The sequence below is a fragment of the Aedes aegypti genome, chromosome 3 (assembly GCF_002204515.2).
Source record: "Aedes aegypti strain LVP_AGWG chromosome 3, AaegL5.0 Primary Assembly, whole genome shotgun sequence".
Lineage (NCBI taxonomy): Eukaryota > Metazoa > Arthropoda > Insecta > Diptera > Culicidae > Aedes > Aedes aegypti.
Window position 1 is genome coordinate 374,210,344 of NC_035109.1, and position 144,179 is coordinate 374,354,522.

A 144,179-nucleotide genomic window follows, 5' to 3' on the forward strand; every position below is an offset into this window, starting at 1 on the left:
TAGTACTTGCTTCTGATATTATTATTAGTATTATTATTATTATATTTATTATTATTATTATATTTATTATTATTATTATATTTATTATTATTATTATATTTATTATTATTATTATCTTTATTAAAATGATTTCGCTCTTGGCGAATCCTCCACTATTAGCTTCTAAAAAAAAAAAATGTTATATACAAGGATTGTTCGGATCAGGCATTGGACAGAATCAGTATTTTCTCTGAATTCACATATATATGATTGTTTATTTCAGCTTTTGTTTCGTGTTCATTTTATAGATAGTAAAAAAACATAAAAAATAAAAATCACAGAATATTAAACATATGATACACTGAGGCTCACGCATTTGCAAACAAAAGTAGCTCTTCTTCGGACAATTGTACCATAAAGAAAACAGACTATCGTAGTTCTTCTCCCTCGGAAAAAGTATCCCCCCAATTCAAATTCTAGAGCTCTTGATTCCCACAGTTCACTGTAAAAAGTGTTAGTCTTCGCGCCAACTCCCCAACCGGCATCGGCCTTCGTTATAACCTTTCTCCCTCCCAAAAAAAAGTACACACTCGGTTGTCTCAGTCGACTGAAAAAGGAACAATACTGATGCGCAACCCCGCCTACAAACTAGTTAGTGATAGGGCGAGCTCTGCAGTTTTCAACCCTGATTCTAGGCTAAAGACGGACTCTGGTGAAGTAGATGCACTAATTATAAAGCTATAAACGGCCTGTTACTCTACAGCGTTGCAAAACTGTTACTCGCTTCTTAAAGTCTGCTATATTAGTTTTTGCTACTGCAACTGAACAAAAAAACGAGAACTAGTGACAAGCCGAATGGCAACGCGTCTGTGTGTGATGGTGATGTTTTAATAAATTATGCGATTTCAATAAATAACTGAACTGCTTATTCGTGTGTGCACCTTAAAAGATTTCACCACACACTGCTAACTTGCGCAACATTATGGCGCACTCTAATCGGATTGGCGCCTACTGCGACCGCGTGTTCAATAAAGCGATGACCATGATGATGGGCGGCATAGCCTACAAGAATGATTTTCAAGTGTACTTAGTATTCTATGCCCTCTAGTTGACTCAAAAAGAATGTTGGGCTAGGTTTATATCCATATCCATAAACGTAGTTTGCGAATATCAGTACAGTCTCTATGTATTACTCTTTTTTCTCTACAATTTTATGAATTCCACTGTTTAGTATGATATTCGTCAATTGGGAGAAAGTACGGGATGTTTGATTTTCGACGGTATTTGTATTCAATGGGAGTTGATGATTTTCCGTGTTTGATGTGGTTTCGCGCGTTCGTCAGGAATTAGCGATCTACGATGTTCTAGATTTTTTCTATTAATTTTAGTAGTTGATTACTGCCCTAATTCTAGGTCTATGTTTTCATATATGAACAAATTGACTTAACACAATGCAAAACGAGTACAGATTGGTTGAGAGGAATTGGATTTCATTTTGATTCAACGTTTTTATGTGTGGGGAGTGGGTTTGTTCATTGGTTTAGTAGCACCTGAGTCAAGAGAGGAAATATGAAAAACATGATTGCAAGAGTTAAATCGCGTCTGCTGTCTGTTGGTTTAGTAGAACGATAATCAAACCAGTAGGGAAAAATATGCTATTGTTGTCCACTGCTTTTGTTGTGTCTAAATTATGTCTAGGAACGTCGTCCGGTGTGATTCTTCAGATCATGTCAGCTGTTCACCGTAGTGCTGCTTCCAACTTTCAATCGTTTGCTAACATGTCTAAGACCGGTATTATTGCTCTTTTGAAATGGACCAGGAGGAAAGTGAGCTTTTGATAGATATTCTGTGCACACGGTGTCAAATCTAATGCTTGTCTTGAAGTCACCCATTTAGAATTTGACTCATCGGATCAATGAAAAGGTTAGTTGTTCATCATAAATCCATAATTTTCAGACCAGTTGGTGTTATTATAAAACACAATTGAGGATGGAAGTTACATGCAATGAGAGTGAACATTTCAAGTCAAAAAATGTATGAAGAAACTCAACAATTACAATATGATTCTTCTCTTTTCATCAATCAATTCATTTTCAATCTTGACTCGGTCAAACACTTACATTTTTTTTCTTTTTTTATAATTCAGTTGCTTTTCTGTATGTATATAACATGGTAATAAAATATCTCTTGTTGTGTGTTGGTATGATCTTGTACAATAGGTTGTATATCTGTAATATGTAAGGTTTCGTTCAAGGCTTCGTAACGCAAAATAGGCCTTGAAAAAGTAAAGCAAATCGAATGATTGGTTCGGTAAAAGTTCAGTAAACGAAACAACAACCTTATCGTAGCACACGTATAGTTAGGAAGGTAGGTAATCAAGAGTGTGGCGTAAAAGCTGGCGGCAAAATGGTAATACAGTTAGAATGTCGTGTAGAGGTTCTTGCTATGTGTGTGTCGGAGTCACTCGCAAAACATCGTAATGAACAACAGCTCTGTTTTTCTTCTTGCAAGATTGTTTAGGGGTCTAGTTAAGTTAAATGCATTTTATACATATTAGTGGTGCATAATCGTGCTACACGGTTTGCGTTTTGGTGGATTTACATACCCATGGGTATAATTAGATTGCTGTTGATAATCAAAATGGCGAAGAATGTCGGAGAGGATGTCTTTTTTGGTTGCTCCTAGAACGTTCCGTTCGTTTTTAAGCTCACCCTTTTTAGGGTCTGCTCATTAGAATTATGTATAGTGATCAGTCCTATAAGCTCGCAGAGGCACACGAGTTTAGTGGTTTAAGCAATCTACGGCAGGGAATTGAGAGTTTACGAGATTTATCACATATGGAAGTTTTGTGGTAATAACTTCAACTTACCGATTCAATTTCGCTATTATCTTCACTACCGGTGGCTTCCGTAGGGTCACCCATCGCCACCCGAGCGTACTCGTCCGTATCAATACTCTTGCAGAAGTAGATGGCGTATTTCAGCTTCTCTTGTAGAACAGCCTGCAGAAGACGAATCCAAGTTATTTATACGTCTTAAAACGCCACCAATTTTAACTCCGACTTACCTTACACGAATACCTGGGCATCTTGAGCAGGAAGAAACAAGTGTAGCTCTCCGGCAGGAAGTGATCCGGTGGATTATACTTATCCAGCACCTGCAGGACAAAGTCTCGTCCACGGAAGTCAGCGATGGTTCGCGGAAGGCGAGTTCGGCCCCACACGAATCGCAAGAATAGCGATCGTTCCTGATTGGTGAACTCTTCCATCACTTCCCAGAACCACTGCACGAGCGGTGCTGTCGATTCCACTCCCTTATAGGTGGCAACAGTCTTCAGTAAGCAGAGGGGAATGTCTGGCGAACCGCACACCATGGCCTGCAGCTCAGACGCCGAGAACAGCGATAGCAACGGTACCGGGATCACCTTGGACATTCCGTCTCGGACTGCTTTGACCTGTTCGTCGAACTCGTGGATGCGATACTTGAGGGCTAACTTTACGTACTCGTTACGATTTTCCGGAGTGATTTTGGTGAACCTGAAAGCGTGAAGTCTTATTAGAATCCGCCAATCTTTCTTGGGAGTTTTTTCCATACCTTGTTGATAGCGGAACCTCATGACCTTTAGCCGACGGTGTAGAGAACGGAAGCTCCATTGAAGCAAACACCTTAGGGTCATCTTCAATATCTCGGATGTAGAGCAAACCGGTAATGTAGTCACGGTCCACTTCCGTCAGATCGGATGGGCGAAGCACTTCTCCGCAGAGCTGCCTCCATACCGGTTCGGCCAAACTGCGAATAATTAAAACCCCTCATTACCAAAATTCTACAAGTTCAACAGCTCAACTACTCACTTCAAACTCAACGGAGATCCCGTCCTCACGGCAATTCCCATTAGCACTCCCAAAAATCGGAACATGTTCATATGCAGCACCGAGTTCAGCGTCGGATCCAGCAGGAAACAATCCCGATTGGCACCGGCTTCTCCGCGGCCATTCGGAGTCTGGATCAGCAATGGAACGCTACCGTTCTGCAATTCGTCGCACATCTCCGCAATAGACTCGCTGAAACCACCACCACAATCGTCGACGCTTTCGCCCACAAACTTCACCTTCCACACTCGATGGGGCATTGAAAGGGCCTCCTGGGTCAACAGCGGCAGCTTCTGCACCATCTGTCCGAACACACTTTTCATTCCGTCAACACCGGCTAGCCCATTGCCAGAGCGCATACGGGACCGCTTAACCTGTATCCGATTGAGCTCGATCACAGGTCCATGCGGTTTATCACGTACCATAGTCGTTTGGATGACCTTTCGGAAGCCAGCTTCCTTTATCGAGTATACCAAGATATCCTTCAAAGCACCAAGGGAGAGCTCTCCACTGATCGGAAGCATGGCCAAACAAGGGCAGACCAGTTCGGAGAAATGATGCAACAGCACTAGCCGAGCATGAAGAACCTCCGGAGAAATGTCCCGCACTAGGTCATATTCCAGTGGAGGGGATGGCGGCGGTCGGACGGCTTCGCTCAATTGATATGTCGACAGCGCTAGCGTATGGGCGGATCCACAAATGACCTTCACAATATGTTTGCCCTGCAGAGACTGCACCAGCCTTGGTCGTTGAATCGCTGTTACCGTCCCATCTCCAAGCTGTCCTTCGTCATTGTCACCCCAAGTGAACACTTCTCCTGAATCACTACAAGCTACGCAGTGCAATGAACCCGTAGCGATCGAGATGATCTTCTTGCCCTGTAGAGCTGCGACCTTCTTCGGACGACGAACGTGATCCGTATTGCCGTGACCCAGTCGATGGTAGTCTCCTTTGCCCCAAGTATAAACACTTCCTGATCGTGTCAACGCCACCGAAAACTGCGATCCACATTCCACCTTGATCACTCCCAGTCCCGCCAAGCTTTCGATCTTCATCGGTATCTTACATCCATCCGATCCTCCTCGACCCAGTTTCCCATAATCTCCGTCGCCCCAACTCCACACATTATCATCATCCGTAATGCACAAGGTCTGGGCATCTCCTGAACCGCAAGCAATGTCGATCGCTCGATAGCCCAACAATGCCTCCACCAGTTTTGGCTGCAACTGATCCTCGGAATCTCCATGACCCAATCGGCCGTATCTTCCTTTACCCCAGGTCAGAACATGTCCCTGCGATGTTATACAAGCCGAATGAGCACTTCCGCAAGCAATATCTATAACTCCGATCCCCGACAACGCTTCAATCAACTTCGGCCGATCATAGCTATCCCGGTTTCCATGGCCTAGTTTACCATCTTCACCTTCTCCCCATGAAAACACCTCTCCATCCGACGACAGCGCCAAGCAATGCTTCCCACCGGAATTCACCGCCACTTTCTTGATGATCACATGCTGCAACGACTCCACCAAAGTCGGCGCAGATACCGAATCCGTACCGCCTATTCCCAGCCGTCCACCGGCTCCATACCCCGTAGCATACAACTTTCCATCCGGCGTAACGGCATACAAGGTTTGCTCTCCTCCAGCGATCTGAATGGGCCTCAACAAACTCAATGCTTCACACGGGGTTGGCATCTTGATCCGACTTCCGTCCAAACCACCCAGTTGACCGCGGTGATTGTGGCCCCATCCGAAAATGGTGCTTGCTCCACCCCATGAGAACGCCCAGTCCTCAGGTCGTCGATTGAACCACTGCAACAGCTGCGAGTCGTACTGCGGCGTGAAGTAGTTGTGATCTTCGTGTAGATACTTGGAGGTATCGATCGACTCGATCTCGCTTCCTGGAGCGGAACTGCTGTTGAGTTCGAATCCTTGTTGGCTGAGATTCGAACCGCTGTTTGTGTGCTGAATCAGCGAGCAGTTGCTGCTGGTCAGGCTGTTTGCTCCGGTGTTTGGGAGCGACGGGTTCGTCGCAGGCGAAGCAATCTCCAAGAGTTTCTTGCGAACTTCAAGAGTGAACGTAGCAGGTAAGGTTACCCGACGGATCAGCGATTGAGCTACCCGAACAGCGGAGCAGTAGCGCCGGAACCATGCCCATTTGTGGGCATCGCCATGCGGTAGAAGCGAATCGAGTTGCATATCGCATGCCAAGGCTACCAAGGTTTTGAAGTATTCGGAATGCATTAGGTGAAGGCCTGTGCGGACTTGCGGCTCTTCGTATTCGTATTGTCGTAGGATAATCGGGATCAATGGACTGAGGATCTCCACGACAGATGGTTCAAGGGCACGAGGAGCTTCCCGAGATGTTAGATACTGATGCATCTTCTTCAACGACCAAATCCTTTGTGCAATTGTTAAGGAACTTAGCTGAGCACACTGCGACAAGGCAGCCGTCAGTCTGATCAACGTATTACTATTGTGAGGAACGAGGGAGGACTCCAGCAATGCCATAACCATTGCGATCGACGGCTGAGACAACACAGTTCGATCAGACCCCAGCTCTTGCAGATACGACTCCGGCATGATAGCATGAACGTAGAATCGCCAACCCCATCCATTCACGGAATTATCACTGGTAAACTTCCAACGCATTTCGTCCCCTGCGATCCTGATTTCCGGCGCCCACTGTGCCCATTCACGACCAGAACGTGTCGCTACAACCCGACCCGTACCATCGATGATGATCAGCGGATCGTTACGACGCTCCGTTGAACATTGACTGTCGAATTCGATACGAAGCGCTTCGGCGCCTGGGATTTTTACATGACCTAGAAAAATCAACCGGAATAAGATCAATTCAAATTCTCCAAGTCCCATCAACAATAACTTACCAACTAGCGTTATATCGTCAATATACGGATGACTAGTCTCCTGCACGACGGCTTTCGGCAGCTTACCCAGCGAGTGCCGCGAAGTGCACAAATCCTCCAGCTCGGTGATGCAGGTTTCGATCAGCATGTTGGCGATCGTCGTGCTGCCCTTGGCCAGCGCGATCAACGTGTTGGCAATCGTCTCCGACGTGTTTGCCGGACCCGTTCGACCCGACACGCTCAGCTTGAGCAGTTCGATCAGATGCTTGGCTTCCGATTCTCCGAGCAGTGCGGTGAAGTCATCCAGGCCGCTGATGATCTGCACTTCGTTCATCATCTGGAAAAGGCCGGTCGGCGAGTTGGAAATGATCATAGAATTCGAAAAAATCAGAAATGTATTGTAACTAACCTCATCATGATGTGTCATGGTGGCAGCCATGACGGACATTGCACTCGCGGACATCTTGGAGTGCCGCTGGGTTGCATTACAGCTGGATATTGATGCCGACAGTGACAGGGAACCCGTCAGACTGCGATACGCACTCAGAGTGTTGTTCATGCCGGATACGATCGGGATATCGCAGTCGTTGATATCGTTGGTCTGAAAAAAAGTTGAACTCTTGCAGATCTCAAAGTACAAGAAACCTTCTGGAACTTACCGTCAATCCGGAAGCATCAGCAGGTCCTTCACCTCCACCCTGAGCGATCACTTCATTCTGGAGGCTCGCCACTACGGTGTCGGTTTTTGTTTCAATCAGGTCATTCTCCGAGACGGGGGTTATGGGGCGGGTGTCGTTCAACGCCCCGAGGGTTTTGTCATGCACCGTTAGCTGTGAGTGACAGGTCAACGCAGCGATGATACAAGATCTTGCCTGTAGAATACTCATGGCGTTCAGTATGTGGGACAAGGCAGCCTGTCGGGCGCCGTAGGTTTCCAGAGATAGAACACTTTCGGATAGTGAAGGTCGCTGCTGTTTTGGGTTAACGGTTCCGACCTGAGGATGAGCAGTTGTAGGCTCCGTATCGGAAGCATGAATTCCCAAGCTATGACCGCCCAATGGGTCTTTACTGACAGCAAACGGCACGGGTTCCTTCTTGTCCTTCTCCGATGGATTTTGGGGTAAGCTCCAAGCAACCGAATGGGAACTTCCGCAGGCAACACGGTTCACGAACACTCCGTCTAATCCCAGCACCAAATTCGGTTTCTTGTTGACAACTGTGTTACCGGAGCCTTGTTGACCATGGTCATTGTCTCCCCAGGCGTAGACTTGTCCACTGTCAGTAACTGCAAGACAATGCAAAGCTCCCACCGCAACATGGATGACCTTCTTACCGCGAAGTCCTTGAATAGGAGTAGGCTTTCTCACATGTTGATCAGTCCCGTGACCTAATCGGTAGTAATCACCTTTACCCCAAGTCCAAACCTCGCCGGACTTGGTCAAGGCTAAGCTGAATTGAGCTCCACACTCTATCTGCATCACACCTACGCTGTTGAGACGTTCGACTTGGTGTGGCACTGAGCATCCTTCAGATCCACCGCGTCCTAGTTTGCCAAAGTCTCCGTCTCCCCAGGAGAACACCAGACCTTCTTCTGTCAAACATAGCGTCTGCGCATCGCGGCTACCACAGGCAACCTGAACTACACGATGTCCTTGTAGGGTTGTGACAAGTTTAGGCTTCAGCTGTGTACAGTTATCTCCATGACCTAATCGACCGTACTCTCCCAATCCCCAGGTGTATAATTCGCCTGAACTTGTAATCGCTGCGCTGTGACTCGATCCGCAAGCAATGTCACGGACCCGCTTGGTACGAAGACTCTCGATCAGTTTCGGTTTCTCCAGGGTCAATCGATTGCCATGACCTAGCTTACCGTCTTCTCCTTCACCCCACGAGAACACCTTCCCATCCAGTGTCAACGCCATGGCGTGTTTCCCTCCAGAATGAACGGCCACCTTCTTTACGACGTACTGGTTCAGAATTGGAACTTGTCTCGGCGTGGGCACATTGTTGTTATGACCTAAACCCAGTCGTCCGTTGGTTCCTTCTCCACATGCATACAGTTTACCATCTTGAGACACTATGAACAGCGACTTGGATCCACCGGCAATGTGAATTGGCTTCAACTGGCTTAGCACCGAAGAATACGTTGGAAGTTTCACTTTGGACCCTTTGAGACCTCCCAGCTGCTCTTTGTCGTTCAGACCCCAAACCAACACTTTCGAAGATATTTCATTCAACGACTGATCATCTGCGTAGTTCGACGAAGTCGAATAGGTCGGCTCAGCTGCTGTTTCGTTCTCTGTTGCCAGGAACGAAGCATTCTGCAGCATCATCTCCAGGTCTGTCTGCTTCCTCTTTCCAATGATGTTGATGCCATGCACCTTGCACTGGATACCGTTGTTGCGGCATTGCTTGATCAGGATCTCGATCCATGCGTAGTATTGCTTGCATTCATTCAGCAGAGGGACCACCACATCCGTCGGATTGATTGAAACCCAGTGGAGTTCCTTGAGAGTAGCCACAGAATCGCCACCTTTGATCACAACCAGCGAAGGCATGTGCGAGTAATCGTCTGGATCAACGTTGATCGATAAGGTCTGAATGAATACTTGATCGTGGATTTCCAGCCGAATCCAATGTTTACCTTGGGTGGATGAACTTTGCCAGAAGTTGGCTCCCCTGTCCAAAAGATTCTTCGCCGATGACTCATTGGACGAAACTGTTAAAGACCGGATGCATCGTGACCAGTCGTCAATGATATCGAAGACACCTCCCAATCCGGAGTTCACACCGTGAAGTGGATTGGAAATCAGCTCCAATTCGTTCAAATGCCCATTCCACAAAGTCTGCTGCGGGAACTCTACCGTAACTTCACTTCCATTCACAGACGTTACTGTACCGATGCTTCCTCTTGGAATCGTGTTCAAACGATACCGGAAGTGCTGAGTATTCCGTATCCTAACCTGCGATCCAACACTGATCGTGGTGCTGTTTTCCGAAGGTGGTGCCTCCAGCAACTCCAAGTGGACAAAGCACATCCAATAAGGTCGATCGTGCATCTGCCAGTCAACTCGAACGTTCAAATCGTGCAATCCTTCCGGTTCAACTTTCAACACGGTTCCGATATCTCCCTTACGAATCTCTTCGAAGTCCTGACAGCAACGAACCAACATTCCAGGGCAAATCAATCCCCGCACATACATCGCGTACTGATCGGCCGATTTGAAGTCTTCTCTCATCTTGAACGGGACTTGCTGAGAATCGTGCAACGATGATCCTCCGTCCATCGTATCCGAGCTGGCACTCTCCGTGTCGCTGTAGGCGTCATTGTCATCGCCTTTACCACCGAGGTTCGCCGTCACGTCCGGATGTTCCAGAATCCATTGAACCACCTGCTCTGCCGTTGGTTTATTGTTCGTATGCAACGTAAGGCTCTTAATAGCCGTCTCCACCGACTTCCGGGTGAAGCCCATCTCCATGATCTGCGCAACTAGCGCACTCGGAGGACTACGTCTGGCTGTTCCTCGATTAGTTCCCACGGAAGATACTCCAGTAGCAGCTTCCGCACCCGATGGAGTCTGGGCATCTTCCAAGGCCGATTCGTTGTTGTAGATCGGCACCCCGTGGATCATCGTCGGCTGACTGATCGGGAATGCACGCTTATTGGAGTTAGACGGGGCATTCAACTCGTTGTGGACGTGACTTGCCAACATCTGGGAAATATTGAGGGCGGCCAGCTCCATCTCCATGAACGAGTAACATGCCTTCAGCGGACTTGGTTGGGTAGCTCTCAGGAGGATCGTTTGGATCAACAGCTCGGTGTAAGTTTGTGACTCGTCGGAAGTGTTGGATTCGCTTCGTGGTTTGCCCTCCTCCGGACTAGTGTCTCTATCGGATATGCTGTCCTTGGAGGAGCTCCGAGTTACGCCCGGCGATCTTTGACGCAGTATTTTTCGGAGAAGGTTCTGATGACGGAACAGGACTTTGGTAGCTTTAAGAGCGGAGAAGTTAATTTGCTGTGTTTGCAACAACTGCGAGCTGATGTTGTTGGCCACGTTCATTGGAGTTTGACCGATCCCGTAGAACAGAACAGCCCAGGAATTCAGCAGCATCTCATTAATGGTCAACTTGGATAGACTAAAAGCTCCGATATCGGCACACTCGGAGACCTTGAAGATCGGGATCTTTTTCGTTTCAGCCAAGGCGTGAACATTCATGACAACTTTTCCTTTCTTTGTCATACGGGAGATCGTTCCGCGAACTCCGTCCAGAGTCAGATTAAGTCCCAATCGAGGTCTGGAATCACAGCCACCAATCGTGCAAAGTGTCCCCATGATGGAAGCTTTCTCTCCTTCAAAGTTGATCTCCAGCTCACTCACGAGTAGAACGTCAGCCACTAGGCAGAGTTTTTGCGCAATGAACGAGTTGATGTTCTCGTTCCAAAGCGGTAGGGTATGCAACTTTCTGATCAGAACTATGATCTCTTCTGCGATCGTACCCGTATGAGAAGCACTGTAAAGCACTCTCGATTTGATGTCCACGGAGTTATTCAACAGAGACAGATCATTGGGGCAGTACAAGCTGATCGTTCCAAGAACTTCGAACAGTTTGAAAATTATATCATCGACGCGATCGGCTTCTTCGTTGGTCCAGTTGATCAACGTGGACTGCAGCAGTCTCAGACAATGCAGCTTCTTATACACATCTTTCTTGCACGTGATCGGCGAGTTTAGTATTTCGAACGCAAGATCAATCCAAACCGGAGATGTGAGATGTTTGGATAACGCCTTGGAAGAGGAAATTGCCCGTAGGAAACCAATCGTAGTCCACTGCTCCATTCCAAAGTTGTAGTACGTGATTCGATTGGTTAGAATCGAACGGAACATGGAAGCGACGCTTCGCAAAGAATTTTCCTGCATTTGATCGGCGTGAATTCCAACCGAGGCAAAGATCATCTGAAGGGTTTTTATGCAAACGTTACGCAGCAGCTTGGTGGGATGCGACTCGCTGAACATGTGGTGATCGATGAAGTCCTCTTTCTCACTGTCCTTGTCCGGGGAGAGTGCCTTCAGGGCACTATCTGCCAGCCGAAGATCGTACTGGCCTTCCTTGCCCATACGGTACGAATTGGTAGAGCCGTTGTCCCATTCGACGCGAACCCAACTGAAATAAGAGAACAGATGGATGTTTTAGTTAGTCACAAGGTGTCGTTCAAATCAGATGATTGTTAATGAATTTATTGTGCAACGTAACATAACTACACACATGATCATCTTAAAAATGGGTAGATTCCTGATATATTAGTTGCGTTTGTGTATCCAAAAATGTATCATTCTAGACTCATTTTACAAATTCCGGCAAATTTAATCAAAATCTTGTCCAGAAGCCACGTTTGATAAACAATTTTAACCGATTTAAATAGAATTTTACAGATTTTGGTAGAATTATCTGTTAGTGGGGCGATATTTTCACCCGCTGCCTCTGTGTTAACTTCTCGATTGTTGAAGAACGATATCATAGTTGTGAGCACAAGAGACAATAAATACATTACTTTTATATTCAACGACAGTGAGTGCTAAATGCCAAGCTTGATAGAAACGGTGTAAACATGAGGCGATTTGGAGGTTTTTCTGAGGAGTAAAAATTGAACACAAAATTCACACCACGAATCCTCAAACGATTCGAGTGAGAATGCTTCAAAATGGAAGGAATTTTGCTGGTGCTCTTTCTCTCTTGCTTCTATGCTCACCCTTACTCATACTTTAAAAGAACTCTTGAGTGACCCGTCCAATCAAAACAGGCCTCGCGAAGTTGTGATGGCTCTCTGCTTAGTACATATTTTTTTGGCAAAGTCAGCACGCTGCTCTAGAGCATGCTACAAAGCGCTGGTAATGTTGAGGAGTATTATCAAGTTTGCTGAATACAACACGTTCATGTAAAGTGTCTTGGCTCTATTATCTACTTCCGACGTTTTCCAGTCTTTCCAGTACATATTCGATTTCGTTTTCGTCACACACGAAAACAGAGCTTTTCGTCGACTAGCTCCACATGTAAGCCTCACTTTTCTCGAATTTCGTTTTTTACACACTGAGCATGAGCATAGATGACCATACAATTTGTTGTTGCTGCCTCGTGATTGACCAGAATAATTGCATTAGAAACCAACAGAAGGAGCTTGGGAGTAGCTTATCATCTTCAGAGTATAATTTCGAAAATTTCAAACATTGTAACGGCGCCAGCTACGTCTTTACGGTCATCGTGGAAGGGATGGAATGTTAGTGTGTTACTAAAGACCGAGTATAATTCTGCTCTTCATGGTTGTACGTCGTACTTTACATACTATTTTGCATTCATCTTTACTGCGGCTTTTTCACCTCTATCGGCTAGAGTCTGAAAACCATGTTTTTCAGGTCTACATGAGCGTTTCACTACCTTTTCGTGGGTCGAGTACTGCTGGTGGATTGATAATTAGGTTCCGCGGATTTTTGGTCGCTCTATCGGCTTTAGTTTTTCTCCGTGCCTCTATATTTCTCCAAGCGCTTATCCGTGATCCACGCTTTCACATGCTGCCAAAATAACTACGGTGTCTTTTAGTCGGCTTCAGCTTTATTCAGCCGGATCTCGCCGACAAGAAAATGATAATCGTACGCGAGGTCAGCACTGCGTTTATTCCGCACATCAAGAAGGTTCGTTCTAATTTTTGGCTTTTATAGATGCGGTCGATTTGTTTCTTTGAAAAGCTTTTTTTTCCTTTCCGGCAGCATCAGTTGGTGCATAACAATGGTAAGGTTGCTAACCCGTGTTCCAAATCTGGCTACAAGTATCATGTCATTGATAGGCTTCTACTGAACGTATCATGTTATTGATTGCTGAGCAGGAAGCCAAATAGTGACGGGGCCAACGGTGATGGGAAGCGTGATCTGATCATCTCGTAAGCCACTGTTCCGGTGCGACTTCCCAATGCTACACATCACACCCGACAGCGCAAATACCTTGCGCTCAAACGTCACCACCGGACGGTTATTTTTTGTTTATTCATTCTCTCTACAAATCACAACCTAACAACAAGTGAAGAAAAAAAGTTATTAATAAAAGTTTGATTTTTTCGGAGTTAACACGCGGTTTTTTCCTCTTCTCCGGGTTCCGTCGGGAGTTATCGTCTATCCGTACAGTTTTTGGTCCTTCTTCGTCGGATTACGTCGCGAACCGGTATGGAAAAGTTGATCGGTCGAAGAAACGCACAGCTAGTGCAAGTGAAATGGCAGTTTGCTGCAGCCGAAAAACTCCACGAGCGAAACGCGTCGCAGGGGGAAGTTTTGGATCGGCTCGAGCAGCTTAGAGAGCTCGCCAGGAAGTTCCGTGAAACGCAAAGCGAGATTGAGGAAAATCAACCCGACCCGGAGGCAATCGCCTCAGTGCATGACTTCCGGGAGGAATTCAATTCGCACTTCTATCGTGCGAAGGATTTACTCGAGCAGTACATTTCCAATGACGGCGACGATGGAGATGGTAGCAGCGGCTCTGTCAGAGGTTCCACCGGGAGCTACAGATCGGTGGCCGGTTCCAGCCGTGATCTTCGGGATGCCATGCAGATGCTACTGGAAACCCAACAAGCGATGTTGCTGAATCAGTCGTCGGGCGGAAGAAACGTAAACAATGTTGATCCTGCAGGAGGAGAACAGGTGTCGAACCATGCACCTTTTGCGAATATGCGTCTGCCTGCAATCAACGTGCCAACATTCGATGGCGATCGAAAGCATTGGAGATCCTTCAAGGATATTTTCATCCAAACGATCCACGCAAGAGGCGATTTGCGGGATTCGTTAAAAATGCAATACCTGATTTCGTATCTGAGCGGCGATGCGAAGCGTCTGGTGAATTCATTCCCAATATCGGATGCCCACTACAAGGAGGCGTGGGCAGCCTTAACAAACTTCTATGATAAGAAGAAATACACGGTCTTCGCTCTCGTTCGGGAATTTGTCGAGCAACCGGCGATTACTAATGCTACTGCGGACAATCTGCGCAAGTTGGTCACTACCTCGGACGAAGTAGTTCGACAACTGAACGCACTAGGAGAGGAGTATAATACGCGAGATCCGTGGTTGATCCACCTGTTACTCGAGAAGCTTGATAAGGACACACGGTCCTTGTGGGCACAAAAGATCATCGATGTCGAGAATCCTTCCTTCGAGGAGTTTTTAAAGTTTCTGGATAATCGCACCGACGCTCTTGAAACCTGCACGGCGTTCTCCAAGAAGGTGTCGACAGATGGGCAGCGCAAGGATACTGCGAAGAAGATGCATGCTGAGAAGAAGATGCAGTCGTTGCACACGGCTGCGGTGATACAAAAGTGCGCGAAATGCTCTAGTGAGCATCCGATTCATTTGTGTGAAGACTTTAAGAAGATGGACTTACAGTGCAAACGCGAACTTGTACAAAAGGCGAAGTTGTGCTACAACTGTCTGAGGCCGTCGCATTCAGTGAAAAACTGTGCTTCGAAGTCGGTGTGTCGCACTGTGGGCTGCAAGCAGCGCCATCATACGCTGTTGTGCGCAAAGGTGGAAAATTCGAGTGACCAGCGAGACGAACGAGGAGAGCCGAAAGAGCAAGTGCAACCTTTGCAAGGTTCGGGAGAAGTGGTCAACTCACTGGTGGTCCAAGTTCCAAACCCACTGAAGGAAACGTTCGTACTACCGACTGCGCTCATCAACGTGAAAGCGGTGAACGGAGGATTCCTGAAGTTTCGTGCATTGATTGATTCCGGCTCCGGTGCTTCACTGATCACCGAAGCCTGTGTGAACAAACTCGGTATTCCACGTACAAGCGGCAAGGTAGCGGTTTCCGGACTGGCGCAGCAGTCTGCCGGGACATCTCGAGGACTCGTGAAGCTTGTGATTGCAAATCGGTGCAGCGATAACGTGATTCTGCGGACCAACGCGTTCGTTATGGGCAAGCTTACTTCAACACTTCCTGCGCAGTGCATTGTGCCCAATTCCAAGCTGCTTGAGAAGGAGATTCAAGAGTCGCTAGCGGATCCGGCATACAACCAGCCAGGTCCAATCGACATAATTTTGGGTTCGGATGTCTTTCTTGCCATACTGCAACCAGGGCAAGTCAAGGACGAATTCGGTATCCCAATCGCCCAGAACACGATCTTCGGCTGGATTGTATCTGGCAATCAATCGATCTACACAGCAGGGGTTCCCAACAATTTCTCCATCATCAACCTACACGCAGAGATGGATGCCAATCGTACATTGCGACAATTCTGGGAACAAGAGGAAGTGCCGAAATCTCAGCAGCTTACACCAGCGGACCAGGCTGCGGTTGAGTATTTTCGATCCACAACCACACGTGACGATTCGGGACGCTTCATCGTTCGATTGCCTTTCGACGATTCGAAGTCAGCGCTAGGCGAATCAATCGCACCAGCCATCAAACGGTTGAGGTCCATGGAGAAACGCTTCGAACGTGATTCAAGCTTTCGTCGACAGTACTCGGACTTCATCGCAGAATACCTGGCACTGGGTCACATGGAGGAGGTACCTGCGGATGAGCTAAGTGTGGAAGTTGACAAATGCTTCTACCTACCCCACCATGCAGTGATTAAAGCAGACAGTTCAACAACTAAACTGAAGGTAGTTTTTGTTGCCTCGAGTGCATCGGGATCAGGTGTCTCTCTCAACGACCGGCTCTTATGCGGACCAAACGTGAATCAAGATTTGTTCGATGTTCATTTGCGTTTCCGGTCCAACGAGGTTGCATTCTCTGCAGATGCAGAAAAGATGTTCCGCCAAGTATTGGTTCATCCACTAGACCGAGACTACCAACGAATTGTATGGCGTAACGACCCCAGCGAACCTATCAAGCATTTCCGTCTCTGTACCGTCACATACGGTACAAAGCCAGCGCCGTTTCTGGCAATTGAAGCCATGCGCGAGGCAGCCAGAAGCTATGAAACAGTGTATCCAGTAGCTGCCGAGAAGATAGTGCTCGACATGTACGTCGATGACTTCATGTCTGGCGCGAAGAACATCGATGAGGCAAAGAAGTTGAAAGACCAGGTGTGCGAGATCCTAAAGTCCGCGGGATTCAACCTACGCAAGTGGACGACTAATCGACCAGAGCTGCTGGGTGACAGTGAATACTCGGAGCAAATACCAATGGAGATGAAGCTAGCGGAGCAGCCGGATGCTGTCAAGGCTCTTGGCATACATTGGCTACCAAAGGACGACGTTTTTTCCTTCAAGGTAAGCCTATCGGCAGACAGTGTTAACACTAAACGACAACTGCTCTCGGATTCATCACGGCTCTTCGATCCGTACGGGTGGCTGTCTCCGGTTATCGTGAAGATAAAAATTCTCTTTCAACAACTGTGGCTGAGTGAAGTTTCCTGGGATGATCCGTTGCCTGCAACAGTGGAGGTACCATGGAAGGACATCAAGGAAAGTCTCCGTCTTTTGGAACAGATTCGTATACCACGCTACATCGTAAACTTCAACGGGAAGGTGCAGTTGCACGGATTTTCAGACGCATCCGAAATGGCCTACGGTGCGGTGGTATACAGTCGAGCAATGGACGGTGCGGGAAACATTTTCGTAAATCTCGTTGCTGCTAAGACTAGAGTCGCAGGTTTCGCTTCCACGCTGTAACGGTATCCCGTTACAGCTATGTAAATAAAACCATATATAAATAACTTGTACATACTTGTTTGTCGTTAATCGTTACAAAACACCGCATGCAAAATCATATAACAGATTTAGAAGGTAACAGCTGGTAAATCTCACGCAATTTAAGTTCCACAGCGCCTGCGCATAGGCAATCGCTTGCAATATTGAAATCGCCATTCGCTGGGAAGTGGTATCGCTATCCGTTGACCCTCTCGCGAGATTTAATTGATTGCTTGCGATCGGGCCGAAAACCGAAGGTCAAGTTCAAAGAAGACCTTGAAATTGGGGAGAAGAACATGAAGGCCATACTTAGCAATTACTGGTGGGAGCGAGAGGTCGAAAACCGGAAAGGGAATGAAAAAGCTAACCCGAACGATCCGTTAAAAGACGATGGCAATTCCAAGGTTTCCTATCTGAGGGTTTCAAGATTCCTCATCACTTTGCCTGGATAGTCGAACCAATAAGGAAGTGTTTGCCCGTGTACCGCGAAATTGTAATTTGATTCCATTGTAGATAGCTCAGTGTGAACTAACAGGTTTAAATATTACAGGATAGTTAGATAGTTTCCTCCGAGTGCTGAAAAGTTAGACTGTAGTGATACCAAAGTGCAGTCAGAAAGGTATTAAAGTCGTGCGTTGCGTGAAGTGTGTGCTCTCTTTAACCCCATTGTCGAACAGCCGTTCGACGGCTTTATTTCTCGGATTTAGGAACCCGCAGCAGTGACCGACCATCCGGCAAACCACCGGCCCACGCGTTACTCGTGGCCGAAGGGGCCGCGCCGCCAACATCGCGCCCATCGCTCTGTGACAACGTCGAAGAATATCCGTCCGATCACGTGTCCAGAAAACCGACGCTAAGGAAGTTCATCCCGTCTGGTAGGTGGATTGATCCCGCACCCCGCGCGAATTGCGTAATCGTTCGCCCATGCGGTCTCCACAGTCAACCAGCCAAGCCAACGAACAATAGGATCAGCCCAAGCCATCCAACAATAGCGACCATCATAGCCAGTCTCGTCGTCTGCGAAGCAGCCAAGCCACAGCAGCAATAGAATGCGGTAACCGTGAGTAAAACGAAATCATGTGCACATGTGACGTCATTTTTGGGGAGATTTGATTCGTGAGGTTGACCAAGTTAAGTTAGAGAGCACGCACGCTTAGGTAGGATAGGCATCTTAGAATTGACTAGGAGGAATAAGAAATAAACCCAGAAATGTAAAATTATTCACTGTGTTGTTCCCTAACGAATAAAGCCCAGCCTACCGATTACGTAATATGTTTCAGTCTGTGGTTCACACGAGCGGTCTCCTTTTGGCGCTTTCCGTCTTTCATTGAGATTTTTGTTGAATGATGTGCTTTCGTATCGGTGCCGCCATCTGTGGTGCGGTGGTAGAATCTTCCAGTGATGATGAACTTCATAGTGGAAAGCTTCTCTTGGCACGTGTCGTTAGGGTAAAGTGAGTATTGTTTGCTGCTGGATTATCGAAGTCTAGTAAGTCGGACGCTAGGAAAGTGGAGTGGGCAGGATTGTTCTTCAAACCTTTTAAAAGGTTGGATAATGGACCAACTAAGGTGGGTCTCAGACCGGGCATAAAATTAACACGAGCGGGAGGTCCTCTAACGAGGTGGCGCTTAAGCTTCTCGCTTTGCGAAGAATAATCGCGTCATTCCATGGTGGCGAATGATAAACTAGGGATATTTCCGGCCGGCCACGAACTACGAAGTTCGTGCGGCCACATTTGGCGCCCAACTGCAAGTTTCGAACCTAGGAATGCTTGAATAAATTATAGGATATTTCAATTTATTACAGAAAATAATTAATGTGGATTCGTTAAAGTCGTTTCTTCGGGATATTTAGGAAATCTAGTTATTGTGGAATTTTTGAATTGATTTTCGGATTTTTTCTTCTTGCTTAGGATAATTTATTTAGGAAATACTACATTTCGGATATTCAAAATATTGAAATTGTTTATTTATTAATTGTAAGAACATTTCTTGAATTTTGTATATTATTTTTTCTTTTTGCTGTATATATTTTTCTTAGATAAGCCTACATTCGTTGAATTTGTACTTTGAATTATTGTTTTTGCCTTATTTTCTTTTATCTTTATTTTTTTCTCTTTGCTTACATAATGGATTTGTTAAAAGTAAACATGAATTCGAAATTCCCGTATGCGGGTCATTTAACTAACGATGAAATTGATTATGAACTAAAATTACGAAATTATACAGAAGACGTGGAGAAGGAATTGAACTTCAAGCAGAGGCTACTCAGGAGATTATTCAATGAAGATGAACAAGAGAATCGCGATTACCGAACATCCTTGACAATTGACCAAGAGTTTGAGTTTGTTGCGGGACGTGTTAACATGATCAGGGGTTGTTTGGCTAAATCATTCGACATTAAATATCTGTCGCGATTGAAACACTACCACATGCGGGTGCAACGTTGTATAGCAGATGACGTAGAAGCGAAAAAAATGAAAGAGCTCTTATTGGGAAATATAGCGACTCTTCTTTCGAGCCAAAATGCACTTCAATCAAAGATGCAGGCGAATCCAAAGGACTTATTGGGGGAAACGGATTCAGATCAACATTATTCTGAGAAATCAGAGGGAGCTAAAAGTTTATTGTGCCAGCTTCCGTTTTTGTTACCCGCTATGGAACAATCGGAGCTAACACAAGGGAAAGAATCTGGACATACTGATCAGGATATGAGAAATTTAGGAGCCTATAGTAAAAGCGAGAACAAAATGACACAAGATAAAATTCAGGACAAAAATGAGAATAGTACAAGCCGAACAAATAATAGTCCACAAAGCGAAATTGCCACACCTGAACAAAACAGATCAGATGAAGTGATTGGTTTGCAGGCTAAAATGGACCAATTAGAGTTACAAGTTAGTAGATTGACATCACTGCTCATGGCGTCCATCCCTAACTTGCAACAACAACCAGAAAGAGGGTATAGTAATTCTTGCGAACTTCCAGCAAATAGATACAATCAAACCAATCAGGACAATCAAAGAACAAGAAGATTCGAAGGGCTTCCAAACATTAATTTGGAACCTCACAACATGGGAAGTCCACGAAGCAATGTAAGACAAAATGGGAACAGAATAAGATTCGAGGACAACAGTAGCGAGGACGAAACGCCAGTAGATTATCCCCATCCGAGAGAACGGGCAATACATAGAGAAGACAGGGTACAGTATGATAGGAAAATGGAGAAGTGGAACCTGTTCTTTACGGGTGACTCCAGATCGACTTCCTTAGAAGATTTTATTTTCAAGGTCAAGGTGCTAGCAAGTATGAATAGCATACCAAATGCAAAACTGCTAAGCAATATACACTTGTTATTGCGAGGGGAGGCATCGAATTGGTTTTTCACCTACTATCAACCCTCATGGACCTGGGATATCTTTGAAACCAGAATAAGGTTCAGATTCGGTAACCCAAACCAAGATCAAGGCAATCGCCAAAGGATCTATGATCGAAAGCAACAAAAGGGTGAAACCTTTATTGCCTTCGTGACCGAAATTGAGAGAATGAACAAGTTGCTCACCAAACCGCTCTCGAATACAAGAAAATTCGAAATAATTTGGGAAAACATGAGACAACATTACCGCTCAAAACTTGCTTGTTTTTCGATATCGAATTTAGACCAACTCATTCAAGCAAATTACCGAATTGATGCTAGCGACCCGACGTTACATCCAGTGGGTCCAAAGCTCTCAGTTCACAACATCGAAGGTGAGGAAGTAGAAGAATCAGAAGACGAAGAAGTTAACGCAATAGACAGAAGACAGAATAGAGGTCAAAATCAAGGGCTAAACAGAAATGGGCAAAATCCTAGGAGGGAAAACCAAGAAGCAACAAGAGTACCAATGTGTTGGAATTGCCAACAGCAAGGGCATTTTTGGCGAAATTGTAGGGAGATGAAAACGACATTTTGTTATGTTTGCGGAAACCCAGGGAAAATTTCCTCGACCTGTGACAAACACCCTAGACGATCTTCTCAAAATCAGGCTGTTGAATCCCCTTCTAGTTCGGGAAACTAGATTTGGGATGCGGTAGAGGGAACGCTGGCATCCCAAAGAAACAAGTCGTTCCAAATTCAAATGCCGTTCCCTATGTTGACCCTCTAGAAAGCCTTTTAGAAATAAAAATACAGACAAGTCGTTGTCCTCACGTCCAAGTTCGAATATTTAATGAAGAAATTGAAGCTTTACTGGATTCGGGCGCAGGAATAAGTGTAACTAACTCGAAGCGACTCATTGAACATCATGGGTTGAAAATTTTACCGTCGCCGATACGGATTTGTACGGCAGACAAAACCAAGTACTCTTGTGTTGGATACACTAACTTGCCAATAATGTTTAAAGGTATTACTCGGACAATTTCAGTGGTTATTGTACCAGAAATTTCAAGGACTCTAATTCTGGGCATAAATTTCTGGAAAGCGTTTGACATCAAACCAATGATGCAAGGCATTAGTGGTCTAGAAGAAGTGGCGGAAATTGGTCAGGTTGAAGAAACTCTTGGAACTGAGTTGTTTCACTTCTTCATCCATCCGATTGAGACAATTCCCGCAATCGTGCCTTCTTTACCAGATAAAACACTTGACATTCCAGAACTGGATTTACCAGAGGCTTCGGAAACTACTCCCGAAACTCTAGAAATTGAACATGACCTAAGCGCAGAAGATCGGAAAGAGCTCGAGGATATTATTCGGCAATTTCCTTGCACAACCGAAAATTGTTTAGGACGTACAACTTTGCTGCAGCATGAAATAATTCTTAGAGAAGATGCAAAACCCAGACGGCAACCGATATACAAATGCTCACCAGCTATACAAGCGGAAATGGATAGAGAAATTGAGCGGTATAAGAAGTTGGATGCAATCGAAGAATGCACAAGCGAATGGGCCAATCCTCTAGTTCCGGTTCGGAAATCGAACGGAAAACTTAGAGTATGCTTGGACTCACGCAGAATTAATGCTCTAACTAAAAAAGACTCTTATCCAATGCGGGATATGAGGAGTATTTTCCATCGCTTAGGAAGCGCAAAATTCTTTTCTGTAATAGATTTAAAAGATGCGTATTTCCAGATTCCTCTTAAGGAGGAATCGCGAGATTATACGGCTTTTAGAACAGCTACAGGACTCTATCGATTCAAGGTTTGCCCGTTTGGATTAACCAATGCTCCATTTAGTATGTGCAGACTGATGGATAAGGTGATTGGTTTTGACTTGGAACCCTATGTATTCGTCTATTTAGACGACATAGTGGTTGCCACAGAAACACTATCCGAGCATCTAAGACTTTTGAAGCTGGTAGCGGAACGCCTACGAAAAGCAAATTTGACTATCTCGTTAGATAAATCAAGGTTTTGCCGAAAACAAGTAAGTTACTTGGGTTACTTACTGACCGAGAAAGGAGTAGCAATTGACAGTGCCAGAATCGAACCGATTTTAAACTATACGAGACCCAAAAGTGTGAAAGATATTCGTCGTCTGTTAGGGCTAGCAGGATTTTATCAAAAATTTATAAAAAATTACAGTAAAATCGCTGCCCCAATATCGGACCTGTTGAAGAAAAACCCGAAGAAATTCATATGGACAGAATCAGCTGAGGAGGCTTTTCAAAACCTTAAATCAGCTTTGATATCAGCACCAATACTGACGAATCCCGACTTTTCTTGTCCATTCATAATTGAATCCGATGCTTCGGACAATGCGGTCGGTGCAGCATTAGTCCAAAACATCAACGGAGAAACAAAAGTTGTGGCCTATTTTAGTAAGAAGTTGAGTAGCACTCAACGAAAATATGCAAGTGTAGAAAAAGAATGTCTTGGCGTATTGATGGCTATTGAGCACTTTCGTCATTTTGTAGAAGGGACAAAGTTTAAAGTGGTCACCGATGCTCGAAGTCTACTTTGGCTTTTTACTATTGGCATTGAATCAGGGAACTCGAAGTTACTTCGATGGGCTCTAAAGCTTCAGTCGTATGACATAGAGTTAGAGTACAGAAAAGGAAAATTGAACGTAACAGCGGATTGCTTATCACGGTCCCTGGAAGCAATAACTCCAATTGATCCTGATTATGAGGATTTGATAAAACAAATTATTAAAGATCCCCAAAGCTATCCCGACTTTCGAGTCGTAGATAATCGAGTTTATAAATTGGTGAAAAATCAAGGCAAGATTGAAGACACTCGATTCCTATGGAAACAATATCTCCCAATTACTGAGCGAGAGAGTGTGATTAAGGACATCCACGATAAAGCTCATTTGGGGTTTGACAAGACTCTAACCGCGGTGAGAGAAAGGTTCTTTTGGCCACGCATGAGTACTCAAATCAAGACATTCTGCCGTAATTGCTTAACTTGTCAGACGAGCAAAGCCACTAATATCAATACGACAGCCCCTATAATGGCCCAGAGAAAAACGGCTGATTATCCCTGGCAGTTCCTAACAATGGACTATGTAGGCCCTCTGCCTGTTTCAGGGAAAGGAAGAAGTACGTGTCTGCTGGTTATCACAGACATTTTCAGCAAATTCATACTTGTTCAGCCTTTTAGACAGGCGACGGCCGATTCTTTAGTCCCCTTCGTTGAAAACATGGTGTTCCAGTTGTTTGGAGTCCCTGAAGTCATTTTAACGGACAATGGGACCCAGTTCCTGGCCAAATCATTTCAAGACCTACTAGAGCATTACAATGTAACACATTGGCGAACTCCTAATTACCATCCGCAGGTAAACGATGCGGAGAGAGTAAACCGTGTCTTGACAACGGCTATACGAGCGTCCATCAAGAAGAATCATAAAGATTGGGCCAACAACGTACAAACAATTGCCTGCGCAATCAGAAACTCAGTGCATGAAGCCACTCACTACTCACCCTACTTTGTGATGTTTGGGAGGAATATGGTCTCAGATGGGAGAGAATATCGGTACCTGAGGGACAATGTAGAAGCAAACGACTCCACCAACATAGAGAGGGAAAAACTGTACTCAGAAATAAGAGAGAATCTCAAGAAAGCCTTCGAAAAACATTCAAGGTATTATAATTTGAGAGCGAATGCCAACTGTCCTACATTCTCATTGGGGGAGAAACTATTGAAGAAGAACACAGAACTATCAGATAAGGGAAAAAGCTATTGCGCGAAACTGGCTCCTAAATACATCCCTGCTGTTGTAAAAAGGAAAGTTGGGGAACACTGTTATGAGTTGGAAGACGAGAAAGGAAAGCGTCTTGGAGTGTACAATTGTCGGTACCTGAAGAAGCTCACCTCGTCTTCATAATAGAAAAGCGATCAAGCTATGCAACCTTTTAAGGCAACGATGCGTCTTTGAATGCACAAAAATACATGTTTGGTATCTCATCTTGCTCCTCGCGAACGAGTTGAGATGTTGGTGGTTCAGCTATGGTACCTTTTTGGAAAGGAAACTAAGCTCCAAGTTGTGAGCAATAAAATCAACCTGGTTGCATAGTAGACATTCTCCTCGTAGATCGAGTCGAGCCATTTGGTAAACAGCTATGTATACTCTAAGAGTGGACCACGCAGTTAACACCTGCACCAAAATACAACCAGCCATTCTTGAAGTGCTCCTCAATGAGTCGAGCCGTCCCACAATAACAATCAATCTACTGGTGACGAACTTCAAGAATGAGCATGGATAAATGGACACAATTGAAGTGTGAGTGGGAGGAATAACGGGAAGCAGTGTTTTCCAGAAAGCTATGTACTACTCGGGACAAATAAACAAGGAAACCCTGACGAGGTAACGTTTTATGAACGGAAATGACCCAATTTGACGAAGGAAAGGTGAAGGAATGAGCCCTGCCTAACCTGATTTAGTCCGAATATTAATCGTTAGTAATCCTATCCTTATTCGATGTTAGTTATTAAGATTATTGTTAGTCTTAGAATCTAAAATGCTCACATGTTGGTTTAGTTTGTAAATATTCCATGGTTTTCGTTTGTGAACTTCAGCGGTGACGTTCCTGTTGGATCAGATCCGTTGAGCCATAGTATTTGTGAACCACTGCGTTGTTGTAAATAGTAGTCCGTAGTTTCATTCAAGTCCCATTTCCATTCATTGTTGGCGAGAGCTGTTGTTAATGATCCTTGTTGTAGTGTTCTGGTATCACAGCGATTGTCCTGGGGTCCCATTGATAACAATACGTCCAATATTTCATATACTTGTCTTGTCCATAGTAGTTTGTCCTTGTTATCCAATAGTAGTTCGTTAGCCAATCCATCAACATCCAGTAGTAGCGTCCAATAGCCAATTCCAATTAGAAAGTTTTGCTCCGAGTCCATAGTCTCCATTGAATAATTCTCCAGTAGTAGTTGCGCAATCCCACGTCGCAGCAACTGCAATAAAGACACAAAGCATTCAATTCTAAATTTGGGGAAAGTATTGATAAATACTCCCCCCGTAATCCATTTCCAGTTAATGGTTCAGCCAGAAAAACTCGGTAAAATTCAAAGCAAACGTTTCCATTTCACTAAAAGCACACTTTCATGTTCAATTTTCCACTTTGTTTTGATCAGTTTGACAGTTCGCTTCGAGTCGGTATCGCGCGGTGCGTTTAGTACTTGGGTACGTATGAAGTTAGTGTGAAGTGAAGTGTGAAGGATTTGATTCGAGGGGTGTTGGAGGTTTCGGCTCTTTTCAAATTTCGCTTATCAGATTTGAATCTGGTGTGAAATGTGAATAAGACAATGTGATTACGTTCTATGAGAGAGATGGACAATTTGCCTGAGGAGAAGCTTCGGGGTGGGCCATTTCTCCATAGAGCAGTTATGTTTGCGGTGAATTCAGCAAAGGGTCGGTGCTCAACGTTATGAATGAGGTAGACCTGGAGGCTGAATGAGCCTGTTTCAGGTTATTCATGAAAATTTCAATTGTTTTCATTCTGTTCCAGGTGAACAGTTTTGAAGACTGATTATGGGTGATTGTTTGAGGATTATTGTAGGGAGTACAAGGCAAGCCGTTTCGCTGCCACTTGAACGAACTTGTCATTTTTTTTTTCTGCTATACAGTGAGTTAGTTGTAGAATAAATGTTCTGATTGTTTTTTTTTTTTTGTATTATATAGTAATGTCCATTAGTTTGAATATCCGTTAGTTAATTGTAAATGTGATTTGCAGCTTTATTGATGAAAGTAACAGATACATTCGCTGGAGACCGGAGTCAATTGACGTTGATGGTCAGTAGTAGGCACGGTCCGTGATAGATCGTGTGCTATAGATAGAGGAGGAGTTGACCTTCGCGGTCGACGATGATACCATATGACCCCGAATGGAAAGTTGATTTCAGACGTTAAGTTGCTTGTCTAGAATAAAATATTGTATATAATATTGAATTAACAAGTATTTTCTTATGAAAATTTAGTTGAATCAATTCAACTAAATTTTCATACCCTAAGCAGGGAGTGATGTAACGGTATCCCGTTACAGCTATGTAAATAAAACCATATATAAATAACTTGTACATACTTGTTTGTCGTTAATCGTTACAAAACACCGCATGCAAAATCATATAACAGATTTAGAAGGTAACAGCTGGTAAATCTCACGCAATTTAAGTTCCACAGCGCCTGCGCATAGGCAATCGCTTGCAATATTGAAATCGCCATTCGCTGGGAAGTGGTATCGCTATCCGTTGACCCTCTCGCGAGATTTAATTGATTGCTTGCGATCGGGCCGAAAACCGAAGGTCAAGTTCAAAGAAGACCTTGAAATTGGGGAGAAGAACATGAAGGCCATACTTAGCAATTACTGGTGGGAGCGAGAGGTCGAAAACCGGAAAGGGAATGAAAAAGCTAACCCGAACGATCCGTTAAAAGACGATGGCAATTCCAAGGTTTCCTATCTGAGGGTTTCAAGATTCCTCATCACTTTGCCTGGATAGTCGAACCAATAAGGAAGTGTTTGCCCGTGTACCGCGAAATTGTAATTTGATTCCATTGTAGATAGCTCAGTGTGAACTAACAGGTTTAAATATTACAGGATAGTTAGATAGTTTCCTCCGAGTGCTGAAAAGTTAGACTGTAGTGATACCAAAGTGCAGTCAGAAAGGTATTAAAGTCGTGCGTTGCGTGAAGTGTGTGCTCTCTTTAACCCCATTGTCGAACAGCCGTTCGACGGCTTTATTTCTCGGATTTAGGAACCCGCAGCAGTGACCGACCATCCGGCAAACCACCGGCCCACGCGTTACTCGTGGCCGAAGGGGCCGCGCCGCCAACATCGCGCCCATCGCTCTGTGACAACGTCGAAGAATATCCGTCCGATCACGTGTCCAGAAAACCGACGCTAAGGAAGTTCATCCCGTCTGGTAGGTGGATTGATCCCGCACCCCGCGCGAATTGCGTAATCGTTCGCCCATGCGGTCTCCACAGTCAACCAGCCAAGCCAACGAACAATAGGATCAGCCCAAGCCATCCAACAATAGCGACCATCATAGCCAGTCTCGTCGTCTGCGAAGCAGCCAAGCCACAGCAGCAATAGAATGCGGTAACCGTGAGTAAAACGAAATCATGTGCACATGTGACGTCATTTTTGGGGAGATTTGATTCGTGAGGTTGACCAAGTTAAGTTAGAGAGCACGCACGCTTAGGTAGGATAGGCATCTTAGAATTGACTAGGAGGAATAAGAAATAAACCCAGAAATGTAAAATTATTCACTGTGTTGTTCCCTAACGAATAAAGCCCAGCCTACCGATTACGTAATATGTTTCAGTCTGTGGTTCACACGAGCGGTCTCCTTTTGGCGCTTTCCGTCTTTCATTGAGATTTTTGTTGAATGATGTGCTTTCGTATCGGTGCCGCCATCTGTGGTGCGGTGGTAGAATCTTCCAGTGATGATGAACTTCATAGTGGAAAGCTTCTCTTGGCACGTGTCGTTAGGGTAAAGTGAGTATTGTTTGCTGCTGGATTATCGAAGTCTAGTAAGTCGGACGCTAGGAAAGTGGAGTGGGCAGGATTGTTCTTCAAACCTTTTAAAAGGTTGGATAATGGACCAACTAAGGTGGGTCTCAGACCGGGCATAAAATTAACACGAGCGGGAGGTCCTCTAACGAGGTGGCGCTTAAGCTTCTCGCTTTGCGAAGAATAATCGCGTCATTCCATGGTGGCGAATGATAAACTAGGGATATTTCCGGCCGGCCACGAACTACGAAGTTCGTGCGGCCACAACGCTTGGAGCTGAATGCTACAGTTCTACTGGCAGAACTCATGCAACGAGTTACTCAAGCACTCTCTCACATCACTGTGGAACACTGGGCATGGACGGACAACACTATCGTACTGCAGTGGCTGTCTTCGCATCCGCGCAAGTGGAAGACGTACGTAGCTAATCGTACTTCTGCCATTCTTGATTTTCTACCTCGTGACCGCTGGAACCACGTGAGCAGCCAAGACAACCCGGCTGATTGTGCGTCTCGAGGTCTTTCGCCAGGTGAGTTTGTATCGTTCGATCTCTGGTTCAACGGACCGGAGTGGCTTCATTTGGATGAAGAATTTTGGAAGACTGAGCTCCAAGAGTCAATCGTCGATGAAGATCGTCTCGAAGCACGCAAACTAAAGGCTTTACACACCAGTCCGGTTAACATCAGAAGCAGTTACGTCGTCGAGATGGAATTGCTTAATCGACGTTAAAGTTACGGTTTGGTAGTGCGCGCGCTAGCGCACGTGAATCGTTTTCTACAAGCTGTAAGAGGCTATCGCCTGGAAGCAACGCTAACGCCAAGTGAAATTGACTCAGCGAAAATGCAATTGGCAAGAGCTGCACAATTCGACGTGTACAAGCAAGAGATCGAGATACTCGCCAAGGGAAAGGAGTTGCCGACCAAGAATAAATTGTCTTCACTACACCCCTTCTTGGACGACAACGGGACAATGCGCGTGGGTGGTCGTCTACAGAACTCACCCTACTCGTTCAACGTGAAGCATCCCATAATACTTCCACGCGACCATCGGTTGACGGAACTACTTCTACGAGAACTTCACTTTCAGAACCTACATGCAGGTCCAACGCTATTGACAGCAACAGTGAACCAGCAATATTGGATTGTTGGACTGCAGACCGCAGTTCGACGAATAGTTCGTGGATGCGTTCGATGCGTGAGACTGAAGGGGCAAACCGCCAATCAGCTCATGGGCAACCTACCAGTACCTCGTGTTATGGCAACGCGCGCATTCACTCACGTTGGCGTGGATTACGCTGGCCCATTCAAGATACACGCAATGTGCGTCAGGGGAATCAAGGCTACCAAGGGATATTTGGTCGTGTTTGTGTGCATGGCCACCAAGGCGGTGCATTTAGAGGCCGCCAGTGACCTCTCAAGTAACGTGTTCATCGCCGCACTCAAGCGATTCATCGGAAGGCGCGGCTACCCCAACGAAATCTGGTCCGACAACGGTACCAATTTTGTTGGTACGGATCGTTGGCTTCAAGAGATCCAGCAATCACTGAAGTACAACAGCAAGGCGGTCGACCACTTTTTCACCAATCAAGGCATCAAGTGGGTTTTTAACCCTCCATCGGCGCCGCACCGTGGCGGGATTTGGGAAGCGGCCGTAAAGAGCGCCAAGAAGCACATCATCGCTGTTCTTGGCTCCGAACCGCTTACATTTGAGGAATTTTCGACGATTTTGTCCCAAGTGGAGGCCTGCCTGAACTCCAGGCCCCTCTGCGCGCTCTCTAGCAATCCGGACAGTTACGAAGCCTTAACGCCGGGACATTTTCTGGTGGGACATCCACTGAACCTTATCCCGGAACCAGGAGTTCGGCATATCCCATCCAACCGGCTAGATAGATGGCAAACGCTGCAAAAGTACAACGAAGAGATATGGAAGCGATGGCGTGAAGAGTATGTGGCTACACTACAGCCGCGTACAAAGTGGCGAACTACGGAAGATAATGTGAAGGAGAACCAACTAGTGTTGGTGAAAAACGAGAACGTTCCACCGGCTCAATGGGAGTTGGCACGCATCGTCAAGCTACATCCGGATGCTTCGGGTATTGTCAGAACTGTGACCTTGCGACGGGGTCAGACGGAATATCAGCGCCCTGTGCAGAAGGTCTGCGTCTTGGTATCGGATTGAGGCACGTGGCCTCAAGGTGGGGAGGATGTTCCGGTGCGACTTCCCAATGCTACACATCACACCCGACAGCGCAAATACCTTGCGCTCAAACGTCACCACCGGACGGTTATTTTTTGTTTATTCATTCTCTCTACAAATCACAACCTAACAACAAGTGAAGAAAAAAAGTTATTAATAAAAGTTTGATTTTTTCGGAGTTAACACGCGGTTTTTTCCTCTTCTCCGGGTTCCTTCGGGAGTTATCGTCTATCCGTACAGCCACAGTACAGCAACATCCTGTCGGTACCTTAAACGGGTTAAAACGGAACGTTCTGGCGGTCATAACAGGACTACTTCAACCCCAAAAAAGGTATGTTTCTTGGTGTAAATCATTGAGGAACCACCTAGATTGTTAATGACAGAGATCTGAGAAATTGAATAGCCATCGTATAGTGACGATGTATTTCAATTTTGATCCATCGACATCAAACCGGTGCTAGCGAAGCGTGGTTCGCTGTTGAAAAAGTTACGATGACTCGATCTACCTAATGCTCTTTTGTGCTGCACTTACACAAGGAACCAACCAGATGACTGCTAGGGATTAACAGACACCCTCAGTGTATAAGTGCTGTTGATCTTATATTTTAGGCAACAATGGCACCTGTCGCGTCAGAATGCAGACCAATGAGGAGAAGGGGAACGAGTTGATGATGCATTCAACTGGCTCCCACGGTAGACCGTATATACCACTGCGTCTACGCCAGTTCATGCAGAAAGGGTGAAGGGTGGATTAATTTTTATGGCAGAGAGGCTTGCTGGTTTGGTTAGCTGACTGCCTATGTATTGGGTTGGGGTTGACCCCATTCACCAAACCGCCCCGACTACCCGTATGTTAAATATGCCAACAGCTCTTCAATCGTTTTTTTTTCTGCTCTTCTTCCGATTTGGCAACGTAACTTTTAAAGCAGATCCTCCTCTTCAAATTGTCACTTGGATACTACAAGGATGCTCAACCACTCAATTTTTTCAAGCGACCTCTTGAAAAACGTATTTAACATGAACCTTGGGGCCTTCATCAGCCTATTTGCAACGTTTGGGCTACAAATCAAAGCCATGCTGAAAGTGTCCGAGTTCGATTCCCGGTCGGTCCCGGTGATGTACGAATGCTAGAACGGTAACTTTGACGAAGGAATATATCTACCAAAAGTAATGAATCCTTGTGTTCTGTTGCTAATCCATCCTCAACTGAACAATCGCAAACCAACTCTGATAACACAAAATGCACGAGCTGATGTACATATGAAATCACTTCGAAGACACGCGATAAACGAACTCGTTTGCATGAACCGTCGCAGAACACTCTCTATCTTGAGTAATTATGACCGCTGGACGAAACATTGTAGAATGATGTTCGGATTGGGTGTGGAATGTGAAAACTGTTTTGTGAGGATTAGTTTTAGATCGGGATGATCTATTGAAAACGGATTTCGAAAACAAACGTGGAAAATAAGGGATTTGTAATGGGAATAAAAACCGTGCTCTTCAAAATTGGGCTTCGTAAGTCTTACTCGTTGATTGAGATGTGAGGTTCGATTATCGGTCGTTACAAAAACACCACTTTGACATGCATCTGGCAGTTATGTAGTCATTCGATACCCCGCTCAATCGTATTGGCTGTGTACGTTAGAAAATTCCTATCATTATTATTACACTACATTTACACTCACCCATCTTCTCCGATTTCGCTGATGATCCTCCCTTCTCCGCCGGGGCCATCCTGCTCACCCCACTTCCAATCCGCACCGCGAGTAATTCTCGTTCCAATCTTCATCAACTTGGCCAGTTCCGGTCCGGGAAGTCCCTCTTTGGATGATTTAAGCTAGAAAGAAATGAATTAAATTAAACATCTGTGTAAAATTCATCGAACCTTTCAGAACTTACATTCGTCACAACATCCTCGTAGATGACGGAAATGTCCGTATTGTTCTTGCTGTTCGGAAAATCGGCTCCGGTCTGTCTTAGCAATCCCATGATGCTACCCAAAATGCCTGAGTTGATAAGCAAGCTTAACTCATTCGCTTCGTACGTCCGCGAAAGGATGCCAAAAATACTCAAAAGGAACCGTGCCCTCGGCAGCTTCTTCAAGAACACATACGTCCCCAGGTTGGAATTGTCCTTCTCGCCGTGATTGCGATGTCGTCCGTTGATCTTCTCTTGGTTGACGTACTTCTGCAGTTCAGAGACGGCCCATTCGATGATCTTGGCCTGAGCGATCAGGATATCCGCCTTCTGGAAAGCCGTGATCATGTTGAGATTCTCGAGGATGTGTTCCGCGTTTTGGGTTTCTCCTTTGGAGACGTGCAACCCTAGATAGCCGTTGAAGAGGTTGTACTGAGCAGCGTCGAACAATCCAACGATCTTCAACAGTTCATAGAGCATTGCGAGCCCTTGTTTGCGGATCTGGTAGCGTTGAATTTGACAGTACATGGCGCGTCGCAGCGTTTCCACGTCGCACAGGTCGTACAGTATGAAATCCACGATTTGTTGACTAATTCCGTTCTTGAACTCGGCCGGATACGTCTCGATCAAGCACTTTTCGCTTAAGCTTGCGATCACATTGTTGATGAACTCGTCTCCACCGTCCGTGTTCTTCATCTTGGAGTTGTTGTAATCGATCAGCTCGTTCGTTGGAGTCTTGATCTCTTCGTTGGTGATTGCAATCTTCTTATCGGTAGCATCTCCACCCCCATTGTCCACGTTTGCTACGGTCAGGAGGTTTTCATCCGAGGCGGCATGCTTCTGGACGGCTAGGATAACTGGGGAGGATGAGCGATCCCGTGCCGCAGCAGTCGTCAAGCTTTCCAAACTCTCGACCTTGATGAGACTCTCGTTTACCAGGTTCTCGGTGGAGGAGAGGTGCTTGCAGCTGAGATTTTCTTGGGACTGGATTTTGGTGATTGAAGAAGTGAATTGGCTTTGAATGGTCACATTGAGGATGTCTTCCGGTTTGGCGCAGGCCAGTTGCTTCTTGGCCGCTCGCATTTCGGTGATGATTCGCCGGACGAGCGCTTTGAAGCGGGGTAGTTTATGCAGGATGTGGAGATTGGCTAGGCCATGCTGTTCCAGACTGATCGCCGGGCGGATTTCGTACAGTAGAAACCGACACTTGTCGATCATCGGAGCGCAGACTTCCTTGTAGCTTCGATTCAGTTGTTGGCGCATCTTGACGATGCCCCACTTGGTTTGGTGCACAATTTTGATGATGTTGATGATAGGGGCTGGAGGTTTGGAGCAATTACCGCTGAGTTCTCGATCGACGACGGCCAACGCCAGCGGACCGAGATTCTGATGACGGATCAGCACGCCCATTAGTAGCCGTTCTAGCTCCATGACGGGATGTTCTGGCGGAAACTCCTGATGCCAAATCAGATGATTTTCTTTGCAATACCGCTCGCAGATGGCAATCCACGAGGAGACCAGAGGATCTGTGAGCTTTCCTTCGCCCAAATTGGAGAGCATAGTTTCTACACGGTGCGAGATCAGCACCGAAGGCCAGTTTGCCATCTGTGGTACATCAGCGATGGGAATCTGACTGGAAGCATCGGTAGGAGTACTTCCGGCTGTCGAGCCACTGCTGCGGGCTTCGCCTTTCTCCTCATCGAAGGGATTGCTCGGTTGAAGGACCTGAAGTCCTCCACTCAATATGGATGAATTGAGTAGATTTTTACATTGTATTTCCGCTGGTTGAAGCGGAGATCCTGTTTGGAGGATATTACATCGTAGCCCCAGCAAATACGCAAGCATGCATTCCGAGTGGAAGTGGGTCAGAGTGGTCATTTGTCGAGGGGTTTCCTTGTCGCATATCTCGTTGATGGCGAATCTCCCTACCCGAAGAAACGAAGTGATGAACTCGAACGCGGTCCGGTGCTGAGGATTGCTTATCTCCAGGGAAATATCTTTGCCAGCGTTGGAGTTGAGAATTTCCTGTGTGGTCGCGTTCTCCGCTTGGTAATCTTTGACGTCGTAGACATTGCCGTTGATGATGACCCAATTGCCTCCGTCGGCGCAGTGATTCTCGATGTCGCTTTTACGGATGAGTAGGGTTTCTTCTTGCATCGGAGCGGCCTTAGCTGTACCACGACATATAATGCCAGGCCATCCCATGTCATCGGAGTCATGCACTTCTCCTTCGTGCGTCAAACGATTGAAGTTGTCCAAAGCATGGAGAAGCGGAATAAAGTGCTTGTTCCAATCGAATGTGGACAGAAATAAGGATTTCTCTTTCTGGATCAGTACAAGCCCGATCAGCAGCTCATACAAGAGAGCATCGGAAATGTCATTCTTGAGGATTTCGGCCACTCCGTCCTTGCCTTGGAGGATAGTTTCGTGGGCTTTGTTCAAGGTAGTAACACAAGCACCGACCACCTGCTGGATGTAGGTATCTAGGAGGGCTTCAGCACCGCTGAGATCGTCAGTTTTGGATTGGTAGATGTAGGACAGGAGCAAGCGTTGGAACTTGTGCAGTAGATCTAGACTAGGCGAGGGTGGTTCCGGGGAAGAAAAGCCTTCCTCAGTCTTGAGATATGGTCCCAGCATAAGTTGGCCAAGGCGGGCCTGCGTTAGGCTGGAATTGTTTCTAAGCAGCTGTTTGAGTAAATGCAGCAGGGACAGATGGGTTCCAGTGGAGGTGCAGTCTTGCGAGCGTTGAGCGTTGATTGCTTGGTTAAGGGCGGTTTGGAGGCCTCCTTCGGCCATTAAGGAACCAACGAGGAGATCAGTCATAAAGCGATGGCCGGAACTGTTGCTAGTGGTGGCTGTATCGTGTCCAGCTGGGAGAAGCGAGGTTAGTGTTTGCGCTCGTTCCGAAGCCGTAGGCAGGAGAATGGACCATCCGACCTGGAGTGTCCATTGAGCGGCTTCCTGCATTGTTTTCAGAACAACTGGGCCTCCAGCAAGGTTCAGAATTCTTGATTTCAAGCTAGCGAGTAGCCGAGATCCTTCGACGAGGCCCACTTGGCGAGCGGAAACGTTATTGACAATCATGGCGTGCAATTGAAGACGTAAGAGGTTGAGAGATGCGACGGCTATACATTCCGCTTCTTGACTTGGTGGGTGACGGACGTCTCCTGGGCTGTTGCAAACCATACAAAGCAGTTGGTCCAACATACGGAATGTGTGTTCACTGAGATCTACAACGAATGGGATTTTGGACGCAACTCCCAGCGTCGAGGAATGACACCAAACGATACTCTGGGCAGCTCCACATGTCATTCCGGATATTCTTAAGGTGGGTGGCGTTGTCAGAATAGGACTATGTATGATAGGATCTCGCGAGACCCCCGAAGGGCAGATTTGCTGGTAATCATTACGACCCCAACCATACAACTCTCCGCTGCTCGTCAGGGCCAGGCAGTGAGCAGATCCAACAGCCACATCTGCAATCTTCTTTCCCTCCAGTGCCCTTACTAGCTTCGGAACGTTGGAATGTTCCGAGTTACCGTGACCTAAACGTCCACCGTGTCCTTTTCCCCAAGTATACAGAGTTCCGTCACAGCTGAGTGCCACGCTGAATTGAGATCCAGAATAGATCCGTGAAACATTCACAAGCGTATCGATCTGCACCGGAATGGGGGATCCATTGCAGGAACCATTACCAAGCTTCCCGAAATCCCCATCACCCCACGCAAACAGCAATCCATTATCCGTCACACACATGGAATGGGCATCACCACTTCCCAAAGCAACATCGACCACCTTGTACGATTTCAGCGCTTGAACCTGTGTCGGGACAAGCTTGTCGTCGGAATTACCATGCCCTAGCCTTCCGTAGGTTCCTCGTCCCCAGGTGAACAACTCTCCGGCAATCGTTATCGCCGCACTGTACGACGCTCCACAGTAGATTCCGCAAACTTGTTTCTCATGCAAGCCAACTATCATTGTCGGATGTTCCTTCGAAACCGTATCGCCATGTCCCAATCGGCCACCATCTCCCGCTCCCCAGGACCACACTTCGTTTGCTGAACTGAGCACCATAACATGCTTTCCTTCGCAGTGAGCGGCAATCTGAACCACATGCACTCCTTCCAAACCTTCGAATGCCTTCGGAGCTATGTTCTCCGAACTGTTCGAATGTAGCGAGAAGACTTGTCCGCCGGTCGTCAGAATGTAGATATTGTTTTCGGTGCATGCAACTTGGCGCACCTGAAGCGTCGATGGCAGTTCGATTGTTGCAGCTGAATACCTCGGGATTGATCCCATCAACTGAGTCGTCCCGTTCGTTGCCTCGGACATGAATCCGTACATTTCCGGCGAACAGGAACTCCAACCCAGGGTGAAGATCTTCTGCGATTTGGACTTGTTAACTTTGGTCGAGTAGTTTCCCGCGGGGAGATGCGGCTTTGCCAGCCGATCCAGATGACTTATGATAATGACGGCAGCCTGTTTGAGATCCACGTTGGTTGTTTCGTTTTCTGGCAGCGTTAGGAACCGAAGGAACGATTCCGTTGGTCCGAAGTGAAACGAATCGACGGCGCTGTACGATCCGAAGCTTTCGATCTGCTCATACCGTTTCAGGAGCGATACAAGCGGAGCTCCGGCATTTTGCGGTGGGCTTCGATTGTCGTCACTTTCCTGATCCTTTTCGTGTAAGGTTAGCAGTAGGGAGATACCTTCCAGGGAGCCGCCAAGAGTTCCCTTCTGAGCACCGAGTTCCAGCAGCAAATTCAACGCGATATGGCGATCAGCTTTGGGAACCAAGCAGCGACCACCCATGACGTCCCCGAGCACAACCTGCCGCAGGAATTTAATGGACTTTTCCACCACTTCGATCCACAGGGTGGACATTTGGGACGTGTCGAAGAGGGATGCTTCCGGCAGGGTTTGGAGTGCTTCCAGCGCTTCCAAGAGCAGTTCGGAACACAGTTCGACGTCCTCGCCGGAGCGCCAAGCTCGACGCAGGAAGGCGAACGAGAAGTTGAGGGCGGCACGGGTTCCGACACGGGCCAATCCGAAAGTGGCTTTGTCGCAGTCCTTCATGGGCGTCCGGTCAAAGCTGGGATTTTTCTGGAAGAGAATTAATACAGATATTCAGTAGAACTTGATATGCATAATCGATTCTTAGCTCTAAGTTTGGCTTCTGTTGTATGTCAAATAATTTGAGAAATGTTAAGGACATTAACCACGTCTAACAAAAAGAAAAAAAGCAAATCTATATTTTCTATAAGTGAAGATATGCGTGAACTAAGAAATGCTTACCGGCATTTACGTCTTTTTATTTCTAAGATTATTGTGATTGATCAGGTAAAGTACGTCGAAGTAATTCTGGATTTCAAACTTTGGTAAAACTTGGGGCCTCAAACCCAGTGGCGCGGGAAGTGGGTAGGACAGGTAGGACATGTACTACGCACAAAAACACCTGGGTAGGACAGTCAATAGATTGTCCTACCCATGATTCAACGAAAAAAAAAACAAGATCAGCAGAAAGCTGATTAATCATCTGTTCCAGAATCCAATGTATGAAGAATGGAAGACACGATATAGTTTTCCATTGTTGTCTTATGCCTTGTGAAGCGTGACATAATTTGTGTATGACCCCAAAAAGTTCTGACTCGTGTGAATAACGTTTGAGAATATTTATAGTGAAAATCTTAGGAAACTAACTGTAAGAATTGTTACAAGCAACTAGTTTAAACGTTAGAAAAAAAAAAAAACAAATGGAGCATTCCTCTATGGCATTTTTGAATCAACCAATGGATGGTTTCTTAAAAATATCTACGCAAAACCTTGTAACCTTTGTTCTAGGACAAATTACCGTGAGGAAGACATTCTTGAGACATTCCTTAAACATCCAGCGAGAACTATCAGCAGATTCTTGAAGAAAATTTGGAAGATTACTTCTAAGATTAAACTAAGACCAATTGCATAATTTTATACACAGTACGAGTGTGGTGCTGCAAGCGTCTTCTGAACGTGCTATCACTTTTGATATAATCTATCAAAAAATTGCTGAATCTCTTGACGATTTTCAGAGCAACTCTTATAGTACTCCCAGAGTATCAAGAAGTTCTTGGCTGATTCGTTTGTTATCTAAAAATATATGAGGAAATTAGAAGAATCCAACTGGTTTTAAAGCCAAGTAGTTTGGTCTTTTTTTGTCGAATTTGTTTAATAAATTGTTTGGAAAGGGGCTAGTTTTTAAGTCTTCTTGTTCCTTATTATGCTTGGATTTAATCCTGATGCAAAATTGTACAGACTATTATGGGTTCAACAGCCTCTTCAAAAATTTCGTCTCAGATTCCCCAAAGCTTTTGACTTATCATAGTTATTTTATTCAGAATACTCTTAAGGTCTCCTAGAGGGATCTCTCCAGAAATTCTTCTAGAGATTCCTCTACCAATTCTCCCAGAAATACTTCCAGCGATTTTTCAAAGGATGCTTAATAGAATTTATCCAGAATTTTCTCCAGGAAATCCATGAAAACTCCAAATCTACTACCTTTTCTTCAACCGAATTCTCCAGTTGTTATTTTAAGAGATCTTCCAACGATTTCTACTGAATTTCACCCCAGGAAATCCGCAAAGGTTTATTACCGAGTTTTTGAAAAAAAAAAATGACTCAAGGTTTTTCAACGTTTCTTCCCAGAAATCGAAAAGTTCTTGAGGAATTCTTCGAACAAATCTATTTTTGTCTGGGAATTTTTCCAGCATTTTATCCAAGTATCCCAGTTCTTCCAAACATTTCTTCGAAAGTTTCTCAAAAAATGTCCATACAATATTCAAAAGTTTATTTAAGTTCTTATACTGCAGTTAACACTACAGAAATTTTTCCAATAAATCCTCCGATCATTCCCGCATAGTTTTTTTTCTACCCAATGTTTTTCCAGATTTTTTTTTAGAAAATCCTGCGGTACTATCCATAGATTCGATTTATTTTATTTATGAAAGATTGACGGATTGTATCTATGAAACCTTCTAATACTTCTTCGAAAGTCCAAGAGTTCTTTCAGAGATTCTTGTTCATTATGGGTGATTTCAAAACTTACACAGGTTTTATCAGAGGTTACTTTAGCATTTTCCTTAGAAATGCCCTACATTCCCTTTGCATTTCTCTGGAGACATTCCTGGATGAATTCCTGGAGACAAACAACTTAATGGAGCAATTTCAGTAGAAATCTATAGAGCAATTGCTGAAAGTATCTCCAAAACAAATTTTTAGCTAAAATTATGAGAAATCCCTAGAAATCTAAAGAGGCATTTCTGGAGAAGTTATTGATTGAATTTCAAGAGATGTTTTGCCCAGGAATCTTGGAGAATGTCCCAGGGAAATCGATGCACGAATCACTGGATAAAATCTTAGAGGAGTTAGGACTTTTTTTTAATTCTTAAATATTTGGCAGAATTTCGATGATTTCTGAAATAATCTTGAGAAAAATCCTTTTCTGTAGTTCTCCTTGGAAATATCCAGGTTGAGTTCTTTAATACGAAATTTCCTATGAAGATTTGTGGAGAAATTCCTTTGGAAATAATTACTAAGTGTAATCATTTAGAAATTTCCGGAGCAATATCTGAACATGACTGAAATGATTTCTGATTAAATTCCAAAAGTAGATCATAAAAAACACATACTCAATACGAGCAGTAATACTTGTCGTAATGTAACGAGAAATTTAAAAAAAAAGTCTTAGATCTTAGAGAAATATCTGCTGTACTGTAGTATGAAGAATCAAACGCTTATCTCCTGACTGTTATTAGTTTTTGTTTTGTTTTCTTGGTTTTTGTTTGGTCTTTTTCGGCCTATTTCTATTACTTTTAGTTTTTTAGGCAAGAGTTCTTTTCCTTTTTTTAAAGTCCTCAGTCGCTACCAACCACGTAGAGACTAGCACTTTTTGCGTTTGAGCCACTTAAATATAATAGCTTTCAATTTCTAGCCTAGGATTCCACAGGGTTAATTTTTTTTGCATCACTGTGCACAAAACATTTGTCAACGTTTGTCCTACCCATGCACTAGAATGTGGACGCGCCTCTGCTCAAACCCAAGTAACGGGTGTTCAGTAAAAAATTGAGAATGATTTCAATACCATTCTGTAATTAAAGTATAGCGCGAAGATTTGTTTCTGCCCAAGAGAATTGCTGTCTGGACTCCCTAAAATGGGTGGTATGCATGCTTCTTTTTGCTCGGGGGCTGTCAGTTCAATCGAAGATGGCGTCGAAACAGCAAACACTCCGCGAGCGTGTTGTACGGTTTTACCGTACGTGCCGAAAGAAAGGAACCCGACCAACTTGCCCCAGTGCCATACCATTGAGCATTTTTTCGGCTCCCTAAGGGCCCTAGTGTACAAAAATAATTGGCGGACCAAGAATACGAAACAGCGGATCACGAGGATCTGGAATATGGATGTCAGTGCCGTCCAGCGCTCTTGTGAAAGCATCGCGACTAATGTCGAATTCGTTTTTGAACCTAGGTTGGAACTGGCGCAACCCGTTCTGAATCACAGTTTCAACCCCAACCCGGTTCAGGTTCGACCGACCCACAATTTGCTTGACGTTGGTTTGTTTATGTGTTGATCACCGACCCAGTTCCTAAAAACGAAAACGACATAAGTTTTGTCGTACGACTGATTTTTTGTATTGAGCTAATGGATTAGTTTAGAGTACCGTCAAACGGGGTGACTTGCAACACTAGTACTGATACGCGCTTTTTGGATGTTTACTCTATAAATAAACAGAAGTGTCAACTGTTGTCATAACACATTTTTTTTTACACAGTAATGCTTGAGTTTGCTAGTTGTCAGTCGCCGTTTCGAATGAAACTATTTGCAGCTATTTTGAAAATATAAAGAAATCCGTCAAGGATGTTGTTGGGATCAATGGAAAAAGTCCTGGCAATCCGGTTCAACATCACAGTTCTCAAGTCAACTGTGGGCTCATCAGTGACAATTGTAGTTGTCACTGTAGTGATGCCGCACACACAACAACAGCCAACATTAGTTGTCAACAAGCAAGATGGCCACTTGCACAGTTCGTCCAATTCGCGCAGTGAATGTCAATATTACAATTTACCTTTAAGACACTACACGTTAATGCTTCCAGTGGGCAATTTGCCCTTTGAAGGAAGCACCACACTAGACAACGGACTAGCATGCGGACTAAATTCACTATGTAAATACAATTAACTGTAAATAAATAATTTTAACTTGTTCGTTGTAAGCCGTACGTAAACGCGTTTTGTTAGTATGCAACAGATGTGAAACCTGAACTCATCATCAACTACGACGAAACTAACCTCATGGATGATCCGGGACGTACGAAGGTCATCCGTGCAAAGCATGCGGAGCGTATCCTCGATTCCACTAAAACAAGCACCTCCGTGATGTTTGCTGGAACGGCGTCGGGGTTTCTGCTGCCCCCGTTCATCGCGTACAAAAGCCGTTATCTGTATGACACTTGGACAACAGGAGGGCCTCAACACACTATGTACGGATGCTTCAAAAGTGTTTGAGAAGTGTGTTTTTTTTAAGGTGGCACTGCCACTCTTCACGAAACACGATCCCGAGGGTTGCTAAGCTCCAAAAATACTTATCGGTGATAATCTGGAAAGTCATCTGTCTATGCGAGTAATACAAACATGCCAGCAATGCAATATAAGATTTGTATTTCTACCGCCGAATAGCACGCATCTTTGCCAACCAATTGACGTAGCGTTCTTCCGCCCTTTGAGAATCAAATGGAGGAATGTTCTTCTGGAATATAAGGCAAACTTCTCTGGAACAGTACTGTTGTGGAGTTTTTTTTTGGTTTTGTTGGAACTTGCAACGCGAATATTGCTATATGAGAATTATATTGGAATAATTTACGAGCAGTGTAAATTGCGAGAAAGCAAGTAAAAGATAAGTTGATGGCAGGACAATCGTCCTTCGGAATGTTAGAGAATACTAAAATGAAAGTGCTATTGTAAATTTTGTCAACTTAGTTTTAATAATTATTGAAATTAATTTCCAGCATTGAAGCTGATCAAACAGAATCTGCTGTCAATAAGTGTTCAAACATTCCGGAGCAGAGACTGCCCAAGAAGTACCGAAACATTTGTTTTTCCGGACTTCTTAAGAAGACGATTGAAAGATTGGACAATGCTACTGGCAGTTTGCGTTCTGGATTCCGTACAAACGGAATATATTCTTGGAATCCTCAACAGCTGCTCAGGAAACTACCGGAAGCCAGGAAAGAAAGAGAAACTGGAGTTGGAAATACCTGGTCCAACGCTTCCGTCAACGTTCTCAAGGAAGCTCGATTCGGAATATCTCCGGAAGTAGCAACGGCTCGTAAAAAAAAAACGAATCCTCACTGAATCGGGTGGTGTTGTGACTACTGAAGATTTACAACAACAAATTTCAGTGAATTCATCATCAAAAGTTGCTAAGCGCACAAAAAAGTACAAATATGACCCAATGAATGAGCCAGCCAAGAAGAAGAAACGTAATAAGGACCAACATATTACAGTATCTAATGCAGGACCATCTAAGAATCACGAGAAGCCGAAAATCACAATGGTCAAAATGTTTTGAAAATGATTTTCTTTCAACTCCGCAGGTAGGGTGACTTGCAACACCCAACATTTTGATGTTTTTCACTGAAGTTCTTCTTCTTCTTTCTGGCGTTACGTCCCTACTAGGACAGAGCCTGCTTCTCAGCTTAGTGTTCTTATGAGCACTTCCACAGTTATTAACTGAGAGCTTACTATGCCAATGACCATTTTTTGCATGTGTATATCGTGTGGCAGGTACGAAGATACTCTATGCCCTGGGAAGTCGAGAAAATTTCCAACCCGAAAAGATCCTCGACCGGTGGGATTCGAACCCACAACCCTCAGCTTGGTCTTGCTGAATAGCTGCGCGTTTACCGCTACGGCTATCTGGGCCCACTGAAGTATGAATTGCAATATTTGTTGTATACTTATATTTGAGAGTACTAGTCTACATTAAAGTTTGAAGAAGAAAAATAAACACAATTTCGTTTTTTTTTATAAATTATTAAGGAAGATATCTGAAAAGTGTTGCAAGTCACCCCGTTCGACGGTAGGCCATGCTTGAACATTGTGACAGGAAGGATCAGAATGAAACATTGTAATTCATCACTCTGAAAACGGAAGATGTGTTTTCACTTTCCTACATTGGCGATGATTGTTGGAACCAATTCCATTATGACTCAAGTTCGCGTTTCGTAGATTTCTGCACAATAATCAATTGGCTGTTAGCTGTTCGGAGGAATGATTATGATCGGAACGTAACTGGAACCGGAAATACATGTAGGTAGCCACAGTCTTATTTGTTAACTATTGAGTGATTTAGACAGCTGGCGGTATGTCAAGTTTAAAAACATTCATAACGAATTTCTGATGTGATTCACGATCCTAATTAACGGTTTATTTAAGGAAGTCTTATCCAATGTATCACGATGATAACAAATTTAAAATTTATCATTTTAAAAAGTGAAGAGAGAAAAGAAAATAGGGGCCCAGATAGTTGTAGCGGTAAACGCGCAGCTATTCAGCATGACCATGCTGAGGGTCGTGGGTTCGAATCCCACTGGTCGAGGATCTTTTCGTAAAGGAAATTTTCTCGATTCCCAGGGCATAGAGTATCTTCGTACCTGCCACACGATATACACATGCAAAAATGGTCAATCGGCAAAGAAAGCTCTCAGTTAATAACTGTGGAAGTGCTCATAAGAACACTGAGAAGCAGGCTTTGTCCCAGTTTAGACGTAACGCCAGAAAGAAGAAGAAGAAAAGAAAATAAAAAAAAATACACAATCTGTTAAGCAATTTCTAGTTCAACCATAGGTCGTGTGACGAGCTACTCACAGTATTATAGTCATCAGTACAAGCGGGAAAACTCGAGGATGTCGTTCTGAATGCTTCCCGTCAGATATCAACAATATTTCAAACTATGAAACAATATATGGCCCGTAACGCGGGTAGATCACCTTTACGAGGTGCGTTACGGGGTAAGATCTACAATATTGTACTCTTGTTATATCTGTTCTTGTGAATAATTATAAGTTACGGTCGGAAAAGTATAAGAGAGTAACAAGCCACTAAGACCCACCTATTTGTCCTAGATGATGAGGAGGTCGAAGTGGAAAAATAACTAAATCAGCAACTGAGGTTGGTTTCAACTCATGAGACAATCTCTTTCCGAGTTCCAAAGTTTATCATTCGATATCTAAGAGGGAAATGATTCCGAATCGGTGGAGTAGCGAACTCTTAAATTCTAAAATAAGCTTTCTGTTTCAAGGAATCTAAATGTCTCATGCGATGAAACCTGTTCACAGTTGCAAAAAACGACTTTGAATCTTATAAGTAGAAGCAACAATTTGATACGCTAGAGTACCGATGCATGGTCAAAATCAGTATCATTCAACCAGCTTAGTGGCCGAACCTGATTAAGGGGCGCGCTTTTGAGAGTTTAATGGTGACAAACTGTTTTCTCCAAAAGGTATAAATAGCGGTATCTTTTTCTAAAGAGGCTCTATGCAAAATGGTAAAGAATGATATTTGTATAAAAAACGACTACTTCATTATTTCTCAATAGTAATGGAGTAGAACGACATGCACTAAACAAAGGACACGGGCAGGCTTGATAATTCTCCTCAACATCATTAGAGTTCGGTGACATACTCTAGAGCAGCGTGCTGCCAGTGCCTCTTTGCGAGGGAGCCAAAAAATGCTAAGCAGCGAGGCAACGAAAAATGAGCGAGGAAGATGCAGCACAAAAAAAAAACCGAGTTAAATTCCATCAAAAAAGGGTGCTTTCACAACTCCCCGAGGAGTTCGTTTGAAGTGTGTGATGGTGAGCATCGCAACGAGAGAGAGAGAGAGTGTCTGAAAAAATCCTCGCATTTTTCTGCACTCTCACTCGAATCGCTTGAGGATCTGTGTTGAAAATTTTGAGTTTATTTTTTTCTCCTCAGAAAAACGGCAAAATCGCCTCCTCTTTGCATCGCAGAGGAGTTTCTATCAAGCCTGGACACGGGTATACCACAAAAGATCAAAGAAAACTGGTCGCAGTGGTTCATCCCGAACAGAAACAGATGAAACAATATTTTAAACTATGAAACAACAAAACTACTATTACATCCTGAAGTTTAGGGTGGCCGAGACGCATTGTTCGTGTAGTGAAACTCACAGGTAAACAAAATAAAAACTAAGTAACTTTATTAAGGCTAAGTAGCCCGTCATTCGTTTTGGCAAAAATGACGACTTTTCAGCTTGCATTTCAAAGTGATAAAACTCAGTCTTGATAGTTTATATTGACTCAAAAAAGTATTAGTGTACGCGCTAACATGCATAAAGTAAGGTGATACTTTTTTATCTGTGTCAGTGCAAAACCAAATGATTTTCTTTGAGTCGAAATGGTGAGATGAATTAGCTACAATCATCAACGATCCGTACAAATTTCAATGACAGCCTACTTCGCCTTAACATACAAAATTACATGATAAGACACGATACGTAGACGGCACGGTTACAATACTTATGTCTATCATCTGCTGTTGTGCATCTAACGGAGAGAGAGAGAATGGGAGGATGTCCAGTGGTTCTCAACACATACATTATTTAAAAACATCAGTCTCAACTGTTCAATAGGTTTTAAGCTAGATTGAGCTATTGATTCGCTTTTGGTCGGTGTTCAGACAAACCGGGATACGTTAAGAACTCCATCAGTTCCGCAATTTTGATACACATGTATCATCGAATAAATAGGTTCCATTATCACTACAAATAGTGCAAATATGTTGACATTTTGAAGGCTTGGAGTACGTTTTCCCTAAACCAATAAAAACACTTGGTCCGGTCTGTCTGAACACCGACCAATCATGGAAAAAAGGGGCGATGTAGTATTGTGCTATTTGATTAGTTTAGAATAGACCATGCTTGAATATCGTGACAGGATGGATCAGAATAAAACATTGAAATTCATCACTTTAAAAACGGACGATGTATTTTTATTATCCCACACTGATCCCTTTCCAATTTTAATTGAAGTTTTTTTTTAAAGAATAAACTTATGGCGATGTCTAGTGCGTTCTCCACGACTCCCACGGTAGAGTGGAGTTTTTGATTCCGGGATGAAGTTGATTAATTACTGCGATATGTTCCCAAAAATAAAATGATATGCTACTAACCAAATTTTGGGTTAATGAATCTGAATCAAGCCTCAACAATTTTACAATTTGTTGATGTATCGGTCAATTTTAGAATTAAATGTTGTAGATTACAGAACAAACCACATTAAACGCCTAACGGTAGGCAATTTTCTTTGAACTTGGCTATTTGTGTACAGAAAAAAACATTTTTTTATTTGGAAATGATTTTTTATCTTCTATGCAACTTAAAAACTGGGTTCTCAAAACAAGTCTGGTTTGTATGAAATAGATTGTTTAAATGGTGTATTAATATGGCTTTGGCAATAGTCGATTATTTGGAGAAGAACCCTTCAACAGTTCATCAATCATTTCGCGAAAAAGTCTATTTTTCCATGGTATTATTATCTTGAATGTCAAATAAAAGTTATGTACGGTAGCGACCAACTTCTCCGCGCTGATTAACTACATCTCAAATTACGGTATTTCTAAAGCAAATCCTAAGAAAAATTCTGATGAAACTTCTCGAGGAATATCTAACAAGCTCCTATAAAACTTATGCAAGGTTCTCTAAAGAAACTTCGGGATCCTTAAGGAATTGGAAGAATACAAAACATGACAAATTTTGAAAATATTGGACCATTCCTGGAGAAATGTTTGACGTAGTTGTTGCTGGAATTCCTGTATAACCACATACCTCTGAAATTATTACTTAAACATTTGAAAACAATAACATTGATTGTATACGTTGATGATTTCATTCAAAAGAGTCTCCTGGAGAAATATCTGAAAGGATTGCAGTCGATATTATTTACAGGAATATAAAAAAATAAATGGTTATATTTTTTTAAACGAATACTTAACGAATGTTTCCAAAAATACTCTGTAGGATTCCCGAAGAAATCTCTGGACAAAATCTTGGAGGTTTGTTCTTGACAATATCATGCAGGAATTCCTGAAGAACTGTTATTTTAAATCCATGTATAATTCTGGAGAATTCCCTGGTGTAATCTTTAGAATTTCCTTTTACACTAAATATTTGAAGAAAATTCTTGTAGGATCTGATACAATCTAGCATTAATATCTTTCAACGTTTAGAGAAAAGGTTTGATATATCATGAAAAAAAAGAACACTGCGAAAATCACTGGAGAAATTCCAGGGAAATCCTTAAAAAACATAAAGCTGATGGAACTTTAGAAAAAATCCATGGTAAATTTCCTAAATGGTAGGATATTAAAATATTTTGATGGAAACCTTCAAACAACGGAACTAACATCCAAGTTTGCTATAAATACTGCTCCAACTTGTACTAAAGGTCATTATTGTCCAAACCTTCAAAGCGAATACATGTTCAAAAGTTAATACTAAATTCAAGCGTTTTTTATTCAACCCTGCTTCCGAACATAAATTTGGTCCTTCGAACCGGATATCAAGGAAACCAAAAGCAATTTGAAACCTCTAATTCAGTCCATTCTAATCCTTGAATTCGAAACCCGAAACTATAGCCCTGGTCATTCTGGAATTTTGAATGTAAAAGCCATCAATTCATAGCTGAAGTCTAAAGAAAGATCATTGCTTTATCCAAACTGTTCAAAAATCTTTATCTAACCTATCAAACTGAAACACACGATCAAGTATTTTGTCCAACCATTCGTGAAGTCCGTAAAATCAGCCCAGTTCATCCAGTGCGTCCAATTCAGTCAGTTCAGTTCGTCAAGATCATACAGGCCGTCCAGTCCATTCAATTCGTCGAGTACGTCCAGTCCAGTTAGTCCGATCCGTCCAGTTCATCAAGTCCGTCCATTCCATTCAGTGCATCCAGTCCAGTCCGACCAGTCCGTGCAGACCTTCTAGTCCGGTCCGTCCAGTCCGTCCAATCGATCCAGTTCTTCCAGTCCGTCCAGTCCATCCAGTCCGTTCAATCCGTCCAATCACTCCAGTCCGTTCAATCCGTCCAGTCCAGCCAGTCCGCCCAAGTGCGTCCAGTGAGTCTAGTCCGTCCAGTCTGTCAAGTCCATCCGTTCAAATCAGCCAACGGTTCAAGCCTTCCGTCCAGTTTGTTCGTAAGAAAAGCAAAGTTCCGTGGTGCACTAACCATATCGCTTGAAAGATGACAACTAAACAAACGCCTCGTACCAAGAAACCTTCTACTCAAGAACCGTCAATTGTTGTGAACGAAAATAACGATCAACCCGATGCTATTCCTATGCAATCTGTAGAACCATCAACCCCAATACGTCCAAATTCATTGCCACGAAGTAGATCCAACTCATTTCATGGTTTCAAAACCTGGGAAGAAAATTTAGATAAAATAACGATGAAGCAACTAAAAGGATACTTTCGCCAGCGCAACAAAGTAGAGCAGTCTGTTTTCAGAATACAAAGAATGATAGAAGAAAGAAACTTGATGGGACTACCACAACTCAACGTCATTTCAAAAAATCTCTCAGCTACCTTTGATGAACTTAATTCAGCACACAACAACGTACTGATCCTCGTACCTGACGAAGCTGTATCCGAACAAAATGAAATTTTTACTGCCTTTGAAGAGCATTGCAATTATTGTTCTACCGCCATAGAAGAAGTAATATTTCTAGCAAAAGAATATAAAAATTCATCTTGCAGCTCAACGCCTCAAATAATCTTTCAACAACAACCTTTAACAGTACCTATTCCAACCTTTGATGGAAGATATGAAAATTGGCCTAAATTTAAAGCAATTTTCCAAGATCTCATGGAGAAATCGCCGGATTCAGATGCTATAAAACTATAACATTTAAATAAAGCTTTACTTGGATCTGCTGCACATGTTCTTGACGCAAAAATTATGAGCGAAGGTTATTATACTCAAGCCTGGAATATTCTAACGGAACGTTTTGAAAACCAACGAGTAATCGTCGAAACTCACATACATGGACTACTTACGCTGAAGAAAATATCATCAGAATCGTACAAGGATCTTAATTTGTTGATTGATGAAATCTCACGTCATGTGGAAAGTTTACGATACCTCAAGCAATAATTTACAGGAATATCCGAACACATAATCGTTTATCTAATCGTAAATGCTCTGGATAAAGCAGCACAAAGAACTTGAGAGTCCATTCAAAAGAAAGGTGTGCTACCAAAGTATGAACCAACAATAGAATTTCTCAAATATCGTTGTCATGTTTTAGAGAATTGTGAAATATCATCCCATTCATCAATTGTTCAAATCAAACAAAGCTACAATTCATTGAAACCACAAAATAGCTTCGCAGCAGCAAAAAACTTTTCAACCCAGATCATCTGTGATTTCTGCACTGGAAACCACGCAAACTATCAGTGTTCAAGCTTCCTTGCTTTATCTACTACGGACAAAATTGAGCAAGTTCGAGCAACTCAAGTCTGCTTCAACTGTCTACGAAAAGGACATCTTTTAAGAAAATGCCGCAAATGTGATAAACGTCATCACACTATCCTCCATGTGAACGATAAGAATAAAGTCAAGAAAGATGTAAAACCTAATGTTTCGGTTCACAAGCAATACAGGTCTTGCTCTCCAGAATCTGAATATGATCTTAATAATACAGAATCTGATTCGGAAGAAATACAACCAGTATCCACAACTTGTTCTTGTAGTTATGCTCAAACAACAAAAACCGTTTTGCTGCTCACTGCCATGGTACATGTCTTCGACAAGGACAATAAGCCGCAGTGGCTCACAAGTTAACTTTATTAGCAAATCAATGGAAAATCGTCTTGGAAAAGAAACGCACTCATGTTCCAATCACTGGAATAAATGCAGTTAAAAGTATTGCACGTGGTAAAGTTGAAGTGAAAATTCGTTCCCGTACTAGTAACTATGAAGCAATTTTTGAATGCTTAGTATCAGAAAATGTGACTGGAATAATTCCAACATCAAAAATTTCAACGAAGAATTGGAAAATTCCCAATGAAATCCAACTAGCAGATCCTGAATTCCATACACCCGATAAGGTAGACATGCTGATTGGAGCAGAACTGTTCTTCGATCTTCTAAACCTGAATTCATGAAGCTTTTCGAGGATCTTCCACAACTGCGCGATACCCATTTGGGATGGGTGGTAGCTGGAGTATTGCATAAACCAACCAACATTACACATTTTCAGCAATGGAACTAAATTACGTCGGCTTATCACCAAAGTATGAATACTTCCTTTTGAAGAGATTGTGCAACCACCACCAGCATAAATCATTTTTCGGGCCAAGGTAGTATGTTCCTGCTTATTGCATCGCAGTAACCAACTATGTTTATTGTACCAACCAGCTGTCCTAGTAGTCCATAAACAACGGAACTAACATCAAAGTTTGCTATAAATACTGCTCCAACTTGTACTAAAGGTCATTATTGTCCAAACCTCCAAAGCGAATACATGTTCAAAAGTTAATACTAAATTCAAGCGTTTTTTATTCATCCCTGCTTTCGAACAAATATCAGTAAGAATTATTGGAAAAAAAATCAGAGAATTGTTCTGCCCGGGAAATTTCTGGGCGAATTATTTCTAGAAGAAACTCTGGAGCTACCAAAATATGAATTCCTGAAAGAATATCTGAAGACCGGAGTTTATGGAGAAATCATTTCAGGTAATCAAGAAAAACGAGAATGAATTCCGGCAGGAGGCATCTCCATTTTTGAAGATATACCTTAGCATCTGGATTCTCTGTAAGGATTCTTTTAGGAATTAATGCAAACAATTCATTTTGATTACAACTTTAGGTATTCCAGATATTTTCTATCAAACATTACAAAAGAAACTCCTTCATTGATATACGCTGAGATTCTAAATTTGATTTTTCTAATTATTTCTTGACAAATTTCTATAAAACAATAACGTAAGTTTTCCAGTACTTCTTTGTAAAATTTATAAATGTCAGAATCTTTTCGGAGAACATTCGATTTAGAATATTTTTGCTCATATTCATCCTCCAATAAATGCAAAATTAGATTCCTTTCATTCAACTTAAATTCAATAAAAGTGCAGGTTTTGTTCCACAGCGAACACATGTTTTGGCGTGGCGACAACAACAGAGCGCAATGACCTTCTAGAATTCCACACAAATAATGCGCTGTTACAATATAGCCTTCACGGCGCACATCACATTCTTCTTTCGCTGGTGCAAACAACATCCAGCCATCAGCGTGTCTGCAAAGAAGCCAAACCGCGAGACCAAACTAAAAAAAAAAACATCAAACAAAACTTACGCTCAGCTTGGTGGCGTCGTGGATATCGCTGGCCACCATCTCCGGATTGATTCCCGGCCGGCCGTCCTCGCTAATGGCCGCGGCGATTGCTTTCTCTTCCACCTTGCAGCGTTGCAGCGCGATAAAATACCGCCGATAGACGTACAGAAGCTGCTTGGTGCGCGTGGCCGAAAGGCAATTGGCCGCCGCCTGGAGACAAATCTCTCTTTGTTCGGCAATCAGCTTCCTGGTGCAGGCGCGTTTCTCTTCCGGACCTAGAACAGAACGAAAAAAAAAAATAACGACAATGAACATCTTTGTCCATCTCATTCACAAACCTAAAACGAAGGGCTGGTAGTTGAATGTCCATAGGCGCCGTCCACAAATTACGTAACGCTCGAAGCGGAGGGGGGTAGGTCCAAACGTTAAGACGTGAATTTTTTTATACGTTACGGTGGGGTGTCCAAAATTTCCAATTTTAGCTTTACGTAATACCGTGAGGGCCCCTAATTCTGCGCAGCTCCTAACTCTGCGCACTTTTACCAAAATCCACCAAAATCTGGTAAAATACTTAAATTTTTGTTTACATTTTTTTTTCATATATTGCTACAATAGTAATAAAAAAGTACGCGAAGAACTTTCTTTACAAATTTACGTTTATTACTTTAAAAAAAAAATAAAATAGCTTTAAAATATTGAAAAACGTCCAAATTGACTGCCCGTTAGCAAAAATGCTAAAGGAGTACCTCATCACTTAAGTCATTTGAAGCAAATTAAAGATAATATATTTCAGATTTTTAGTACGTAGACACTAGTTTATTTATCGAGCAATCATCACTAGTAAAGTGCAACTTTTTTTTTTCTTCATTTTCTTATTCTTCTTAAGTGCGCATAGTAAGGAACCATTTTTCAACTATGTTCCTTACTATGCGCAGCAGTTATAAAACGTTATTTTCAACAAACAATCAACCCTCCAGAGGTCGATATTGATGGGAACCATCGACTTGTCGACATTATCGTGATATGGAATAGAAATGTTTTGGAAAATGGTTTGAGGGGACCATCATAGTAAGGGAAGATTAGAAAATGACGTCCATCATATTTTAAGGATTTCTACACTCCGTCCCCTCAATCCCTGTCGCGATTTTTTTACAGTACCTAATGCATGCATTGACACATTTTCATAGACTCTTCCTCCCCTCAATGATGGACGTAATTTTTGAATGCTCCCTAACCATGCAATAAAATAATTTAGATTTTTTGTATAGTTCCATGAGTCAATATCGAGTAATGGAACATCGAGGTTTAATCGTATTTGCTATATAGAAACTGCATATATATATATATCTGCAATAGGAATCGTTCATTAATCGGACCCGAACCAAACCAAAGAAAATATGGTTTTTATATTTTCTAGTGAAAATACATAAACAGTCCAAGCTAATTTTCCTTTACACGCCAAAAATACGTAGTTCGTACCCTTTTTGTATGTTGGTTTAGATTTTGGGAAAACTAAGTTAATTACATGTTTTGGAAATCATATACACCTCCATTCTTGTTTACGTTCGAATGCGCTTTTGATCGAAAAGCGATTCGCATTCTCGTTTACGCTAGCAAAATCAAATGGGCCATGGATTCGATCGAAAGTTGGTTCCGCCGTAAACAAGGGTGATAATGATTTCGATTATTTTGAGAGTTGCACTTAATGGCATTTATTAACAGTAATTATCACGGATTGAATTATAGATAAAATTCATTTAGTAAACTTCTATGTTAGAGACATTCCACGCTCCACTAGGGACGTAATGCCGTATAAGGTAAGAAAATGAAGATTAATTCAGAGTTCAACTGCTAGTAATGCTTTTAGTAAAATACTTCAACTGTTATAAAGAATTTATCGAGTGCGCAGAGTTAGGAACCTAAATGCGCAGAATAAGGAGCATTGCAAAAATGAGTGCGCAGAGTTAGGAACACGGACACCCTTAAGAAAAAATAAAAATTCGCAATAAAAATCATTACTTAGTGAAGCTTTTATATTTTTTCCTTATACATAAGATTAATAAGTATTTGCTCCCACAATTTCAGACTATTGTGTTTTGTTTTCAATTAATTACAGCTGTTTGAAATTTGAAAAGCCTTAACTGAGCAGAGTATGGGGCCTTCACGGTAAATGGATGCTGCCAAACAGGAATTCAGAAACCAAAAATAATCAATACAGGAACAGGAGATAATAAATTTTGCTCAAGATACCCACAAGAATCAAACTAGGATTGTTTTAAGGATAACCCTACATATTACTCTAGAGATCCCACCATGAATTAACTCAGTAATTCCTTTGAAAGTTCTTTAGAAAATTTCTCACAAAAAATCCATTTTCAATGATTACGCAAGAATTTCGCGCAATTTTTTTTCGAAAACGTCCTTAAGAATCAAAGCAGTAATTTCTCCAGAGATGTCTACACTGATTTCTAAGGATTTCATTAAAAATTGTGGTTCAAGATTTTTTTAAGATTTCAACCAGGAATTTCTTTTCAGTAATTCCTTATAAGATGTCAACTTCAAGTTTCCGAGAAATTTCCTGATAGCGAGTCTTAAAAAATGAACTTGAAAGAGACCGAACAGAGGCTATGTATATTAGAGTGGTTCAAAAAATCGTGTTTGCTCCACACCGCTCTAGATCAAATTCTGAGTGTCCTCCCAAAATTTGAGCTCATTCGGATGAAAACTGAGACTGCACAAGCCATTTGTAGTTTATATGGGAATTACTATGGGAAAAGTAAGCAATTCATTCAATTGATTATAATGTTTGCCCATGTGCTCTAATATGCTATATACATTGTATATAGCTATATACATTGTATATAGCTATATACATTGTATATAGCTATATACATTGTATATAGCATATTAGCAAAACATGTCTGTAGTAACTTCGTGAGGAATCCCTGATCTTATTTATTAAGGACATTCTGGAAGAGTTCTTCACAGATTTCCTTAAATAACACTGTATGTTGTAAGCGATTCCTGGCATTTCAACAAATACAGAGGATAGGCAAAATAATTGAGATAGGCAAAATTTCACTCAAGTTCAAATGCTTATAACTTTATGAAAAATATATAGAATTCGATGCAACCGGAAGCAGTCGTCGGCAAATTTGGTCTAGTATTTATATCTAAATATTTTCAACGAATCTTAATGCGTCCGCCGGCATTCGCCTTGCTATTAGTTCTAGTTCCTAGGAAAATTGTAAACATCTATACTACTACTTCACACCCCTCAAAAATACAAGCGGCACAAAAAAAAATACATTTGAACATGACCTCGTAAAATCCGGAACATCTCCGGTGTCCGGTGGCCAATATACATGGCAGAGCAAGTTCCTGAAACTAGATCAAATTTTCCGTAGGCTGCTTCCGGTTGCATTCAAATCCATCCATTTTTAATAGAGTTAAGCAATTAACTTTAAGCATTTGTCAACATTTTGCCTATACCCTGTATCTTTCCAGGAATCCCTAGAAAGAATCTAGAAATGTTTAAAAAATCTGAATTGTTAACTATCTCTCTACCAATGGAAAATTTTCTTGTTTCGCTCATAGTGCTTGAAATCGACACAAACCGATAGTCTTATGTTTGAAATAATATTTTCCCGGTATGTTCTCCAAATTACCGGGTATTTCCTGTATTTTTCACGTTTGTAATTCTCGGGTTTTTCCCGCTTTTCCCAGATAGATGGACACCCTGCTGAGAGTAATCTGAAAATTTTCCCAGAATTTCTTCCAAATGTTTTTCTATAAGTTCTAACACATTTTTCTAGTAGTTATATTAGAAAATCTTCGGAAGATTCTTACAGGAGTTACCCTAGGAAATACTTTATTCACATATTTTTAAAATATTCGTTGAAGGATTATTTTTTTTATAAGTTTCAAAATTTACAGGTGTTTTAGATGGATTTCTTACGGAATACATCCACGATGCCTCCCAGAACATACTCTATATATTCCTTTAGAGATTATTCGAGAAAATCTGATAAGAATTATTACAGGAATTCGCCAATATATACAACCTGGGATTTCTCATGGTGCTCATCTAGGAATAGAGATATTGCATTCAAGGTTTACATCTGCAGCTATTCCAAAGTTCTTCTTCTTCTTCTTTCTGGCGTTACGTCCCCACTGGGACAGAGCCTGCTTCTCAACTTAGTGTTCTTATGAGCACTTCCACAGTTATTAACTGAGAGCTTACTATGCCAATGACCATTTTTGCATGTGTATATCGTGTGGCAGGTACGAAGATACTCTATGCCCTGGGAAGTCGAGAAAATTTCCAACCCGAAAAGATCCTCGACCGGTGGGATTCGAACCCACGACCCTCAGCTTGGTCATGCTGAATAGCTGCGCGTTTACCGCTACGGCTATCTGGGCCCCTCATTCCAAAGTTAATTTAAGGTTTTAATCCTATTAATACTATCTATAGCAATTATTCCAGTAATTCCTCCGATCATTCGTCCTGCTGGATAGTATCCACAGATTTAATCCTGAAGTTTTTTTTCGATTATCTTAGCAATCTATCTAGGAAATCATCTAAGCCTTCCTTAAGCGTCTATGAGTTTTTTCAGATATCCTAGAATGATATTTTAAAGCTAAAACAAGTTTCATCAGAAGTTACTTTAAAATTTTCTTTGTAAATTTCGGAATAAAATACAATATATTCAATAACTTATGATACAATCCTTGGCGACAATCCTAAAAAAATGTCTAGAAAACATATTTGAAGATTTCCTTTATAAATTTCTCAAATAATGTCTTGAAAAATTCATTAAGGAACCTAAGATGAATTTCATGAAAATTTGAATGAATGACAATTTTGTATGAAATCCTAAGGCATTTCTGGAGATATCACTGTTTGAATTCTGTGGATGTTCTATGGGGGAATCTTCCCGAAATTCATCTATTGAAAAGAAGCAAAAGAAGCTCTAAAAGAGACATGCGACCAGCCCTGCTAAACGGAATTACATACTTGGTATCGGGCTCCACAGCCATGAGTCCAGAATGGTCCCGGAGCAGCTCCCGTCGTGCATATTCTGATTCTGCTGCTGATGCTGTTGGGGACTTGTTCCCGAACCGGACGACTTCTTCACCGGCCCTTCTTCCACTTCCAGGATCTGGCATCCCGGACAGCAACAGTTCGAAGTTGCACTGCAAACGCCCTTGCAGCAAGTACAGTTCAGTGCCTGCTGTCCGCAGTAGTACTTCCCATCCGGACGGGCATATGCCACATCTCCGCAGGCATTGACCGCCGTTTGGGGCTTGCCAGTGACCACTTCCTCATCCTGCACCAGGTGATTCCACAGGTTCGCCAAATCCTCCGAACATCGCAGAGCCGTTCCGACATCCGCCTTGACCCACTTCTTGTCCAGATACGGAAGCGCCCGGAAGTGCAAATCAGAACCGGTGGACGTTCCGAAGCCACTCATAGCCCAATCTTCCAATTACTACAAAATCACGAATCGAATCACACTCCCTCCCAAATACAAAACACTTGCTTTTTTCACTGGTTATGCTTGCACTATTTTTTTTCTGCCTTTCCTTCCCCCCCAGACAACTGCTGAACAACACTTTTTGTGTGGATGAATTTGTTGGGGTGGCGTATGGTAAAAAAGAAAAACCTATATGACGGGGCCAAGAGGAAACACTCCCTCCCCCTCGTCTACGATGACGAAAAGACGAAAAATGCACTTTTCCGGCCGGATTCCATCGTTCGGCGGAGGATTCCACAGTGCGCGGCTGCAGAAGCACGCGGGCTTCCGTTTGCGACGGGTTTCGGTCCGAATCGGGGCACTTTTCCGCGGTAATTTGCACTTTTTCACGACTGGTTGAAAGTTTTTTCACCTCCCGTTCCGTTTCGCGATTTTCCAAATTTTCCACCTTTGACAGAACGGGCAGGGACGTAGCGCAAAATAAAACGGGTTCCCAAAGTGGGGGCAACTTTTGACAGCGACCGGCGAGCGAGGGGCTTTTGTTGTGGCGAGTTGTCGATCAGCTGATGCGAGTTTTATCGTTTTGTGTTTGAAATGATCGTTAATGCATGCAGGGGTGACAAAATTTCCTACCCGCCACACACGAAAGCAAAGTATATATTCTTAAGAGGAAAATATAATCACAGACAAACAGACGTCACACTCTCATCATTGTCCATCGACCACCTTTTTAACGGTCGATTCAAAAATATGGTAGGTGGCCAATCCGCCACCCGCAGCGATCGCATCGTTTTTGTTCGCGTTTGACGTTTACACACTACCGCCATCTGTTGGCCCGTCGGCCAAATACACTAATTCTAGCATTGGGCGTACATGTCCTCGTGACTATGATTTGGATCGAGATTTGTTCTAAGTGTTACGTCTGTTTGTCTGTGATATAATCATCATCGTTTAACAAATTTTTATAACCAGTTGTTTTGCTCAACATTGAAGCGAAGCCAATGGAAATCTATCATTGTTTATTTGTAATGCGATGCTAGATTTTCATGAGGATTCCTTTAAATTTGAACAAAAAGCTGGTTTTAATTTTTTGATGATTGCTAATGATTGAATCACAGACAAACAGACATAACATTCTTATTATTATTTATTAATGTTTAATGAAATCTTGTTTTTATTCAATTACATGAAAGAACATGTTACTGCAACTACTTTAGCAATTTTTCCTGGCTATATCATGTTTAAACTTTAACGCTAATCATCGTCATCATCGAAACTTCAAATGTAGTTTTTCTTTTCAAAACTGAAAATTATTCGATGAAAATGTGTTCACTGTGTTTCAATTGGAAAATACAATACAGTGAACACATTTTCCTGAAAATTTTCGTGATTTTGAACGAAAAATCTGCTTTTGAAAATTCTAAAATCAATGACGATTCCTGCCCCCTCAATATAAAAATTGGGTCCATAAATGAACCTTGACATTTTTGATCATGTTTGACGTTCACGTTAATGACAAAAATGCCACAGGGCATATAGTTTTAACACTGACACAGGGCATATAATTTCAACTATTTGACATTTCGGAAAGAACACGCCAAACAAAATATACCCAAAATTTGAGTTTAAACCAAGGGGAGTGACAATATCTCAAAATCGTAAAAAAAAAAGTTTTTTGAAGTAAAACCAACGCAAACCATTTAAAAATTAAGTAAACACGTGTTTTTGACCTAAACTTAAGCGTTTGGTACTAAATTTAAGACAGGGCTTCCCGGATAAAAACGTATCATTCAGTGAATGGAATAAACTATTGCCATGGTCACTAAATAACACGGCACTGCTCAAAAGTCAAATGGACCGATGCACGAGTTCACTATTTGACGTTTGAGCGGTGCCGTGTTATTTACCTGACCATGGCAACGAGTGAATTCGGCACCGCTCAAACGTTAAATTAGTGAACTCGTGCATCGGTCCATGCACAACGAAATCGTTCATTTTTTGTAAACACGGCCCGCAGTAAAGGTTTTCTCCCGCTGGAAGTTGTAGCGTGATGTCATTGTAGATTAGTTCTTGGGTTTTCAACACAGGACTGAAACGGCTGTCATCCACGAACAACTGGAGTGAAGCCAAAAATTTAGTGCTGGAGAAGGTGCTGATTTGACAGCTGATGCTTTAAGCTGCACACAAACCAAAATGCGTTGCGGAAGCGTACGCGTCTAAGTACATATTAGAAGGGTCGAAGAAGTTGTGAATGTTATGAGATCGGTTTTCTTTTCAATTCGCTGCAGTGTATATGGTAATGCAAGTGGAAGAGGAAGTAGAATGTATTACTATTGTTGTAATATTGAGCTTTCTATTAAGAGGTGTTGCCAATTTGGTTATCTAATATCACTCCTAACAGCACAGTTAATAAACATCTGAAAGGTAACGATCGTCAGATTCTGATTACGGAACTTATGATCATGTAATCATTTTTACTAGCATATTTATTTCGCACTGTTTTTCTTCTTCCATACCTAAGTTTACATGTCCATTCGTTGGGATGTTCAACGTATTTAATACTACATATTGATTGATCGTGTGAGGATCGACAAGTCTTCTTCTAACTTTACATCCCATCTGTAGCAGCGTCATCTTCTCATTTAAGTGTTATAATAAGCACTTCCGCAGTTATTAACTGATAGCTATTTTTTGTCAAATGAGTTTATTTTCAATCAAAGTTTTCATTCGTTATCGTGCGGCAAGTACAAGATACTATTTACCTGATTAAGTCGAGAAAATTTTCAACCTGTGCCCACAACCATCAACATGGTCTAGCTGCGTGTCCACCACTATGGTTATTGGGCCTCTTACAGATTTCTATTGTTAGCAATTGTTTGGAAGTTTGGGTACGTTCATTAATTACGTCCCACAAAAATCAGTAATTTTCAACCTTCAACTTTGTCATAAGATTTGTACGGATTTTATAAAGCTATCGCACCCTTCACTTTCCAGCACCAAGATCAAATGGGATTTTTTGTTTGTTGTTTTCATACGGAAACGGTTTCCGTATGAAAAAAAATCCATAGCGTGCGAGTGCATGAAAGAGAAAGGAGATTGAACGTCAGATTGCCTTATACACGGAGCCGCAAATCAACCCAACTTTGACTTCTTTTGACGCAATTCGGCCAAAGACACATTAAAGACCTCCATGTCCCTTGCAGTCTCCCAAAATTTTATGGCTCATAAGGTAATCTAGAATGCCGTGAAAAGTGTACAGTGGGGATTCACTCGTTGGGGGTCCGCTACATGGAACGACTCGATGGATGGATGTTCGCTGGTTGGAAAATATTCCAACTAAAAAGCACTCGAATGTCAAGAGTAGATGTCAAACTGACTTTGACGTCTGAGCACCGTCGCATTGCGGTCTCCATATATAGAAAAAATGTGCATGTGTAAGTGCGTTTCGTGATGATTTGCTCTCCAGATGCGTGAGTCTACAGCAATTTCACTAATTGCCAGTCGTTCCAACTAACGGAGCGGATTCGCTAACAGGAAGGCAGTTGTGTTCCAACCAGCGAATCGCTGTACTGCGATCTGTCAAACTTGGGTACCTTTTGCACTACCGAGGGACCAAATGCAGTTCTAGCTGCAGTTCTGAGCCCGAGTGGGACGGACCTTATTCGGCTATTCCGTGGGATAACCCAAATTTGGGTAAACTGATATATACCTATCATTAGGTTGTTTCCATTTAACAGCGGCAAAACAAACAACTCAGTGCAAAAAAAATCTACGCAGCGTTAGCTTTCGAAGTCTCCGTGATGGGTTAAAACAACTTAACGCTAGGTAAACTCGAAAGAACCCAAATTTGACTTATTCCATTGAACTTCGACGCTGGGTCGGTGCGTCTCTCTCTGTTTTTGACAACATTGCTGTTGCGAGAGAGACAAAACAACCCAACCGTGGGTAAATACTAAATGCAGTTTACCCAAATTTGAGTAAAAAGAATTTATTTTTTTGGATAGTCTGATTTCTCCGTGTATGGATTGTTACATACTCCGTGAACCTTCCCAAAAAACAAGAAACATAATAGGCCTTTTCATGTGACAGGTCCGTCTATGCATTTGTTTACATCGGTGGAGGACCGGTGCATACACGAGGCTGTCATTTTCATAGTAGAACTGTCAAAGAGCTCTCCGATCAGCTGTTTTAGAACGTCATGTGAATAGGCCTATGGACCGATGCACGAGCTAACTACCTGACGTTTGAGCGGTGCCGTGTTATTTACGTGACCATGGCCACGAGTGAATTCGGCACCGCTCAAACGTCAAATTAATGAACTCGTGCATGGACCGATGCACGAATTCACTAATTTGACGTTTCACGGAGAACAAAATATAGTGTTCGTAATCATTTTTCCGGTCAAGTTAACTATATTCTAAGGTTAATCTAGAGATAATTATAAATATAGTTGATTAGACAATATATTGTTAAAAACAACTATACCGTATAGTTGTTAACAACTATATTTTTTATTGAATTTACATGCGTCAAACGTCAAAATTTAACTTTAATTTAGTTGACTCAAAGTAAATTTAATTGAGTTTATAATATGTTGCAATGTTTACTCAGCAGTTTGTTCTGCTTAAACAACAACGCTGCTGCTTTATCGATCTAAAAAAAACATTGCAACAATCAAAATAAAGTGCGCGTCGGCAAACTTGATACGTGGTCCCCTGAATGAGATGTGGTCATCTTATCAAGTACACTAATCCTTACAAGTTAAAAGTAAGTAGATTTATGAGCATGACTTGAAGTCTAGGGATGTGAATGTTTTCGGATAGTGGTAATTATGCAAGTTATAATTGATATAGGTACAAGTGGAACGATGAATCAATGAAGTGTGTGTATTTGATTTGACGTTAATTTAAGTCCAGTTGTTAATTACACCTATCGTTTGTCTGGTGAGTTGCAAGCTTACTGTCAATGATGATGTCACGCTACACGATAAGTGTTCATCTGCAACAACCAGACAGCTCACCAATCCACCGCGAGGTGGATCGTGCTGAGTTGTTGAGTTGAAGGAGAGCGAATGAAGGATGGCACAAAAGTCTGTTTGACAGCTCTGCAGAAAGCGCGTGCGCACGGACAGAGCGCGTGCGCACGTACAGAGCGCGTGCGCACGGACAGAGCGCGTGCGCACGGACAGAGCGCGTGCGCACGGACAGAGCGCGTGCGCACGGAAAGAGCGCCACTTCGGCTCGATTTGCAATGATCGGTTATTATTATTATTTTTTCGCTATTGGATATTCTATGGTTTGGTTGATCGATGTTAAAGTTTGTTTTAAAAGCAGCTCCACTTATTTTGAAACATATTGCCGTGTACAATAGTAGACAACACAACTAATTTAATTAAAATAATTTGAAATTATAATTAGTACATATACAAAAGGGGAAGAACGTTTAGGCTGGTTGTGCATTACGATAAAATCTCTTAACATAAGCAATGCTTGTTGTTGGTTCTTGTGGAAGGATCAACATGTTCGGCTTAACGAATCTTATTTTAAATATCGAATAACACCACATGCAATTGAACAAAAAGGATGTGATTACAATAGACTTTTGCTATTTTCAATTCTGAACCACCGCAAAAAAAAAATATATTGGGAATCAAAATTCTCCTGAGAGGGATGATGTGAGGGAGGCTCATTCTAATTAATATTGTCGTTCAATTATGGGGATAAATTAAAATTGTTATTGCTCTATACATACTTATTTATTATAATTACCTGTAAATATTGATACAGCACAATTCAAGTATTTAAATATCAAATAGCAAACATAGATATGGTCGGTGTTCAGACAGACTGAACCAAGTGTTTTTTTCAATCGAGTAAGAAAAATGTACCCCAAACATGTGAAACATCAAAATATTATAGATATTTACTGTAATAATGGAACTTATCTATTTGATGATACATATGTATCAAAATAACATGGAAGATTTTAAAATTGATGGAGTTCTTTACGTATCCTTAGAGCTCCAAAATTCATCTAGTCTTGTCTGTCTAAACACCGACCATATGATTCTCAAAAACTCATGAGAATGGTATTTTACTCTTTGAACTGTTATTTAATTTGGATGTGTTTAAAAGATTTATAAATTTAATTTATTATTGATGTTACGAGCTATGTCTGTAGTTGAACTTAATGCTACACAAGAAATATATTTGAATCAAAGTATTTTTATATATAAATCATATGAAAAAAAAATGTTCCAGAAAGTACTCTAGAATTCTTTGGGAGCGTCTCCCGGGATTCTTCCTTAAATCATTCATGAATCCTTCAAATCCTCTCTGGGATTGTTCTGCTGAAAATCTTGAGATTATTTCTGAATTTTCTTCCAGATATCGCTTTGGGATTCATCCAAAAAAAAAACCTTACCATTCCGGTATTACTTCTGAGATTCTTTCGGATATCCCATTTCGATTATTCTGGACATCTTTTTGGATTTTTTTTGCAGAACTCTGTATGTGATTTTGCGTGTATCTCCTTAAGGATTACTTTTGAAATCCAGGAAATTAAATTCTTTGAAATTCTTGAAAATTGTTTTCGAAATACTATGGAAGATTTTACCATAAATCCTGATGCAATCCATTTGGATATTTAAAGAGGATTTCATCAAAAAATGTACGACTCTACTAGAAATTCTTCGAGAATTCCTCCGAAAATAACTCTAGATTTTTATCCGGAAATACTTCTGGTATTCTTATGAGAATGCCTCTGGTATTCTTCCAAAAATGACTTGAGATGCTTTCGGAAATCTTTCTGAAATTCTTCAAGAAATTCCACTGAGATTTTTACGCCAATATCTTTGAAATACTCCTGGGACTCTTACAAAAATCCTGTTGGAGTTTTTTTTCGGATATCTTTCTATTCTAAATTTTTCAATAAATTTTGCTGGGATTGTGCTGTAAAACCTGCTAAGATTCATCCAAAAATACGACTGTCATTCTTCCGGATATCATTCAAGAATTCCATCGGAAGTTTTCGTGAGATTCAACCGTAAATCGTTCTGGTATTTTTCAGAAATTCCATTGAGATTCTTAAAAATATCCTTCTGAAAAATTTTCTGAGAATTGTTTTGGGATTATAGAAGGATTTCCAGAAGAATTCCAAGGCGATTCACAGAAACATCACTTCTGTATGAAGGATTATCGTTAATATCTAAAATAATCCCATGAGAATTCTAAATCCAAATTACAGTGATATTCAAAAGAATCATAGAAGTTATTTCGCCAGAATCCCTGAAAAATTTAAAGGATATTCACAGACATCAGAAGATTTCATGAATATTTTACAGAATAATTCCGATGTCCAGATGAACTGCAGAAAGATTCATGGAATAATTTCAAACGGGATTTTCGGAATCATTTGAAAGTAACTTTTAGAAGATCCTCAGAAAAAGAAATCAGTAATCAAAGTAATCGAAAAAATCTCATTATTTCAAGCAATTCTCGTTGGTTCATGTCGAAGGATCAACATGTTCGGCTTAACGAATCTTATTTTAAATATTGAATGACACCACATACAATTAAACTAGTATGTGATTACAATTCTGAATCACCGCAAAAAAAAAAAAAAATTAGAATCACAATCCTTCTGAGAGGGATGATGTGGTGGATGCACATTCTAATTAAAATTGTCGTTCAATTATGGCGATAAATTAAAATTGTTATTGTTCCATAAATACTTGTTTATTATAATTACTTGTAAATATTGATACAGCATATAAAAAGACATTGGTCCAGAAATTACTCCAGAATTCTATGGAATTTCCCTCCTGGGATTCTTCCTTAAATCACTTATGAATCCTTCAAAACCTCTCTGGGATTGTTCTGGAAATCTAAAGATTATTTCTGATTTTTCTCTAAGTTCTTCTGGAAATCACAGAATACTTACAGATATCGCTTTTGAACTCATCTAAAAAATATCGTTAGCATTCCGGTACTATATCTGAGATTCTTTCGGATATCCTTTGTGATTCTTCTGGACATCTTATTGGAATATTTGCATAAATCTGTATGTGAGTTTGCGTTTATCTCCTTAAGGATAACTTTTGAAATCCTGGAAATCAAATTCGAATCGAAATTCTCGAAGATTCTTTCGGAAATTCAATGGAAGATTCTAACAAAAATCCTGATGCAATTCTTCTGGATATTTTTAGAGGATTTTGCCAAAAAATGTACTACGACTCTACTACAAATTCGTCGAGAATTCCTCCGAAAATAACTCTGGCCTTTTTCCGGAAATACTTCTGGGATTATTATGAGAATACCTCTGATATTCTTCCGGAAATCACCTGAGATGCTTTCGGAATCCCTTTAGAATAATTTCGAGGATGCTTCCTAAAATCTTTCTGAAATTATTCTAGAAATGCCACTGAGATTTTTACGTCCATATTCTTGAAATTTGTATGGGACTCTTCCAAAAATCCTGTAGGAAATCTTCCAGATATCTTTCTAGCATTCTTTCGGGAAGCCTTCTGAGATACTTTCGAAAATCTTTCTGAGGATCCTTCAAATCCTTCTGTTAAGGATTCTTGCAGAAATTCTTCCCGAATTACCTCTAGACTCTGGGAGTTTCCTGAATTTTTCAAGAAAACTGTTATTATTTCGACTATCTCTCTAGGATTCTTTCGGAAATTCTTCTACAATACCCCCAGATTTCTTTCTGTTATCCTGCTGGAGGACTTCAAAACATCTTTCAAAAATTCCAGAAATTTTACTGGAATTTTTCAAGAAATTCTGCTGTGATTCTTCCGTAAAACCTGCCGAAATTCATCCGGAAATACGACTGGAATTCTTACCGGAAGTTTTTGTGGGATTCAACGGTAAATTGTCCTGGTATTTTGTTTAAATACATTGAGATTCTTAGGGAAAAATATACAAGATTCTCAAAAATATCCTTCTGAAAATTCTTCTGGAAATTGCTTTGGAATTAAAGGAGGATTTCCGGAAGACTCCCAGGTCGATTTACAGAAGAACCACAGAGAAATCACTAAAATATTATCAGGGAGATTTCTAAAGGAATTATTTTAAGGATTCTCGTAAATTCCTGAAACAATCTCAGGAGAATTTCGAATGGATTTTGAATGTTTTTTTACAGTGATATCCAAAAGAATCCCAGAAATTATTTCGCAAGAACCCCTGAAGATTCAATGAAAAGTCACAGACATCCAGACGATTTCATGAATATTTTCCAGAATAATTACGATGTCCAGAAGAGCTCCAGAAAGATTTACGGAATAATTTCAAATGGAATTTCCAGAACCATTTAAAAGTCACTTTCAAAAGATGCTCAGAAAAAGACGAGGATTTCCATTTGAAGTCAAGAGGGATTTTCAGAAAATTCTGCCAAGGATTTAAGAAAATTTTCAAGGAAAATCAATGATAAATCACGAAAAATATCAAAAACACTTCCTTATGAATTTCCAGAAGAATCACAGAGTTTTTTTTTCTCAAAAAATCTTAGAAAAAAATTCTAAAGAATCACGAAGGAATTTTCGGAATAATTCTGGATATACAAAATTATCTCAGGCAGAAACAATAAAATCAATAGCAATAAATCTGTAAGAATATAAGAAGGATTTCTGTAAGAATATAAGGAGGATTTACAAACAATTACAGAGGAATTTTCGGATGATTTTCATAAATAAAGATTTAAAAAATCCCCGTCATCTGGAAGATTCTTAGCAGGATTTTCGGAAGTATTCCACAGGGATTTCTGGGAGAATTCCATTGGGATTTACAAAAGAATTCCAGAGGAATTTCCGAAAGAATCCCAAGAATTTGCACGGAAGAAAGTGAAGTGAAATAAAAGATTTATTTGATTATAGTCTCAGGCGTCTTTCCGAGAGTATTCTAGAATAATAGGTATAATCTAAGACATTTTTCGGAAAGAATCTCAAAGGGATTTTGAAGAACTTTCAAAGAGTTTCACGGCAGAAATACTGAAGAATTACGAGGAAAATATCAGAATTTAAATAATAATTTCGATTGGATTTCCAGAAGAAATCCCGAGAAATTTTGTGAGAATCCCCGAACCTAGATTTTTAAAATAGATTCCATTACACTGGAAAGCAATCATTAAATCATTTTCGGCAGAATTCCAGAATTTTACGGCAGAATTCCAGAATTTTACAGCAGAATCCTGAAAGGATTTCCATAATAACCCAAGATGGGTTTCGCCGGGACCCAAATAGCCGTAGCGGTAAACGCGCAGCTATTCAGCAAGACCAAGCTGAGGGTCGTGGTTTCGAATCCCACCGGTCGAGGATCTTTTCGGGTTGGAAATTTTCTCGACTTCCCAGGGCATAGAGTATCTTCGTACCTGCCACACGATATACGCATGCAAAAACGGTCATTGGCATAGTAAGCTCTCAGTTAATAACTGTGGAAGTGCTCATAAGAACACTAAGCTGAGAAGAAGGCTCTGTCCCAGTGGGGACGTAACTCCAGAAAAGGAAGGAGGGTTTCTGGGATAGTCCAATAGGAAGTCCCAAGGAGGTTATTGGAAAAATCAGAGCGATCAAAGAAATAACTACATATGATAATTTCAGAAGGGTTTCTGATCTCAGTGAATTTTCAAGATGTCCTCTAGCAACACAACTAATATATACTAATATTTACAACTCAATACTTAATTATCACCGTTGAAAATTTATCCCATTAGTCACCACCAGCAAGCAAGCAGATTGATTGGTTTTCAACGCAAACTGTTGTCAGATTCTCCAGTCTTGTGCCCTTGTTTGGCTTCGTTTTATAATCACCTTAAGCTGAGTGTACGCCATCCAGGAGAACGTGTGGAAAATATATATGAACTGCGCAGAATACATCAGACCGATTTAGCATTGCTGCGCACTTCTAAAAGCATTTTATTTTTATTAAAATGTTTGATAATAGTGGAACGACAATGATCATCAGTTGATTTTCCGCTACTGTTTTTTTTTAATCACAATTGTTATTTCTTTCCGTGCACGCGCTCGGGAAATAAATCTGGCCATGGTGCAACAACCGCGCTACATTCGATGAATCCTATGCGACAAAAATTGTCGGCGCTATCCGTCAAATTCGCTCACCAAAGCTATTTTGGTGACTTTAACATCACAGCTTTAGTGTTGGCGTAAGTTAATTTTACTTCGAAACAACTAACTGTGCGTATGTAAAAGTAATTAACGAGATAGTAATCTCAACATAAAGAAATTTTGCTGTGTTTTGAGCGGTGCCGTATTCACTAGTTGCCATGGTCACGTAAATAACGCGGCACCGCTCAAACGTCAAATAGTGAACTCGTGCATCGGTTCATTGGTCCATTTATAGAAAAAAAAAAAAAACACCTTGGCTAGTATGATGACAGTCTCTATTTTCAAATATATGAGCATTGTTATTACTTATTTAGCTCCATTATGCTTCAAAGCATCTGAGCCAGTATGTATAGTATTGCGCAATATATAGATTAATTTGTATAGTTGTCCTTTGCATTACATTTTTTGTTAACCAAAACATTGATTTCATTAAATTTGTCAGGCGAAATTTGACGCTTCCGCAAGCAGCGTGACATGAATAGAGCTTAAAAATCACTAGCGCCACAACAAAGGTGGCAGGCTTCAAGAACTAGAGCTTTCTTCAGGGGGTTGGTTTTCAACGGTTATCTTACTCTGATGATTCCGTGAGCCCATTTTTGAGCGGACCGATTGTAGCGTGCAGAAGCAACCCTGCCGGCCGAAACTTGTTTTAACGGTTTTATCGTTTTCGTCCAAGAGTCGCGTGGGTTTGTTTTTTGTTTTGCAACTGTCATTTTCATGTTCCTCTTTTAAGCATTTTCGCATTTTTTTTTCAGTCTCGAAGTTCCACCACCGTTTTTTTTCAGGAGAAATTAAACGCAATGTAAATTTCTCCAAAAATCAATCCAAAGTGAAAAATCGATATCATTTCTCGCGCGAATCGCGAAAATGTCCTCGGACAGTGTGAACGCGCTAGTTGGCGAGCTGGTGCAGACGCTGGCTCGCGATTTAGGCGGTAAGGCATCCGAATCGACGCTGAAACGGTGCAAATCCGTAGCATTTGGCATTCTGCTGGGGAAGCGACTGGCCCTCGGGAATGGCGACAGCGACTTGGAGCGGCAGCTTATCGAGGACGAACCAATTGAAATGCTGCACTGTCAGTTGTTCCACATGCAGCTGAGGGCACGGTACCGGTTCCAGAAGCGCCGATGCGAGCAGTTCCAACAGCTGCTGGATGAGCTGGATCAAGGGGAGGGGAATGCGCGGGAAGAGCTGCTAGAGCGGAAGGAGGTTTTGCAGTTTCTGTTGATGCTGAGGGACTCTGTGCCGGATGGGTGGGACAGAGCAGAAGAGGTGAGTTCATTTCCGTTTTTATGTCTAGTAGCTAGTTTCGTTTTAGAGACTTAGTCATTATTTCAATGCAAGTCTCTATATGACTAAAAGCACTCTGACCCTACTATTCTACAGTTTTTTTTTTGGTACAGTGAAACCTCCATGAGTCGATATTGAAGGGACCATCGACTCATGGAAATATCGAGTCATGGAACAGCAATCCTTTGGAAAGCTGCTTCTAGGGACCATCATAGTAACCATGAAATTTTGTTCTTAGTATGGTTCCATGAGTCGATATCGAGTCATGGAACATCGACTCATGGAGGTATCACTGTATAACTTTCTTCTTAGATTTCTCGAGGAAAAAACTTCAGAAATTCTTCTACTGATTTTTCCACATATTGCTTTAGGACTACTTTCAGGGACTCTTCAATGATGTTCTCTATTAAGAGTCCATACTTTAATGTAAGCTTCATAAAAGTCTCTTTTTCAAAGGAAGGTCTATGAAATTTCTCTTTTTTTATTTAAAAGGATTTTTCAGGAATACGTTGTAAGTTTCTTCAGCTTTCTCCTTTTACAAATTTCTTCAGTCAATCTTCCAGAAATTATCCCAGTAATGTCTCAAGCATTGTTCAGAGGCATTCTTCCAGAATTTTCTCTAGAAAATCCTGCAGCATTACCACGTTAACACTTCAAAAACTTGATTCTTTCAGATTTTTTCAGGGATTTTTCCGGGATAACAATCTCTTTAGTTGTTAATTTAGGATATATTCCAAATATTCCTATGGAAATTCCTCCAATTATTCTTGTAAGATTTTCTCCTAAACAAGTTTGTTGTAGGCTGCAGATATTCGTTTAGGAATTATTCCAGGAAATCTACGAGAATTTTTCGAATAGTGACGATTTTTTCAGTAATTCTTCCATCCAATTTATAGGATCCCAAGACTCCCAAGACATTTAATAAAATCTTTCCCATGAAGTTTCTTGAAAATTTCCTCCAGAGATTTTTCCAGCATTGAGGATTACTCCAAGCAATTTTCGTGAAAAATCATCCAAGACTTTTAAAAGCCTATAAACTTTTCCAAAAATCCTTGTAGGAGTACGCTTCTGCTAGGTTTGAGTTTGATTAGTATAATTACTTTTGGGGTTTTCCTTTTTAAAAATCTCTAATCTGGATCCGAGCCTCCAAAAATAACTGAAAAATTGCTACGAAAACTCCCTGGAGAAACTCCTGAAAGAATTTCTAAATGAATTCTTTAAGGTAGAAATATAACGAATTTCAAGAGTACAAAAAAAAAACACTGCTCTGAATATTTGATTTGATCGTTTGGTCACTACCAACAAAAGACCAATCGATCAAGTTTTCAGCGTAGACTGATATCTGGTTATTCAGATTTGTGCTTCTGAAAGTACGAACAATATCATCTTATATATCACTAATCGTCAGAAAGGCTCAGAAAAAAATAAATAAATTTGGTGGTTACAAAATTGAACATATTTGTAGTTCTGTGGAGAAAATTTCAGCTCGATTGCCAAAGTTGAGCATGTTGTATGAAAATCGATTGTGTTTGCAGGATTTCATCAGGAATTCCTACAGAAGTATCATCGGAGATTATTTTAGTATTATTGTTAGAAATATTTCCTGGATTTTTTCAGTTATTTCTCTAACAATCACTAAAAAAATCTTTTCTCTTTTTCGTCGTAATTGTTGTCAAATATTTTTACTTTTTAGGGAAAAGTATTCAATACTGGCAGACAGAGATTAAGTGTGATTTTGGGCTTTAAGAGTGTAGCCAAGGAGGACCTACTACTATTTCCATATGGACGCATTATTAGTTATACTACAGCTATGCTACGGTAGGCTAAAGTGTTTGGATAATGACCATTGTAGCATGCCATAGCTCCACAATCATTTTACCCCGTATATTTCTTTATTAAGTCATCCACGATTACTCCAAGTACTTACTCCAAATATTCAATCTCTTTTAGGAATATCTCCAGCATTGCATTCAAAAATACTCATCTGCAGCACTATCAACCATTTCTAAAGTAATTTATAATTAACATCCCCAAGGATTCTACAAAATTTTCGACTTTAGCGTTACGTAATAAAAGGAAGCTGCCATATGAGCATTTTTCTATTACATACTAATTGTATGAAAGTCAAAACAACAAGCCAATCTGCAAGGAATTATTCATCAGTTGAACGAGAAAATCACCTAAAATACCGGGAACGGTAGATTTTGTTAGTATATTAACTCAAAACCGATCAAAATGGCCTTATTTGCGCTTGATCTCGTCGTATATTCCTTGGATTATTTATACACTAATTTCTTCAGAAAGTCCTGCAGAATACACACTAGGGTGGATCAAAAATCGTTTTTTGCTTCAAACCGCTCTGTGTCCTCCAAAAATTTGAGCTTATATAGATGTAAACTGAAACTGCACAAGCCCTTCAAAGTTGGTATAGGAATTACTTAGTATGGAAAAAGCATGCAATTCATTCATTCGGACATAGTTTTTGCCCATGTGCTCATGAGGCATAGAGCAACGCTGATACCGTAAGATACATTTGTCAGCTACAACGTTTCTGAAAGAATTGGAGGAATCTCTGATGTAGTGGCCATTCCCTAATTTCATAGCTACGAATAAAGATCATGATTTTTTTTTCAATAGAAGTGCCTCTACTGAGTAGGCAATGTTTTAAACAGTTTAGTTTTGCATTAGGTCGCAAATTTACCATAATATCAATTTATAGTGTCATAGAACAGGTTAAATGTGAAATTACGAACATTCCACGAACTCCTGGAGAAATTCCTGAGCTATTTTTTTTGAAATCCAGGAGAATTTTCTGATGGAATCCTCCAGGCGGAAATGCATTAGGTCGATACTACTCAAATGTTCATAGGAACTTTTGGAGAAATCACTTTGGAAAACAAAAATCTGATGGAATCCTTATAGATATTTCAAGAGACTGCATAGATATATTATTGGAGGTATCTCTCGAGGTATCCTAGGAATGATTCCAGTTGAAATCCGTGAAGGAATTCCAGAAGAAACACCAAATTCTTGGAGAACTTATTTGAAGAATATATGAAGGAATTCCCAAACCTAACCTAAACATTTCTTTTTACCAATATAACCAATTTTTTCGAGTTCTATTATTTATCGATGCACAATTGGCGTCGATGTGGCGTTAAATAAATCGGCGGTGGCAGCGTGGCCCGGCAATACATTGGTCTAAGATGAGTTCTATCAAGTCTTTTTGAATGTGAGTTTGTAAATGTTACCTCCGATACGAATGCACAATGTAGGTGTAAAGTGTCGAAAGTAAATTAATCAATAATTATTGAAGTTTTCCTCGAAAACTGAAGTGAGTAACAGGCTTTGAGCCAGCAGCACCGTAAATCCAACAAACATACACCCTTATTCTCGTTTACGACGGATTCATCTTTCGATCGAATCATATTCGTTCGAATCCATAGCCCACTTGATTTTGCTGGCGTAAACGGGAATGCAAAACTATTTTCGATCGAAAGATTATTCGAACGTAAACACAAATAGGGGTGATAAAGGAGGATGATATTTTTCATACAAATATACTGCCCTTAAAAGCATAACTATCTCATATGGATTTTCAAACCAAAACCTTTTTTCATCACAACATTCATGTTTTAACATGTACTCTACGATACATATAAAAACTTACACAATTTGTTCGAAAATGTTGTGGAGAAATATGAAGTAGGTACAGTCCCATATTGAAAAATCAAGGCATAACAGTATCTATATGAACTTCCAAACCAAATAGCAACGGAAAAACGTGAATTGTGTTCAAGTTTATATTTTTTGCTGATCAATAGAAGCAAAATGAGTTATCTTTGCGGTGATGCCAAATGAATAAGACATGGAGAAGTGTACTAGAAAATTTTGAAAATATTGTATGAGAAGACAAACTTCAAACTTTGAGCGCTATTTTCTCAATGCCTACTAATTCCATATGGGACAGATATGCTTTTATGGGCAGTATACGTCAATAAGAAAACATTTGTTTTAACATTGAGCCTATACATACTTTATAGCTAGCTCACTCGATTTTGATTTATGACTCTATTGAGTGATAGCTAACGCTTGTATTGTTCTGACTTGGTTTTTGTTGGTGCTTGAATCATTAAGAATGTTTTTTAAGTTTATAAATTACATCTATAATAAAAACTGCAAAAATAAATGGAAGCCATAAAAAGTTCCGTTATATCGAGGTAAAAATTACGATTCTATCCCATTACCCCAAATTCCATTACCCCGAATGTACCATCACCCCGAATTCCATCACCCCGAATGCTACTTCCCCGAATTTACAATTATCTTGACATGATGATATTGATGACGTTTCCTCATCATATTGGAATTCGGGGTAATGTCATTCGGGGTGATGGGTCGTTCGGGGTTTTGGAATTCGGGGTAATGGCGTTCGGGTTAATGGCATTCGGGGTAATGGGTTTCGGGGTAATGGGGTAGAATCAAAAATTACATTATATCGAGTTACGTTACAAAGAGGTGACATTATATCGAGGTTACGTTATATCGAAGTATGGCTGTATTTTCAAACCAGGTTTGTCACTAAAAAGTAACTCATGTATGGTTTGATTATCTATTTTTCCGCTTTCAAATACCATCAGTGCACCTGATTCCGCTCATTTAAGAGAAGTTATGTGTTCAAATGTTTATTATAAAATAACTGTTGTGTCTATCAATACTATTTTAATGTCACAACGTAGCTCCAAGTATAGGTAATCAGCGGCAAAATAAAAAAAAATGAAAAACTTTTATATAAAAATATTTAATTGCATTTGTTACTGCATCTAAGTGTTCCTATTTCCGCTCACGGTAAACTGATTTCGTGACGAACATACTAAAAAATGCATTATTTCGAATTTCGTTATTTATCCCGATATTTTAATGGTCGAACCATAGCTACTACTGCAATGAAGAAGGCTGTATACTAAATTCGACATTTATTTAAAATTTTGTTTATTTTTTTGTATGAGTGGTTATTGGAACACACAAAATTACATGTTACTAATATTGCTAGAATATATCCATGCGAAAAATTTTGATTTTTGACACGAAAAATCAATGTTTACACTAGTGAGCGGAAATAGGGTCATGAGCGGATAATGTTGCACTGATGGTAGTTATTCGAGATTTGGCCCCAGGAGTTCAACCAGTAATTTCTATATGATTTCTTCATGAAACTTCAAATATATTCCTCTATCTATATATTTACGAAATTCTCCAGTGATGTTTTAAATTTAGCTACATTATTATCAGTTCCTCCAGATTTTTTGCAGAGATCCCTTTCGAAATTCCTTCAATGATCTTTGAAGACTACTCCAGGCCGTTTAACTAGAAAATCTCTAGGTGTTATCCCGCCAATAATTTCTTTAAAAATTTTTTCGGGTATTTTTTCAAGAATTACTCCAGCGGAGCAATTAATAAGGATGTTGTCCAAGATATTCTCTTGGAATCTTCTAGCAATTCCTCTAGGTGATCAATACTGTTTTTACTCAAATATTTCCAAAACAATCTGCAAGAGATACACACACAAAAAAAAACCTTCAAAAAATATTGCACTAACTTCTCTTCCTCTTTTGAGAATTGTGTTGCTGATTTCTGAATGTATTTTACGTTTTCTTCATATTTTCCAAAAAAAAATGTCGATTTATTTAAGTAATTCCAGTGGCTACTCGTAACCTCACTTTGTACCTGTTCTACGACTCTAAAAATGACTATTTCGGCAAATTTAGATTATAAATCAAAAAGTTAATCATTGAAATTGTCCTTGGGCCGCAAAATGGTGAGTCGACAATCAGGAAGGAGCGTCCAACACAGCTCTGGTCCTCACAAGTTCCTACCTCGCGCTTCCACGGGTCAAATGATGACAAAGACCGCCAGCTAAGGGTTGCGTACTTAGCTGGTAGTGCAGCCTGGGCACTGTTGTCCTTCTGACATCAGCTAGAGTGAGGAGGTGCGTTCTGAGCGTCTGTACACCAGGAGGTGCGGCTCAAATAGCGTCTGTTCTGGTATTCAGCGGCTGAGTACGAAACGCTGTATCACGTCAGCTACACCTAAGATGGCAGTCCCATCTACGTGATGTAGGTAGCGCGACCCCGGTAAGGTAGCATACCGAATTCATTATCCACCACGAAAAATGGAGAAAGAAGAAGAAACGAACGTTATTTTCGGCAACCGACCTGACAACGAAATAAGGACTATGATTGGAAACTCGGTACCTGGAACGTCAGGACCTTAAATGAACCTGGACGAGTGAGCCTTTTGGCTCGTGAATTGCGAAAAGTTGGCGTGTGCGTGGCTACTATTCAGGAAGTGCGTTGGCTAAGATCTGGAGAACGTGAATTCAGAGCGGCTAACACCGCTTTCAAATACAACATCTACCACAGCGATGGCGAAAGCTAATGGGGATTTTGACGGTTCGATTGGCGGCTTACCGCCTACTCGCATTTCTCCCTTTCAGGATCTCTACTCACAACAATAATTATTTAACACAAAACTAATATCAGATGGGCCGCCATTCTGTGGAGTGGTGTGGCCCCTTCCTTTCCTTGTTTTCTTATCTTTCCAGAACAACCAAAATGAAGAAGGAAACCTCCAAGCCATTGTGGAGAACATTTTGATTTTTGATTAAATTTTGATTACATGGATAATAATAACTATTTACACCCTGACAGAACTGCCTATCTCAAAAATAGGTAGAAGGGCGGAACGATGGTGCGAGCCTACCCACTCTGTCATCGGTGTGCGTCGGGCGTGCTAACTGGTATAGCATAGCCTATGGGGCTCTGCCTGCACAAATCATGTTTTCTTTCTCTTTCACTTTTTGTGAATTGCTAACAACAATGCCATTAAAGTAAATCCAATACAAGAATGCAGTGCAGAACCTCATAACGCCTTTTTCGGTAAACGTATTTCCCAGCGTGGGGTTTATAGGGATGTTTGTGTAAACAACGCAGATTGGCCATGGCTAGGGGGTGCGTTGATATTAGCAGATTAGCAGACTAGCAGAAAAGTTAATCATTGAAATTGTCCTTTCTAACAAATCTCTACTCATTACATGCAAATTTGTTGCTGTAATTCAAGAATTTCTATTCGTGGACCAGGTAGATTTGAGGTTAGGGAATTGCCACTGAGTAATTCTCAAAAAATCCTGTTATACTTGCAAATTTTTTTTAGCGGAATACACTGAACCGGGAAAAACGAGAAAAGCGGGAAAAAGACAGGAGAATCCGGGAATTTGAGATGATCACCGGGAAAATCTACAAAATCACCTAAAATAAGTCGTAGAAAGTTGTTACGGTTGAAGATATTGTCATTAAGCATACGTAATTTTGGACAAATAACTTTTGAACGATTGAATTGATTGAATTTCTTGTAGAAAGAGTCTACTTAGCTACACTATACTTCTATGAAAAGTTTCAATTTTCTCATTGGTTAGCAATGTTTCGAAATATTTTATGATTTTTTTTATCTTACTATCAGGGCTTGATTTTTTCTCTAACTTATCTGAAGGTTTTAATCAGAATTTCAAAACTTTTTGCAGAAGGCTTAAGCAATCATTTTTTTAGCTGCTGAGTACTAAATCTATAATTCCGAATATTTTTGAAAACAATGCTTCATCTACAAGAACTTCTAATGTGTCATTCGTTATCTAATCGACTTAAAGTTAAATAAGTAAGGTAAGATACATGCTTCAACATGTGTGTTTCGTTTCATCCTTACCATAAACTTATTTGCTTCAGTAAACTCTTCATTTTTATGAAGAAAAAAAAATGAAAGATTAGAAATTGAAATACTTTTAAATAGGATACCTAGTACGATACACAGAAGGGGTATACCTATATAAATGGAAAAGGAATGGTAATTGTATGTCACGAGTTCGCTTGAGTACGGGACGATCGATTTAAACAATTCTTTCATTTTTGTTTTCCTCAAGGGCTTCGACGTATTTGTGTGGAATAATATTTCTGGAAATATTCCGAGAAAGGTGAGAAAACGGAAAATGCATTTGATATAAACTTCGGGAAGCCTTCTATACGGCCTACAGTACAACGGGACAGCTATTTGTTGATACATATGGACTTGGTAGCTTTTAAACAAATCCCTGTCGAAGTTAATCAAAAGTGTCATGAATAGAAACCGTCCTATTAGCACAATTGAGGGAATTAGAAGCAGACAGGAACCTAGTTTTGAGAAAATGGACTATCAAGTTTTTTTCAACAATTTTTATTCCATACAAATTGCCACCAAGCCAATCTTCTACGAATAATATTATATTTTATATTGGACGGAAAATTCACCTTAAAATACCATTGAAAAGCTTGAAATAGATTTTTCCAGTATATTCAACTCAAAATCAGACCAATGGGGCTTTGGCCCCTCAATTGAAAACCGGGAAAATTGTGAAATCAATACCGGGAAAAAGCGGGAATTTCAAAATGAATATTTGGTGGCCACCCTGGTTGCAAATACTTTTTGAAAGCATATAGAAAATTCCATTCATACCCTATTGGCACAGACAAACTATTGGTAATAATTATTCATAAATTCTCTTACAAATTTCATGAAAAATCTGAAGAGGAAATATTAAACTAATTCCCAAGATTTCTTCTGAGAAATCGTTAAGATTCTCTAGGTTTAAATGATACGCAGAGTTTTCAGAGAAGTTCTCTATAGACTTTGAGTCCTTTTGATGGCCCCATGCTCAAATATTTATGATGATAATAAATCTTCGAGCTGTTTAGTAGAATACCTACATAGTATACATTTACTACTATACCATTTAACTATAGCACTAGAGTTTGTATCCTTTGATAGATACGCGTAGTTCGACCTCAACTGTAAGACCGTCTTAAGTGTCGTGTGAAATTCTAGAAAGTCTGGAAATTTGCTCAGGTAGCTACGACGCTATTCAACAGGGACCAAGGCAACGGCAATACGCGAGTTATCAACTTTGATACATACACGCTTGATATTCCAAAATAGAACAAATATTAGTTTTATGGAGATCAGAAGGATTGGGCACCCCATCAAGTACCTGTTTTAGTCATACGAAAATTTATTCTTTTCGCACAAACTTTTTGATTATATTAAATATGTGTAGGTACCCCATGATAATTTCAAATCAAACCATCTTTCAAAATATTTATACCATCAGAGCACCAGTACCCCGCTCGCACTGAAAAAAGGTATGTTCAACCCTTTGTCTGTGTTTTTTTACTGGAGAAATCTCAGAGGAGTTGGTGAAATGTCTGGCGGAATTCCTAGAAATCTCGAAAACTTATTCATACAGACTCAAGTCAAAAAAGTATACAAGCTTACATTATCGATCCTACGTGTTAAGCAGGCGGAATTCTACACATACCGCTCTGTACCAACTCAACTTTTCACTTTTAGAACGTTTAATTTCCGGATTCAGAAAACGACGAAAGTAACATTTTCAACTTTCACATCCTAACCACTACTTTCGCCGCCCCGCTGTATGGAGAGACAAAGTGACTTAACCACGAATCAAAACAAAACACTACTTGAGCCGATTTTACACTGGTAGAAAAACGTCGAAAGTAACTGAATGAAACGGCTTATCATTTTCTTATAATTATTTTTGTGGGAAATAATAGAAACTACCTAGTTTTTGAACGTGAGCTGAGTGTATGCAAAATTTGAGCGAAGTACACGGCAAAAAAATGGTAAAAAAATGATTCATTTTAAAACAGTTTTAGAAGATAGATTGTGATTTTTCCTAATTAATTTTCTCAAAACCGTATAAAAGTTACTTACGTCGATTTGAAAAAGTAATCGAGAAATGTATCTAGCTAAATTTGCAAAGGTATCCTTGTTGAAATTATTGAAACATATGTATATGATGCTTTGGATTTCCTGGCCGAATTCTTGTTATTTCTAGGAAAATCGCTGAAGGAATTGTGGAACATTTCTAGATAAATTGTTGAAGGGATACTTGTTCCTGAAAATATTTCAGAAAAATCACTAGAAGAATTGCTGAATCTTTTTCTCTAGGAATCTGGAGAATAATCGCGCTATCGTCTATCGCTAAGCTTCTCTGGAGCCTCTAGAATCATGCACAAGGGTTTTTAAGGGAAAAATATGAAAATGGTTACTAAGACCTTCAACTAAAAAATAGAGACTTTTCAGAGACTTTCATTGAAATAGTGACCAAGTCTCTATAAAGAGACCTGAAGCCACCAGCCCTATGTGTTGGAAATTAGAACGAAACTTAAACGTTTTTTTTTATTATAGAGTGGTTCCCTCCCGGGAGACATGATGCCATCGATGCAATTGGGTCCGTACCCGATCTTCCAACCGGACGACTTCCGGGCCAGTTCGATGAACGTCGACGGTTTCCGGGGTGGAAGGTCTTCCAATCCGTACTGTTTGAAATCCACGAGTATGGTCTTTTCGGAAAATATTACCAACCTGCTGGAGAAGACGGAAGGTGCTTCCAAAAAGGGGCAAAATTTGCCTCGGATCGAAACGAGCTACTTCAGCGATCCGATGGCGGAACTGGATAGCTACCAGGGTCCCTTCCGGTACAACATGATGAAGGGTGTGGAACTGGAAGACGATGAACAACTGTTGACCAGCTTCGAGATAATTCCTGCTGGGGATGCCAGTGGAGATTCGAAGACCATTGCACCCATAAGCTCCCCAAAGAAGCCGATTTTCAACTTCAATTGGGAGAACTTGGGCAACCGATTCGTCCCGGTTCAGCGCCCATTCGCATCCGAATGTAATTCGGTGCTGCATTTGAAATCGCTTAAAGCGACTCGCTTCCAGAAACCGACCGAAATTCGGATAGTTCGGACCGAAGACTTCCTGCACGATGTCAAATTCCTGATAACGGGATTCAGTTCCCGGTGCTTCGAGTACGACGACGACAATCGGTTCCGGATGGTGGGTAACTTCACCGTCGATGGCGTTTCTCCGGTGACAATCAAAGCCGTCGTGGATCAGTTTCTGGAGTTGGGGACCTGTTTCCGGCGGTTGCACAAGATGACCAAGAAGAATCCGTACAACTACGCAATGATTTTGGAGGGATTCGTATTTAAGGCGTTCTGTGACTGCGTGGAGCGCATTCTGAGCTGCTTCCGGGTCGTGGTCACGTGTTACGATGGGAAGTCGCTGCTTCAGTTGCAACGGAATACCGATCCCATGAGGAAGCAGATCCTAGCGCTGGCCAAGTTCTGCGGGATTCATCCCAATTGTAAGTCTTCATTACGCAGTAGTCCACCAAGCAGTACGTTAAGTCAATCGTGATTACCAAATCATGCAGATACCGTTTATTTTTGGACTTTTACTATTAATAATGATAAATAAAACCAATCATTTGCAAGTGTATTACCCATTAATTGTATATTTTAAGACGGTTAAGGCATCTCCAAAGTCATTTAAGACCAGACAAAGACAGCTTAAAATTCGATCGACTGGTCACTCGTTAGTGATGACAAATCGGACAAGTTTTTAGCTTCAATGTATGTCTGGTTTCTAGAGTTGTGCTTTTGAATATTTGAGATTTGGCTTTGATTCATCTTTACCTAAGTTGTTTTATCATGGTTAATCATTGATTAACGTTTAATCATTTATTGGCCAATATTTAAATGCCCGAAAGTATACTCCTAACGCCTTGAAGTATGCAACAAATGGATTACAAACAAGATAAGGATTAATATAATCGATAACTGGCAATAAATCCTATATACCTAAAAAACCGTGAATATATTTCTGATTATTCATTAGGTGGCTTCCAGATTGTTTTTCTTCATAAATAATAAACACCCTTCTCGTGGTGATTGTGGAGATGCAGAGGTATTCTCGGTCTCTAGAAGCAACAATCATTTCACACTAACTTTCTTTAAACATCCCAACTTAATAATACAACCAATTTATACATTTCAGTGTCTGTCTAAAGTTTCATTATAATGCTCTAAATGCATCTTTCTGCGTAAATCTGCTTTCTGGACCATAGTACATTTTCAAATCGAAGTTTCAAACCCTGATTAACAAAATTACCTCTTTTCAGACGAAAGCGACAAAGAGTTCCCAACAGGTTCGGTCTTCCTGGATCACCTGTACAAGGAAATCATCCACATTACCAGTTCAGACGTTTCAACGTTTTTGCTGCACATTCTGAAGCACTGTTGCAATGCGTACTTCCTGCTGTTCCAGCAGTGGCTTTTCGGCGGTCAATTGGGCGATCCCAGCGGGGAGTTGTTCATCTACTTTGTCGATCACTACCGGCCGAAGACGAAGCATTTTTTCGACAAAGCTTTCCTGATTCGGCGCCAAGCGGTGCCGGGATTCCTGAAGGGGTTCGAGGAGGACATACTGCTATGTGGGAAGTACACGATGCTGCTGAAGGCGTTCAAGAAATCGGTGAGTATCTTTCTGTGCAGTTTTTTTTTTCTCTTATTCCTTATTATCACATTTTGGTGTAATCTGTGAAGGGTATGGTAAAATTGTACCCAGTGATCAGAACGTCTAAATTTTTTTTTTGAGGGCATTCCAGGCATTATTACATGGATTCCTTCTAAAATTTTACGTTTTCCACAAGAGACTCTTCGAGGAATTTCATTAGAAATTTCATCTTATTTCTTTGAGGAATGCTTCCAAGATTTCCATAGGAGGTTCCTCCAAGGAGGATACCATAGGAGTTTCTTCAAGCATTCAACCAATAATGACTTCAAAAATTTCTCTAGCGATCACTTCATACGGTTCTCTAGTTATTTTTTTCAGAAATTTCATTGATTTCCCCAAAAATATCTCAAACAATTAATGCAGAAATTTCTCTAAATTTTTCTGCTATGTTATACCAAGTTTTACTCAAATTTCATAAAAGATTTTATGTATAAAAACTTTCAAAGATCGTTTTACAATTTTTTTCAGGAAATTCCTTATAGATTCTTCTCGAAATTTACACAAGGATTCAAACAAGAATTCCCTGAGAGATTCATCTACGAGATTGTTCGAGCATTTAACCAGCGATTTTTATCGAGGCTTCTTCTCGGAATTTCTCCAGATATTCATTCAGGAACTTTTCCAATGGAGATTGTTTTAGCTTTTTTGTTTCACCCTTTTATTTATACTTCTAAGATTTCTTCTGGCAATTTCTTCAGCAAAAATGACATTTTTGCGTGCCATTCGTAGCACCTACTTTCAGCACAGTCTCCCGTATCGGTACACCTGGAGATCACCATAGCTGACGGATCACGTTTTGATCGATGGACGGCACTTCTCCGATATAACCGACGTCGGAACTTATCGTGGCGCTAACATTTACTCTGATCACTATCTCATATAATTTATTTAGTTAACATCCTAACAAATAACACTGAATAAACAATTTCACGCCACAATACTCGGTTCGTGGCCGCATCTCTTCATCCTCGGTTCTGCCCCACGCTTGCCAATTCGATACGCACTTGATCCGCCCACCTAGCTCGCTGCGCTCCACGCCTTCTTGTACCAACCGGATCCGAAGCGAACACCATCATTGCAGGGTTGCTGTCCGGCATTCTTGCAACATGCCCTGCTCATCGTATTCTTCAAGCTTTGGTCACCTTCTGGGTTCGCCGTAGAGTTAGGCGAGCTCGTGGTTCATATTTCGCCGCCACACACCGTTTTCCTGCACGCCGCCCAAGATCGTCCTAAGCACCCGACGTTCGAAGACTCCCAGTGCTTGCAGGTCCTCCTCGAGCATCGTCCACGTTTCATGCCCGTATAGGACTACCGGCCTTATGGCCCGACTTCCACTGATGATGCGCCTCCGTATTTCACGGCTAACGTTATTGTCAGCCGTCAGCAAGGATCCAAGGTAGACGAACTCGTCGACCACCTCGAACGTATCCCCGTCTATCGTAACACTGCTACCTATGCGAGCCCTGTCGCGCTCGGCCTCACCAGCTAGCATGTACTTTGTCTTGGATGCATTCACCACTAGTCCAACTTTCGCTGCCTCGCGTTTCAGGCGGGTGTACACCTTTTCAAATGTTCGGCCGGCAATGTCCATATCATCCGCGAAGCAAACAAATTGACTGGATCTCGTGAAAATCGTACCCCGGCTCTCCACATAACACTTTCTAGCGCAATATTGAACAACAAGCACGAGAGTCCATTACCTTATCGTAGTCCCCGGCGGAACCCAAACGAACTGGAGTGTTCGCCTGAAACCTTCAAACAATTTTACTCAAATTTCCATCGTTGCTCTTATCAGTCTCGTGAGCTCCCCAGGAAAGCTGTTCTCGTCCATGATGTTCCATAGCTTCCACGCGGTCGGTACTATCGTATGCCGCCTTGAAATCGATGAAAAGGTGATGCGTTGGGACCTGGTGTTCACAACATTTTTGGAGGATTTACCGTACAGTGAAGATCTAGTCCGTTGTCGATCGGCCGTCAACGAAGTCGGCTCGATAACTTCTCACGAACTCGTTTACTACAGGTGACAGACGACGGATGATGATCTGGGATAATACTTTGTAGGGCGCATTTAGAATGGTGATCGCCCGAAAGTTCTCACAATCTAACTTGTCGCCTTTCTTGTAGATGGAGCATATTACCCCTTCCTTCCACTCCCTCGGTAGCTGTTCTGTTTCCCAGATTGTGCCTATCAGCCGGTGCAGACAAATTGCCAGCCTCTTCGGGCCCATCTTTATTGTTCTTGAGCTGGTGAACGACATCCTTAACCTCCCTCAAAGTGGGAGCTGGTTGGTTTCCATCACCCGCAGTACTGACGAAGGCATTTCCTCCGTTGTCCCGTCCTTCATTGCCTGTGTTCTCAGCGCCATTCAGGTGTTCGTTGAAGTGCTGCTTCCGCCTTTCAATCACCTCACGCTCATCCGTCAAAATGCTCCCATCCTTATCCCTGCACATCTCGGCTCGTTCTCGGCATTGTTCTCCAGCAGTTCTCAAGAGGGGCTTCATCCAGCTCACCCTCTGCCGGTAATGCAGCCTCGGGGTACTGCGCAGTTGAGACATCCGGTTGCTTAAGCCGCTCTAGGTCATTCCGGGTCGGCCGTCGATACTGTACGTTATTGACGACGGAGAATTTTGGGCGCAGTTAAATCAATACTAGATAGTGGTCAGAGTGCGATCTTGTTGTCGAGGGTACTCTACCTCCTGCTCCCATCCTCCTTCACAAGTCAGTAGAATATTATCTAGGATCGCGAGTTGATGGTGCATACTCTGAATCACGAGGTGCATCTTACGTCTTAAAGCTGCGAAACAAGTCACATGTCGAAAAGTAAAAAAAATGTCATTGCTTGCCGACGGATTTCCCATCAGGATAGTGGAACACCCTGTGCTTAACTGTCCATACTCGCATAACAGTCCCATATTCTATGGTATTTCCTATATAGAGGGGCTTATTACGAGAGTATGGGCAGTTAACATCTCGAAGTGTGTCATCAGTTGCAACGACTCGTGTGTGTACTCATATGACGAACGACGGATTACTCGACGAGATGGAAGAAAGCTGATCAATACTCCTACTATCATTCTAAGAATAAACGGTACAGTTGTTCCGGAGAGCTTCTTCATAGGATGGATAGTTCCACTAAACGAAATTAGAAACAGATGCCATTGAAAGGCTAGAAGCAGCACTGGAATTTACTCCTCAAGAAAGGCTGACCATGGTGAAGGAGCACGCGACAATAAAGAATATGGTCCAAAAGATACGCTCAAGCTGTACATCTCCTAGTGATTTCAGACGTATATCTCTGACATGCTGAATCGTAGGCTTAATCGTTTTTTGGAAGACAACCAACTATTCGACCATCGGGAACATGCCTTTCGAGCCGGACAAGGGACAGGTATTTATTTTTCTGGTTTGAGAGATGCTTGTGCTTCAGGATGCGGTGAACGCAGAAATCGCCTCCTTGGATCTGGCCAAGGCCTATACTTGTGTCTGGACACCCAGAGCCATCCTTCAGAATGGGGTTTGGGGGGCAGAACATTTGAAGTAGTCATCGGTAATAACCACTCTACAATTCGAACAGAAGAGACAGGTGTCTCCCCAGGCTCCGTTATAGCGTTCATCATTTTCTTAGTTCTCATGAACAGTGTCTTTGACGCGCTACCTAAAGAAATCTACGTATTTGTCTACGCAGACGACATTGTTTTAATAGTCATAGGCCGCACCTTGAAATTCATAAGGCGAAAACTCCAAGCAGCCGTTTATGCAGTTTCAAGGTGGGCTACTCAAGCTGGCTTCATACTGTCGGCAGAAAAAAAAGCATCATCTCTCATATCTGCCGATCGCATCACCGAGTGTTATCAACTCCAGTAACAGGAAACGGTTGTTCAATACCACAAAAACATCAACCGTCGTACTGAGTGCGACTACAATTTAGTGAGCACCTCTTCTTAGAAATGCAACGGCCATAGTCAATAGCCTCATTATCTATATAATTGAACTGTTTGGTACAGCACGGGATGCTCCAATCACATGCCTTGTTCCGGTGTTCAACCAAGCTTTCCGCATAATTGCTGGCCTGCTTCCGTCAACCCCAGCAGATGCGGCTGTATTGAGCATGGAGTTCTGCCTTGCCGCTATCAGGTTACACAAACCCTATGCTGCAGGACTATTCGCTACCTGGAAAATACCACTGGAGATCATGAGGTCTTTCTCCTCAGAGAGAGGAACAGATCTCTCAGCAGCCTGGTCCATCAGAAACTCCCCCCGGGTGGAGCAGGTCCACTGGGTTAGAGCCAGAAGATGGGACGCCACTGATTTCCGAGCTGGAGACAACTACGCCGCTATGCAATCCCATGTCGACAAATATTGCAACTATCATCTGTTCTACACAGATGGATTGAAAATTGTGAATAGAACTGGCTTTGGCGTTGCCACGAACGACACAAGGCTTCCCGATAGGCACTTTGCACAAGACCAACGGAACGCCCCATCTGCGTAATTTATGACTCGTCTTGTGTGCTTACTTTCCATCAACACGCCATCCTTGGGTTCAAGCTATCCAGATGAAGTCCTCTCCGGAAACTGTCTTCCTATGGGTATCGAGCCACTTTGGTATCCGGGGCAACGTGGAAGCCGGCCGCCTTGCCGTCACAGGACGACTTGGCCGCATGTTCACCAATTTGGTTCCGGGGGCAGATTTGACAACTTGGGCCCGAAAGTGGACAGGCCTGAGACATCTATGTATAAGAAAGAATAAAGGGGAAACTACAAGTTTGTTCGATTCTGGCGAACGACACGACCAGCATATTCTTGGTCTCACACATCTATCACACAACATGGGAAACTGAGGACCATTCCACAAAGTGTGCCCGGCATGCAACACAAAAATGATGGTAGAACACCTCTTAATCGATTGTCCCTGCTACTGAGCCATCTGCCTTCGCCATGATATTCCAGGCAGCATAAGAAACGCTTTAGCTAATGATCCGACCAACGAAGTCGCAATAGTACCGTGGACGCACCATACTTGACGCGGTTAAGGAAATTCAAAATTCAAACATTTTCCAAATTTGTCCGATTTTGTTGAAATTTGAAGCTATGTTAGCTCAACTATTGGAAAACAATTGGAGAAAAATCAGTAAAAATATATTGAACTTTGTTTTCTTCATGTTTTAATGACTTTTTATGGAACACATTAAATTTATTAATTGACGCAACAATTCTTCAATGTGCCTAATTTGACGCACTATGTTCCTTATTTGACGCACAAAAAAATAATTGCCTAAGTTGAAAATAAACAAGAGCTTTAATATTCAACAGCTTAATTAACTGAAAAAAGCTATTTAGAGTGATCATAGTTAGAACTTTTGGAAAAGGTTTTGAATGGCGTCATCCGGATTTTCCTTTTGCTGTGGACGCAAACCGGCGATTGAGTCCAATCCATTTTTAGGGATTATTTTTTAGTTTAATATATTTGCGTAATGATGTCAAACAATGAAAACGTTTAAAAACTACGTTGCGCTGGAGGGGGGGATGTTAGTTGCAAAAATTACGAAAAATTGTTTGAAAACTAGAACGAAAACCACTTGTTCCAAAAAAGGCCGTATGAGAATCTTCATCAACTATAACACATACAATTAAACCTTTTCACCTTCCTTCTCTTAATACACTGTTTTTCGTATGAGCCTCGAATACAATCGAGAATCATACATGGGGTCATCCATTACGTACGTCATTCTATTAGGGGGAAGTAGGGTTCTGCTATGTGACGATTCATACAAATTTGTTGAAGGTTCCATATAAAAAGCGTGACGTAGGGCGGATGGGCGTATCTCATGGACACCCCCTATTGTATGAATTTTACTAAACCCACCATTGAACCAACACCTCGCCTTTGACGAGATGTATTGAAGCTCCCCTGAAACATTAGGGGACGTCGACAAATCGCGCTAAATTTTATCATTTTTAACTCCTCTTCACCTTGGCCACATTTTTTGTATGGAAAGTGCGAAAATTTTGTATAAATCGTTGCGTTTCCCTGAACCCCCCTTCTTCCTAAAATGTTACGTAATTTATTGATAGTCCTTTACATGTGATTACATAAAGCGTTGGATTGTCCTGTGGACGGAATTTTTTTGAAAGCAAGCGCCATAAATATTTCTTGTTCTATTTTCGATGCAACATTTTGTTCAGCAAATAATAAGGAACATTGCGTGCCTAACTTGACGCACAAGATTTCCATACAAAAATATGGCTTAACCATTAAAAATAAAAATAAAACCACGTTATTTCATAAATAAAAGAATATTACTGACTTTTACGGATGAGATTGTTGTAAAACAGCAAAATACTCTCACGAAAATTGATTAACAATATTTAGAATATTAACTAATGAATGAAAAAATTGACGCACTTGTCGGATCTTCTTCTTCTTCCTATTGGCATTAACGTCCTCTTGGGACAGAGCCTGCTTCTCAGCTTAGTGTTCAATGAGCACTTCCACAGTTATTAACTGAGAGCTTTCTTTGCCAAAGTTGCCATTTTCTCATTCGTATATCGTGTGGCAGGTACGATGATACTCTATACCCAGGGAAGTCAAGGAAATTTCCATTACGAAAAGATCCTGGACCGACCGGGAATCGTACCCAGACACCTTCAGTATGGCTTTGCTTTGTAGCCGTGGACTTTAAACACTCGGGTAAGGAAGGTCCCAGGGCACTTCTCGGATGCATTTTCAAATAAATTTTATTTTTTTTTTGTATATTATTAATAAACGTTTTTCGATTGGAATACTTCAATAACATGTAAATGAAGATTAGACAATTAATTTTCGAGTGTTAATCTGAACTAGAATTAATTACTGATAAAATTAATTAGAAAATGCGTTCACTTTGGGCCCGCGTCAAATATGGTACATTCACGCTATCGTTTCTCAAAGATGTCGGACTACACCGAAATATTTGACATCCTACATCAAACAACAACCACCGAGATATGAACACCCCGCTTCCCATCCTGAACTGATTTGGAATACCTATTTGTTTATTTTTTTAATGAACATTGCCTTATTTTTCTATATTAATGTCAATTAAAGTAAACTTGACAGGGGGGCCTCTCACCACGAAGAAATACAGGAGTTCTGCCAAAGTTCCCAAAGATATTCACGGAATTTCTTTAAAAGAAAATCCTCAAACGAGATACTCATCTTTATCATACTCATGGCATTCCTCTAAGGGCACGTTTCCAACCTTTCGACCTAGTGGAAATCTCTCAGAAAACGGCATCCTTTTTTAATCCTTTTTGATTAGTTACCAATCATCTTCATTTGGGCTTTAGTTATGTGCCCTCTTCATCTACTGGATATGGCAGAATGCTCACTCTTCGCCGTCTAGTAATCACGTTTCGTATAGCTAGATACTTCGTTCTTGAGCTACTGAACAACTTTGTCGAAGACCATCATTCTATTTGGTCAGGATCCTGAGATATCCTCAAAACAAAAGATCTCGAATCTTTTGGTAAGAGTAAGCTATAGTTCTTGAGCTACTGAACAACTTACAACTCGTATAACGCCCCCAACCATGTTTATAACAGAAGACCTGACTGTATTTACATTTTGTCAATTTCTACTATATGACCCTTGGATACTTATGTACTTATAGACTCCATTTCTGTTCCTCTCCACAGCACCCAATCTTCTCATTGAAGATCCCCAAACTGGAGGTATGCCTCTCATACAGGGCGGTGGATCGCCTGAAGGCTCGTTGGCTCCAATACGTGGCCAAAGCACGGGACGTCTGTGGCCCATCGCTGGCGGTTCGTGAGCTTTACGAGCGCAAGGAACGCGAACGGGAGGAATTCCTACGCCAGGTGGAAGCCAACTTCCGTCGCAGCATGGAGCAATGGCGCCAGGATCAGGATGCTGAAGCGCTGGAGTTGCGCAAGAAAAAGGAGAGGCAGATGGAAGAACTATTGGGGCATCTGAACGAGATTCGGGAGAGCAAGCTGGCGGCTAAGAAGCAGGAGTTGGAACTGGAACAAAAGTATCAACACGAAGGGTTGGAGTTCGAGAACCGTCGGTTGATGGCGGAGAACTTGGAGCGAGAGAAGGCTGTGGAAGGGTATAGGGAGTTGAATCGCATGATGGATGAGAAGGTGGAGAAGGCGGAGAGGGAGGTCGAGCGGTTGAAAGTTCAGTTGGCGGGTGTGGGAGGATCTGGTGGGGATAGTAGCGATTTTGAGTCGTGCGTTGGGAGTGTTACGGAGGATGATGCAGGGTCTGTGTATGAGGATGCTCAAAAGAGCCCTCTCAGCGATAAAAGTGAGGATCGAACTGTGAAGGAGATTACGGAGAGCGATGTGGTGAATAGTAACGATGTGATTAGCGAAAGTGAACAGAACAGGAAGCGAATTTTGGGGTCGAACTTGGGTGAGTACTTAGCGGAAGATCACGCAAATGCGAATATTGAAGCGATCAAGGAGACAGCGGCGGCAGGGCTGCGACAGATGACTGAAGCGCAACGGAACAAAATGAAGATTATGACGGAGGAGTTTGGTTTGCGAGAAGGAGTGGTGACCGCAGTGGATATCAACAGTAATCAAACAGAGGAGCGTCACCGGAATCGACAGCGGATCTTGATAAGCGATTACACGAGTCGGGAAGAGGAAGATCCGGTTAAGGCGAGTGGTGAAATGACGGAGCTGCAGAAGAATCGTATCAAAATAATGAGTCAGGAGTACAATGTGGTTGTGGATGATCACGATCGTGGATCGAAGAAGGATAGGAAACCGGAGATGTATTTGAATCTGGAAACAGATCGTGCGAAGAACCGACGTCGGATTCTGGAGTGCGAGTATGATATAGTGACGGGTGCGCAGAACTTTGTCGATACGCCGATGTCGGTAGATAGTGATACGATCAGCGAAGATATCCAGGTGCCGGTGATCGTGATCGATGATGTTCCGCAGGACGTGAACGCAAATCCGATTGCTGGAGATGATGGGCAATTGAAGTTAGATACGACGGCAGCACAAGAGAAGTTCAACGAGAGTCGGTTTGGTGTACCGGACACAGCGGTGTTGGCGAAGTTGACTCCGGAGAGTGGATTGATCTCAGCGGGACTGCAAGCAAAGCGAGGTTTTGAGTTCCCGATAGTGCAGGAGGGATCAGAATTGGAGATAAGGTCGGAAGCAAGCTACGAAGACGATGAGATCTATCGGGAGTTCGTGGAAGCGATGGAAAAACGGAACTTGAATCTCTGCGAGTTACCGAGCATGACGGGTGATCTTGGAAATGTGACAGAGCTTAAGGAAATCGATACTGAGCTGAGGAGTCTTGATGTTTTAACCGTGACACGGTTCCTGCAGAGTTCGTTGGTCATCCCGTTGAAGGCACACATGGAAGTTGTGAATAGTGAGATCTTGAAGATGTGTTTGAACGATCTGGATATCCTAGGTCACTTTGAAAGCTTGAGGAACTACTTCCTGCTGATGGACGGAGAGTTCTCTTGTTATGTTTGTGACAATATATTCAAGATGCTGGAGGAGGTGAGAAGTCCGGATGAGCTTTTGAACTACCAAACTCTACATACGATCTTGGACTCGGCGTTGTGTTCCAGTGCTGCCGGAGCAGATAAAAATGCCGATAGGTTGTCGTTTAACGTGGAGCTGATTCCGGAACGGTTTGATTTGTACCATCCGAATGTGGTTAGCATGCTGAATCTGAGCTATCGCGTGGAGTGGCCGTTGAACTTGATTCTGAATCCGGAAACCATCGAGCAGTATACCAACATCTTCAAATACCTAGTTAAGGTTCGAAGGGTTAGTTTTGTGCTAGGAAAGTCATTCCAGTTACTCAAGGAAGCACATAAACAGTTTGGAAAGCAGATGTTGCTGTCGCCGCAGTACAGCCGTGTTCAATTGATCTCACATAAACTTTCACATTTGGTCAATGCGCTGAAGAACTACATCACAAGCAGTGCTCTGCAGGCTTCATGGGAAACCTTCCGAAAGGATCTGGAATCGGCTGAATCGATGGAAGATCTGTATCGTAAACATACAAGCTACATCAAAAGGATTCTGTTTCTGTGTTTGCTGAACAAGAAGAGTGTCGAATTCTACAACAACGTGGAGGAGATCTTCAAGGTCGTTTTGCGCTTCTACAAGCACCTTAAATCCAAACCTTGGAAACCGCAGGATAAGTCTAGCCCCAATTCGCTCTACGTGCACCCTAAATATGCCCAAATCTTGGATGACGAAAGCGACTTTGAGAAACTGATCAAGTACACGATCTACTTGGGAAACAAGATGTACGATCATGGTTACCAGAAAGAGATCTACGAGTTCATCAGCGTGATCAACATCAACGGATACTATGGGCCTGTAGATGGGCAGTGATTGTGACGCCTCTCTCTGTGTCATCAAGTTCCTTAGCTACCTACTGCTATTGATCGGTAAGTGATAATCTCTAATCTGTGTTGATCTGTTCGCTTCTACTCGAATCGAGTGCTTTCGATAAGATAAGCATGGCACTAATTGAATCCACCTATGTTAATAGTAAATACCATTGTTGTTACATATTACTGATAGCAATAAGAAAACTTGTTACTGACTCTACTGAAACGTTTCTCACCGGCAATGTGATCCATATCGCGGTCGGGAGAACATCAAGCTCCCTTCCAAACGCTGACCGTTCAATGTACCTTTATCATTAATCAAAGAAAAGGGAAAGATATGTACACTTGAATGTAGGCCTCTATTTAAGTACATCAATCGAATCAAGTACGCGCTAGAGCTTCGTTTCCATCTTTAGAAATGATAGAGAACGTTTCCCTTGGGGGTTCGCGCTCGTGTCCGATAAAAAGAAAGAGAACACGCAGCTCCGCCAAACAAAGCCGTTGATTGTTGCTGACAAAAGGCCTTATTCCCATTACTCATGTCTTGGAGGGTCTTGTTCTTCGTTCTCTTCACTTTCGAAGTCGAACGGAACGACGAAACAAGATGACGCCAAAGTGCAATCCAAACCGGTATTCGCTTTCATCTGACTCGGCGAAATGTGTGTAGCGACACATTCTGACATTCTGCTGAGGTTCTTATCAAATGCGCTCCTTTTCAGCTCGTGGTGTCCGTCGAGCTCTGTGGGTTCGTTTTTATTTCAAACGTGTTGATATGGTTGCGCTGCTGACGATAGCACTTTGATTCGGAGTTTGCATTGAAGGGGTTTGCGTTTTCATTTGCCGCTTTGCTTTCTGCGATACGTTGTTTGGGACTTCGGGCGGTAAGCCAAGAATCGCTGACAAAGTCCCGAAACCGGATCTGGTCCGAGAAGTCAGCAAGAACGCGATTCACGTTTAGGATTGCCTCACCGAGCGAATTGGTTCGAGTTTGAACTAATCTATTCGGAGAAAACAGCTTTTTTTGTTGCGTCTTGATTAAAAAGTTTTTTTTTTGTGGTCCTGTAAAACGGGGTAACTTTGATAGTTTTTTTTAAAGAAAACTTGAATATTTATGCATGCTGTTTCAAAGAATTATATTCTAGCTATCGATTGCAGTTGGAAGATTGCCAAAAGATTTATTTTGAATGGATGTATAATATTTCACATGATCGAAAGTCGGTTTTCTGTTTTGGGGTAACTTTGATAATGGAGTATAAATCGAACAAAACTGAGTGAACTACGGAACATTTATAGGGCGTTGCATACCTCTAGCTCGACGTTTAACGCTATATGGAAATTTCTGACTTAGATTACAAAAATGGTCCCAGTTTGTAAAAATGGGCTTCGCTAAGAGATATGAGACCGAATTCATGTTCTACTACAACTAGGCTGTCAAGGAAAAGAGACGAACTTATTATGACTTCATCAAATAGTGATCGTAGAACAGATTGTTTGTAAGCGTTACAAAAATGCTAAAATCTTATAAATCTTTAATTTTTGCATATAAATCCTCTAATGCACTTCATTCCAACGAAAATACGTACCTTTGACATGAAGTATCATACAAATTCTCTTAACTTTTGCATTTGTTTTGCTTAACTGATTAACATAAATTTTGTTATTTCGTTTAGTATGTTGTGGGTTTCGCACTATCAAAGTTACCCGCATTATCAAAGTTACCCCGTTTCACGGTCCATGATAACATACATACGGCCTTCCTTAGCCGAGTGGTTAGAGTCCGCAGCTACTAAGCAAAGGCATGTTGAAGGTGTCTGGGTTCGATTTCCGATCGGTCCAGGATCTTTTCGTAATGGAAATTTTCTTGACTTCCCTGGGCATAGAGTATCATCGTACCTGCCACGCGATATACGAATGCAAAAATGGAAACTTTGGCAAAATAAGCTCTCAGTTGATTACTGTGGAAGTGCTCATGGAACACACACAACAGCCTCTGTCCCAGTGAGCACGTAAAAGCCAAGAAGAAGAAGGCAAAGGTAGGGGGAGGCATTTCTCAGACAACCAGAAGTCGCATAGCAGTATACGAACAAAGTCGCTTATTTGTACAAACTGCATCACTCCCGTACTACATGGTGGATAAAATCGTTTGATCGGTGAGTTTCCTCGCATAAAACGCTATTTTATGAGTTCATATGTACATTCCATTTCGTCCCGTATACTTGTACAAAGTAAGTCGGATCAATCCGTAACAGTTGTCAAATAAATTAAGTCGCATAAGAGTACTGACTAATTCGCAAGAAAATCTACACACTCGCGTTGCATGTTATGTTTCATTATATAAAATATGCACGTATATCGCCTCCACTTTTGTACGTATAAGGCCTTTACGTGACATCTTATACGTGAAACTTTGCACATATAAGCATCGCATAACGCGTTTGCATAATGTCATTCATCATAAAGGTAAAGGACCAATAGCATATAAGCCTTTAAAATGTAAGGGTCCTTTGCCATAATGAACATTTGTCTCGTACTGTATAAGAAAAGAGTGCCAATTGGCAATATTTTGAAGATTTTATAATTTGGTGGTGTTCAAATTCATCTTCTCACGTCATAAAAATACCGAAACCGTAACTCGATGCGATTTGCATGAACTCCGAGTTTCAATTGTTTTTAGTGTTCAAGTTTTGTGCAGAAAAAAATACGAAGTGGCCTACGAGGAGTTTTGGGTGCACTAGGTGTGTTTTTTTAGCGCCATCCGATGTTTTTTGTTATATAGTGTGGAAATGGAAAGAAAAATCGGAATTATAAGTGGATCTGTGAATCAAAAGTGCAATTTACCTGGAAAGAATCGTGAGAAGTTTGTGTACATCGGATTTGTTTTTATAATAATGAGTTTTTAATTCGTCTTGCATTGTGTTCTAATATCCGGCCATATTTTTTTCCGACGTGCATCGGAGCAAGCGTCAGTTTTTTTTCCTTCTCGGGTTGCGCGTTCTTTTGCCGGTCAGTGTATCGAGAAAGCCCGTGAAAGTGTCATTTTTTTTCCTATCGGGTTGCGCGTTCTTTTTGCCGGGCAGTGAGCCGAGAAAGCCCGAGCAAGCGTCAGTTTTTTTCCTTCACGGGTTGCGTGTTATTTTTGCCGGGCAGTGCGTCGAGATAGCCCGAGAAAGTGTCTCTGTTCACTTTTTGTTTCTGAGTGTTGATGATGCGTGTTTGATTCAAAAATTGAGTTCGTGGAAACTTAGTTCGAAATGGATTATGATCTGCAATTTTTTGTCGATTTTTCGTGCAATGCGTGCATTTTGATGGACAGTGCATTTTGATGCACGGTATTGTTCATTATTAGAAGAGTGACGGAGCGCAGAGGAGTTTCGAAAAAGGAATTTGGCGAGTTTGTTCTGATCACCAGTGCGTAAATATTACCCATTTGTCGGCCAGAACGTATACCGTAAAGTCTCTTTTTTAACCAAATTGGTCACTAAAGTCACTGTTTTTCTTCTCCCTGCAGTAAATTGTGATACCTAACCAGGTATTTTATCAGGGATCGCTCTAAAAATAATCACGCATAAATGTCATTTTTGTTACGCTGTGTAATTGGTTCAAAAATCCATCTAAAAAAAAAACCCAAAGACTTCTCAGAAACTAGGGGTTTTTCAGAAATCCTCGCAAGAGTTCATTAGGAATTTCTACAAAAGTTTAACCAGAGATTACAATAAAATTTGTTATTGCGAAACTTTCAAGATTTTTCATGGATTTCTCCAATAATGTTATAACAAATTTCTTTGACGATTCCCTGGAAAAACTCCCTTGGGAAATCTAATAAAACATTTCAGCTAGACTTTCTGAAAAAATCATAAGAGGAATTCCTAGAGTAACCTTAAGCTATCATTACAAAAATTCTTAGTTGAAATCTTCTAAAAACTGAATGACTGAATGAATCCTAAGAAATGTGTGGAGACCTCTCGGAGAAATTTTTGCTTGAGGTCTTGAAAATGTCATACACAAAAATCTTGGACAAGCTTTTAGAGAAATCGATTAAAGAGTAATTGGATGAGTTCCAGGATTTTCTTGGGATTCATGGTGTAGTAAGTTCTGGGGCGTGAACGGATGTGTTGAAAATTGATCTGTCACATTTTTATCGTCTCCGCAAATTACTAGATTCGTTTGGTGACGGCTGGTGTACTGCCCATACTCGCATAACAGTCCCATATGGATTTTAACCATTTTTTAGTTAACTTCATGAATGGTGTTTATTTTTAATGTACTTTATGAAATCATGCTTAAAATTGAATTTTTGTATGGACAAAATGCGAAAAAAATACCAAAGTGCGTCCCATATTGAAAGTACTCGCATAATAGTCCCATTAGTGAATTACAAAGAAGTTGAAGCAAACCTGGCCCTTTTATAAGTTTTGTAATCTTGCATCGTATTGTTTTTTTTTTTATTAAAAGGAGAAATAATACAAATTGCAATTACTCAAACCATGTTTATTTATGTAAAGTATCTATTCTTACGTGGTATTAAAGTTTTCCCAGAATGACTTCTGTTGCGATGTGCTAGAACCATGACTCAAAATGTGTGCTTGCGAGCCTCTAAACCAAAAATAGTCAAAAAATCTTCCCTTTAAGTAAATGCTGCTGCTCTCACTACTATTGTACTCCGGCCAATGATCACCGAACTCTCCGGTAGGCTTAACTTGTTATGGCTTGAAATTGGGTTGCATTTTTTGACCAGTCAGAGTTTCCACAGTCGCCCCTATGTAGGTAGGTACATGTGACTTCTAAAACCAAGTAGTAAGGTGGTTCAAGGCATATAGCAGGACAATTCACATATATCTAAGGAATCTTCAATAGCTTTGCCGTCTTCATGCTGGCCGAAAATTGCTTTGTTGCATTGCTTGAAACCAACATCCCCGTGGTGGATTTTATTAACTTTCTAGATTGGCTGACCGGAACATGTTCTGCAGTTAAATAAAATCCAGGAGAGTCTTTAACATGATCACTGTTACCACCGAATAGTACGATAACTTTGAAGGACATTTTTAATCCAAATTTATTAGTACTAACAGTTGCAGTTGGAAAATTCCTTGGGATCTAGCGTGAGATCTACTGTAAACTCGAAAACGATTGTGTCAAGGTGCGTAAAAACATAGTAAGCCAGCCCCCGTAATGGGACTGGTATGCGGGTATATTTGTGTTTGGCAAGAAAAATACTCCGATAACGAGTCCCATTGGATTGAATCTTAGATTATGATATGGAAAACAACCACAATTTTAGTTCTTGACGGTTTTATAATACTACAATGATAATGTGTTGAGTAATGCCACCACAATTTACTACTGTCAGAAACGGTGAAACGAAAATGTTATGTATTATGTTCAGAAGCGTTTTTCTTGACATGATGATTTTTCTAATGAGACTGTATTGCTATAGTATGGGCAGTGTAGTTTTCGGAAAAAAGTGTCTACAGCGGAAATTAAACGGTGTAATTTGTATGCGTTCTGCAGGGCAGTGCTTCGTTAAAGCCCAAGCAGCAGGTGAGAATGCATCGAAGCCTCATATTTTCAGGAGCACGGGTCTTGAGAGCCGGACAACGGATCGGGCTCACTCGCTGGTCCAATCGGTCGGGTTTTCAGCTTGAACCGCTGTCTGGTTCTCTATACTTGTGCTCTTGAGAGTTTGAGTTTTGGCTTCGTTTCATCTTTACCAGAAAAATCTGTTTGTTTTAACGTCGTCGCGTTGCCGGAGTTTTTTTTCCTTGTTTTAGTTTGCACGCGAGTGCTTTAAATTTGAATAAAAAAACTGGTTTTCAATTTTTGATAATTGCTGATGATCGAATGATCGATTCCTGAGCCTTAAACAAATTATATCTTTCCTTGTACCTGATTTTTATCATTAAAAAATATTGCTTTTGTATGGTTCGATGCTAAAAGTGTCGATTTACCGTGTGTCCATGTTGTCCTTAGATTAGTTATAGGTGATTTTTTGAACTGGATAGCTGAACATTCAGCTATGATCCCTCCCCATCAAGAAAACTCTAATCTCCTCCACAACCATGGAGATGCAGAGGTGATCTCGGTCTCTAGTAACAATGGATGCCACACTACCATCCCTTCCCCGATGATCGTAAGGAAGTGTACGTTGAAGATGGGAAGCTACTCCCAAGCTACATCTCTTTATTCCTTGTGCAACTTAGATTATTTTGGTCAATCACGGAGTAGCAACTACGAATTGTACGGCCATCAATGCTTAATAAGCATTGCTTCTTCTTCTTCTTCTTGGCATTAACGTCCTCACTGCGACAGAGCCTGCTTCTCAGCTTAGTGTTCTTATGAGCACTTCCACAGTTATTAACTGAGAGCTTTCTGTGCCAAAGATACCATTTTCGCATTCGTATATCGTGTGGCAGGTACGATTATACCCTATGCCCAGGGAAGTCAAGGAAATTTCCATTACGAAAAGATCCTGGACCGACCGGCAATCGAACCCAGATACCTTCATGGCTTTGCTTTGTAGCAGCGGACTCTAACCACACGGCTAAGGAAGACAGTGTAATGCTTATGCTTAATTAATTTATGCCTAATGACCTACCATCGTACCATTGCAGTATCATTCCTTTCAAATTATGCCAAACAACGATTATGCCAAATAACTGTTATCACAAACGACTGTATGTCAAACGACATTATGCCACATGGCATTATGCCAAACGGATAGATCCAGTGTCGTGTACTTGACTCGACTTTAGTCTATAGGACACGACATTGCAGACGGCCTTACAGTTACGGTCAAATTACGCGTATCCGTCAAATGATACTAACTCTAGTGGTTTTGAATGGTATAGTAGGGGACATGGTCCAATTCGGACCTAGTAACAGTTTTTTGGTCTCATCTGTTCAGCACGATGAAAGGTATGAAAAGTTTAATGTTTTCGCCTGATTCAGCCTGCACACTTTTCGCTCAGCGAGTTTTGTGATATCTTATACCAGGACGCGACTAGACATGTTTAAACAAAATTCTCCAGAAGGTCCGAATTCCGACCAACCCAGTTCCAATTCTGACCCCCATGCTCTAATTCGGAACACCCTATATTTTATCGTTTTTGCTATGGTAGTAATAAAATATTACTCCGATTTGTTTGGTATCAAAGGTTATTGAACTTTTTCTGTGAACGCAAGCATAAGCAATAAACTCAATGCGTGACAAATTTCAATTCAATTCGACTCAGAATTAGTTCAAGTAAAATGTGAATTTTATTAAAAAAAAAACTGAGTTAAATCGGGGCGCAGTAAACTCTATCTAACTCGATTTTAAACGGACCATAGTGCATGGGAGATATTGAGATAAAGAACACATATTTCTAAAAAATTTGGAGCTTTTTGTTATTATGACAAAATACAATCCAAAACTTCATTTTAACTTTGAATAAAGAAAAATTTTAACACATTCAAACTATGTTATGCAAATATTGGGTTAAAAAGATGAACTTATATGAGAAACTGAAACAGATAGAATCGAGTCTCGGGACATCAAGTTGGAGAAGTATCGACTTAAGGCCGTACGGGACGTCATTATAATCACGCTTCCATTTGAAGAAGGAAATCTCAAGTACCACTTCATAAATCGATGTGAAAAATTTATCGTATAATTCCACGAATGTAGTGCACAGCCCATTTAATTTTCAGCTTCATCGCTTCACTAAAACCCGAGGTTTGCTTCTGCAAAATTTTGATGAAAATTATTGGGTGTTGAGTTGAGTGTGACACAAGATAGGGAAAATAACACGGTCTCCCGTGTTACCTCAAATATAGAGGTCAAAGTACGCTATATTGAAGGGACTGCTCATTCTATCGAGCTAGGGAACAAAAACACAGAATATCAGGTAAGGGAAAACTGACTGTATTGTTCTCAGCACTCGTAAACATTTTTTTTTGTATCGTATTGTCGACACTAGAGAATCAAATAATCTTTATATTTTTACAATTATAGAGATAACTTTCCGTCAGAGTAGCTCAATATCAGTCATATCAGCTGATGGCTGATATACTTAAACTATCAATTTCACTTGCAAGCTATCAATATCACTTTTGTTTGACAACCAACAACAGTGATGCGATATCGCACTCTAGATCATAGAGTAAGGTGGGGCAAAAGTTCGACCTTAGTGGTATAATCAAAGTTTCCAGGAAAACAATAGCAGTTAAAACAAAACAAATACTATACAGTGAATCTTCAACATATTGGCTATAATTTTGCTGAACAAACTTGTGTCAAAATATTTACCCATTTTTAGTTATAACAGTTTCAAAATTGATTGTCTTATTCGAACTTTTGCCCCACCGGTGGGGCAAGAGTTCGAATCTAGTGTGGGGCAAAAGTTCGCTGGCTAAAACACAAAATATCGATCCATTTATGACAGGCATACTTTACACCAGCCGTAAACTTAAGTTTGACGAAAAATACACACTAAATTTTCATCAAAAAATTGCCCAAAACCGGGTTAATTGCAATATACTCAAAAATAGCAGTTTTTCGCAAAACTAAGTGGAAATGTAAAATTTTGGTGACTGTTTTAACACGATCAGACAAATTTCACTAAATTTGAAGATAATATGTGGATTTTAGGCAATTTGCAAATTTTTCCGTGTTTTTATACATGGGTCGAACTTTTGCCCCGCTGATTCGAACTTTTGCCCCACTATGGGCCAAAAATTGTTTTCAAGCATTTATGCAAAAACTAATACACCTCAAAGCAACCTTATGATAGGTCTAGAAACGCCCTTACATAAAATATTGAAAAAGATTTTATCTTCAATTGGTTCCATGCTACGAAAGTTTGACCAAAAATTACAATATTCACGTCGAAAAACAACAAATAGCCATAACTTTTGCAAATCTCAATCATTTTTTATGATATTTGGATCGAAAGTCCCTTACTTGAATAGCATTTAAACCACCATGACATTTATAAGTTTTTTTTTGAATTGAGCTAGAAATCTTGAAAAGAAACTCTTACCCCACTCGAACTTTTGCCCCACTTTACTCTAATCACTGCAGAATGAGTGATCACGTGGTAATTGTCCAAACTATTAATGTTTTTCAGTGACCAACCAAGCCAGTGACCAGTTTCAAACCATCTATAGCACTGTCAAAAGTGTCGAACTGATAAATTGTTATTTTATTTAAGGCCAAACTTAGCCCATCAGTGATATCCATAATCTATCGTCATCATTGTACTGGTGATGGAGTAGACTGCATGATGTTGATGTGATATAGAATGATCCGAATTGTATCGTAGTCTGCCTGTACATATCAACGAATTTTAAGCGTTGATAGTGACAGCGAGCAACTCTGCTTTCCGTTCTACGGTTAAACAGAAAGCTACTGCAGCTGTCTCATTACAGATTTTCTCAAAACATCATCGATCGGGTGCGACAATACTTTGGAAACAACGCTGATGACTGTTGTTTTCGGCTGTTTTCCAAAGCTTCGAACTCTACTAGCATATCGTAATGAATCAAAATTCGGACGGTAACAATATCCAGGCACTCTAACAATATTAATAAATCAAAATAGATTCGAACGCTTATATATTTGGGTATCACTCACATTCTTTACTCTTATAATTGTGCCTTATCAATATACTTTTATTTTAAATATAGTTACCACTGCCAAATAATTGATAAAAAAATAATAAACTACTTGTTCCTTTTGGACGTCATTTCGCAGCGATCAATGTAAAGCCAAGTAAAAGCATCTATGGACGCACAAGCCATTTGACGAACAACGTTTTGTTGAAGAAAACTTTGCGAAACATTTTTTATGCAGTGTTGTGAACATAATAGTTTACAGAAAGTGTTTTTGAATGTTTGATAACCTCACTGTTGAAGAGTATTATGCAAATGTTTTAAGTTGTGTAAATAGACTGTCCGGGATTACGATTCACTGGTTTTAAATCCGGACATTATTTGCAAGCCGTGATTTTAACAAGTGAAAGTGTTTTTTAATAGAAAAATAAGTGAAGGGGCCCAGATAGCCGTAGCGGTAAACGCGCAGCTATTCAGCATGACCATGCTGAGGGTCGTGGGTTCGAATCCCACTGGTCGAGGATCTTTTCGTAAAGGAAATTTTCTCGATTCCCAGGGCATAGAGTATCTTCGTACCTGCCACACGATATACACATGCAAAAATGGTCAATCGGCAAAGAAAGCTCTCAGTTAATAACTGTGGAAGTGCTCATAAGAACACTAATCTGAGAAGCAGGCTTTGTCCCAGTTGGGACGTAACGCCAGAAAAAAGAAGAAGTGAAGATTTGAAAAATCAATCATGAAAAGTGGTGTAAGTAATCAGGGTTTGTTTTAATGCAAGATATATTGCATATGACTTGCGTTATTGACACTCAAGCCACATGTACTTCAGTTCGAGCTACACGTGATCCAGTTCAGAGAACCAAAACATTAATATTACTTATTTGCTAATATTTGCAAAATGAAATACGTACATATATTTGGTAGAGTAATATTTAATTGAGTTTTGCATGATTTCCATGAGTAATTTTCAAATATTCCATGCTTTAACACGGTTGTCCGGATTTCGATTCAACAGTGTCCGGATTTAAAAACATCATATGTATCCAGTGTCCGGATTTAAAGACAAGGTAAGCACCAAAATTTTACCAATTTTACAGTAAACATTATTTTTAATTATGGATATTTTATTACTTTCATTAAACTTTCTGGTTTGTAAAAATGTGTTGAACAATAAATTTTCAAGAAAGTTATAACAAAACATACCTACTTAAACATTTTGTATTATTGTTTTAAAAGTGCAACTTTTTCTAAATTTTAGACACAGAATGAGATAAAGTGTACATTAAAATGTGCCCAACAATTTAGCCGAAGGTTGGTGTGCTGGATTGTCGTAAGAATCAGAAATTTCTATGGCCAAAAACTGTTCCTGATTTTTTTTTCGGCAAACGTCAACTATTTAACTGTCGTGTTGATGTATTTTGTACAACACTACATGGACAATCCCGTCCGTGTAGATCAGAGTTCAACGGAACGAGCATACGGATGAAGCCCGAATTACCACGGAAAGCTTTTCGATTCGTGGCTACCGGTTTACCGAGCTCGATTTCAAAATTAAAGCTAGAATCTATTAGAAATACTACCTATATATCATTGAAAGCACATGATCACTTCCACGTAGGCGTATATCAATTTATCCATTCGGCAAAGCCGATCAATCAAACAAAAACTTCCTGCTCTGTGGTATCCTCTCTCGGTGATAAATGTACTACTAGTCGTCCGGCGTCAGAGCAGAACTCCGTCCACAGCCCAGGGGAGACCGGTACCGTACCCAGCAGCACCACGTTTCTCTTCCAAGTAAGGAAGAATCAAGTCCGGGTTCAGAAGTGCCATCGACGTTTGATCAGGTTTTGCGATCAAACGACCGATCGATCGATCCACACACCACTCTCCAAAGCGCAGACAAGAACGCAAACGGGCAAGAACTTCCCCGCGCGCAGCTGGTTCTGGTTCTGGCTCGCAGCGAAGCACGATCTGGAGAAAAAAAAACCTGTCCCGCAAGTTTTGCTCAAATCAACAAATCTGTTATTTGAGAATATTGTTGCCTTTTTAGCATTGTGCCGTCAATAGGCGACGACGTTGTCGTTCTGATGTCGAACCACTCTGGAAACAACGAGCTGTGCTCGTGAGGAGGGTTCACAGGATGTGTCGGAAAGAATTGGAAATAAATAGTGGACTGTTTTAGAATGAAGAAATTGTTCATTACAACATTCTTACAAACGATAAAGCACCCAAGCAGCACGTGAAACATCTTCCAAAGAGATGCTTTCCAAAAATGGCTTCAAGCACGTATCAAAAAAAAGCTTATTAACTTACCTAGTTTCAGTTCGGTTACATGATCATATTACAAGCTGATAAAGTTTGACTGCAGTTCCAATGAACATGGATTGCATTCCGTGTTTGACGCTTAACATTTTTGAACAACAAGATTTGCTGCAAATGTAATTTGCAAAGAGCAATGAAGTCAAGTTTATCAAAATGTTTTTATCAGTGCGCATCGTATCTTCGTGCTGTACACGAGTTCTCTTGCTCTTGGAAGTTTTTAAAAACTACCTAAAGCAATAAAGCAGTACTTATCAGTGCTAAAAAACAGTGCTTTTCAGTGCTAAAATAAAAAAAACGGTAGTTTTCAGTGTTACTAAAACAATACTTTTCAGTACTATTTTTCTATTATGGATCCCTTTACGATCCTTGTTTGGACCCGTGCCTCCAATTTTTGTTAGACCCGTTAGTGAAAGCTAGCGGTGGTAATCCTTCTTGGACACCGTCTTGGGAAAAAAAAACTTCTAAGAAGTTCGTGTATTCACTGAACATGGTTGCAATTACAAACAAAAGGAAGGGTGAATCTCTGGATTCAGGGGGGTCATGGTACCAAACATTGCTGCATGGATGCTAAATGCATGATTTGCGGAGTTTCTCCTCTCACGTTAAAGACGTCTGTCCTGTGAAGGTAGCTATAGGCCTTTTCATGTGACAGCTCCGTGTATGCATTTGTTTACATCTGCCGAAGAGCGGTGCATACACGGGGCTGTCATTTCCGAAGAAGAACTGTCAATCAGCTTCCAAATCAGCTGATTTTAAACGTCTTGTGAAAAGGCCTATAGAAATTCAGGGCTGCTAACATTGATAATTCGAAACTTATGTCAAAAAGTGACGTTCCTCTCCGTTTTAAGTAGGCTATAGCACACCTAACGGGAGCCCAATTATAAAGTTGGGTGGTAGTCGTTTGGCATCAAGCCGTTTGGCATAGAGTCGATTGGCATAACGGTCGTTTGGCATAATGAGTCTGAAAGGATTTTTCAAGGTAGCATTCGTTTCTTTTGAATTTCACCCAATATATCAGGGTTATTTTGTAATTAATTGGCACAAAACCTAATGATGCTTTATTCAACTTTTTTTTTGATATTTTGGCATTAAAACATTCTAAACAAAAAAATCTTATGCTCTTGAAAAAACTCATTGATTACCTACAATGGAGAAAATATCACAAATAGTATATTATTATTTACCCAGAGATTGTCCTTCCTTTAAATATATTTTTTTCCTTTGAGTTGCGCTAACGGAATAAATTTCAGTACTGAACTGCCCATAAACGCATAATTGTCCCATGTGCATAGGAAATCCAGCAAACATGGGACTGACATGCGTTTATGGGCAGTGAAGCTTTTGATATATTTATCATAAATTTACTCTTCTTTCAAATATTGGTTGTTCTTTCGAAAAATGATGTAACGATAATTATATTCATTACAACTGTCAATTCAAACACAGGCTGTTCTTCAAAGCTGAGTGCTTCGTGAGGCCCAAGCAGGACGGTTCGGTTTTGCGTCGTCCGATAGATTTTGCTCACGATTTCGCGCGTTTTCGTCGCTGGAGAATTTTTTTTTTTTCCCTGTTTTGGAGCGTCTTGCTGGGTAGTGCTTCGTGAAGCCCAAGCCGGACAGTTCGGTTTTGCGTCGTCCGTTAGATTTTGCTCACGATTTCGCGCGTGTTTTCGTCCCCGGAGAATGTTTTTTCTCTGTTTTGGAGCGTCTTGCTGGGTAGGTATTTGGGAAGACCCAAGCAAGACGGTTTGTTTTCGGAACGCCAAGAAGTTTTGCTGTCAGTGTCAGTTTTGTGTTCAGACGACAATGGATTACTAACTGGTGAGTTCGTTTCATGCTTATGATAACACATTTTTTCTTGAAAGCGTAACTCTTATGTAATATCAAAACAAACTTTGTATGGTTCGTCACTATAAGTGTCGGCATTATGCTATTTTCTTATACAATTTCAATATACATATATTTTTCTCTTTTTGATATTATTAAAAATTATCTTTTGAATTGTTCGACATTGTGAATATTGACGTATTTTTTAAAACTTCTACCATATCGAGACAAAATGCACAGTAATACTCATATGTCATTTTCAAACAAACTATGTATGGTTCGTCACTACAAGTGTCGGCATTATTCCTGTTTCATATACAGTGAAACCTCCATGAGTCGATATTGAAGGGACCATCGACTCATGGAAATATCGAGTCATGGAACAGCAATCCTTTGGAAAGCTGCTTCTAGGGCCCATCATAGTAACCATGATATTTTGTTTTTAGTATGGTTCCATGAGTCGATATCGAGTCATGGAACATCGACTCATGGAGGTATCACTGTAATTGAAAATATATACATGTAATTTTCTGTTTTCGTCATTGATAAAAACGTCTTTTGAATTGTTCGACATTATAGATGTTGACGTATTTTTTAAAGCTTCTACCAAAAACTTCTCGAGACAAAAATACAAAACTAGCTTTAAATATAAGTCGTATATTTCCCCCTTGTCCATCGATCGTATCACCGACCAGAGGTGACTCCCAGATCTTTTCCTCCCTCACTAATAAACACCCTTCCCGTGGTGATTGTGGAGATGCAGAGGTATTCTCGGTCTCTAGAAGCAACAATCATTACACCCTAACATTCCTTCCCCATCCCAACTGACTGTAAGGACTTGGCCGACGCCGTTATTGATCAATAATATTAGATCTGCTAAAATTGCACTTCGAGAGTAAGCGGAAACACCCATCACTTATTCATTTGAATCGTAGTGCAATTCTTACCAGTTCCGATCAATCACGGAGTAGCAACCATTGACACGACTGTACATGTCTATGCTATGCTATGCTATGCTAACACAGGCTGTTCTTCAAAGCTATATTGTTCCGATAATTATTGGTTTTAGAGCTGGTAATGAAACTTCTGAATAAGAGTGACAAACGAATACATTACTCTGTCCAAATTATCAGTAATTAGAAAAATCAAAATAGAGAAATCGATTGTTGTAGTTACTCCGATGATACTAAACGCAATTTTTACTACTCTTTCGTTTTCTTATGTTGCAATTGTTTTTGACGTATAATCTATTGTTTTTTCATTTACTTTGCCTTCTTTTAAACATAGACTGTTCTTTGAAGCTATATTGTTAGAAGACAATATTTTAAGAAGCCCATTTAACACATTTTTTTTTAATTTTGATTTTTGATTCATCTTCCAAACCTTGCTGTTAGAATTATGCTAAGATTTCAACATATATCTAAAATGATCGAAAAATGATTACTTCAATTTAACATTGTCCCTTTTTTCAAAAATAGGCGGTTCTTTTGATTGATTAGCACAGGGTTTCTCAACCGGTGGTCCGCGGACCCCTAGGAGGCCGTGACGACTTCTCAGGGGGTCCTCGAAAGTCATTGTCAATGTGTCATTGTACATGATTGATACATAAATTCTTTTATGTACACAACAACTGATCAATACTTGCAATGTTTTTCTGCCAATAAGAGATTACAAGCCCTATTCTCACAGACTATGCATGGTTTTTTTTTAAGTGTGATAATGAACCTCATACCGTTCTAAAAGGTATCCATATGAAATTTGTAATATTGTTTTGGCTTAATCATTGGCAGCTTTTCCATCTTCCTGGCGATAAAAATTTCTTAAAAGTTTTCAGTGAACTATTGAGGAAATTGAAGCAATTGGAGAAGAATTTTCTGTTTTTAAATAATCAAACCACTGGCTAAATCATTTCAAACTTATAAGCATAATTTTAGTGAAATTCTTGACTTATATCTGCCGTAGTGATTCTATAGAGATTTCTTTAAAGACTCTTGATCTGACACAACCTTTGAAGAATTTCTGTTCAAATTTTAAAGAACCCTTGAAACGGCCTTCAGTTGGTTGCTTAAAAGATTATTGCAAGTTTATGAATTTATTCCTACCAGCTTGCATGGAAGACACCTAACTTTCCTTTGGTAAATTTTTTGGCGAAAATTTCGAAGATTATGATGTAAAACTTGAGTTTACTCGAAGAACTACTTCAAATCTAGTGAAACTCTTTTACATTTCAAACAGAATTTCATTGTACTATTGTGAATATTTTTAACAAGCCAGCAAGAACTTTAATTGGCAACACCTTAACTATTTGTTTTTGGCAAGATCCTTTTCAAAAGTTTATTATCGGACTCTTGGAAAGATGTTAGGAAACTGTTGGCAAAATTCTTAGTAAATTTATGGTGGTAAGTCCACCATTAGTGGACTCCAGATAATTTTAGCAGAAGTATTGCATTATCTTTTTGTACACACGAATGGGAATTTGTAAAGTTTCCTGCATCTTTCTTAGGTGTTCATTAATCATTCAGTAGGTGCTCACTAAATCACACCTTCCAATTCCTCAGCTTTGCAAGGACGTAGCCAGCTGATGTGTCAATCTTGTGTGAGAGTCAGGGGTTAGTCCCAAACTTAAGAAACGGAAGGGAAGGAGGCAATTTCCACACATCAGTCCAAAAATGTACCACTTTTTTTAAAAAGACACGGACACGTTTATGCTTCCAGTGGGCGATTTGCCCTTTGAAGGAAGCACCACACTAGACAACGGACTAGCATGCAACGCCCAGTGGCACAGTCGAAAAACCTTCCTGACGAAAAGTTTTCCTGACTGAAGCGGGAATCGAACCCACACCCCTTGACTCGATGCGGCTAAATGCTTGGTAACACTAACCGCACGGCCACGAAGCCCACTAACTTATGAATTTATGTGAATTGCTTTGTTTCAGTTCTATTTTTGATGAATTACAGACGTGACTTTTGGGTGTGATTGCCAAGGGCTGGTTCATAATGAGATCTTTGGAAGGCTTCCATAAACTTTCTTTACGAGACCATCCATTTTAGGGGTCCGTGGGATGTTTTTAGAAGTTCAAGGGGGCCGCAGCGGCAAAAAGGTTGAGAACCACTGGATTAACACTTTCAAAATTAAAATTATATTGGATTGTCCGAAAATTTTCGTTCAAATTATGCTGTATAAAGATTTTCTGGCATTTAAGCTTTAAAAATTTTAAGGAAAAATCTTCTTTTCTGGTATTTTTGAACAATGCTGCATCAATGGGAGATTGGATCAAAGCTTTCAATATTTTGGATACAAATTTTGCCTGCTTTTATTAAGTTTGTCGTCATCAAGTGTTATATGCAGTCGAAGCTTGTTATAATGTTATGGTTTTTCTAGGAATTAAAAAATGTATGAAGAGTAGGCCTTTCCTTATTTTTCGAAAATGTGAAACGTTATAAGTTCGTCATTGTAGAGTGCTTGTCTTGGTAAGAAAAAAATCAGGTAGAAATTTGAAGTCCGTACGTGGACGCTAAGTGGTCCCCCAACGGCCCTGGATTCTTATGGCGTGTTCAACAATTAGCGAGTATTTTGACCGTTCAACAATCAGCGAATTACCCTAATTGCGAAAAGCCTTGAAAAATGCTCAAAAACTTGCTATGCAATCAGAAAGCGCGTACAATTTTAATTTATGACTCACAGTTCAATTAGAAATCAAGTTACTCAGGATTTCGAAAACATTCTCAATCAATCAGTTCCTGGGAATGATTTGGAAGAAGTGAGAACTATTGTTAAAAAAATCAAAGATATGAAAGCCACTGCGATGATGGAATTTCAATCAAATCATTCTTGGTGGATATCTATCTTCTTCTTCTTCTATATAAATAAAAATGGAAGGATGTTTGTATGTCACGAAATAACTTGAGAACGAATCAACGGATTTACCTGTTTCTTTCATAGTTAGGTTCTTGAAGTGTTCCGACGTGTTAGTGTATACCAAAAGTCGAACAACTTTACGGGATAGTTAAGAAAACAGGGGTAGGAAACTGACACTTTTTTGATAGAATTTTGTTTGACATTGGACATTTGACAAAACAAGGTTTGTCGGCGTATTTTCCTGATAAATGGAAAAATGCCAAGGTTGTACCAATTTTGAAAATGCAAAAGCTTCCAATATTGTTAACAATGTATATTTGAAAATTAAACTGTAAAGTCCAATGTTATATGTCAAATCTTACACTTCAGGGTAATTATCTGAACTCAAAGTCTGAAAAACTTTCAGTAAGAGCTAGTGTTCCTCAAGGCAGTATTTTGAGGCCAATATTATACCATATTTTTACTTCTAACTTACCTGAGCTACCTTAGGGATGCCAAAAATCTTTGTTTGCGGATGATACATGCTTCTCCGCCAAAGGATGAAGCCTGCGTGTCATCTGTAGTAAATTGCAAAAAAGTTTGGATATATTTTCTTCATATTTGCAAAAATGGTAAATTTGTCCTAACGCTTCCAAAACTCAACTAATAATATTCCCACAAAAACCAAAAGCTCTTTATTTGAGACTTTCAAGTAGACATGTGGGTGGTAAATGACTGGACAATGCGTACCATTGGTACTTCGCGTACCTGCAGGTATAAAATAGATCCCATTTGTGGTCCTTAGCCTCTTGTCCAGTAGCTCCTATCCCTACCTCCCCGTGGTGCCGCCTGGGGTACGAGTAACCGTAGGGAAGATCGGGTAACCAACCCTGGTGGGACCTTGGTCGTATGCTGACAGGGAAGGGGGGCTCCTCTCTTCTGAGGGTGTAGCTTATCAGAGCGTCTGCTCTCCATGTTAGGGGCGGCTCAAAACAGCGTCTGTTCTCCATGTTAGGAGCGGCTGATCATCGTCCTAGTGCCAGCGTGGGACTCTAAACAGTGCTGTGCACGATGATCCTCCGGCGAGACAGGGGGTTGGTGCAGGCCTTACAAGCCAGCCGTAAAAATCATCAGTACAGAAAGCATACAATGTAAATTAGTACCGGAACAATCGGCATAGACCCAGGCATCGAAAACGGACTAACGATTGGAAACTCGGATCATGGAACTGTAAGTCTCTCAATTTCTTGGGAAGTACCCGCATTCTTTCCGAATTATTGAGGGTCCGCAAGTTCGACATCGTAGCGCTGCAGGAGGTTTGCTGGAAAGGGTCGACGGTACATACGTATAGGGATGGTTATACCATCTACCAGAGCTGCGGCAACAGACATGAGCTGGGCACAGCTTTTATCGTGATGGGCGGAATTCAGAGGCGCGTGATTGGGTGGTGGCCAATCGACAACAGAATGTGCAAGTTGAGGATCAAAGGCCGTTTCTTCAATATCAGCATAATCAACGTGCACAGCCCTCACATAGCAAGTGACGATGACGATAAGGACGCTTTCTACGCGCAGCTGGAACGTGAATACGACGGCTGCCCAAGCCATGATGTCAAAATCGTTATCGGAGATCTCAACGCTCAGGTTGGCCAGGAGGAGGAATTTAGACCGATTATAGGGAAGTTCAGCGCTCACCAGCTAACGAACGAAAATGGCCTTAGACTGATTGATTTCGTCGCCTCCAAAAACATGGCCATACGTAGTACCTACTTCCAGCACAGCCTCCCGTATTGGTACACCTGGAGATCACCCCAACAAACTGAATCGCAAATTGACACGTTTTGATTGATGGAAGACACTTCTCGGACATTATCGACGTCAGAACTTATCGCGGCACAAACATCGATTCGGACCACTACCTAGTGACGGTTAAAGTGCGCCAACGACTCTCCGTTGTGAACAATATTTGGTACCGACGCCCGCCACGGTACAATCTGGAACGACTTAAGCTACCCGAAGTCGCAACTGATTACGCGCAAAGCCTTGAAGCAGCGTTGCCGGAAGAAGGAGAGCTAACCGAAGCCCCTCTCCAGGACTGCTGGAGTAGTCTCAAAGCAGCCATAAACAACGCAGCGGAAGGTGCCATTGGGTTCGTGGAAGCAAATCGACGGAACGGTTGGTTCGACGAGGAGTGTCAGACGGTTTTGGACGAGAAGAATGCAGCGCGGGCGATGATGCTGCAGCAAGGCACCCGTCAAAACGTGGAACGATACAAACAGAAGCGAAGACAGCAAACCCATCTATTCCGGGATAAAAAGCGCCGCCTGGAAGAGTTGGAGTGTGAAGAGATGGAGCAGCTGTATCGTTCTCAAGAAACACGAAAGTTCTACAAGAAACTAAATGCATCCCGCAAAGGCTTTGTGCCGCGAGCCGAAATGCCGAAAGGATGGAGATATCTTGATGGACGAACGTGAGGTGATTGAAAGGTGGAAGCAGCACTACGATGAACACCTAAACGGCGCAGAGCAGGAAGATCAAGACAGCAGGAGGAATGGCTTCATCAATACGGCGGATGAGGGAGACGTGCCAACTCCCACAATAGGTGAAGTTAAGGATGCTATCAAACAGCTCAAGAACAACAAAGCAGCTGGAAAGGATGGTATTGGAGCGGAACTTATTAAAATGGGGCCCGGACAAGTTGGCCACTTGTCTGCACCGATTGATAGCCAGGATCTGGGATACAGAACAGCTACCGGAGGAGTGGAAGGAGGGAATAATATACCCAATATACAAAAAGGGTGACAAGTTAGAATGTGAGAACTATCGAGCGATCACCATTCTTAACGCAGCCTATAAAGTGCTTTCCCAGATCATCTTCCACCGTCTAGTTATCAAGCCAGTTTTGTGGACGGGCGATCGACGACAGACCAAATCTTTATGTTGCGGCAGATCCTCCAAAAGTGTCGCGAATATCAAGTCCCTACGCACCGCCTATTCATCGATTTCAAAGCGGCCTATGATACCATCTACCGCGAAGAGCTATGGACGAGAATGGTTTTCCCGGGAAACTGACTAGACTGATCAAAGCAACGATGGATAGTGTACAGTGCTGTGTGAAGATATCGGGTGCATTATCGGACGCAAAGGACTTCGATAAGGCGATGGTCTTTCCTGCCTCCTGTTCAATATTGCGCTAGAAGGTGTTATGAAACGGGCGGGCTTCAACATGCGGGGCACGATCTTCAATAAATCCAGCCAGTTCATTTGTTTCGCTGACGACGTGGACATTGTCGGAAGAACGTTCCAAGTGGTTGCTGAACAGTATACCAAGCTGAAACGTGAAGCAGATCGGGTTGGATTGAAGGTAAATACGTCGAAGACGAAATATCTGCTGGCTGGAGGAACCGAGCGCGATAGAGCTCGCATAGGCTGACGCGTGACGATCGACGGGGATGAGTTCGAGGTGGTGGACGAATTCGTCTACCTCGGATCATTGATAACGTCGGATAACAATTGCAGCAGAGAAATTCGAAGACGTATCATTGCCGGAAGTCGTGCTTACTATGGACTCCACAAGACCTTGCGGTCTGGTAAACTTCACTTCCGTACTAAGTACCATGTACAAGACGCTAATAAGACCGGTAGTCCTCTACGGGCATGAGGCGTGGACAATGCTCGAAGAGAACCTGCAAGCGCTAGAAGTTTTTGAACGACGTGTGCTTAGGACGATCTTCGGCGGAGTATGTGAGAACGGCGTATGGAGGAGAAGAATGAACCACGAGCTTGCGCAATTCTACGGTGAACCCAGTATCACGAAAGTCGCCAAAGCTGGAAGGGTACGATGGGCGGGACACGTTGTAAGAATGCCGGTCAACAATCCCGCAAAAATGGTGTTCAACTCAAATCCGGCCGGTACAAGATGAAGGGGAGCGCAACGAGCTAGGTGGTTTGACCACGTGGAGCAGGATCTTGGAAGTGTGGGTCGATCGAGGAATTGGAGGTTAGCAGCCATGGACCGAGTTAGTTGGCGTAACATTGTGGCGCAGGTCATGTCTTGAAGGACGTAGAGCCAGCAAAAGTAAAGAAGTAAGTAGACATGTTGTTACGATAAGGGGGTTCCAATAAATTGGTCAGATGAAGTTAAGTATCTAGGGCTCATGCTGGATACAAATTTATCTTTCCAATCTTTTTTTAATCTTTTTTCTTTTTAATAAATCCACTTATTAACAGAAAATCGAAACTTTGTCTAAAGAACAAGCTTTTGATCTTCAAACAAATTTTCAGGCCAGCCATGTTGTATGTTGTACCAGTATCGACTAGCTGTTGTTATACCAAAGAGAAACCTCTGCAGAGGATTCAAAATAAAATTTTAAAAATGATTCTGCAACTTCTTCCCTGGTAATATACTAATGTGTGACATAGAATATCCAATATTGAAATATTGGAACAAATGTCGAATAAAATTATTATTAATTGGAAAAAAATCGTTGCGATCTTCTATTGTCACAATATATAAGTTTGGGTTCACCCCCTAAAAATATACAAAAGTGTTCAGTCAATATCTCTGCGATTACACGTCCAATTGAAACTCTCTAAGCCTCTCTCTCTAAGCCGCCCTCTCTCTAAATCGATGAAATATGTAATCTGAATATGTTATTTGACGTTTTTATTCTTTCAGAAGGGGTTATACAAATATTACGAAACTTTTTTAAATCAATGTTTTTAACTTATTATTTAATTAAAAATGCAATCAAACTTGGCTGAAAACCTAACTTTTGTTTGTATTTGACCAAGTTTGATCAAAATGTGTACGAAGAGTGAATAAATATGTTTTAAATAAACTTTGTATGAAAATTATCGTCAAAATATATGGAAAATATTGATTTATTCAAAAAGCTCTAACTTGCAAATCAGCAAATTTCTGCAAAAAATTTAAACGTTTTTTGTAAGATCTAAGGATGCTTTTTGATGTGCAATATTCGGAATGGCGGCGACATGACGCGACAAGAGTTGTTTTTCATGATCAAAATCATCAAAATTATTAAAGTGTAATATTGAATAGTACTAAAACTTGAACCAAATATTTTTTCATCTTAATGCTCGATAAAAGTTTTGAAACGTAAGCTTTCAGGTAGTGCGTAACTTTGGGGAAATATTGCATTCCTTAAATATGAATTTTGTGCTTTATTTTTAAGTACCATTTTTGAATTTTTTGACTTTAGCCAATTTGACGTCAGAAAAGTCAAAGACATTTAAATATTGTATTTTGTAGGTGTATTTTAACATGATAAAAAATATAAAAATCTCAAAATAGTTTTTGGTAGCTTTGGCCGCTCTTTTATATGGGGTCCGACCATTGTGCATTGTTTGCGTTTGAAAAAGCTATGAATTATTAAAATCGGTTGAAAAATGGCTGAGATATTGACAAAAATGATTTGCGTGCGGTTCATGTGAACCCAAACATTTGCACGATTTGCATCATATTGAGGAGTGAACCAAAAATTTTGTACGATGACTTGAATGACTGTTTCAATAATTTTGAATAGTTTTCAGATTTTTCCGCAAAAATTTCGAGAGTGCTCTTCAAAGAATATAAGATTACGATTCTAATGATACCTTGTTTTAAATGCGGCTTAGAGAGTTTCAATTGGACGTGTAATCGCAGAGATATGGACTGAAAACTTTTGTATGTTTTTTAGGGGGTGAACCCAGACTTTTGCACGGGAGTGTATATTTAGGTTAAGTTAGTTTAAGTTAATTGAAAGCGTTGTTTCCTCTTATAAGCAAGTGAAATCAACCCACTTGTAAAAATTCTGAACTGCTGCGGCAAATGAAAATTAATATTATGTTGTTAACAAAATGTTAATAGAAGCTTAATTTGCCAAATAAGGATAATAGTGTTGCCTAGCATAGAACACCTAGATATAATAAATTAATGTAATGTTAAAAATGATACTAATATAAGAATTGAAAAAAATGCTAGTTTCTCATCACTTTTGCTGACACATCTCGTAACCACTTGCGGAAGAGCACAACTCTCTAGATTCGTTAGAATCCAAACGACGACGAGACGAGTCCGTCAGTCGTCGGAGGAATCACACCGGTGATTATTAATATGTAAATAAACTCGAATCGCTCGATTCATCGTGCATCGATATTGCGAGAACGAGTCGTCATAATTGCTGCTTTTCAAATACTGCCATTAACCAGCACCGTGGCGGCGATACGGCATTCGCGATAAGATTTGCTCTTTAAATTTGCCTCATCATTCAAACTGGCTTTGGGGATTGGCACCGAAATTCGACAGAAGTCATTGAACGACTTCTGTGGGATCTCTCTTGATAAAATACCTACACCCTCAGAAGACAAAGCACGATATGAACCATCCATCGTCAGCGCCTCCTCCACTAAATGATCGGTCATCAACACCCCGTTTTGGGTGCGAGTAATCGACTTCTTTATCGAAAGCTCGTGTAGCTCCAAACTCTACTGGCGTGAAACGGCCAACTCCTCCTCCTGGTTTTCCTTGAATGTGGAACCGTCCAAACGACGAAACCTTCGCCGTGTATACAGACCGAGAAATATATTAATATACCGTTGCCTAGAAAGACATGCGGGCTTTCGGTTACGCAATCTTGACCAGACTTGCTTCTTCTTCTTCTTTTTGTATCGTTCGATGCTAGTTTTCCTTCTTTGACTATTTTACGTTTTGGTTTGTTTTTTTTTTATCGTCTCGGGGTCTCCTGCTGTCTGCTGCACCGGACCGGGTCACTCTGGGACAGTGTGGAGATGTGAACACTGACGTGACAAGGGTCTTGAGAAGCGTCACTCGTATTTTTTCGAATTCATTTGGTTTCAATACTTCCAGGATAATCGCTACATGAGATATTCTGAGGGTTTTCTTCTGAAAATCCTCCTGCAGAAATTTGTTATGGGTCGGAGTTTCCTCAAAGATTTCCCTTAGAAATTCCCCCAGAGATTTCATTATGAATTCCACTAGGAATTTAATCAGAAATTATGCTAAGAATTCTTCCAGGAATATCTCCATGATTTTTTACAAAATTTTTTTGGGAAAATCCCTGAATAACCTATCGAACAAATTATTAATTTTATGGAGTAATGCCTTGAGAAATCCTGGGAAAATCACTTGAATTTAATACCTGGAGAGATTCTTGCAGGACTCTCATGGCGAACCGCTAAAGAAATCTCTGGCGAAATTGTAGGAATTTCTGAAAGATTAACTGGGTTAATTTTCATCTTGTATTGCATACAATCTTTCAGACATGAATACCGTTGAAAAGTACGCATTTTGTTCAATATTTCTTTAGTTATGGTCGGGAATATCGGAATCTAATTCTAGAACAGAAATTGTGAAAAAATGGTGCAAAAATACAAAAAAAAAAACACTGGATAGTAAAATTAACGAAATCTCCAGAATTTCCAGAACGAAGCGATTCTGGACCGTACCGGACAGTAGAAGTTATCACAAGGCAGAGAAAGTTCCCTAGCTCTGTGTTTCGCCCTTGTTACGCCTATGTTTGACTACCGCTGGTTATTGCACTATCTTCTGTCCTCAAACACGCATTTACTCTCGTTGGTTTAACTGTGTGGATCGCTATCAATTTGAATGCACCACGTGGAGTATGTGTCCGATCAGACCGACGGGGACTGACTCCGATCGGAGACGGTGTGCATGATTTATCATCCAAAAGGTTCAGTTGGCCCTTTCCACGTTGTTTTTTAAATTCTTATCTCTCCGTTTACACGTTTGCGATAAGTTAGGATGAAATTCAGTTGATAGCAACTTTTTCTATCGCATCACGCTGTTCATTGAACCCCCGATTCCCCCCAGTTAAGTCAATTTTTCATTCTCGATTTCGATGACCATGCACCATCAAGCGCAGCAGCATAACTGTAATTTTGTATATTTTGGATCGCATTTTTTGCTCCGTCTGCCTCAGGCTTGTTTCAACACAACAAGTGGTTGACATTCAGCAAGTCTGACATCGGCAGTTTTTCAGTCGCGCTGTTACTTTTCGACTGCTCGTCGATAACAATTATAAATGGACGTTGTTAATAGCGCTCACTCAGCACACTTGAGCCAAAAAGTGATCAAGGTCCAGTGGAGAAGTAAAAAAAAAGAGCAAGCGTCGAAAATTTGGCTTGCCTTGATATCACAGGGCTGGAGTACCGTTTTGACTCATATTCCGAACACTTAAGGCAAAAGCATCTGATAGGCATAAATTAGCTAATATTTGTGAAAATTTCTATTTATTCGCAAAGTCTAACTGTTACAACAAGTGCGCCGATAAAATGGTTAATTTTAGCAAATGCCGAACACTGTGTTCATTCTGTCTCATATTCCGAACACCTTGATTCAAATTCCGAACAGCACGAATTAATCGTATTTAAATGAATAGTTTCGCAAATGAATTCATATGAGCTAGTTCTACTGGCCTCAAACTTGAAAATCATCACTACTCCCGAGGTATAAAATTGATTAGAAGGCGTACAATTGAATTTCTGTTGACTGCCATTTTCTAACGATTTGATGACATATTTCAGTGAAACATTTCAACCAATTCGCCATACAAAAACCGAGTGTTCGGAATATGAGTTTGTTCAGTGGCGTAGCTAAGGTTTTTGGGGCCCGGTGCGGAGATCGATTTAGGGGCCCTCAAAATTAAGATGAACGCCGTTTAAATGGAAGGCGCTAATGTGAAATCGATGGAATTTACGTTGATATGTTGTTGAAGTACTTTGATGGCATAAATGTCTATTAATGAGCCTACAGTTCTTTTTTTCTAAATCCTTGTTCAAAAATACATTATATTACTGAAAATCATCGAGAGGCTTCCAGTGAATTGCCATGGAAGTAGAAATATGCACTGGCAAAATAGCTCTGGAAATCAATTTGTAATTTTTACGATATTCCTAAGGATTCTGTTGAAAAATTAAACATAGAATTTTTCTAAAGATAAATATAAAGGTTAAATCATAAATTCTTCATCATGAATTCTTTCAAAGGTTCTTTCAGATTTTTTTCAAGAAACTTAATGATTTTACTACCGGTTTCTTGAAATTTCACCCAGTGTCCCGTTTACAGCATCTTCAAAATTTCAAGTTTTTTCTCCATGGCTTTTCTAGAATTTCCTTCAAAATTATCGTTCAGATTCCATTCACAGAATTTCTTCAGGAATTACTCCAGAGATTGTTCCTAAGATTCCTTCAGCAATTATTCTAGAAGTTCTTAGAGAAATTTCCCAACGATGTCTTTAAAGAATTTCCCCAATCATTTTCCGAGTAGGGTTTATTCATAAATTTCATAACGCCAAAAATGGTCATTTTTGACACCCACCCACCCCCTCGTAACGCTTTTTGTATGAATATTCTACAAATTTTATATGAGCTGTAACACCTCAAGGACACCCCCCCACCCCCTAGTGCGTTATGAAATTTGTGAATGGGCCCGTAATACTAGAAATTGTTGGAAAGAACTGCAGAAGTAATTTCACATGAAATGTTAGAGGAAGCTTTAGAAAAAAAATCTGAAGGAGCTTCAAGAATAGTCCCAGCTTAAATTTAAAGCGGAATTCCTGGAAGAGTATCAAATAAATTTTCTCGGATAATCCCTAAATTCTTAAATATCCTTGACGTAATCCAAATAAAACTCCTGAAAGGATAACTGGACATAGCCATTCTCGTAGATCTTCCTGTACAAATCACCGAATGAATTGCTATAAGAACTGCAGAATGTCTTTTTTTTCTTATAAGAACTTCTGTAAGAAACTTTGAAGATCTACTAGAGTTCTTCTTCTTCTTCTTCTTCTTCTTTCTGGCGTTACGTCCCCACTGGGACAAAGCCTGCTTCTCAGCTTAGTGTTCTTATGAGCACTTCCACAGTTATTAACTGAGAGCTTACTATGCCAATGACCATTTTTGCATGCGTATATCGTGTGGCAGGTACGAAGATACTCTATGCCCTGGGAAGTCGAGAAAATTTCCAACCCGAAAAGATCCTCGACCGGTGGGATTCGAACCCACGACCCTCAGCTTGGTCTTGCTGAATAGCTGCGCGTTTACCGCTACGGCTATCTGGGCCCCCATCTACTAGAGTTACAACTGGAGAAATCTAAATAGTCAAGGAAAGTGTTGTACTGCTTATGGATTTCCTGGATCAAATTGCCAAAAAATCCATCCCTTGAAACAATGCTGAAGGATTTTTTTTGGAAACCTGGTGATGGAATCAATATAGACGAGATCCCAGAAGTCTACCTGAAGAGATCTTTGTAGCAATCATTCATTGTAGCAAGAATTCCTAAAGTTTTTCCTTGAGGAATCTGAAAATAAATTACTGAAGAACCTGTGAAATAGTCTCTGAAGGTCTTCCTGGTACCGCTTGAAGCACGACTCACTTCAAGCAGAATATATAAAAAAGTTACTTTAGAGAATATTTGAGTTAAAATAGACTTTAAGACCTCCAGTTAAAAATAGAGATGTGCATTAAAATAGAGACTAAGCCTCTAAAAAGAGATCTGCTATCAGCCTTGAATGTGTACAAACCATATCCTGAAGTAGACGAAAAACCGAATTTAGTACTATACCATTTAATTTCACTAGAATTAAATGGTATAGTACTATATTAAGTTTTTCATCTACTCATAGGTATTCCACTAAACCAGGCCTGTCCAACCTTTTTGAACCACGGGCCAAATCGCACATGGATAAAAATGTGATTCCCACACCATGATTTACAAGTCATGAAATTCATAAATTGGTTAGGTCGTGATATCAGGACGACAAATCATGGTTTCTGGAGTCATAATCACGTTTCTTCATAAACGTAACATCCAGAGCAACAACACAAAGCGGTGCACTTTACTTCAACTCATTTGCATCGATCACCCATCATTCATCACGATAGATTGGTATTGTGGTAAAGTACGTGGCTCTCAATCTGAAGGATCTTGGTTCGAATCTTGTTCTAACAAATTTTGTTTTTTTTTTGTTTTCATTTTATCGGGTTGACCAATCAAACTCAAAGCTCAAGCTCAAGCTCAAAGCTCGGGTTGACTGACAGAATTATAAATAGATCCGAAACGGATGCGCGAATCATGATTTTCGAGCATACGATGCATGATTTCGAGCACTCAGCTGCAACTTGTGTCGCGTTACAACAATCTGACTCATGATATCGTTATGATACGTCCAAATCATGGTGCATAATCATGATTGTGGATTCTAATTTCTACCCGTGCAGAAAAAAATTGGTGTCGCGGGCCACATTTTTAGACGCACAAATATTCCCATGAAGTCCGACAAAAGTCAGTACATGAAGTTTATAGAACATGACAAAAATTAGTGAATGGAGTAAATTTCATTTAAAGAAATCGAAAAAGAAAGATTATTGCTGCTAAGCATTCTGCTGGTAATTGTGACAGTCCCTTTCAAAATTAAATAATAGTCTAGTCCAGAATATTTTTAAGAATCTACCCCAGAAATTTTGGATCGTGTGAGAATAATACCAGGGTTTTTTTTAATCGTACTTCAATTTATTTATTACGAAAATCTTGGTCAGGATGTTCAAGATTTTACTATAATCATGCCTAGGATTCCTTCAAAATCTTACTCAATAATCATTTTTAAATGCCACCAAGAAATCTTTGAAAATGCTTAAATGTATTTCAAAATTATTCTGCTAATAGTTTTATAACAGATTCGTTTAGTTTTCTGGCAGAATATTACATAGTGTTTTGTTGTAATATTGCTCTGGGTTCTAGAAAATTATGTATTGAATTCGTTGAAAATCCTGGTTTAATTTCTGTGAGAATATTGTCAATGTTAAGACTGATTTGCTGCTGACAAGAAAAGAAATCGCCCATTTTGATGCATGTAAAATTACTTGCATGAAATGGTCAATAAAATCACATTTCTTTTATCGCAGTATGCAGTTAAGAAGAAATTTCATTTCAAATAGGGCTCTCTATAGGAAATTACTTGCCCCATTCAGTCAAGAAATTTCTTTACTTTTCTTTAACGAAAGTCGTGTCCAGAATTCTAAAAAAATCCTGTTCAAGATTTTGTAAAGAGCCTGTCTTTTTGTAATACTATCAAGGATGAATGTCGAAGGATGTCATGGTACAAACATTGTTGAAACACCCAGAATTTGAGACTAAGAATTTGAATCATTCATAAAATTAAATATCTAAGAAGGTTGAAAAACTAAACAATTTGAACAATTACTAAGCTAGACTATTAGGTTGAAACTAAATTGAAAATTAAATAGGATTAATATGTTCTAACTTCGGGCTGGCAGAATATTCACGGGCAAAATATGAGAAAAATCATCGAACCCTCCGCGGGCCGTACAAAATGTGGCCGTGTGTTGGGCAGCCCTGCACTAAACAGCTCGAAGATTTATTACCATATCCCGAAGATGGCAACTGGTTCATTGTCTCAATTATAATGGATCATTGAAGGTCACTCATTTGGCACTCACCGCATCAAAACAGCGACACTACCGTATTTAAGATTGTGTCAGCATTGCTGTTCTGTCAAACGCACAAGTCTACGGTGGCGCTATCTATGCATTTCATAGCGGCTGTTTTGGTTATTGAAACGATAAAATGGCCTCCGCATATTTATGTAAATCCGCCTGAATTACAAAATTAAACCGATTTATCGAGAATAAAATTTTGATTAGGTATTTAGGCTACTCTAATCACTATACTATTGATCATGGGGCCCCTACACATTGTCGATCAAGGTCAACTTGAATCTGAATTTTTATCTACTTGTTAACGTGTTGGTTTTCTAGAAATAAAATTCATAATTCTATATAAATAAAAATGGAATGGTGTTTGTATGTCACGAAATGGCTTACGAACGGGTCAACGGATTTGAATGATTCCTTCTCCGTTTTGTTCGTCAAGGGTTCCGACGTGTTTGTGTGTATAAAAATCCCAGGATATTCATCGAGAAAGTTGAAAAAACGAGAGTGAACGGAACTGTCATTTTGTATGGGACGAATCATAGCGTTTTTCAACAGCCTACTTGATGGCAAGACGAAGTTTGCCGGGACCACTAGTATTAAATGAAATTCTTTTCACCATTTGGGGGCCCCTATGAACTCGGGGCCCGGTGCGGACCGCACCTACCGCACCCCCCTAGCTACGCTACTGAGTCTGTTCGGAATTTGAGACAAAACCGAGATCTTGGTAATAGTTTTAGCGAGATTCGGCAAATAATTACCGAGATATCTGCTGTTGGGTTCTCGGCAAATCCCCTTACCGAGGTCGATCTCCAAATTTAAGTGTGAAGTCTTTGAAAAGACACCTGTTACCAGGACCGTCAAAACACAACTCACCACTAGACTCAACAATTGCCTCTGTTCCTACACAATGGTTCGGCCAAAACTCGTCCTATCCGACGAGGGACCTAAACCACGTGGCGGAGGGCAGCTGCTTGCTTGTTTGTTTGGTTGGTTGTCATTATCATTTTATGGCTATCAATAAATTGACCGCGATAGTGCACATAGGACACAATTTTGGACAAGCGCACGGCCGAACACGTGATGGTAATCAAACGAGACCCCTTCTCAGTTGCCGTGCAGGTTATCCAAAGCACATAATAGTGTGGCCGGTGGAGCAACATCGGCTCCCATTGTTATGGCCAAAGGGTCGTTCGAATGGTTGTACAAATGGGTTTCAATAAACCAATTAACATTGACAAATGGATAACTGTGGCCACCGGCGTTACACACTCATTTTCGTATGCCGTTTCAGCAGTTTTAATTGGAAGATTACTTAAATGTGTAGGAACCATGTACTGGGTTTCGCACAACGACTTTTGAAGTCCTCTAGGAATCCTTGAGAACATTGCCAATATATCTATATAAGCAATTGTGCTAATTGACAAAGTTGTCATTCACAATGCATGTCTTCACAAATTGTGTTTGAAATTTCTAGACATTGAGTGTTTTTTTTGACAGCCATCTCTGCAGAAAATTCAATTAAGGTCCTAGTGTACAATTGGTCCAGAGTAGGGTAGGGTCCTTCCAATTCATCTACCGTTGATTCTGTGTTAATGAAGTATTCACGATCAAAACTCATATGATTCTGGGACGACTAATTGTTTAAAATACTGTTCAAATCAATGTGAAGTTTGTATGAGAGGACATCATACTGAGTCAAAACCACTTGACAAAAGGCAAGCTGAGTTTCGTTCTCCCTTTGCGAATACCGAACCGTGCATCTGACAGCATGCCATTCGAATCGAATCATTTTTACAACATTAAGATTGAACGGTATGAATTACGACAATGTTACACTCCAGAAACTGATTAAACGAGGTTCAATAACCAGCTCTGAGCGATGTCAAGGAGGTTCTTGGATACACTGAATTTGATAAATCGGAATTGTAGCTTGAAAGAATAGAAACAGAATGGTGAAATTTGTATGAAAAAATCGTCAGAATTCCTGAAGAATCTAATGATGAAACGTAAACTGAAAAATTTCCCGGAGCATTTTCTAGATAAATGTAGGGCAAATGGAGACCAGTGTTTGGATTTTGATCCGAAAAAGCCGATCGAACCATATTCGGAGAGTGTAACAGTTCGCGAACCATAACAGTTCGTGGCACATCGCATTCGGAGAGCCCTATGAATGTAAACATTCACTCTCTCGTTTAATACGTGGCACGAGAGCGTTCAAGAGCAGCAACTCTCACAGACTGCAACAGTATCGAGCCTTTCATATTCTCTGGTAATGCAGCCTTTAACAACCTATTGGACCATTGAGCAACCCTTTGGTTGCAAACTTAGCACAGAAAATAAAAAAATATTCGCCTCTGTTTCTTGATCAGAATGAGAGTGCGTCAGCGAATGTTACAAGTGTTGACACACAGTGAACGGCGTTAAACAGTGGGTGGTGTGTGTCTGTCTTGTTTTCGTTCATGGCTCGTTATCTTCCACGAACGATAAATGTCATGCGTGTTGTATGAAGGCAGGCGGATAAATGGGATGAAACTATGGCTCGTGTGTCAATGATCGTTAAATTTTCCAAAGCTTGATGGAGACAATGACTGAAATACTTCATGTAGAAACCGTTTCCAGAGAAACATTTAGAGGTATGGATGAATCAATGGGAAAATTCTGGAAGACTTCTCTTAAATCTCACTAGTGAATTCCCTAAAAAATTTCTTGGAAGTATCGCTGACATTATAAGGACTGTATCGAAAAAAAAAACCATTATATTTGACTGTCCCCGAAAAGTTGTGTCGATCTTTCCATTTTGTATTATTCTCAGAGTTGTGTATATCCTGTTTATTACCATGGTGCTATTATTCCTTTATTTTTCAATTATTGAAAATCTTCCAGAATAGTTACCACATGTCTTAAAAGCTTGCACACGCCTAAAAAAGTTAAAAACTACAAAAAATATGCAACACTGGTTGAAAATTTCTCAGTAAATAAAATTCCCTTATATTTATTTTAACACATATATCATATGGCCTGAAAAATTACATCCCGGAAAATTCCAACCGCATGCTAGTTGAATACACAAATCGAAGAAAGTGATAATAAACCTTCGAGCTGTTTAGAAAACCCGAATTTAGTACTATACCATTTAATTCCACTATAGTTTGTATCTTTTGACAGATACGCGTATTTGGACCCCAACTGTAAGGCCGTCTTCAGTGTTGTGTACTAAGTCGAGTCTAATACACGACACTGAAGACGGCATTACAGTTGAGGTCGAAATACGCGTATCTGTCAAAAGATACAAACTATAGTGGAATTGAATGGTATAATACTAAATTCGGTTTACTTTGAAGAAAGTGGTTATTTTAAACATTCTCAACATACATATTGAGTACTGAGAACAAAAAACAAGTGTTTTAGTTTTAGTTGTCTATAGTAAACCCTCAAAGGTGAAATAAATTGGTTTGAGTTTTTCAGATCGTTTTTTTTCAAGTCATACGTTTCCTATAATCTTCTGTACTACCCACACTCACAGTCCCATATTCTATGGGATTTCCTATATGAATGGGACTGTTATGCGAGTGTGGGCAGTGTATATTAGGTTGACACGCATGAAATGACTGTATTATATGTCATTGTGATCAATAGTTTCTTGGAGAACTCTCAGAAGATATATAGGAAAAAATTCACGAATATGCTTTTTCTTATCAATTTTGAATTAAACTCAGCAGAAACTTCAAAATATGTTTTAAGTTAATTGCCTGAAGTAATGTCTGGAGGAGTCGTTGTCAGAACTTTTGGAGGAATTTCAGTAGAAATTACGGGAGCAGTTCCCAGTACCATCTCTGGAACAATTACTACAGTTAATCATGGGGACGTCCTTGATCCATCTTATTTTTGGAGAGGTTGTTATAGAGATTCTTGGAGGAGGAATCAACGGAATCCTTTGCTTGAATTACCGGAGGAATACAAGGAGGATGTATAGGGGAATAATTTTCTGAATTAATGGTAAAATCTGAAAAATCTCTGGATTATAGCTCCCTGGATAAAATTGCTTTAAAACCCTTTTAAAAAAAATTCTTGAAAAAATCACTAGATAATTTCAGTATATAGTCCTCCTCGCGAAACTCCTCTTTAGTGCCTTATAGAAATTGGATTAAGAGGAATTAACAGAGGAGTCTTAATTTTTCGTTCATAGAAAACTTTTTATTTATTTCATGGGAGCCTCTGATGAAGTAAACAATTATAGGAGAATCCACACAAAAATTATAACATGCCTGATGAATAAAATACCTTCGAAATCTTTTGAGAAACCCGTGAAAAATTTCTTGAATATTTCTGGGATTAACTTGAAGAGATAATAGTGAATCATTTCCCTTATTATGATGGGTCACAGGCTCGAAAAAACCAAAAAGATTGAACAGCCCAAAAGCCTATTTGTGGTACAAAAAGTTAATTTTCCCATAATCCGGCGGCGTTTGTATGCATAAAACTTTTGTTTTGTGGATATCTCAGAATCCTTACCACTTAGTAAGGTGGCTGCTTCGACAAAGTCGTTTAGTAATTTAAAAACTATCATTGTTCGAGCTAGTTGATTCAAAATGTAACCTCCAGATGACGTATGAACATTTGTTTTGAAAATATCTCAAGAGCCTGATCACTTAGAAAACGACGTCTTCGGCAGAGTTGTTTAGTAGTTCAGGAGGTAAGCAAACGGGCATTGCTGTCTTTCCTCATACTTTGTAGTTGTATCTTTCACTTGCTTTTATCTTCCTATCTTAATCTATCACACTTAAGGCTCAAGAATCCATCATTCAATCAGCAGCAATCATCAAAAATTAAAAACCAGTTTTTTCGTTCAAATTTCAATAAATCCTCATAAAAATCTATCATTGCAATCCAGATAGCAAGTGTAATGCAGTGATAGATTTTCTTGAACATTGCTTAAATTTTGAGCAAAAAACTGGTTTTGAAAATTTGTAATACGATGATGGTTATTTTCCTCTTAAAACTATTCGTTCCCAACAATCGCAAGAACCAGAGACGGACAAGCAAACTTTTTCCTACGCTTCCATTCTTCCATCATTATAGCACTCCTTGCCTTAACCTGATGCATAGGCAGTCTGCTCGCAAAAACACAAGCCTCACTACCATAAAAATGACCTTACCCCTATACCTTCTCGCATGAACTAGCGTAGATGCAGGAATATATTCTGTCTACTGTGGATCAGTTTTAAATGCAACACCAATTCCTCCCCTTCCCTTCATTGGTCTGCATTCTGACGTTGGTGTCCTTCGTCCGCAGAACGCTTGTTTTGTGGAAAGTTCTGGATTAAATATTCTCCCTAAATTTTTAGAGGACGAGAGTGCGTAATTTTCCTTAGAGTCCTTCGCTGACATGAACATGTAATACCAACCGCTCTAGCTTGCATAAGAGTTTCCCCTTTCCCTTTTAGCATACGATAATACGAAGTTGGGAATATAAGTTGCTGATCAATTTTAATCATCGGTTCAGATGATTTCCTGAATTTATTGCTACAATGTTTTAGAATGTTTATCTCTGAATTTTTAGAGAAGATATGTGAAAAAAAAGAAATCTTATATTGCTTAACCAGAACTTCTGAATAATTATTTAAAAACTCCCTAGAAAACAGTTACAGTTGTAACCATTCCGAAAAATTCCATATCAAATTATATACTTCTATGCTGCTGTCCCCAGTGCAGCTCGATCAGATGCCAATAGCATGTATGTACACAAATCTACAACCATTCATTACACGTGTTATCGCCTCCCAGATGCAACTTTATTCATGTCCCATGTAAGGTGGGCTGCTACCATGTGCACACACTGCCTATCAATACAACGGCATGTGGTAAAACAGTAACTACCGTAACGATTTTAATCTATTGTATAATCATAATTTTTCCACATCCATATCCATCCCTCATGCAAACACAGCCAGTGGCTTTGCACTCCATATTTGTACTCGCGGCTTGGCCACATACTGTAACAGTAGGTAGTTGGTTAAGTTTTACTGCCTTGATGGCATGGTTTGATGGAAGAGAGCCCGCGTGGTGTGCAATTGCAGCACTACTGCACCGATTGAACTGCAGTCGAAGTGCATTCGAACTAGGCAAAATAAGTAATACGACGGCCAAACCAGAAACGCAAGCTATCGAATAGGCATTTTTCTATTTTGTTTTAATTCCACCTCGCCAGTCGCGAGCCACTCCACTCAGCATCATAGTAGGGTCTCTCTCTACACCGCTGCCGTAAACAACATTTTGTCGGGTAGGTATCTAGCCTAGCCTACAACAAGCCCGGCAATTACCTCATATGAAATTGAAAGGGAAAAACGAGCTTCTCTTTTCCTGATCCATCATCGCACTTAAGCCGTCGCTGAGGCTCCTCGAGCACGCCACTGTCGGTGGTGTGTCTAGTTGGGCAGTGGTTTCCGAACTTTCGTTTCGTGAGGCCCATCCAGCAGATAGTAAGCGCGATTCCGCCTCATTACTCCGAACGCTACTACCCGGCTTAGTTCGGTACATAGCGCAATATTTTGTATTGAGAGCAATAATATGCGTCTCGTATGAAGGAGAGAGTCCTGTGTGGCCAGATAGCCTCTGTTTACAGACACTTGGTGTTTTTCAGAAACCAAAAGTTTTTTAAAAAGCACACAGAAGGACGAAGAAATGTCTGAAAGAAAAACTAACACCCGTTAGTCATAGGATTAAGATGGGCCCCTATATTTCACAACATATTGCGAGGACAGCAGAAAAAGAGTACATCACGGCATCAATTAAATCCCACTACGCGAAACTGGATAAGCTGACTACGAAGTGCTATTTCCTGTATTTAAAATTGGCTCAGGAATATCCGGAAGGATTCCCATTATTCCTGACCAAGGTTAAACGAGCGGAAGAGTGCGAAGCCGAGAGAAAGAACAGGCTACACCGGAAAAAAACTAGCCACCATGCGATCCAAGACGAAGGAAGGTAACCGCGTTCCTACTCCGATTGCAGAACCTATTGAAGATTTTGTAGTTAACGGTTTGACGCAGCAGTTCACAGTGGAACAATTGACAAACCACAACAATGGGTTAGGATATGCGGTGACTACGAAATCTGACGTGGAGAAAACCACCGTAGACATTGAAACAGCGATTATCCAAACCGTACCAATAAAGGGCCAGAATACAACAAGGAACATCGTAACGAAGACCATTACAACAGGACAACGCACCAGGGCAGGCAAGGACGAGACGAGGATCGTTAAAAAAACTTAAGGATAAACCAGTGTTCTACATCAAGGCGTATAAAGGCAATGCGGTCGTCGTCATGGACAAGACGGATTGTGATGAACAAACGGCGAAAAAGATATACGAAGGCTCCTACCGACATTTGAGAGTAGATCCACTACCCGAACTCATCAAGCACAGGCAAAACCTGAAGGACTGCAAGGCGATCATTAGCGAGGGTCGTTTGAAAGGGTCAAACCCTATTCTTCCACGGATTAAAGGACTTCCGAAGAATCACAAGCCGGGACAAGAAATGCGAGAAGACGGATCCCCACTCATAAACTGGAGAAATGGTTAGCCAAGGGATTCCAGAGTATGCCGAATTCATTCCCCACTAAGTCAGTTAAAAACACCCAGGAGTTCTCCCAGAAACTATTAGAGTTAGGACACATCGAGGATTACGAGATGATGGTTTCTTTCGACGTAGCGGCTCTTTTCTCCAGTGTTCCAGAAAAGGATACCCTAAATCTTCTCTTGGACTGGTTATTACCCCAAAAGACGGATGCAGCAGGTTGGCAAGATTGTGCATGGACTAGAACTACTTTCAATTTCGAGGAAATTTCTACAAGCAGACAAAAGGGCTCCCATGGGAAAGCCTTTCTCCCCGTTTTTGTGCGAACTATTCATGGCGAATTTTGAGGAAAATTTAAAGAAACAATGAATATTACCGGATAAATGGTGGAGATACGTCGACGACATTTTCAGGATTATAAAGCAGAACGATCTGGCTAGAATTCTGGATACAATCAACAGCGTACACAAGGACATCAAGTACACCCACGAGGAGGAGACTACCGCTCCGCTTTTGGATCTACTTGTCTCCAGGGAAGAAAGTTCATCTTACAACTTCGAAATCTATAGGAAACCTACAAACACCCAGCGAGTTATTTTCTACACATCGAAACATTTGTTCCAGCAAACCCCAAGGAACTGGAATATATCTACGAGACAGCAAGGATAAACGGATACCAGGAAAGGACGATTAATCGCTTGTCTTGTATAAAAGTTTAATTCTCTTGTGTTCTCTTCTCCAGTTTTTTTTTTTTCTCTGTGTTGTCCCTTTTGTGTTGGATTGAGGATCCTGGCCATCCGGCAGACGAATACCGGCAAGAAATTGGTACCAACGCCATGACACGATAATAGAGCTACCACGCTATACCTCCCGGATGAGCTGCAGAGAACCCTAAACCCAATCCTTACCATGTCCTTCCCTTTCAAAATTGTGACCATTAACCTCGAGTTGCCACGAGTACCCTGGCTCCATCCCATACTAACTTTGGTAATGAAAAAGTAAATAAATTGTAAATACTACAAAAATGAACTTCGGCTCCGTAAAGCGTTACACGCATTTGAGCCCCAAATAAACGAACTAGTAAAAAAAAAAAAAAGGACGATTAATCCATCATCGACAAAAAGGAAAGACAGAGAAGAATTTGAAATTTATCGACTGACATTTAAAATCACACATTTCCTGATTTTATCAGCATCTTTTGGCTGATGCACATTCCCTTAGGTGTACCACTCATGGTACATTTGCCCTATGTTAGTTTTAGCATGATTTTGGAATTCAGGGAAAACACGAATTTTGTCGAGAAGTAAGCTTAAACACTAATTATTTGCTATGAAGCATAAATAATATATGTTATATCTTCGTTCTGTGGTATAGGTGGCACCTGGGAGGGAGGCACAGTACTACACACGAAATATAAAATAACGTTTTTTGAACTGTAAGATAACTCCAGCTTGCCAACAACAATAAAGTCACGCTTGGGGAAAATCGCTAGTTTTCTTTCGCTGTGTAGCTTCGATATTTCCTGACAAACATGAAAAAGGGCCATAGTTTTCTATGCACTAAATATTTATTTTCTTCGGAAATAGCAAAACGATGCGTTTTTCAATGCTTTATATTCAATCAGATTAAAAGGTGCTCACGTGACATTACTTACATTTTGTGCATGAATTGTTTTTAATTCGATTTTCGACAATTTTGATGAAATGCGAAAATGTGTTTTAATCAGTTACGCGCTTTTTCCAGTGACAGTTCGTGACAGCGGAATCTCGGCTCAATATGACGTACAGAAATTTTGTATCGGTTTCTCCCTCCCAGGGTGGCACCTAATTTTTTTTGCATATTTGTACAAAAAGTGTGATAGCTTTCAAAATTAAAGTTTAAAGGTTTAACGACCCACATATATTTTCAATCGTAGATCTTTCAATCATTAACAAAATTTACGGTAAATTTATCCTATGTGTCTCCGATGCACATTGGTCCCAAAGAAATATCTAGGAAGACAAAAATGATTGCGCTTGAGCCGTCAATTTAAGATACAGTACTGGACAGAATAAAGTACGCATTGGCCGTTTTTCCATACAAAATGTCAAGTTTGGAGCCTTATATCTCGGTTTCTAGTTGTCCGATTGACCTGAAATTTTCACCGCAGCTTGAAAGTAACTTCAAATTTTCTAGGCTAGAAATTCATAGTTTTACATTAACGAACTTTTAAGTTATCGCAAATCTCAAATTTCGAGAAAAATGACAAAATTTTAAAGTAAAAATATTTCTTAAATGAAAATATTTAGAGCAATATGTCCTTCTGCAAAAATGTACAATTTGATAAGACAGACAAGTTTGCAGAACATCATTTTTCGGTAAAACTGATTGTTTTCAAAATATTTTCAAAATTAAATTTTGCAATTTTTTGCAAATCGAGAGATTTTCAATAATTTAAAAGATTGTGTTTCAAATGCAGTGATATTTTAATTGAGTAAAATCTATGTTATATCTAGGCTGTGGTGAAAATTTCAGATCAATCGGACCACTAAAAGCTGAGATTCAGATCTCCAAACTTGACCATTTTGTATGGAAAAACGGCCAATGCGTACTTTATTCTGTCCAGTACTGTATATGGTGTCTTCAGCAAAGTTTCTCCATATTTTTAAACATTTTTTTCAGTGATGTGAAATTACAGTGGTTCGCATGGTTTACGTGATCAGAACATAAACTTGTTTTGCTGACGCATTTAGGCGTATACAATGTTCTAGAACAAGCGATATGGAGCAACTTTATCGAAGAACTCAAATTTCTGTCTTATGTTTCGCGAGTTATGATTTTTTTTTTAAACAAACAAGTTAGGGTGGCACTGGAAAATCATTTTTTTCTTAATAACTTTTTATACGATAATTTCTCGCAAAAACTTTGTTGCGAGCACTTTTAGAACTTTTGATTGCGCAACTTTTTGCCAAAGAAACAACTATTCTATCTTTTATATTTAAAGAGTTATCAGAGATTTTCTTCGAAAAAATGATTGTTTTTAAATGCCGATATCTCTGAAACACGCAAACGGATTCTCAATATTTTGTCGCCATTAGTAATCTTTCTAATTCTTTTTCTCTGTTTATGGTAGAAAAACTATGTTTTTATACGAAAATTGTCCATAACTTGAAAAATAATCGAGACAGCTCTTTGATGCCTTCAGCAAAAATGTGCAAAATTAAAAGTTCTGGAAGTTCTGAAAGGTCATTTAAGATAATGAGTTATTCTTACTTCGCAGGTATTTCTACTAAAACAGAGTACGCTTTGCAAAGCTCAAGCAAACAGATTTTTATGTATTCTTCTGTATATTTTCTGGACAGTGCGCTTTGCAAAACTCAAGCAGATTCCTGTTCCGTTCACGTTGTGCGAAAGTGTCTGGTTTGTGTTGTGTGAGTGCGGAAAGATATTCATGTTCAGTCGAGAAAGACGAGTTGCCAACTTGTGCTTAAGATAACATATTTTTATTTTCATGGCAAAGTCACGTTTATGTAATTTGCACTCAAACTATGGATAGTTCGTCACAACAAGTGTCGGCATAACCCTTATTCTTGTTTTACATAATTTAATTATAAACATACACTTCTTTTTGTCATTACTACAAATAACCTTTGAATAGTTCGACATTGGGTGATATGAATAAAAAGCGTAGTGAATAAAAAGCGAGTGTAGCATCTACTCAAAAACAAAATCCTCAAAGTTTACTAAACTTTTGGTATGAATTACAACCTTTCCAACATGTAGTAAGTACTACTTTCGAACATGAGCATTTACTACATAGTGGTAGTAGTGACCGATGATGCACGTTAAGAAAAATCCATTCAGAGTGCACGTAAAATCAATAAAAACATGCATATTAAGGGGATGTCAAATTTGTCGCTTATTCACACGACCAGGCATTGCAGAATTATCGCTCATTTGAGTTTGAAGCACGGTCAAAGCAAGCAAAGAAAAACATCCCATCTGTTGCGGTCCACGATCGTCATTGTATCACAAGGTGTAACAAGTCTGATAGATCTCCAAATGAAATCCGAGAATGTTCGATATCACAATTCTCACGTGAAGTTCAGTATTAGTTTATAAATACCTGAATTCCCACATACATAAGGCTTCCTGAGAAACAACATGATTATCGTAATGCCAAAATTCACGCGAAAATTCAAAATTCATACGGTAATCTGTAAGTATCGGTCAGCCAATCGGGAGCGTCTTGGAGACTCCCCGACTCAACTGCCTCAGGGTCGGCACGCTCACCTAAGTCTACCGCGGACAGGGAATCTTCGCACTAGAAATTTAGGAAAACCCAAGCACTTCACTATTTAAAACTCCTACTTTATTTTCCTCCACAGACTGTATTTCTTCTACCATCTACTTTACTACACTTTCTTACAGACTAATCTGACCTGTTCACTCCTTCTTCCTTCCTCTCGGCCTGGTATCGGCCGCCGGAGTTCTCCTACCCCACAGGTATCCTTCGGCCACGTCTGGCCACGCTCTCCTCGGGTTGGCTTGGGGAACTTCGGCTGCAGCCTCCTGGGACCCTCTACGCCTCCTAGGCTACCGATATGTTGACGGATCGGTCTTCGGCCAACGACGGAGCCGGAATCAACCTGGAATATAGCTCTAGGATGACGTAGGGTGGTAATAGAAATTATGTGGTTTCTATACCAAAAAAAAGGCGGGGCCCTGGTGGAATGCAAAATGGTTTCAAACCACAGTAATAGAAATTGCGGTTTGGTAGTTACCTGGCGTCCACTCTCCGCTCACTACTTTCTCACAAAATCTTTCGTTTAACTTTATCCAAACAATATCCAAACTGTAGCTTTTCGACTATTCTCTTCAGCTGTATCCGGGCAAGTGAACGACCAGTCATCTGCATTTTTCCCAAGAGGTTCTTGACCTAGGTCGTCGGTCATTACCCTTTTTCGTTCGGGATATCTACCATGGCCCCCATTTCGCCACCACTCATGGCCGCCCGAACGTTATGCTACCAGACATCTGGTGGTGGGTTTTGGGAGCTCGGTGGGTGGTAGCCTGAATGGTTACGGTCAGCTGACATATGCTTGCCCTAGCTGTATGCCTAGTGCTACTGGGAAAAAAAACTTACACAACTGCTACGAATATTTCCTGTCATATATTTCAACGGACAAACAAAATACAAAATCACCTCAACACTATCAATTGACAAATCAAACGCTTACAAATCCTACCGGAATCTCAAAACTATTTTTGAAATCTCAATATAGCTTTCGAAGTATTAGAGCTAACATTATTTTTCCTTGATTTTTACTCACATTTCAAATATTACATTCAATTCAATAAACTCAAAGCAGGAGTAGCAACATCTGAAGCTAACTATTGGTACCTTTGTAGTAAATGCTACTTTTATTCATACCAATGCTTTGCTTGTAGTATGTTCGAAAGGTGTAGTGAAGTAAACTATCAAACACATGTGCCACTCGAGTTCCACATGTAGCATTTACTACCGAGAATGTAGTAAACTCAACTTTACTACATTTTAATCATACCATTATGTCGATTTACTTTTTTAAGCTTCTATCAATATCTTTTAACCACGAGACAAAAAGGCAAAACTAGTTTTAAGATAAAATCCTATTTTATCTCCTTATCCATGGATCGCATCAACGACCAGAGCCTCCCCCATCTTTTCCTCCCTCACTAATCAACTCCCTTCCCAGAGGTATTCTCGGTATCTCACATTAACATTACACCTCTATCCCAACTGACTGTAGGGACGTGGCCTGCGAAGTGCAATTCTCGCCAGTTCCGATTAATCACGGAGTAGCAACCATGGACATGTACAGTAGAGTGATGCAAGAACGTCGCGACCCATTGGAAGCCCACACAATAGATACCTCAGCCAGCGCAGTTGCTGGCTAGTGTCAAAATAATGTGAGTTTTAAGAATGATCGGTATTTGAGATTTTCAGATCGGATGATTAGTCGCAGATGATATGTACTATGATTTCTGGATACTGATGTTCGAGGTAGTGATTCATTCGGGCTAATGGCGTTCGGGGTAGTGATGCTCCGGGTAAAGTCAAAGAATCAGTAAGTGAATTGCTTTCCTATCCGGTTGAGAACCACTGGAACACTCGATTCATGCACTCTCGTACACCAGAAGGTATCTATTTGGTGGTACTTCTGGGTTGATGATGATGGTGATGTTGCCGATTGAGACTGGTTGACGGCGGCGGTTGGGCTTGTTTGGTTGCCTTCTTCCTTGTTCCACTATTCAAGCCACATGTGCGCAATCTTACTGGTGGCGCGAAGGAAGGCAGCCAGGGGGGGGGGGCAATAGTTGTAACACGGTTATACCTACATACTGACTGGGACCAAGACGAGAGATGCTTTTCCTCCTCGGCTCGATTGAGTCCGATACTCCAGTGAAAATGAAAGTAAATCAATGCAAGTGGGACTATAGGTAAAACGGCAAGAGCGAGACGCATAGAGGAAAACAAGAGCTTGCAGCAGAAACAGCCCCCCGAGCCTAAAAAGCGCATACTGGCGTGCAGTTGGTCTTCACGGAGTAGATTGCTGAGGTTGGGGGAGAAGGAAGCTGAGCAAAACGAGATTTGCAAGCCGAGTGGTGTTGTCTGCTGGCGGCAGAAAGCTTTACGGTGAATACCTATGGTGATGTTTGGATGGAAGTTTTCCTTGATGGAAACATGCAAAACTTGATTTCTAGGCTTAGAGGGAGTGGAAATTTGCACACGCTTCGTCGATTTTTCGGTTGACAACAGCTGGGCAACCGAAGGCTCTATGTGCCAAGCCTCGTAGTTACGCTACAACATTTTTTGATTCGAACTAATTGCATAGATTCATAATGATGAACGATTACTTCACTCAATTCAGTTTTTTGCGCCTCTATTGAATATTTTGGGACCTGATTCCTCAGACTAATTTATAGCAATGATATTGTTTGGTTACATCAGATCTAGTGTATTGTTCGCACAATGCAATGAAAAGTATCGCCACAGTTTGTTTCAACTCAAGGATAAAATTATCTCTTGAAACTAATCAGAGTTGCCAATTGTTGAAAATATGACTTACAATTGCACTCAATAGCAACGCAAAAAGCGCAAGAGGAGGAGTCTGTTTGCAACATATTTAAGCTTTATCGAAATTGTTTATTTGTTGCAAAATACTTAAAAGAAAAAAATGGAAACAAAAATATGAACGAAAATCGAACCTCCGACCTCAAGATCACTACTCCATCAGCTCTTCGAACAATTGCTTCGCCAATGCACTAGGGTGATGTGCTAGTATCCATCGTATTAAGCATTGATCAGTGAGAGCTGCTATTTTCCCAGTATTGCAGTGAATTATGCTGATACAAACCGATGCCAAACAATTCTTTCTCAAAACGGCTTTAGCATTGTACAATAACATTTTGATAAATCTTGATCTGTTTTTGGAAATAATGCAAAGAAAATGTATCTTATCGTATTTTCAATCCGTCGTATCGTTTTCAACTCCGTCGCAATCAGTTTCAACATGATGGAATATACTAATTTCCTTTAAAATTAATTGTTCGTCATCAAAATTCAGCCCAAACATATGAACACAATTCCTTTTGACCATACAATAATGGCATTTGCTCACAGTACAGCAAAAACAACACAATCAAAGGAACCGTATTTTTACGTCGAGCGATGCGATGCGCACAAGCTTTTTGTTCTCAGTACGACTGATTGAACTTTGTTTACATTCTCAATTATACGTGGCGGTTGAGGAAATTTCGTAAAATTTGGTGATTTATTGAAGTTTTACGGCGTGTGATTGGAATAAAATCCTTCAGTGAAGAAGTACGAAGGTTTTCCATAGTGAAAATAAGTGCCCGGCGAAGTAAGTCACCCACGGGGGCGGGAAGAAACTTGTGTTCGAAAGTGGTGTGACTGATGTCGATCGCTAAGCATTTCTTCCAAATCGTGTTCGTCCATGCGATTTCGGTGAAAAAGTGAAAAGTGGATAATTGAACTGAAGTTATTTATCGAAATACAGTAGTTTCATTGCATTTTTGGTGTACAGGTGGACGAATCATAAAAGCTTTCACAAAATTACATTCGGAAAATGAATCTATGTTGCAGGTAAGTTGGAATACCCGCCGTAGTGGAACATTTTAAGTTTGATACGACGAATAGTAGCTCTTACGACGAAGTAGAACGAAACCCTATAAAAGTGACCACATGGTCCATTAATCAAAGCTTGCTGCTTATAACTTTACTGCGCCCTTCGGAAAACGAATTCATTACTGGCGAAATTAGGCCACACCTGAAACTAAACTTTTCGCAAAAACATCCACGCAACACATGAGAAACACGTTTTGAACAAACAAACTCTTGCTAGACTATGTTTTCGTTGTTAGATGATACGTAAGGTACAACTCAACCATATTGCAACTGGGTTGAAACAAACAAACTCCAAGCTGTCTCCACGTAGTATAGTGCAACTTTCTCGCAACTGGGATAAATCTTCTGGAGTTGTGGGTATAGGAACGAACATTGAAAGCAAGTTGCGGATGCTTTCAATGAAAGTAATTTGAAAAAAAAAACATGAAAACCGGCATTTTGGGAGAAGTTTCAAGAGTTTGTTTGAAAAGTTGCTGAAAACCTCTTGATAAACTTGACTTCATTGCTATTTGCCAAGGACATTTGCAGCAAATCCTGTCGTTTCATAAATGTTGAACGTCAAACAAGGAGTGAAATGCATGTTCATTGGAATGATTATTAAACTTTTTGAGCCTTGATAGTGATATGCTATCAAACTGGAACCAGGTAAGTTACAGATGCTTTTATTGATACGTGATTGGAACCATTTTTGAAAAGCATCTCTTTGGAAGATGTTTCGCGTGCTACTTGGGTAACGCGGTTAGTTCATTTCAGTTGAAGTGTTCATGCTGTGTTCTATATTTTATTTTATATTATGTTATCACAATATACTATATCATGTTAATTATTTCGCCACTTTTAATATCTCTTTCATTTATAAAAGCAATTTTGGCTTAGCTTGAAATCAAACTTCTCATATAGCACCAAAACTTAGAAGGGACATCCAGAAATAGTACACTTTTTTATTTCAGCTTTGTGCACTAGTAGAAAGCTTCAAATGAGAAGATCAGGAACGTTGGCCTATTTCTTCTGTTTAGTGCATTTGAATAGGCGCGCAAATGCACAAGTCGGCCATTGTAACGATAATGTTTGAATCCAGAGATGTTACACCTTGAGGAAATGAATTACGACATGCAAATATTTGTGTACGGTCATCGGAGAAGGAAAGGAAGTTAGGCAACCATTGTTACTAGAGACCAAACATACCTCTATCAGGGTGTCCATCCATCCGGGAAATCCGGGAAAAGCGGGAAAAACCCGGGAATTACAAATTACCGGGAAAAATACTGGAAATACCCAGGAATTTGAAGAACACACCGGGAAATCATATATTTCAAACATTAGAATACTGGTATGTTCCTATTTCAAGCACTATAGGTTTTCCAGGAGATACACACTCTTTGTTAACTCGTACTTCGCATCATGACTAACTTTTGGTGAGTTGGTATTGAGATAGTCAATGATTAAGATCCTTGAAAAAGTTCTAGAAGGGGATATAGGAATTCCTGGCAAGGTTCTTGGTGATATGCTTGTTAGTTTTCCATTTAGATTCATGGCAAACTTTCAATGTGATTTTTGCTTGAATCCTCACGGGAATCGTGCCAATAATTGACCAATTTCTTGTAAGTTCTGTTTGACACGGATAAGTTTATGAGTAGATTGCTGCTAATGAGATTTTAAGAACATTCTAGGAAAGATTTATGGCTGATATTGCCTAAAATTCTTAGTACCGTAATCCGGGGTAACATTGATCAGCGGGGTAACATTGATCGGGATGACTCATCCTGTTAAATGTTCAAATAAAGATTTATTGATGAAGCATTTTCGAACCATGAATGGTGCCTCTCTTTCGTATATTCATAAGCTAATGATAATTAAGGTTTTTGCCAAAATTGCGTTTAGTTCATGCGCAAATTTTTCAACTTTTTGAAACAATGTTTTCTATCATTTTCACTGACACTACCGAAAATTCATGTCTCACATGAGTTCTGCAGACGATGTGATCAAGGAAAATGCGGGTGTTACTAAAAATGGCAACGCCGAAAACGATTCCGTTGTCAAATCTTTCATAAGTTTATTCATTTAGGCAACATTAACTAAATACTATTACGAATGTAGAATTTCCTGAGGAAATTGCCTACTTTTAGGCGTATTACGCGGTTCAAGGTGTTTTTAATTTTGAAATAACTCAAAAAGTAAATGACTTCCAAGAGTTTGGTCTTCATATTCGGCTTCAGGGGCCCTGATTTTAGTAAGTAACGACATTTCTCGCATACTCTGAGATAACGCCCTAAAAGCCATGGGTAACCACGTGCGTAGCCCGTTGTTTCTGAGCAAATGAAAGCAATAGCATCCAAACCAACATCACGGGCAGGTAGATATTGATCCTTTCTTCCCCATAGCGTTGTTAAATAACATGAAAATCCATTCAAATGCTCAGAAAAAACGAGCTACCCACATGGTTACCAATGGCTTTTAGGGCGAGATCAGAAGTTATGCGAGATTTCTAATATTAGCGAACGTTGTTTACTTGGGTGATAAATGTTACCCCATATCAGCTGAATCAAAAAATCACTTAAAACATTTATTTAAACATAATTAAATCTTTCGAAAAACAAACTAAAGTACATAGCTAGGAGCGGTGGGTGCCAGTACTTGTTTTAAAAATATGAAACTTGTAGCATTTGTATTGTGAAATGAAAAATTTAAGAAAAACTAATAAAAAAGATCAATGTTACCCCGGATTACGGTACATTGTTAAAGGTTGGCGAAAAGCTGAGCCAAAAAATATTTGGAAAATTTCTTGAGAGATTTACTGAAGCAGACGGATTACTTAAGAATTCTGTTCGTGGATTACTGAGGTTATTGATAACACTAAGTCTTGGTGAAGTTTTTTTCTGGACTAGTTTGACTAGTTTTTGATCTTTAACAAAATACTTATGAGGCTTCTAAGGAGATTTTGTATGGATTTCTGTATTTTTCTGTTCACGATTTTTTTTTGTAGGTAGTCACTTAAGACCAAAGGTAGTATAAGATAAAGTAATAAAAGGTAGATGTTATCGAATGTATTTGATTGATAGGTCGTCGTTAATGTAGGAGAAATATAAACTGTGATGTCATTTTCTTAATTACGTATTGTTTGACTAACTGAATGTTCATTGTTATTATGGAAATTAAAACCTAACTTATATATCAAATGCCTACAAACAATTTAAAAAAAAATGTCTATAAAGTTGAACCTATTATGTCGGACTACTGTTCTAGGTCTGAAGAAAATCAAGTGCCCCATTTACTGTGCTATTTACTTATACGTCCGAAAATAAACGCACCCATACTTGCGTTCCGTTAGTTATATTACAGTTACTCATGAGTAGTTACAAAGAACGATTTCACAGCATAGCTGAGCCTCTCGGATCGTAAGACCGATGTGTATAAATAATTTGTAAATGCATTTCTCAGTACCCTTATTAGGTAAAAATCAGTCATTATCATACATACCGAATGCTCGTCATGACCCTATGTCTAACATTTGTATATGTATGGACTAAGCTGATGTGTCAAGTCATAGGTAGTTCTTTCGCTCATTGATTATTTTCAATAGTTTGTCAAGTATAGACAATTGATGCTATTTTATTTATTACTGCAGTAAAGCTGCTTTGCATCTATTTTATATTAGGTATTATTTAATTCTAATTATTAAATGATAAGTTACTATTGATATAGTGTGTCCCAGAAAGTAGTGGCACGACTTTACCATACTGCCATTTCGAGACTTGTGCAGATGAAATTCTGATTTTCACACATTTTATTCTCGCACTCATTAAGAGCAGATTTTGAATTTTGAATGATTTTTTCATCACCTGTTTGTATGTTATGTAACACTTCTGGAAGCTCCTCTTATGAGTTTTGCACAAATCGCGTTATTTCTGAACGACTTACGTACAATAAAAATCTGAAAAAATATATTCATCATTGCTGATACGATAAATGATTAGACTATTACTGATTTTATTGGAAATTATAATCCTAAGTATATAAAATTTGAATAGAAACTAAAAAATTGATTTCAGCTATGGCCGATTTTTAAAAGGATCAAAAACGAGTCATTGTATATCCGTTAAAACATGTTAAAGGCTAAAACTGTTGTTGCCCATCCAAAAGTTTAGATATTTGATATAATTAAATATGAAATAAATTATTTTTATTCATTTTGAAAATACCTGAAAAGTTTTGATTTCGTGAACTTATCTTATGGAGAGAGGAAAATCAGCGATTTTTTAAAGTACCATTTTGTCAAACGTTTTCTAGCAAAGCCGAGTGAAATTTTAAACAAAAAATCTTGTGGACCATCTTGGATACAATGTATAGGATTTCGGTAAAATCATTCATTACACAGCGTAACAAAAATTATATTTTTGCGTGTCACAAGGATCAAATTATGTGTTTCAAGTAGATTTGAGGTTGCTGAATCTGATGCCATTTTTAGAAATGTTCCAGCACGTCACAATTTTTAGCTACAGGTCGCCAAGTTGTATAAAACACTGGTTTTATAGATGTTTATATAAAATTTAAACTATAATTTATCAAACTTTTTTGTGATCGAATCCACCAAAAATGCTACAGTCGACTCTCCATATCTCGATGTGTTCCTGTTGATTTTATGTTCCCAATTTTCCCTCTATATGTCGATATGAACATTATCAAAGATTACTAGACCGGATTTAAGCCTGGTATCCACATCCTAAGTAGAGCGGACAAGTACAATTTGTTGCTAATTACCAAAGTAATTTTGACAGCTCATTCAGAATGAGCGAACTGTCACTTTTACTTGCGGAATAATTGAGCGGCATATTTTTCCGTACGGAATAGTGACAGCTCCATTTGATTTGTACGGCAGGCGTTACCAATGTTACGAAATCAGCTCTACTTGTCAACTGGATACAGCTCAATTAATTTGGATAGCTGAAGTATTTCTTGGCCATTACTTGTCCTATCCTTTTGCACAGTACTTACGAAATGGATACTATCCATTAAGCAATTCAGAATAATTTGGAAACTCGAAATGAAGTTTGTTTGTTTATTATTTTCTTAGTAACGGAGTGATTTTCAATCTAGTGTTCATAAAATTAATGTTCTTTGTCTCGATCTCTCCCTATCTCGATGTGAAGAGGCGACTGTATTTTGTACTTAAACTTTCATTTGAGATATGCTTTGGTTGAAATTGATTCAATTGAGATTAAACCGATTTTTTCAACATGGTTGCACTATCTATTCAAAATTCTTCGTTTCTCTTATATGGGAAAATACAAAACTTTTTAAACCATCAAAAAATAACTTTTCCGCATCGAAAACATTAGAAACTTCGTTTATAAGTATTGTTTTACACATAAGGTTCGACTTCTCTGAAAATTTAAGCAAATAAATTGCCTTACAAGGTGACAAACTTGCATGCAAGTTGGCTAAATATAGGGTTACCATCCGTCCTGATTTAGCAGGACATGTCCTGATTTTGAGCTTTTTTTTTAGGTGTCCTGATTTATTTTTCATATTTCAAGATTTGTCCTGCTTTTTCCTGCTTGGCGGACAATGTGAGATCTCAGAGATATTTTGAAGTAAGAAAAGCTATGTTAATACCAAAACACAATAATAATGCTCAAATGGCATCAATTAAAAAAATGAGTCTTGTGGAAGAAACTTTCAGGTTCAGTCGATTTTTGAGATTCTGATGTTTTTAATAGAATCTTTTGGGCACGTACTAAAACACAAGCTATCATTGTTGGTGTACTTCTACGGAATTCTCTCAGAATGA

At 40.5% G+C, this 144,179-nt stretch overlaps 2 protein-coding genes across 2 annotated transcripts; one reads left to right on the top strand and one right to left on the bottom strand.

The window, feature by feature from the left end:
* Positions 1-223: 223 nt before the first annotated feature.
* LOC5574192 (probable E3 ubiquitin-protein ligase HERC2) lies at positions 224-57,759 on the bottom strand. The gene is made up of 12 exons (XM_021851655.1): positions 56,846-57,759; positions 51,850-52,103; positions 32,427-37,547; positions 32,213-32,364; positions 7,379-11,882; positions 7,129-7,320; positions 6,741-7,056; positions 3,830-6,677; positions 3,573-3,767; positions 3,046-3,514; positions 2,849-2,980; positions 224-2,777 (listed from the first exon to the last, which is right to left on the bottom strand). The coding sequence occupies exons 1-12, from the start codon at positions 57,300-57,302 to the stop codon at positions 2,769-2,771; spliced, it is 14,649 nt and encodes a 4,882-aa protein (XP_021707347.1). The 5' UTR covers positions 57,303-57,759; the 3' UTR covers positions 224-2,768.
* An 11,412-nt stretch (positions 57,760-69,171) lies between these two features.
* On the top strand, positions 69,172-92,969 carry LOC5574191 (gamma-tubulin complex component 6). The gene is made up of 4 exons (XM_001661198.2): positions 69,172-69,702; positions 80,014-80,977; positions 81,794-82,146; positions 89,867-92,969. Exons 1-4 carry the CDS (start codon positions 69,298-69,300, stop codon positions 92,573-92,575), a joined length of 4,431 nt encoding a protein of 1,476 aa, XP_001661248.1. The 5' UTR covers positions 69,172-69,297; the 3' UTR covers positions 92,576-92,969.
* The last annotated feature ends 51,210 nt before the right edge of the window (positions 92,970-144,179 follow it).

Excerpts from the sequence above, each read along its gene's own strand:
- LOC5574191 (XM_001661198.2), top strand. The coding sequence starts at position 69,298 with ATGTCCTCGGACAGTGTGAACGCGCTAGTTGGCGAGCTGGTGCAGACG. Across the intron at positions 69,703-80,013 it reads GGTGGGACAGAGCAGAAGAG|AGTGGTTCCCTCCCGGGAGA; the intron begins GTGAGTTCATTT and ends TTTTTATTATAG. Across the intron at positions 80,978-81,793 it reads CTGCGGGATTCATCCCAATT|ACGAAAGCGACAAAGAGTTC; the intron begins GTAAGTCTTCAT and ends ACCTCTTTTCAG.
- LOC5574192 (XM_021851655.1), bottom strand. The coding sequence starts at position 57,302 with ATGAGTGGCTTCGGAACGTCCACCGGTTCTGATTTGCACTTCCGGGCG. Across the intron at positions 37,548-51,849 it reads ACGACGCCACCAAGCTGAGC|AAAAATCCCAGCTTTGACCG; the intron begins GTAAGTTTTGTT and ends ATTCTCTTCCAG. Across the intron at positions 2,981-3,045 it reads TGCCCAGGTATTCGTGTAAG|GCTGTTCTACAAGAGAAGCT; the intron begins GTAAGTCGGAGT and ends CGTCTTCTGCAG.